Source organism: Pleuronectes platessa, chromosome 4 (genome assembly GCF_947347685.1).
Source record: "Pleuronectes platessa chromosome 4, fPlePla1.1, whole genome shotgun sequence".
NCBI classification, from domain to species: Eukaryota; Metazoa; Chordata; class Actinopteri; order Pleuronectiformes; family Pleuronectidae; genus Pleuronectes; species Pleuronectes platessa.
The window spans coordinates 24669882-24775569 of record NC_070629.1 but is presented as its reverse complement, the minus strand read 5'-3'; the positions used below and the strand labels follow the sequence as shown (position 1 = coordinate 24775569).

The 105688-nt window shown below is 42.4% G+C and overlaps 1 protein-coding gene across 1 annotated transcript; it reads left to right on the top strand.

The window, feature by feature from the left end:
- Nucleotides 1-3591: 3591 nt before the first annotated feature.
- arl15a (ADP-ribosylation factor-like 15a) lies at nt 3592-93362 on the top strand. The gene is made up of 5 exons (XM_053420615.1): nt 3592-3965; nt 39082-39226; nt 40651-40710; nt 51337-51545; nt 91981-93362. Exons 1-5 carry the CDS (start codon nt 3954-3956, stop codon nt 92131-92133), a joined length of 579 nt encoding a protein of 192 aa, XP_053276590.1. The 5' UTR covers nt 3592-3953; the 3' UTR covers nt 92134-93362.
- The last annotated feature ends 12326 nt before the right edge of the window (nt 93363-105688 follow it).

Here is a 105688-nt window from a genome sequence, read left to right as displayed (position 1 = left end):
GCGTCCTCATCCTAGCAGCACTAATGTTGTTACACAATGGCCTAAAGTCATAGGTCAAGGGTCCAAGTCCCCTGAATATATTTGATCATATCTTATTAAATCAGTTTCCTGGACGTTATATTAAAGTTGTATTTCAACACAGTAAGGTCTTATTGCTATTTACATACCATCTCCACACTCAGTATCAGAATCATGATGGGAAAATAATGAACTTCTTATCTTGCTTAATTTTTGACAGAATAAGTTTATCAAATGCCACAACTGTAGAATGTAAATACACTCAGCTCACCGTGGTATTTTACAGTAAGATAAAGTTGAGGCTAAATCTCTCATGGTCCAGTAATCTAAGATAAGAATGCAACGGACGTAGATTGAATAAGTGAAGGTCAGGGTGACCTGAAGAATGTTTTGGATTTTCCATCATCTGAAAGGAATGTCCACAAAAAAAAACCTCTGACTTCCCCTAACCATCACTCATCGAGACAGGATCCCTTCCTGTAAGCATATTTTCAAGTCTGATGTAATTGTATTTCTTCATTTTATAAATCCCGAACCTCCAGAAATTCAGTTTACAGTCAAATATGACAAAGAACATCAGAAAATCATAATATTTGACAATTTAAAAAGGCAAATGTTTTCTAACAAATTATTAGTTTATTATCAAACTAGTTTCCAAATATTGTTCTGTTGACCATGACACATGAAACATGGACAAAATAAATTAAATTATTAATAAGATGAACTGAATTTGCCCATGTGCTATTTGTTAATCAGATCTTTAGTCAGTGCATGTTATTAACATTTCTCAAAACCATGGAGTTCAGGTTGTAGTGACTCTGAAACCCTAAAGTCGGACAGATGTTATTCAAATGTGCAGTTTCAAAGAGCCTGAACTTAATAAAAAAGGGCATCTATTGAAATGGTATAAATAAAACTTTTATTTTACAGTTTATACGGAATTGTTTCGAGGTTCATTTTAACAATCTAACTCTGCAGTAAGAACACAGCTAACTTTAACAGCTCCACTGCTTGTAGACTATAAACCCTGTAATGAAACCTACATTATAGAGCTGCTAACTGACTCCTAACCATTGCTTTGAATTAATAGTTCAATCTTCTCACCGTCTTTGTGCTGGTTCGTGGGATTTTACTTTGACATTGACAAATGAAACCCTAGCTTCGGCAGAGTTTATGCTTTTGTATTTTATAATTCCAAGTTATCATTTATCTTGTCTACAGAGAGAAAAACACCTAATCTGTGTCATGCTGGCATTTTATTACATAAGCAAACCATTCAAAGATGATACTGGACAACACAACATCCATAACGCCTCTTTACTCTGGTGGATACTGCCTCCCTGTGGCTCCTTTCAGATCTTTTCTAAAGGGGAAGATTTTCAATTCTTCACAGTAGGTAAAAAAAAATTATATAAATTATAACAATAAAAGTCACACTGAAGAAAGAACTTGGCTTCAAATAACTAGAGGATGCTGATCTAATATTTTTTATAATACTAATATCTTTCAAGGATACATTTGACAATTTTTGTGTCATAATGCATTTTTTTCAAACCCAAATTAAGTTATGACTTTGCACCCAATGTGAAACATGACCTCTTATGTGTTGTTTATAGCTTTATAATTAATTGTAATCATGGAGGGGGGGGCCGGTAAATGTACAGTGCTTTGCAATCAAGCTTCTTTCAATGTGTGTAATATTCTGCATGCACATTTGCCTACTTACCCACCTCATCCCTACAGGCCACTAGAGGTCTCTCTTCTCATGTTTGCCTGTGTTGGATATTCTGAGAAACATAACAGTCCCATATTTGCTTTACACAGATGTAAAAATATTCAGAATATTGAATACCTGTCAGCCCTTTGCAGAGGACACCCAGTTAACCTCCAGCTTAACTATGTTCAGGGAGATTTTCTTTACAGCACATGCACATGAAATATTGACGAGGAGTGTGTTCTCCAGGGAACAGGGATGACTTCAGTATGCAGCTTGCATCACATTAGCTGTCTTGTAATTTATACTGCTCCTCTAATCAGGGTGATAGTACGTAATAGCTTTGCCTGGGTTCCCTTTTGCTCTGTTAATTGTCCCTATCTACCTCAATGAATTACCACGCCTGAATAGGGTCTTCTTTGCAAACTGTTGTGGAAGCTCATAGGAGCAATGGAGGTCAGATTTGCCATATGGTCCGTAAAGCCACCTATTAGATTTTAGTTAGATCTCTTTTGATTGGTTCTTCATGGCGAGAAAATTCCCTGTCCTAAAAAAAGGATAACAGATTACACAACATGCACTGGAAGCATAGAGTAACTAAATCCAGGATGACACAATTGGTGTCCTGACGACTGACACAGATGAACACATCACATGGTTGTGTATTCATCTGAAACATGCACATCCTTTTCCTTATCCACCCTGTGTATCATCTGAGCTGAGGCCTGTATGTGCTGCAGAGGGACTACTCTTTGACTTTCAACTGTGCTTTTCCTCGCTTTGTCCTATCCTTTCATTCATTATGTATCGTGAAATGAATTACGTCAGGGTCGTTGCATTTCGTGCTGCTTGGAGCTTGATAGCCCCATGGAAATCTCTCAGTATGAATAGTTTGGTTGTTCAACATGGAAAATAGGAGCAATTGTGATATATTTTGGGACTCCAAAATTTTGGAAATCTAATCATTTTTTGTCATATGATATTTTTCATTTTTGCAATATCTTAACAAGCAACGTTTTTGCAAAAATAAATTGTTAGATATCGCCACAACGGGACCTGTTACTTGATATCATTGTCATTTATTATATTTTAATGTTTTTGTTTGAGCGATAGATAGATGATAGATAGATGTACTTTATTGATCCAAATTTGTTGACGTCTTTGTCGAAGTGTGTTATAACTTTTGATGTAAAACAGGCATTGTATGTACGGAAGGTCCTGAAAATTAACTATTTCAATAAATTAATTAATATATTTGTGTGTATACATACATACATATTCTATACTGTGTGCATGCTTTTTTATATGGATGTATGTATTTATGTATGTATGCATGCATGTGTACAGTATATATGTATGTGTATATGTACGTATATATAGTGTCTATATATGTGTATATAGAGTGTATACTGCATACACATATGTTTGTATGCAGGTATGTATGCATGTATACACCTCACACACGTATATACTCTATATGTATATATTGAAGATATTAATGGAATTCCGTCACATTGCTACAGTTGATCTCTTTAGTATTTGACTATTTACGCTTTTATATCTACATGTTGTTACACCACTGATAAGAGGAAGGAACAAAGTCCTCTCCTAAAGCCAATGTGAGTTATTAAATAAATAACCATAATAATAACATTGTCCATGTAACGATTAGATTCACAGACTTCACACGAAACATATAATAACTTGTCTGGCGTGGAGCGTTCACGTGAAACCTGATAAATCAGATTTCACCAGCGGACGGTTTCTCCCCCGCGGAGCAGAAATAGCCTCCATGTGTTTGGTCATGTGACCACGCTACGTGAGCGAGTGGACGTGCGTGACGTAGCAGTGCGGGGCTTCGCTGGTTTCCTCAACCAAACACCCAGTGACACACTGAGGTGCAAAAGCTGCTCCGCCGGCGGAACACGGCTTTTTTACCCACTAACAAAGAGCCGGGACCGAAGGGGCCTCGTCGTCCGACACCGACTCGACCTCCGCCGCCGTCGAACCTGCCTCTGGACCGAAGGAGAAACACGGAGGAGAAGAATCCCTGCTCGCAAAAAAGAAAACCCACCGAAGCGCTGCTGCTTTTATTTTGCTGTGGAAAGGCGGGGAATACAAAGCGACGTGGGGCTCGAACCCGTCACATTCTGGGGACTAAAACACGGAGGGCTTTACCACAAAACCAGCTGGTGCTGCTGTGACCGCTCAGCGACAGTACATGGATTATCTGGTGAGTGCAAATGGCTGCTGGTTCGAACCAAACACTGGTCCCAGCAGTGAGTTTGGATCAGGTGTGTGTGTGTGCTAACCCAACAACACAGAGGTGTAGCTGCTCTCATGCTAATGTGTCAGCTGTGTGTGTGTGTGTCTGTCTCTCTCTCTCTCTCTGTGTGTGTTTGTGTGTCTGTCTGTGTGTGTGTATGTGTGTGTGAGGTCTAACCGGTTGATCCGAACCACGATCTGTTTACATGTGAAACACTGCTCGACCAGCTACACCCCCCTGTGGGTCAGTTAGCTTCACGGTGACACGCTGGAGCTGTTGATGTTTCCTGAAGCTGAGGGTGAAGCTGCAGGAGGATCTGCCAGAGTCCAGCTGTCACTTGTCTCCCTGGGTTCGAGGTGCATCAACCTCCTGGATGGTTTTGTTTGACCCCACGTCACCAAACGTGCCATGAGAGGTCAAAGCACTTGCACCGGCGTTGGCCATGGGAGAATATGGGTTTTTTGGGCCCTTTGCCCACATTGTAGGGACGGGGTGGGGAGCTGCTGGAGCCTCGCAACAATAGAGAGGAAGCCGTAGCTGAGGGCTTTCCCTGGGAATTCATAACGCCACAGAGGACAAAGACAATGTGCTGTCACGTCAGAGGGACGGCGTGAAGTGCACAGGAACCTGCCCACCCAGTGTTATCAGCTGGTTTGTAATGTCTCCTTCCCAAGACGTGGGAGCTGAAAGGACCTTCAAACTTCACCAGGACGTTTCTTTTAGAGTCAAGATTACAAAGTCCCGCTCTGCAACAAAGAGCAATGTGTCCGTACCCGACTGATGGATGTCTGGGGCTTCTGGCCTCTCGGTGTCTTGTGCTGATTTATTTTGTAAACTGTGTTCCATGTCAAAAGGAGAGTTGTTGGTACCAAAGGCACACACACACACACACACAGACACACACAGACACACACAGACAAACACAAAGGGTATTGTCGTCAATAAGAGCACCCTCGTGACACAGACTGAATGAAATCAGTTTCACCCCAAGCTCTCTTCTTTCTCTGCTTGACGTGCTTCGAGGACAGCACAGCCTTTATTCACTTGCATTAACATTACATCATAAGAGATCAGTTGTGGTCGAGTAAAAATAACCCATAAGTATTAGTCCGATTTGGAATATTAACACATTTAAGCTCTGCAGACATATTGAGAGCAAACAACGACGAAAATAGTCCGGCTTACGTGATTGGAGATTTTCTGTGACAAACAGTTTTCTGTGCGAGGCACAGCTGTAACTCTGTGGACCGTTGGAGCTTGGCTGTCCTGAGAGGTCGGCCACTCAATAGGCGCAGGGCCTCCTCTCCTGCTGTGCCACGCTGGAGACCTGGCACAGAACCCGGGCCCAAACTAGGTCTCGTTCCTTTAAATCAACAGGAAAGTGAAAAGACTTGTCACATAGCGGTGGCTGGGACGAGCGGGAGTGGGAGCACATCAGAGTTGCACATTTGCTGGGGTATTAACTGTGGTTTGAGTTGTGAATGTAGTACATAAGAAGTCTGGACTGTGCTGGATTCTGATTCAGCTGCATGGAGCTTTGAGCCCTCTGTAGAACTGTACTCCTGCCCGGTCGGTGCAATGGGGGGGGAGATCACAGGATACAGCAGCTCTGACAGAGGAATTTGGTGCTAGCTGTTGCCACGATACAGTCGTACCGAATTACAAGTGCGAGTGTGGAAAAGCTCTTGGACCCACAACCTTTTGCAGACTTCACCAGAAAGGACACAATGAACGTGTTGTGAGGTGACATCAAATACATGAAAACAAACTAAGACCGTATTCTTACTTTCACTTTCTCTAACTCCGACCAGAGCATTCAGCATTATTGTTGTTATGGATAGTAACTTCCTCTTTTGTTGGCCAATAATAATCAGCTGACACAGACATATTATCTGAGACGTTTGCCATTATGTGCCGATATTACAACTTTTATCATACAGAATAAATTATGCCGAAAGAATAAAATATAATGTTTCCTTTTTACATTAAGAATGTTTATTTTCTATATAACTTTCAAGTTCTTTATGTTTGTGTTTTTATCTTTATGTTTTTTGTTTGTTTAAACTGTTAAATATCAGGTGACAATTAGATTTCTTTGCCATAATTGTTTAATAATAACATCTTAGGTATCATTGTTATAATATATCGGCCGATATTACTTTTGATCAGATATTTTGTACACCCGAGCATCTTTACCAGAACCAGTCCTGAAAAATCCATTTTGTTCGAGCTCGACTCAACTCACTCCACTGCACAACATTTGTTTATTTATGCAAATCCACCTCCTGAAGGTTATTTCATCAATCTCACTCAACCTTTGCCATTGATATCGAGTTATTTATGGCTGCTTCACACAAACGACTGAGGCTTATCTCAGGTGGACTGACTCTCAGGTTGTCTGTGCAGCTCTGCCCTTGAAGAAGACAGATCTGTGAGGCTGTAAAAAGAATTATCTTTGCCTGGTGTTAAACAGCCAGTATGAGTTTGGTGGAATTTATATGGTGGGTTACATGTTTTCTTTGTGTGAAAAAGAGCTAAGCATTATTCTATCATATTATTTGATTTGGATTTCAATTCAACGGTTCAGTTGAATGTTTAATTTTGATTGAATTCGATGCATTACACTTGATGCATATCTCTGTTAAGTGGTGGATTTGTGTATCTGCAATCATACTTTAAATCATTAAAACTCATCATCAAAAAGAATAACCCATTACATGTAGCACTTAGGCTTCAGTTTTAATTGCACTTTAGAAAAAACGACTTGCCTTGAACATATCTACAGAGATAATAATTATATCTTTTGAAGGGATGTTGAACCTCACTTGAACTTTCTAAAAAATTGCAAAGAAAACAGTTACACAGTCGTCAGGACTATTAATAGTTTTGTCAAGTCAAAAGGACCAAACACCTGTTTAGCTTAGTGTCAGTGAGTGCCTCTGCTGTCCACCACCTGTTTACATTACCCCTGGTTTCCTGTCTGTGTAGGTGCATGAACAGAACATGTAGATTTGTAATGTGGAGTGCGCTGACTGGTTGTTGGAAGAGATGTAAAGCAACAGTTGGAATAAACTCAGCAGTTATTATTTACCTCTCTGTATAACATGGAAATCTCAAAGCATAGTCTATTAGGAAACCTTACCCAGAATTCTAATCAAATAGTTATAAGCTTCCGTTTTCAGGCTCTTATTGAGGCAGGATTAACATTGTTTTCATGTTGGATGAATGTGGGAGGGTGTCCTTGAAAATTCTGCAACTCTCACCTTTTGTGAGGATGTTAAAACACATCACACCTTTTTAATGAAAATAAATTGTCTTGATAGAAGCCTGTGTGAGTTTTTTGGCAGACCAGCTGTACTACAGGGCCCATCTCCTGCACATAGCAGGCTATAACAGATAGACATCTCTCCACTGCCACACAGGAAGTGGAGCTGTGAGGGATTTCTTGGCAGCATTTGAGTCCAGCCTATGGGATACAAGGCTGCTGTTACTGTTCCTTTCAATCTTGTCCCCTGTCTGACCGTGTTACACACATCACTGGTGCCGGCAGACATCTCTGCCAAACTCCCTTCAGAGGCGAACAGAAAGCACCAACACCTACACAACCACCATCTCACAAAAATATTTCTACAGATATCAGGCTTTACTTTGAACGGAGAGGTCAACCAAGTCGGCCACAGATCCCTGAACATACCCGTTATTTAGGTTGCGGTGCCCCCAGCGGTAATGTCAAATACCTTTTCTGAGCACAACAGCATTCCTGACTTTCTGTCCCTGCTTCGAAGCTTCCAGCTGCACGTCAGGTTTCAGTGTCTGCTGGTTAGCTCGGTGCAGTGATTCCCCTGTGTCTGTGGAGAGTGCTCATGAGTCAGCACCTCAGGCCGGAGCAGCATCAGTGTTGCTCAGGAAGATGAGGGAATAGCTAGGGGGTTCATAAAGTGATAATTATGAGGATCACTCTGAGCTCCATATTGATGTCCACATAACTTGGATGGACTGTCCGTCTAAAGAATTAGTGAACTTTATTTATATTTTTATTGCGTTTTATTTCCTTTACATTCTCTCAGACCATAACCACTCCCATTGTGTTGGTCCATACAAAGCTTGTCCTCACTAGAAAAACAAATGTATTGGATATTGATTTGCTGCGGTGGTGTATTATTCTACTCTAATTTCTTTAAAGAGCTGTGGGTCCTTAATAGCCATAAACAAATGCAGATTGATAATTAGCTTTATCGTGAACTGAGGTTCCGAGAAAATCATATATTGTTGAATGAGTTTAGAACAAATTGAATGATCTACTATAGCAATATATGACAAACCATTAAATCAAGATAAAAAATATTGAATCAGTCAGTGTCGATATTTAACACGATATTTAAAATTATTATATTTCAAGTGTATCGACTGATATTTTCCTCCTGGTGAAGGTTCTGGTTTTGCACTCTTCTATATGAGCAGTGAATGTCAAACACTTGTTTAACAGCAAAACATTTTATAAAAGTGTTATAACAACTCACTGAGCTTTCACAATTCCTAAATATGACTTAAATATAAATATGGAACTTTTGTTACATTCAGGTTTTCTGCAGGGAATACATGTGTATGTGAGTGTATTCATACACAGCTTCATGTTGTGCCAAACCAATAATATCAAACTAATGGCATTGTGGTTGGTGTGTAATCACAGTCCCGATACACTCAGGCACCATGTGCACCCAGCAGGGTTTCCTCTATGATTTCTTTAGCGGGGGGTATAACCTTGGCATTTAAAAACTGTGAAATAAGCTGACACTTCACTGCAAAATAGAAATAGATTTACCTGAGTTGCAAAGCTTGCAGCCTAGTTGAAAGTGTTTAATTACAATATAAAAATAAATTCAAGGCTCTGTCATACGGAAACCTCCACTATTACTATTTGGACTATTTGAATAAAAAAAATTATTGGGAGTAAAGCTGCAAATTTCTCCCGCAGTCCGCTGCCTCTGTGAAAAGCAGAGGGAGAAATATCCTCTCCCATAATAACCACCAAAATGGAGAAGATGGTGGTGAATAAGCTATGGTTATATTTATTTCAGATGCTAGCAAAACTATCCTAGCTGAGTTAATTCTATGCTCTCAACCAAAGACTCCAGAGTGCTTTGATTCAACTGTGCCCAAGTGCGGAACACTTCAGTTCAATGTGAGGGCAGGCCATCGGGGGGGAATTGGGAGGAAGGACAGGACTCCAGAACAGTACAAGGCAACATGGCCTAGTGTGAGTACATCCTAATTCGGAAATCAGCATATATATATATTTATATAGTGGTTATGCAAGACAGGGACAGTAAACATTTTTCTGATATTGTCTATGATCCACCAGCCCTCTGCTGTGATGGGATTTCGTCCAGTCTGATTACTCTGAGTGGCTTTGAAAGTGCAAGTGAGGTAAAGGATGGTTAACTGCATTTTGAACAGTAGGTTTTTGTCTCTATAATCATTCAAATAAAAGTGAAATTAGTTTTGCAGTGCAGTACAGTTAGTATTCTATGTTCTAAAACTGCAGGTCATCAGCAGCAACTATCACAAGACAGCTGAGCTGACCAAAACAAGCTATTTGAACATGACTCACAGATCCCCACGAACAGACGGACTTCGGACAAAGCGTCCCACAACAGTCACAGAAATCCCCACGACCGCTGTAAGCTCTAGTGGTCGATCGCTTCATCCTCCTCCTCCATGCAAAGAGAGCACTGGTTTCCATACCTCATGCTTCTCGTACAGTACGGGGAACAGTGTGTGGGTGTGTAATGGTGACTAATCCAATTTGCAGTCTTATTCTGTATCCCTAGTTGTCACTGAGCCCTTAATCTCTGCGGAGAGAGAGAAGAGAGACAGAGAGAAGAGAGAGAGAGATTCTCACAAACTAATCTCAAGCTTGTGTCTGTCCACTGATCCCTGAGAATAGTTGTGTGTTTTCGGTGAATGAACACGAGGCGTAAACACGAGACCGGAGCCTCGGTGCCGTGCGTCTACAAACCCCTTCACTCTGCTGCTCATGCTTGAATCAAAATGGCTTGTGGATACGGGCGACTGGCGGTGAGATGATGAGGGGCTGGACTCCTGCTGTTGACCTGACACCGCTGTGTGCCGCTGCTCCTGGTCGTCCTCCGCCCAGTCACCTGCTCCAGAGGATTGGCTTGTTTGTTGCCGGGGTTACGCTGGCTGGTGAGCACAATGTCGGAGCACATGCAGCTCTCCCTCGCCTTGTGCAGGATTGGGCTTTACACGGTAAGAAATGAATACATGTGGCGCTCTGTTGGTTAGAGAGCAGCAGGGATTTTGTGTGTGTGTGTGTGTGTGTGCTGGATGGAACGCCGTTAGTTTCACCATGGTTTTAATCTTCCACTGTTGAAGCAGATACCGACCGAGCGCCAGTGGCTGCTGCTGCTGCTGCTTCACTGTTGCTTGGTCACTGAGTAGAGAGAGAGCGCGCTTCGCTCCATTCGAGTGGGTGTCAACGTTATATTAAGGTGGAACAGGTGGAGAGCAGCACTGTGATGTAAATTAAACGTACAGAGAACAGGCCGCGCGCTCTGAGTATCAAGGCTGTTTCTCAGACAATAGAAACAAAGAGAGATAACGGTGCTTTATTCCTGCATCTCCATTCAGCTTCTTGGTCAACGATGAGTCTTAAGCACAGTGCACTTATTAATGGATACATTCATTTCATGCAACAGATGGAGGAAATGTGGTTAAAGTTGTTTTCGTCTTCTTGGTGTTATTGGTGAAAGATGTTAAACATTAATGAAATTGTGGTGTTTACCTGTTTATAATATCCAACATCATGAGTTTTTGTGAAATGTTCATGTAGAGCTGGGTGATATGACTTAAAAATGATAACATATATTGTGTACTGCTATATCATTATACATGATATAAGTACATATGTCAATATGTTGACATTTCCTTTATAGCACTTTAAAAAGCACACAAGTGTGATGATTTTAGTAGCAACATATTGTGAGTCTGCATTAAAACGTTAAGATTTTTTATTGATTCGTATTTTTATAGGGTTTCATGTGCAACTAATTTGTCGAGTTGCTGCATATTTTTCAGATAACTGTGTTTTTTTTATTCCCCTTTTTCCTAAATACAACATTTTCTTTTCCCCTTTCCAAACTGTGACATGTGTAAACACTCAACCGGTTTATATGATATGACTTTTGCTCTCTTCAGGCTGTTCACTTTTCTTCCTATGCATCTGAGACAGACAAATCCATATGAGAGAGCAAGACAGCGACATGTCAGAGGGAGTCACCTGTCTGAGGCCTTGTACTTGATAATTGTACGTGATAAAATAATGTACTACATCGTACATAGAACAAGACACATGGAGTATACTTCAGAGATCTCCTACCTCTAGTTTGCACCGGTTGTAATTTAACCAAGGCTGATGACTCATGTTGCATATTGTCAGGTTCCCAGTTATTCCCTGACTAGCTTAGTTAGTCAGGGAATAACAGACAAGGGTTATTTTATAATGGGAGTGTTTAACATTAAGATTTTGCTTGATTCGCATGATGCACATTTAAAACTGTATCTCAGCCGTGGTTAATCTTTTCAAGTATACAATAAGTGGAACTACAACAGATGGGCATTAGGTTTATTGGATCTGAAGGTAACTGAACATGGTTCCTCTGTTGTAGCCTGTGGTGCTTTTGTGGATCGTGAAGCCAGTGAATGATTTCTACACGTTCCATGAGTGTGCGTGCACAGCCACAGGACATGGTGAGCACAGCCCAGAGCAGTACAGGTCAATATGTTGAATTGTGGGAAGACGGTTTGAAGATATTAGAGATTTTTAAGGCTGATAATAAGTGAGGGAGTTTGACAAATGGTTTTGGACCAGTCGTACCATTAGCATAACGGCCTTCAGGCCCTCACTATGATAGACTGTGGGATTATTGAGTGCGTGAAGTGGGGATCGATGCAAGTCTAAGGCTAAGCTTGTGTAGTTCAAAGAAGTGATTATTTTTATTGTCTTGTGGGCATTGAAGAGATTGAAGCCCCTGCTGAGTCACCACAATATCCCATAGAGTCGTGTGGAAAATCCGATCTCAGCATGTGATGCTCTGGGAGACCAATACTGTGATTCATCCCCTCTGCTGTAACATGTATGCAATACAAATTAGAACTTTGTCGTGAGAAAAACTTCACACTGACCTAATAATGAACCGTATCAATGATTTTAAAGCATGTTTATATTAGGCTTTTCTCTTTGGGTTTATAGTCTCTTGCTCTCATTGTCTCTTTGTGAACAACAGACCCTTCTTGTCATTACTCAATATAATCGTTACATTTTTTTGATGCTTTGGACTCTTCCATGTTCCTGCTGATTGTTCTCTCTGAAGTCACCCACTCACACTGTGCACACCAAAACAAGCAGAAGAGACAGCATGTTAAACCTTTGTGTAGTAATTTGTTTGAATCGTAATTTACTAACCATGTTAGTAGGCATCTTAATGTGTCTGGTTCAACAGGTGATTGATTCATTGATCAGATAATACCTTGGCTTCACATAAACCAGAGCAGCTCTTCTTAATGTCATGGTCAAAGGCCAAAAGCTGTATTTATAGCAGATAAAGGTCCCCAGAGCCCTTTTTAGGAAATGCAGTAGCTGAGACGTGCCTCCTTAAAAAGGTAATTACACATTTGGGCTCTGGAGCCTAAAGAAAAACTATGCTGTCCATCACTTTGAATGAAACAACACAATACAGTGACTTACTAGTCTAATTCATTAGAACAAGATGTACCTTTCCACTGAGGGAATGAATCAATGTAAGCGCAGATGTTGTGAGGAATAATAAAGCATTATGATTATTATACAACACACACCCATTTATTGGCCTAGAGATCATCAATTTGTGAGTATGAGTGAAATACAAGGCTGAACTAGAAATAATAACCTTGGCCATGGTTTTCTTTGTCAGGGCTCCTGTTCCCTTCTTGTGTGAAGTATGAATCCAGATAAACAGTCCAATCATTCCACAGCCCTGCAGAGCTACTGCTGCATACGTTTGAACAAAAGATCCCTATGTTCCAACTTATCCTTGCATACATATCTGACACATAATGCTGCATTAATCACATTGTATCATATTTAACTTAAAGGCTGCAGCTAGATTTAGTTTGAGTCCTTGGTAGCAGCAGGTGACATGGGGCATTAGAATAATTGACTGTGTGCACTGCAACCATAGCTACTGCTCTTCAGACCTTGTCTTTGCAGGATGCCTTAACCATTAAGGGTCTAAGTGATCGTATTGGGCATCTTGTGGTCACCTCATTATGCTATTAATGGAGTGGAACATGGCTGTTCCACTGGTTTGCAGGCTCCGACCCCCAGGCCCAAGGCCACATCATTCAGAACAAGACTTTCAGGACTGGGTCGTGCTTTATGTTTGGCAGGAGATTCTCCAATGATGTTGAGAAACATAGCCAAGGTCAAATCTTTTATCTCTCATACAGACCTGGAAAAAAATCATCCAGGACCGTATTTCCTCCACTAAATCCCTTTATAGTGGTCTAACATAGAAATCAATCCAACAGTTCTGCAATAAATCATTATAATGTTTTAGAGGGTTGTTCTTCCTCAGGGCTGCAGATTGTGGTGACATATGCTAGATTGATGGATATATGTTATTTTGTCCCACCCATTCAAATTGGTGAGTTATGGCTGAATAATTGAGATTCTTTTCATTAATAATTACAGAAATATTTAGTTTTTTTATACACAAGTTATGGTCTTTTCTGTACTTATTATATACATCTTTAATGTGTCATGGACAAGGTGGTTTATAGATTATAAAGTCTGAAAAATGAAGTTGTATGTTTTGTGCAGCTGCCACCACAGTGGTAACACCAGCATTAGTATCTGCCTGTATGCAAACTTTAGTTTTTTTAAATAATTAATGCAGAAAATACACATTTGAGTTTCGATTTTACAAAAACATTTGGTTTATTTTCTTAATTTAAATTCAATATATTTGGTTGTGTTTGTATTTTCTTCTTAAATAGACTTATTGGTTATAAGTTCATGGTTAAACTGTAAAATATCAAGCCTCAATTACATTATATATGGCTGATATATCAGGAACATTTTTACACTCAAAAATCAGTATTTGCCTGACTCAGATTTTGAGTTTAAACATCACTTGCACATTAAAATAGAAGAGTCTGCTGCAAACAGTTTCATTCAGAAATAGAGCAGAATACCGTTCTCTGTATCATTTTACTTGAATCATTTATCAGCCTCTTGCTGAAGGCTGTGTTTGACATCCGAGGAGTGAGAGTGTTGTGATGGTGTCCTTTGTCCCCTGGGTTCCTCTGCTGTGCACAGTGTTTTTTCCTGGTACCACGGGCCTGATATGTTTGGCCTCACTCATCAGCTGCGAGCAGCCACCTCCTCCTGTTACCTTTTCACACCAATGCCATATCCGTTTAGAGTTGTGATTGTTACCATTCCCACTCTCCTCCCTCTTCTTTCTCTTTTAAGTCGGCCTTTGGGTTCAAGATGAGCTACTGGTGTCATCCAAGCCTTTACTGTTCTCTAACTGTCAGTGATTCCTTCGTGCCTCTGATGCTTTTCCAATGGATCTGCAGCATAACAACCTGGAGTTGCCGTTTCATATTTGTTCACTGTTGGATCAGATTTTTGCAAGTTCAGCCCGGCTCGCCACTTAATAACAGGAGAGTTTTGGAAGCAGAGTTTCTATGCATGCCTGGTTTCAAATAGATAACTGTAGATGTTTCCAGCTGCAGTGTTCAAAGTTCACAAAGACGCGTCGGTGAGAGTAGGAAAACACGAATGATTGACCACGTGGCTTCTTGAGCTTAGAGGTTAAATGGCTGATGAAAAGTTTAAGTTGCTGTATATGCATGTAAATTGTAAAAAATAAGAGCAAACTTCACTTTGACTGTTTTGTACTTCCCATTGTACTGCATCATTTTAAATACTATAGTTGCATAAAATGTAATAACCTATCAAAATGTAATTTAAATAGTGCTATAAATAGCTGAAATTTCTAAATCGATGTGTTAATTGGTCTTTTATCTGTTTTTATGTCAAAAGAACAGTATGATAGGAGTTCTGCTTATATTTCTTCTATCGATTACTATTTATCAATCCAATAATAAAGCTTTTTAGTTCCTCTCCCTCTAAATTCTGCCAGTTACCAACTGGTCCACAGGAACCTAATCTGTCCAATTCAACAGTTAAATCCACAGGCGTAGGCGAAGGTGGTGGAGAGTCCTAGACAACAGAGAGCAGGCTGTTGTCGTGAGACTGCATGTTGAGCTGCTAGTCAAATCTGGCACTTACAGTGTGCTGCATATTCACCACTATTGGTTACTGTAAACAGCAATTAATATCCAATGCATCTCCCTCCATGGCCTCATGTTTCTGTCACACATGTAAATATGCAGAATCAAGCAGCACTCTGACATCTGCTCCACGGGGTCTTTACAGTAGAGACAATCTGCAGTCGACACAAATTTGACCTTCAACTGTCGAGGCTCTGAATTCACAACTTGTCCTGGCAGTTGGTTTGAATACAAATTCCTTTGATAACATTTCGGAAAATAAATCTGAGTTGCAGTGTTTGGAGGAAATCCCAACACCGACCTCTGAAATGACGATTGTTGTCTGCGAAGGCATCCTGTTTTCAGGAGGAGATATTTTTAGCTGTCTTATCTTGAGATTCTCCAGGAGTTAGGGTGTAATCCACTTGTCTTTATAACTCATTATCAAACTGATCATAACATGAGCCTAGAAAACGAAAATTGCATCATTTATATGGAATAGATTGTTTTTTTTTTATCTCCGTCAAATTGTGTCCTTACAATTATTTTAGCTCACATAGACATTTAGAATGAAATGCAATCCAATATTTATACATATTTACGAAGCCTTCAGGACTCATAAACCCCAAGGACATATTGTTTTAGTCGTGCCTGTTATGTCATCAACAGGTTTTTGCACCGTAAATATACCTTTTTCTCACACAGTGTAAGCAGCGTTCATTTCTAGCTCACTTCCGTCCTTTTGAAAGGCAGGATGGGAGCAGCCAGTGCCTCATCCTGGGCCTTGAATATCCCACACTTCAAAATAAGCACAGGACCTGGTGGGATGATGATTGAACGATCACCAAGGGTCACCCTCACCCTATAGAGTACCGTTCGGCTGCCGGTCCTTACAGGGGATTTCTGTCACGTCAAGGATGTTTGGGAAGGAATTTGGCTCTGGTTGTTTGTGGGAAACAACAAAGAATAACTTCCTGTTCTAGATCTATTGGCCGACAGAGCAGGGCGACGCCACATTCGGCTTTCGTGCAACGACTGTACCAGGAACTTAGGGCAGACTTTTGACAGGACCACATTCTTTCTAGGCATGCCATGAAGACTTTTTGATAAAAGTGTTCAAAACCGTTGTGCAACAAAGTTGGAAACCATGGAGGTTGGGTTGTAGAGCAGCATATTTAACAGTGCCAGCTAGTCATGGAGGTAGGATAGAAAAATTGTGTGACCAAAATAAGCATGTTTATAGTTTATTGTGGAGGATGACATATGACCTGGGCATGTAAGAAAATCAACGCTTCAGTGAAGGACGCTACGGAGATGCCACAGTGAAAACTTAAATATTATCATTCATTGGAAATAACGCAAAACATTATCCAGCTTGTGGCAATAGGATAGTATAATGTGTTAAAGGTGGCAAACTTGTGGCAAAGGTAAGGTTAGATTTTTTTTATTTTTTAGATGCAACCAGACTCAATGTCTCTAAATATCCTTTTAAAACTGAGGATTCCACAAATGATTATAAGTCCAGTTTACTTTGAGTTTTGATGTTTGAGATTCAACAGTGAAATTAAACTAAACATCAACTATGCATGTCCGTTATTCATACGTTATTCATACTTTAATTATACTTTAATTCCTAAGTCCCTCTACTAACCCTCTACCCTTTGGGATCAACCTAACTTATATTAATATCTAGAAATAGCCGATGATCTTCCTCTCAGTGAAACACTTTGTTTGGGCTATGAAGACGGAACTGACAACGAGACGAGACATATGTGATGTTTGTGTTTAAGTTTCCACATCTCACTGTGTAAGTTGCACATTGGACCACATAGTCAAAAACACGTCTCGGCCATACATGTGCTAAACTCAGATTTAAGTTGAGCAGCACAGAGAAACTATTTTGGGTAACTGGAGGGAGCCTTCATATTTTCGTTGCATCAAGAAGATTCAGTCGCAATTGAAATAAAGTAATTTGCATTTGTTACACCGTTTATGTCATATAATCATTTATCTGTTTATACATCAACCAATCTGTTCTGTTGTCCTGTATTCAGAGGCCTCACTTACAGTGCCCTTGACTGTGAAACCCCTATCCTGCAGGCTTTGGTTGTTGTGAGACGTCTTAAAGGGTATTTCTCTTACACAATAGTCTTTGTTGCCCTGACATGACAGGGACCCATCTTCACAGTGAGCTGGGGTCCGCCTGTAGCACATATCCTAATATGCTTGTCCACAAGCCATTGTAATACCTGAGTGGGCAGCAAATTACTTTAGCAGTCCAAGCCAGAGGGCCTCTTTCTTTATGCGATCTGTCTTATTGGCTACCGGTCAAACCGAGTGAATTCAGATGGTTCTAAATGCAGAATGCGACTACATCTATACAAACAACAGGAACTGGTCTCGCTTCTGTTTACTTCTATTCAAAGTTTGTTCAGACTTTACAGAACGTGGGTGTTTTCTTATCATTATTGGATTGAAGGCTTTATGTCGGACATTTCTCTTCCCTCCTCTTGGCCCAGTTAGAATTCAACAGCTTTAAATGAAGCGGCAGGTTCCGGTCGAATATGATCAAATCTTCAATCTGTTTGTGGTTGATTGTCATTGCAGTTACCAGCTTACTGTTATTAAAGCTTTCAATTCAAAGGGATTTTTGATCATCCTCATATTTGTCCATCTTAGAACCGATCAACTGAAAAAAATATTAGTTCAGTGTGAGCCTTTTTTTTCCCTTCAGTTGTCAATGCCAGTTGTCAGGGAATATAATACAGAATGAGAATGGGTCATTTAACATGTGACATAAAAAGCAGTTCAAGGAAATTGTAGACAACTGTGTGAGGTTGGATTTGAAAGGTTGTGTCAGAAGCAGAATCTTTTCTCCATTCAGATAAAAATGGAGACCTGACTGCTCGCGTTTGTATTCAATGCATTCTATGGACACGTGAGACCATTCTCACAATAGACTTTCAGATGGTTCTGCTTTTACTCTTTTTGTTCTTCCAGTTCGGCAGTTGAAATCCTGCCTATGATGCCAGAGAGCGTGTACAAAATGTGACATAAGAAGAAAATGACAGCTCATAGCTGTTATGTGAAATCAGTCTGATTTGTTCCCTTCAGGATAAAATCCTTCATGTGATTTCTTTCTGAATGGTAGAATTTAATCAAGCCCCATTCAGAAAGAAATCACATTTCAAACCAGTCAAAGGATAAAAACATTCATCATTGTACAGTGAATGTTCGCGTTGGTTCTGTTTTGTGCAACTCGGAGAACAAATGTACATTCACCTTTTAATGACTTAAAAATGCAACAAATGTGTTGTGCAAATTGTTGTAGGAGGTTTGGGAAACTACATAAATAGATCAATTAGTAAAGTTATATTTCCAAATGCTAACTTTGTTTGTGAAGTCATTTAAAAAAAAAAAAAAGGGACTTCATGTGAATATACTTCAGGCACAATTCTCCACCTCATGTCTCTCGGTGTCTATCAGCAGCGCAGTCAGTCCAATCGCTGAGGGACTCCTAATTGTGACAGGGGAGCTGGTGCTGGTCATGCTCCAATTACTATTTCTGACAGCTCAATTTCCAGCTGCATGAAAAAGACGTCCCACCATGTTCAACACAAGTAATTAGACAAGTCTCTGCTGTGCCACAAGAACAGAATCAGGTCAAAGGAACTTTTGAAGCAGCGGTTAACAACATTTTACCTGACTATCCAGTAAGATTGAATTTATCACACATATGCTGTTCCCACTGTGACCTGTTCCCTCCACATATATACTCCTCTTTTGATCAGTGTGAGAACCAATCCCTTATCAAGGGGTTTCCTCTTCCAGTTTTGTTCAATGAGTGCAGATATTTTTATCCTCATGTGGAGGAGGTGTGACTGAAGTGGTTCTGGGCAGCTGTATTGTATAATTGCACAGACATTCATACAACAGCATATAATCATTTGGTAATTGCAAGCTCCCTTCTTATATGTCATTCAGAGTTAAAAACAAACCCTGCTCTGATACTTTCACTCCATCGTGTAAACTCAATCTTCACAGATGTTTATTGTCCTGGTGATGAGTGTTTTGTACTTATCTTTTAATCAGATATTTATTGATTTTAAATCACGAGTTAGTCAACAGTATTTTGTCTGCAGGGTTGTAGGGCTGCTTGTTTGCACACAACATTTTACGATTCAGAAATTAGGCTCTGACCAAACTTAAAAAGAGTGATTTCGTAGAAAAACACATTTATTCCTCAGAGTAAGGTACTGGCAAGTGTTGCTCTGTAGATACTAAAACTCACAAATTACAGTAGCACTAATATCAATCACATGATTCCCAGTACACACAAAAGTCTATTAAAATTCTTGGATTGACATAGGTACAGGATGGTCTTATCTTAATGATATAAATTGCTAAATTACTTTACTACAAATTTTCTCCCGCTATTAGCAACGTCAAAAGATGTTTGATGGTTCCTTCTGAAAACACATAGGATGAAACCTGTTGTTCTATAATATATGTCCATAACAGGGCAAAGGCACATCTTCTGATAGACTACTTGTAGATCCACAAACCACAGTGTAATATGAGTCAAGACGTGGCTGTTGGCTGTGGAGTTCCACTCATTTGGCTCCATCATGTATCTTTAGTGCTGGATTGCTTGGCTAACTGTACCTCACATACAACCTGATCCTGAGTTTCCACAAAAATATAATTTATTAATCAAAATCTGATGTATTTCCAAAGGTTGTTTTTCGATTTCTCCAAGTGCAGATGACTCTCTGTCTTCTTTACCACACGGATGCTGTTGAATTATTCTCTTGTCTCGGCTTGACCTACATTCACGTTCAGTCAATGAGAGCGACTGTGACTCCTGTGTTTCATGCTGGGCTCTCTGTGAAGCCACTCAGGCCCGTGTGAGAAACTGTGAGGCAGACGCTCTATGTAGTCCTCAATCGAATCTATATTTTCTACAATCAAATGTCTTTTTTTCCTCTTGATATTGAATTATGTAATTGAATTAAGGTTATTAGTTGACAGAACTGACCCACTGTCTCCCTCTCGAAAGATATTGACGTGCAGAACAAGAGAATCCGCTTTTCAAGAAAAGACTAAATAGACCGTAGTACTGGATTAATCAAACGCACAATTTATGGTGAGATAGCAGAGACTTTCTTTAAGCCTTTGTCAGCTTCATTTGTGGAAACATTAAAGAGCCTCTGCTGGAAATCAAAGGATGAAGATGTGCTTGGAAGTGTGAGTAAGCATTAAGACACTGAAGCGTGGTGGTGGGTGTCTGACCCCTGCAGAGGTGCTTCCCCTGTATTACTGGTCGAGCCATGTTCATGTCATGCGCAAAATTATTTCTCTGTTTCCGAAATCCCTTGTTTTAGTGTAACACTGTCACCGCTGACAATCCACCCTCTGTTCTCATCTCAAATATGTAAACCTTCCAAACTGGTTCTATCTCCGATTATTAACGATTTACATACCTTAGATCTGCTCCCCTGCAGGGTTATGAGAGTAAGGATCAGGCTGCCTGGGCTCCGTATGTGTGTGTGAGCTGCTGATCTGAAGAAAGGCTGATGGCGCCCTCTGTTGTCATTAAACACACATTGACACAAACTCTTATCCAGAGAATGACTGAATGCGCTGATGTTTTACTCATCTGTGTCATAAATCTTTTATGCCAGGTTACTCTTGTTTAATGGCCATTGCATAATGCAACTCCAGCTCCGTCCCTGTGTCCCTTTAAAACCCAACACTGGCATTTAGTGGAGTTTGTGTAACAAGGTAGTGACACAGACGAGTGCGTTTATAGCATTGTTTTTTAATGTTGAGAGGGTTGATAGTCAATCGTTTTATGTGTAAGTTCTCAGGCGACCAAACATTTTTTAGAGTTGAAAGAGGAAAAATGTCCCAAACCCGAATCACTGCAATTTTTCTTTTAGGACAAAACGACTTAAGTTATTCCTTATTACAAGATGCTTACAAAATCTGATTTTTAACCACTTACAGTGACATATTGAAGCAAGACATCAAACAAGCTAATGAAGACTAACACTGAAAAACAAGTCCATAAAAGTCTAATTTAATGTGCTGTAAATGGGGTGTTGTTCTGTTTTCTGTTAGAAACACTTAGGGCAAAGAGTGGTTGTAACTCACATCACAGGAATTCAAGACTTGTTCAGATGCAAATTGAAAAAGAAGATGTTTTAAAAACTGAGTGATACATTAATAACAATTTTCTCTCCGGTGATGAAACTAATTTTGATTGTGCCGAGCTGCTGCAGCCCAGGTTATTAATAGGAAACGCTGTATCTGCTCGATTACTTGCTTTTCTCATGATAATCCTGTATTTTACTGACTATCAATTTCCCCTTTATAGACAGAATACTGTATCTACTGTCTGTGAGCTTTGATTTAGCACAGGTTCTACATTTGGTTTCTAAATCCCCTTCATCTGTCAGACAGCTTGAGATCCTTCTTCCTGAAATGTAGTGATGTCGTCCAAAAGAAGCAGCTTAGATCAATTCATCGCTTTTGATCCCAGCTTCAGTTCACTGTTCATCTTGTGGATCTTTTAATCCTGACGTTTGTGCCACTGTAACCAATAAGCTATACTGGTCCCATTACAGGTTGTTCTTGTTAACACTGATTAATTACACATGCCAAGGAGGCTATTTCTTCAATGCTGTTTAACTGTTGGTCTGTTGGCAAAAGCAACTGAACCGATTTTATTGAAATTTGATGGAAGGGTGGAATATGAGCCAAGGAAGAACTCTTTACATCTGTTTTTTCTTCACTTTCTTTAACATTGGGACAAAGGGCATTTTTCTATATTTATTCTTTCAAGAAATAATGCAGATGTCTTGATAAAATCAGTCAGTATATGTGCTTAAGGGGACTGTTGTCTACTGAATGTGCTCTACTGAGTAACGTTCTAGTTCTTAAAGGTTTCGTTTTTTTGTATTTTGTCTGATACCAACAGGCAAAAATGGTGATTTTAATATATCAGAGCAAAATGAATGTCTTCAATTCTGAGAGAAGGAGAAAATGTTCAAATTTGAGCAACTGGATCCAACGTTTGTAACGCTGCCGTCTGAAACCATGGTTTGTGTATTTTGTGTACTTTTTAGTATACCAAAACAACTGGGTTCGCTTACATGTATATTTTTATTATAAACTAGTACAGACAATAACAATTTAAAGCATAAACTCAGTGTGCAAGTTCTTTGGTCCTAGTACCAGTCACTAAAATTCCCTTGTGTGTCCTCCAGGTGGAGCCATGTAGTCACAGATCGGCTCAGCTGCAAATTCTGAAGATGGTTTTAAAAATGTCCCTCTAATATATTTCATGATAATAATAGACTGACATCTACGTTTGTCTTTCACAGCACACACAGCCTGGAATTAAACTGGGAGAATGAACCTTAACGTACTTACTGGAATTAGATGAACATAGGCATCAAAACTCTATATGTACCAGTCATATCCTACTGTAGTTAAGGGTGTCACATACTTAACCCTGTAAGGGAAATCCCTTTCATGTTTTGATAAATGTTTTACATCACATGCTTAACTGTGGTTCATTTTAAGAGGCATTAACAATGATGGTCCTAAGAGGATGTGGGAACCAGGATGCAAACTGGTAATCACATGTAAGAGCCACATCAAGTGGACTGCTTATAGGGATTGTATTGTTTGCATTCATTTCTAAAACTTCAAAAACTAAAGTGAAAAGAGACACCTAAATGAAATGTTGAAGAATCCTCAGCACAATTGATGATAACAGACTGGAGGAATTTGCTCTAAACCAATAATTGTTGGGTATTGTATTTTCTATTCTTGTCATAGTGTAACTTTACAAGAAGATTTCACATTGCAGGTCATTTAAAGAGCGACATAACCAGACTTTCATGACTTTCATCTGCAAAATGTAACTACAGTTAAAGATTATCTACTCTCAGCAGACTAAAATTAATTCAAAAGAAATTCCAAAATACAAACCACCTTAAATCCCCCCCATCCATTCATGTCAGGTTAACACCAGGTGCTTCCTTTCAAGTTAGTTTTTCTGGATCTCTGTTGGGCTTTTTGACTAGCAGATATTTTTCCAGTCCCCTATTATACACATTCATCTACATTAGGTTAGGCTAGATACTAACCCTGTGGGGAGCCAGGCCCCAGGAAGGACTTAGGCTACCTCTGAATCAGGTTGTGCTGCACAGTGTCACAGGTAGGCCTGTGACGGATCATGGCACAGTTGGCCTCTGTCTGTTCTTTCCTGTCTCTGACTAAGTAAACGTTTCCCTCTGTGCTCAGTCTTTTATGAAAGCTGCTTTGCGCAATACTGGCATACGCACAACATCTGTCCATCAGCCTTGGCTCTTACTCCGTGTGTGTGTGTGTGTGTGTGTGTGTGTGTGTGTGTGTGTGTGTGTGTGTGTGTGTGTGTGTGTGTGTGTGTGTGTGTGTGTGTGTGTGTGTGTGTGTGTGTGTGTGTGTGTGTGTGTGTGTGTGTGTGTGTGTGTGTGTGTGTGTGTGTGTGTGTGTGTTGTGTGTACACCGGGACGTTCTTCTATTTGTCTGGTGTCCATCTCTTTTTCTGATAAACTATGATTTTGTTAGTGATGGGAAGTCTTGTTTTGTGTTTTTTCTGGATCACGGCACAATCCTTGAACAGCCTCACCACACACTCACTCTGTCTTTTATATAATTGTTTATTTTGTCATTACAAGAGGCGATTTCACAATGAGTGTTTGCATAAGTATGATCTAATAAGCAGCACACACTTTTATGAACCACCTCAGCTCTTGCCTGTGGTTTGTTTGCCTCTCAGTCCAGTGTATCCGGCTAGAATGACTGTTTCATTGTGGTCAGCCGATCAGAAGAGTATCTGTGGTTGATCCTCTGCCTTGTGGTTTCACAGTTCTTCTTCAGTAATTACACTGAGGATGATTGACCATCCAGTAGGTGTCAGGCTAATGCAGCGCAAACATGCACTGAAGACCCTTGAATGATAACAATTTTCCTCTTTGATACCTTACTTTACAATATCCCTGTTAAATATTTGTATTTAGCTGTTGTGTTGGGCAGTTAAAAGCTCAGCTGACTTATATTAATAACATATATTCGGTTCTGTGCCCGTCCCTGTAAAGACGGATGATGGATTTGTATAAAGTGATACGATTTTCATCCTCTTTGAAGTAGAAGAGACATGTGGTGTCCATTGGCTTTAGTCGAACACTCTCTGTGTGGGATTTGGTCGTGCAGTTTGTATAGTGGTAGCTTGCATACACATTTTCCTGATTTTGTCCACAGACTTTTCTGTCTTCACCATCTTTCACACACATGTTCGCTGCAGTCAGAAAGTATTAGGACAGTGGCACATGTTCTGCGGTGTCTGCTTTGTACTCAGTTACATTGGATTTGAAATAAAACAGACTATAAGGTTAAAGTGCTGTCTCTCAGCAATGATTTGAGGGTGTTTACAGGCACCTCAGTGTATAAATTATAATCCTCCCCCCTAAATGCCAGGGGACTTAAATATGACTAGAGTTAACAGAATCATGAACCAATCATAGTTTTGTTATCTTCCCTGGTGATGATATCCCAGGCCTGTTCTGCGGACTGCTTCACTTAAGTCTTGATGTAAGAGCTTTTTTAACGTATGATCACTTTCTTCAGCAAGTGAAAGGCATCAGTATAATTGAGGACACACAAAGACTGGGCCAATCATTAGTGCTCCTTTTGTTGTTTAAAAACAAACAAACAAACAAAGCCCCCTCTTTGATGGCTTTGGGTGCTTTGTTGGATATTCAGGATCGGTGTCCGGACACTACTATAGTTAGACAGCACACCACTCTGAACTGTAAATGCTTATCTTCTGTACTATTTTAAAAACAATGTGCAGGAATACTCAGGACCACACAATGTTAACACTTGCTCTCGGCACTGCACGCACACATACAGCTAGAAGCAGTGGAACCGCACTGACCCCGTCTATCTCCTGCACCAATCCTCAGCGCAGGCTTGTTGCATATGGATGTGCTGTATATATATAAATTAATATATATACAACACCTGAAGGTTCCCATATAGCATTTCCTTTGGACTTGGCGGTGTGTAAGCATTTCACTGGATGATCCAAATGTAATTGCAGGCACCATCCCTCAGTTTGGCACCAGAGCAGCTTTGCTTAGGTGGGTTTGGATCCATGGAGACCGCAATCTGGTTCTGATTAACTTAATCGCTTTGAGACTGTTGTTCTGGAGAAGTTTACTTTGCAGGGGAAATAGCTCAGGAAAATAAAATAACAAACAAGAAAGCGGCTCAAAAGCAAATGTGGTGTGTAAACAGTTCTCGGGCGGCGTTTGATTGGCCTTCACAACTGTGGCCATTTCATGGAGCCACTCCCCGCACCCCCAGCAACCTCATCCCTGCACAATTAGTGGGAGGTGAATGGGTTTATATGGAGAGTTGAGGGGGAACCCGTTAAAGTTGGCATCCATAACAGACTCCTCACAATGGAGAGGACCCCCTTAAAAGGTGGTGAAGCTGTGTACCTGACCCAAACACGACGCATTGATGGAGGCATTTGTCAAAAAATGGCGCCCATGGGGTGAGGAAGGGTAGGTGAAAGTGGATTTGAGGTTTTGCGGCGGGCCCTACAAAGAGTCCGCCAGCCACAACGGAGGGGCCCAAAGCGTGTGATTATTAATTACTGATGGCTTCCCAGCCTTTGGAAATCAGGGGGCCGCAGGCATCAGATGTGTGGAAGAGGCAGAGGAGCGAAAGGCCTGTCATTATCATCACAGAAACAATGCTCGAATTTGGCTGTCATGCATTTTTGCCTAATTGACTGTTTTGATGCAGGTTTTTTTCCTCTCCATTTTGTTTTTGAGGGGGCACTGATGCCCCCCCCCCCCTCCCCGGTCTTGATGAGGAGAACTTGGTGGGCTTTCAGCGTCACCCAGCAAGAACCTTCCGGAGGTTCTTTGATGGCAAAGAAAGCCCCTGGAGATCTCAGGGGCCTCATTGGCCTCCATTTATGTATCGGCACCGTACACACATTTTTGATTCCTGACAAGAAATGAGTGAGGAGAAAAAGTAATGTATGGAAGGCATACAGTCTGTGTATGTGAACGTATGTGCTATATGGTGTATGTGTGTGCGTCTACGCACGACCGGCCGAGTGGTACTTTTTGTGTGTGTGTGTGTGAGACTGCAATGAAAGGGGGAGGCCAGGGACCCACAAACCACATGAGGGGTCTCCTAATTTGCATAATTAACTGTTGACACTAACTGTGCTTAATGAAGGCCTATAGAAGTCATTGACCCTTTTACATAGCCAGCCCCTGGGAATGAGACAGAGGCTCCTCCGGCAAAGGTTAAAACAATGTGTCTGGTTAACTTCTGACAAACGCGCCGAAACGCCCCAAAGTCTCAAAGATTCATGCTCAATGGTCGAGGTTATGGCGCAGAACGACCTGCGACTTCCCAGAGCTGAAACACCACCAGATGTTTGCTGCTGGTTACTCATCGCTCATTATTAGTTTTTTGTTCGACAGAATTGCTCAGTCACGATTAGCTCTGGGATATGTGTAAGCAACTTTGAAAGCTGAGTTCCCTTTCTGCAATATTAACAGTTCCAAAGAACTTGTTGTTGTTCACTCCATCCAAAAGGTTTTGTTTGGATACGCAGGATTACACTTACATTCCCTAATGCAGTTCCACGAAACTTGGCTGAAGGGACATGGGTCAGATATATTGGTTTGGACCCAGGAAATTTCCCCTAGAATTTAACAACAGAGAACGATTCATGGATCTTGACGAGTCTCAGATATATTTAGAGGACTGATATCTCCTGAGTGTAATTAAGTGCCTGCTCGATTGAATTTAAAGGGACTGTTGGGCCTCAGATGTAATGGTGGAGATATATGCTCCCCAGTCAGTTTATTTTGTATTGATCTTGTTACTAATATGATTCTTAGGAAATTTAAGTTTTTTATCACAAAGTTTAATCTGTTTTCTAAACACTGTTGGTCAGAAGTTAAGTTTTTGATGTCCCTCAACACAAACACAGGCGCACAGACACAGTTTCAATTGTGTGTTTTGTAAGTATTTAATGTATTATATTTTAAAGCAACTTTACAAAAACGTTGCCGCTGGGTTCACTCTTGAGTTACATCTAACACTAACCTATAGATAGCCTTGCTTAGGGAAGTGAGTTGTATTTAGGTTGCATGTGTAAGTTCATTATTAGAAGAGGGTGGCACCGGCCACGTTTTGGCCAATAAAACAGCAGAAATGAACTGAAAGCCTACAGTGTGTTGACTGGAGATGAATAGCAAGAGTAGGCTGTGGCCAGTGCTTGTATTGTGAAAAACAAACTCGCACACAGACAAACCACTTGGCATGTAGCTGGGATCCCTTCATACATGCTTGTAAAGAATTTATTTAGATGTTTTCCATGAAAGAGTTAGTTAAATCCGTACTTGAACTACTTTTATAAAAATCTGCTCAGTGGTTTCTCTGATGCATCTAACTGGAGGTAGACACAGTTCAGCTTACGAGTCATTGAAAAGGTCCTCTTCACTTAGAAAGACACACTGAAGTTACACAAACACGTGTTTAGAGTAAATGTAACTGTGGTGCTCTGGATCACCTGTAAAATATAATGCTGAGGATATGCACATTGGAAGTGGAGCACTCGATATGTTGTCACAGTTGTCAAAGATTTTTAGACAGCCGCCGACCGACAGACAAAAAACGTCTGTTAGGGGAACTTGTCAAACATCAGAGCCATCTTTTATGTGTTATGACTAATTTCTTCCTATGCTTCTGAAACCACTTGGTCCTCCCTTAATGGCTGTCAATCCTCTAGGGTCATGACACTTCTCTTCCCGAAAATGCCCCTCTGTTCTCCTTTTGGCGTCACTGTTAGTAGTTGACTCCTATTAATGGCTTTTCCATTTTGTTGGTCTTAAAAGCCTCCAGAGGCCTATCTACCATTCCTGTCTAAGGTCTGTCGAACAGAGGGATTCTCTCTCTCTGTGTCTTTAGTTTGTCATAGGCCGCCAAAGAAAGCTTTTCTCTCCTCTTCCCTCTTAATCCACACACTTTGACGTGTTCAACGAGGTCACTGGGGATGTTATGAATGATCATTGTGAATCTGTTTGCGTTGAAAAGGCTTTTCCAGTCTCCCCCACCCCCCCACCCCCGCTCATCAACCTAATTCTCGGCTACAGCACAATGTATAAAAACAGATTTATTGTTCAGTTGGTCCCCATCAGGTTTTTTTTTTTTTTCCCCAAAGGGGCCTAGAAATAGTTGATGGGAAGGGGTCTTTCACATTTAAGGACAATGTCCTTAAGTTTGAAACTTTCCCACACTTGTTTCAGAAAGGGGCCCTAAGATCTGTTTTTATCAAAAATTGAGTTTGTCATCAATAGATAGATGCTCTATGAATATATATTATAACTGATGTAAGTGGGGCAAGTACCCTCCCCATCCACCCACCCTTTTTATGTCTATGAGATGGGGCGCCCCCCACCCCCCTTGGTTCTTGCACACTGGTTTGAGGGCCTTCAAAAGGGGGCCCCTCAAGCTTTGATCCTCTATATGGGTGCGGAAAAACATCTTTTTGCCCTACACTGTGCCCAGGAAACCAAAGTTTTTGCCGCCGCCGTATGCTAATGCAGCCAAGCTAATCACCCTACCCAATTACAAGATTTATATACCGTAATGGCACCCAGTGGTACCCCTTCAGCCCTTCAGTTCTGTGGCCCCTTATCTACCCTCCGGATGTCCCATGGAGCAAAGGTGTCTTCTGTCTGTGAATGCAGCTGCCTTGCCACCACCTCAGCCTCGAGCTTTCTTTTACAAAAAGAGGGTAACATGAAAACAATCCCGTGGGTGGGCCCCTTAATGCTGTCCCTCTCATTCTCCATCTAATGTACTTTTCAAGTAAATGTCGTGAAACACACAGTCGCTCTAAGGTGGACTCCAGACAGATAGATGTGTCGGGGGGGAGCTGCGGCCCCTCGGTCTCCTCAGCATGTCTAGGGCACCTGCTGCTTGGATTATATTTATCCTATCAGTATCTCACCCATCAAACCCATTTCATCTTCTCCCCATCATATTAAATCGCGCCCTCAGTGGGACTATAATTTCATACTTCAAAAACGCTTCCTCATTTGTCATCCGTTGTTTTTCTTCCTTCTCTGCCTTCAGCCTGGTGAAATGTAATGTCTAGTAGTGGTTGTGTGTGTGTCTGGGGGGGGCACAAAGGTTATGAACTCTGTTGATGAGGGCACATTTGTAAGAAACTGAGTGTTTGTGCTAAGCGATAGTGAAAGTTCGACCCCAGACTGCAGGGTAGCCCACTCCTGGCCCCTCTGAATGGGACATACATGGAGCCTGTGAAGTGCTGGCTGAACCTGCCAGAGCTCTTGGATCTTTCCCAGCTTCTCCTCAGGTGAACTCTTGTCCTGCTTGTTTAAAGGGAGAACATGTTCTTCCCAAATAAAAAGACGGTAATTCAAAAGACAATCTATTTTTTCCTTGAACTTAACACGAGATGTATTCCATGACTGTTTTTTCAAACCTCACTCGTAGACAGTGAACATGAACGATGAGGGGAAACACCATCTCGGATATTAAACAAATTAAAAAAAGCCTGTGCATACTTAACTTTGGGAAAAAGCACTTTTGGATTTTGGCTAAATATATTTCTTATTAGCTTCAAAGAGAGATGAAGAGTTATGAGTTATTCAAAACATTCAAAAGGGTAATTTCAGGTGTTGCAGGTTGGTTTATGAATATAATTCCTACTCGAACAAAATATTTTTCTCACATTAGTCTGTCCCTGAGGTAATCCGTGTGCATCAGTACATGCCCTCCTGGACAGTCTTGAGAGTGTAGGTGCTGTCGGTTTGCTTTGACCTGACAGATGGCTTTGTTTTTACAAAATGGGAATCATTAAAAATAACTTAAATTGTGGCAGTGGAATTCTTTATTCACGTGTTGTAGCCAAGAGCTTTTAGTGTTTGTTTTTTAAGACTAATGGTGTGGTTGTGATTTCCAGTTTAGTTTTTTGCATTGGTGGCTCATGTGCCTGTTTTGTTAGTGGGGGCAGTAACAGAAACAGGAGTTACATTAGTCAAACTGCTTATTTGCAGTGCACATTTGTTGTCTTGTCCAAATTCTTAATACGTCTGTAAACTGTATTTCATGTATTGACATGACAATCTTTAATAAAGGTTTTCATTGCACAGGAATGTTGACCAGAGCACCTTCAAATATTACCTGTTGTCCAACAAATTAAGTCTAGTCATACTGTCATTCAATTAAAAAACACATTTCAAGCACTTTAAAGGTCAGAGCGTCTGCAATGGCTTAGGGAAGGGTGCACTTGTTCTTAGTGTTTGTGTGCCTGTATGTGTGTGTGTGAACCACAGCAGCGGGCACTTACTGCCACTTCCAGATGGTGCTGGAAACAAACAGGGCTACGCTGTAGGACCCCTCAATAGGACCGTCTAGACTGGTCCCTGACCAGACAGATACAGCCTCCCATCAAATTAGCGTTTGTCAGATTTATGGTAATGGTCCGCAACAGTCTTCCTGTCAGTGACATCAAGATTTACAGCACTGACACCCACCCATGACCCCCCTGCTGCACACTACATATATGCCATCCTCATCCTGACTGTTCCCTTTATCCTACAAATGCACCCTCCCCTGCCCCGGCCGCTTTCGCTCTCTCCATCTTTCTTTTCTTAGACCTTGCTCGTTGCTGCTGAACAACTCTTGCCCGCCACCCGGCCTCGGTTGTAGAAATGGTTGTGTGTGTATGTCGGGGAGGTTTGTACGAATGCTGAGGCCATCAACTCCCCCAGTCTCCGTCTCTGAAAGCATCACAACCCCAGTGGCAAAACCACCCAAGCCCCCTCTGCCTCCCCAACAATGGCTTGTGTCAGGGTTTCCTGTTAATCCTCTGTGATGAAGCTGGAGTGTTTTTTGGGGTGAAGGGTTGGGGAGGAGGGTGAGGTGGTAGTGCAGAGAAGCTTGAGGGGGTGTAGTTTCGGGGTGATACTGAGTGTTTGGGAGTTTAGAGGGTGAGGAGCAGAGGGGAAGAAGGGATACATTATTGGTGGTGGTGGTGGTGGTGGTGGAGTGGAGGACAGACAGAGAGCCCCATGTATGCGGATTAGCGTCGCCCCCTCTTTCATGTCGGCGTTTTTGGGTGGTAACCTGATCCCCGAGCCCTAGCACCAGTGAGCCCAGTGGGAAAGGCTTCCTGACAGATATCCCGTCCATTCTCAGCCCAAATGTTTTTCCAGGGCTCCTCCTCTGTCTTTGATCCTGCCTCCTCCTCAACCACGCAGGGTCACAAGCTGCCATGTCAGGCCAGAGAGGAGCGGGCCGGCACTGGAGCTGCTCACCGAGGAGGGGAAGGGAGAGGGGGCCACTCTCATCTGTCCTTCTCAAATCTTGCCCCATATTCCTGACTCGTCTTGGTCGTCTTTCAAAGATGACCTTACACTCCAGATGGTCGCTGTCACGTCACCTCATTCAGTCAGATTAAAGTCCAACCTGCACCTCTGTTAGTAAATAGCAGGCGGTACACATCTGTTTTTCTGTTTGTTCCTGGGACTGTGGTCACTATGACGAAACTCATTCTTCTGGGAATGTTTTGGTATTTTAGGCAAGATGCCATCCTCCCTCAGTCCTGTGCTATATATATTAACTCTTGCTCGAGAGAAAAACTGAAATATCGCCCTGGAAATGTGCAGTTTTACAGCTATTTGATGGTTTTATATATATATGGTTGTTTTCATTTTTTTTGTGGTGAGATGATTAGAGGATGATAATTCAGTCATAGAGTCAAGCTACAGTGATGCATTTCTTCTTACCTCCGCAGTGGAATAACTGCAGTATGTTCCAGCAGAAAGCTGGGGGGCGCTCCAACTTCACACTGTGGATTTCTGTGTGTGCGCGCACGTGTGTGTTCCAGCTTGTCTCCTTGTCCAGACACCTTAGCATCAGGGCAATAGTGTTTGAGCTCTGAAACGAGGGCCAGACAGACAGAAGTGGGATGAATGAATTGGGTAACGGGGGTGATAGGAGAGAGAGAGAGAAACAGAGGGAGAAAGAGAAGGATGTTGCTTCAGAATAAGGGGATGATGTGCCTGCAAAACAGTGACAAGCAAATCAGCTTTAAAACAGGGCCTCCCCTACACACACAGACATGAAGGCATAATGGGTTGTGGGTTGTTTTGTCGACTTAAGTAAGACACGGTCTACTTCACCAGACGGGATATTGAGCTGGTGCAGACAGGGTCATCTTGTTATTGCTGTATGTCTGTCATTGCAGTCCACTAGGTCTCTGTGATATTGTGCTTTAAGCTGTTGAAGTCAGCAGTAAACATATATTTATCATTCACTCCATCAAAAACATTCCACACCACTAGATATGCATTGTTGATACATTGAATTGGAGTGATGCGTGCCCCCCAAATGTTCCAGTGTATTTTGTGTGTGTGTGTGTGTCTGTGTTTGTGTGTGTGTAGGTGTCTGTGTTTGCACAGGGATCTATTTCTGATGCGGGGGTAATGAATGGCACCTGTTTAGTCTCCTTAGTCGGCCACCATTTTTGAAGTGCAGTAAATCTTGCATTTCATCACCCGCAGCTACACTTGAAAGCGTATCGCAGTGCTCACTGCCAAAGACGCATTTTGTTTGTTTAATCTCGCAATTGAGGTTTTAAGAAACCAGTCAATCATGCCTGTAGTGACAAGCATCGTGCCTCCGGTATCATCTCACGTGCACCTTCAGGGAAGAGAATGTGCTGTCACGAGAGGCAGGCGGAGGGAGTTAAAGGGCTGGTGGAGGAAGTGTTCAGAGCGTTAGTAACCCGACGTCTTGGTCGTAGATATTTGTTATGTTATGAAACGGAGTAAAGGGGTGGTGGGTGGTTTGGCGAGGTGTGGCGGCGGACGCAGGCCTGAAGCTGTCTGTGGTTGGCTCGGTAACAGCTAGCCATGGGAAGGGTCCAGTGAGCAGCCTTGTGTGTCTAGCATGTCTCTCTCGCCCCTTAACGAGAATGGCATGCAGTGTGCCCCACTCACCCCCTTCCCTCACTGTACTGAGCCTCACTGTGTCCCACCGTGCACCCCCCATCCAGCTTCAAAGCGGCAAATAACAACAACAACTGATGGGGGAGAAGATGAATGAGGATGAATGAATGTGCCCCTTCCACCCCCCCCCCCCCCCCTTTGCACACACACCCCCTCTACCTCCCTGGCTCCCCTCTACCCTTCCCTCTGTCCCTGACGGACTGTCTTCGTACATGCCCTTCTCTGCTACCGCCCTCTGCTTACCCCTGGTTTTGCAGGCCTGTGTTATGACTGTGGCCGGTGTGTATTACACACATATCTGTTAGCGCCACTCCTCCGTCGGGACGCCCATATAAAGGACTGTCATTTTCAAAGGTCAGGCGTGAGCCCTGCACACAAGTGTTGTCCCGACACTTGGTCTGGAAAAATAAAAACGGCTTGCTTGACCATCCGTGTCCTGTGTCTGTCTACGTTTCGGATGTCCTTTCCCTTTTCTCCTCCCTCCTCCCTCCTCTTCTTTCCCTTGCTAGTACCACTGTTGTCGGGAAATCAAGATACCCACCTTGTGTCATTTGGCAGCCGAGGAGGAAGTCATGGATTGCTATTTGGTGTGCCTATCTATTGGAACAGGAAATAAATGTGATACCACAGATTTTAATAGACATTATTACACTCATTAGCACCATCGCTGGACCGAGTGCAAACTGTTCATATCCGTTGGTCTGTAACCTACCTTTCAAAACACAGACGTGCTCAGCAAGGACACACATTTTTATCTGAGTGCACATGATTTGTGTAAGAGAGGTTTATTTAAAAAAAAGAATGGACACATGAATTATTCTGCGAATGCTCTACATCCTGGTTATCCATAATCATAGTTTCCAGGACTAATGAATGAAATCATATTTTGCTTTGTGTGTTTGATTTGTCAACATGCCATGGACGGTCAGCACTCACGTTAGCAGCTATGCCTCTGGATGTTCAGCATGAACGCTAAAAGCGGTCGGCATGCCCACTATGTCTCTAGTGACCGGAAGCAAAATGCTCCACACACTATTGCATATGAATGCAACTCGCAGGAAATACAACAAATTAAAACACTAATACCAATGAAACTTCAAAAATAGTTCATGTTGTTTTGCATGACTGCACCATTAGTTCAAATGGAAAATTCATGTGTTTAGTTAATAGTCATTCAGACTGATATATTTGGTATTTTTGGAAACAGATTTGTCATAACTTACTTGCTTAACAATCCGTGATGTTAAATGTTCATAAGCTCATCTACCAAGATGTGTATGATAAGTGCGGAATTTGTTATGTTTGGATACTGTTAGCCAAACATCTGGATAAACACAGTGCTACCTAATGATCCGAGAAACCGCTAATCTCTTCTGGGCAAAGCCGTGGATAAATGATGTAGTTGTCCTGAGTTTTCCAGCAATAGCATTAGTCCATGATGGACACCTGCAAGCACCGTGAAGAAGCAGTAGTGGTGTTGTATAACAATTATATCGAAACGCACTTAGACACAGCAGAGAATATAAAACATTTAGCAGGAGAATTTGTTGGCCTTACGCTGCGTGTTCTTTTACGGCCCCAATGTTTACTCATTATTTCACAACTGAAGCAAGTAGAAAACCAGTCCAAAGGAACTAGAAGCTTGTTGGGATACCTCAATTGGGAAAAGGCTGTCATGTCACTGCCCGTTTTCCTGTCCTGTGGTCTCCTAACGGCAGCCAGAGAGTACGAGAGTGAAACATGAACTAGTCTGCTGCAGTGGTAGCGACTCCCTCTAACCCACATTTATTACCTCTAAAAATACAAAGTGGTTTTCTAAAAAGAGCCTGGCTCCTGTTCTGTCCAACTACGTCAGGTGAATTTGCAACACCGTGGGTTATGACTCACTGACAAAACAGTTTTATCTGAACGGTTCAGCGTTCGTTTGAAGTGGCTCGACGCTTTGCATTGATCTTTTTCCATATACATTCAGTTCAAACATCCAAGGGTGCGTGATGTCCACAGTATGCAAATCGATCTACGGTCACTCGAGGTCGGCAGGCTGCAGGGTGGTGCTGGTTAGGCTGCATGCTGGAGAAGGGAGGAGGCTTTTGCAATCCATATCTCGGTGTATTGCCATTGATTCAATATATACAAAATGCAAAACATGTTATTAATGTAAGTGATTTGTAGTGCCAAGGAAAATGCTCAGGATTAAAACCATAGCATAGTATAATGCGCCATAGCTGCTGTCTGCAGACCGGAGTAAGATGCACATTCTGCTGGTAGAATAACTCAACACCGAGCTGAGCGTTTATATTCACAGCAGCAAGAAATATTTTGGAAAGTTCATGTCTCTTGTCAAATTGTCTGTTTATCTTGAAAAAGGGCCAAAAAAGTGTTGCCAAACATTTGATGTGAAGTTTTCTGGTGGACGGCGTAGCTTTTCACTACTACACGTCAATCCGACTCGACCGGACACGCCCCCAACTCACACGAGACTTGGCTGAGCGACTCGTTGAGAATTGGCCCCAGACGGGAGTGGAGACCCGGCTTTGAGAGAGGGATTCATTTGAAATGATGTTCACAAAATGTTGAGTGCTTTTCTAAATAATAAAGGCATCTGCTAGTAGTTAGATATCTATAAATCAGACAGTAAGAATCTGCTAATCTCACCATGCCTATGCTGCAGCATGAGGATTGTTTGAAGGAAACACTGGAGAACAATGAACTGTGGTAGTCATTTTCTACTCATACCATGGATATAGGGAATATGGGCTCTACCATCATTAACACTTTGCTAAATGCTGTTAAGTTTGAACGTCTGTATCTCACTGGTCAACCAGCAGTGGTTCCAGCTTCGGTTCTTGTGTATCCGAGCTTGGGTTGGCTGCCAGGAGGCCCAGTTATGTCCCCCATTAAACGTCTCGACATTTCTTCCATTCTTTCTGTCGTGCATCTTTTAAGGAGACATTCAATCTGAAAAAATGCAGCCTGGCTATGTCCTTAGTGATATATGTTGTCGGCAGTGTTACCCATTTACATAAAGCCGAGCTAATCAGCTTTCACAACAACAGTGAGGTAATGTCTTGGCAGGTCTCTCAGTGAAGCACAATTAAAACATGTCCAATCCTATAAGAGGCAACCAATCGATAAAGTCTAGGAATGGCAGACTTTTTATGGAGAGTGCTCTGGCAAGGAGTGGCAAGTTTTTTTTAATTTTTTGAAGATTTCCTTTTTAATGCCTCATAGTAGTAGTTTATTGGTAGCTTAAAGAACAAGGAAGCAAAGCTGGCACATGTGTGACAGTACTCGTGAGATGACCTTTATATCTCAGTCATTTCCATGTTGTGCGAACGTTAGTCAAACAACATTTGGAGAACCGTTGAATGTTCAATTCAATTTCCAGTTTTAATCACAGCTTGTTTGTTTGGATGCCCTGAAAAGCAATGGAGGCCATCGTCACAGCACAGAGTCTCTCGGCCTCCGTGACGCAGCACAACTGATCATTGAGTATGTAGTTAACAGGGGAGGGGGCCGGGCTCTCGAGGTAAGCAAAGGTCTTTGGACATGTTTATTTTCTCCTCTGCCTTTTGACCGAACTCCCCTCGTCAATCTTGTGCTGTCCAAGAGGGCCAGAGGTGGGAGCGCCCATCCCTCTCTCTTTCTCACAGGGGCCACTGTGTACGTGGGGACTGCAGGGTCAGGCCCTGGATGCTCCTCCAGTAAGGGTTGTGAAATCTGAATTCTACAGGGCGGGAGGGAGGTGGGAGCTGTCGTGTCTGACTGCTCCCACATTTCCAACTGCGGCAGCAACCTTCTTTGTTGCCGTCATGCACACCGGGTGGAATAATAATATTTTTAATTTAATTTTACTGGGAAAATAAATAAGACTTCACTTCCTTCACATCTCCTCGCCCTAACCACATGCTTCCTGACGGCTTAGAGCCCTGACAGCAGATTTCACCTTCTCAAATCTTTACATGTAGCTTGAGGGAAGGTAGATGATGGGGGGCAGCAAGGGGGCGAAGAGAGCATGGAAGAGAATAGAATGACCTCATCAAGCCAAGTTTTTACATGTGTTCCCCCATCTGACACAAATGTGTTTCTGATCTTACCGTTTTTCTGGAGAGGGGAATGTTTCCTGTTTGAGTAGACCGCTGGGTTCACCGAGGAGTCGGGGGGTCGGGTTGCTCAGCCAACGTCTGGTTCTGTTGAAGAAGATTCCCCACATCTCCATCAAACAGCAGCTCTGTTTTGGCACGGCTCTGAAAAGTGACCCTGGTGGTCACGTTCGTCTGGGGGTCTGCGGGAGAATCAAGACCGAAACACTATTTGCTGCTGTCGTGTTGTTCTAAAATCTGAAAGAAATGATGGTTGCATCTCCTAAAATTATCTACTTGTTGTCAAAGATCTGATCTCCAGTTAAAATCTGATTCCAGTAGAAATCTTTGTAGTCGTGAACCAAAACCAAAAACTTGAACATTTGCCAAATATTCTCGACCGTTGACGAAGAATATTTGTTTATCCTCTCGTTTGTTTATATCTGCTTCTCCCCACTGAGGTATACTTAATACTTAATGGCATGCCAAAGCACACCTGGGGAATGTGTGCACAGATGTGCAGCAGTTCATGTACACTTGTCCATGTGTTTTCCTTCCTGTCAGAGTCTTTGATTGAACAGAGTAGCAGTGGGTTGTGCAGGGTCGTCCCCTGACATGAGCAGTAAGTAATCCTGTGTTGGTGTTCTTCCACCTGAAATGTGATATAGTATATGGGAGAGTATGTGTGTGTTTGTGTGTGTGTGTTTGTGTGTGTGTGTGTGTGTGTGTGTGTGTGTGTGTGTGTGTGTGTGTGTGTGTGTGTGTGTGTGTGTGTGTGTGTGTGTGTGTGTGTGTACACGCATGCATATGTGTGTGTCTGCCCTGCCTTGTCCAGACTGGTTCCTGTCTTGCTAATAAAAGAGATCTCTTTTTAGTTTTGGATACCGATCTCCCCACACAGGTTTAAAGATCTCATTCACGGTTCACACTGCATTTGCCCCTTAATGTCTCACAGCAGGCCCTCAGTCCCCGGCTGTGATTCATGGAGTGACAGGTCTGCCTCTGACAGCCATAAGGGCCCAATCAGACAGGGTCCACACACACACACACACACACACATACAGACACACACTGCAGACAAAAACATGTTCAGCAGTGCTAAGGTGCATGCATGTGCCGCTCCCATTTCCTTCCACATCTCTTTTCATGTAGACTTTAACACAATATGACATAATTACATGAAATCATGCAAATCAGACCTCTTGCGGATTTATTCTTGCCATTGCTCTGATTCCTTCTTTTTTTTACTGGAACACGAATAAACCTTTTTTTCTTCTTAAATCAGCTGAGAAACTGGAATTCTTTCAGAACTTTGACATGGAGTGTCATAAATGCTTCATCATATAAAAACAGCTGTAATGCCCCCGGGGCTCTTCCTGCAGAGCTGGAGAGACAGATAATTCGTTTTAAGGGTTGCACAATGCGTTGTCATCCCAAATGCAGAGTCTTCATTTAATCTAGCCCATCTCCCCTGGGGGGCATTTTTTGTTTCCCAATGCATTTATACTTTTGTTTGTTTTGTTTTAGTGTTTCCGGGCACTGTGCTGTAAAGGACCCCCACCTCCAAGACCCGAGTATGATGTGGTGTGCATTGGCCTGACGGGAGCTGGAAAGACCAGCCTGCTCTCACGCCTCTGTAGTGAGGGCAGTGACGGCATCGTTCCTACAACAGGTAGGTGAGCACCACGTGTGGATCAGTGGAAAAACGTTTTTCACTGCGCTTAAATAGAAGCATTCACCCTTCACAGATATACACCTAACTTTCCTCACGGTCGTACTTGCACGTTTTCCAAGCTTCTGAAAAGCTGTCATGTTTCTAGAACAAGTTGTCCTTTGGATTAGAACCACAGATAGATAATTTTGTCCAGGTAATACTGCTCGCCAATAGGGGGAAGCAAGTCTCCAGTATGTCTTTCAAAGCCTAAGCACTCATGCCAGAAACACTCTGCTGGATCTCACTAGCCAATACTCAGCTTCTTTCCTCTAGTCAAGTGGGAGGCTGATGTTAAGTATGTCCAGAAGAGGAGGCTTTTGGGTTAGTACATCATCCTCCTGGTAGTCAACGCTGTGCTTTCCATATACAAAGCGATCCCTCAAGGACATGGACATTCCTCTTTCCTCCCCTGGCTTTGTCAGCAGTCAGCTTTGAGCCATTGCAGAAAATCTCATTTTAGGTTTAGTCACTGTGCACGTTCACCATTATAAACTAATTCCCAAATGTGCTGCCTGCAAGTGTTGGCTTGTACGTCCCCGTGGCAGGCGGTGATTCAAGGGAGCGATCACCTGTCGGCGCCCACCGTAATTGATAAAACATGCCGATTATTTACCTTAGCAGGGAATTATTTTAGTGAACTTCACTGAAATAAGACTTAGCTGTCAGCACGGTTTGCATCTGCCAACATCGACAGAGGAAAGATCATGAAGAACAACGAGGGGGAAGTCTCTTTTGGCTCCACCCTCTTCTTACTTCATGATTTTGTATGTTGTAATGTGCTTGAATCCCACATTTAACATCTAATTCAGATGTTACGATCATAATCTGCCCCCATCTCTCCTCCTGTTTTTGAATCTAACCACAAGAGGAATTCCCCCCTAGACCATTTTGCATGATTTGAGCTGAGCGTTAATCCTCACTTTTGTCTTTACTACTTAAATTTGTGCGTCGCCGCAAAAAACCCACCACACGATCCATGGTAGCACTTTAGACGTCAGCTCAGACCTCCTCTACCTCCGACGTAGAACAAAACACTTCAGCTTCACTTGTTTTTCTGTTTTGAACCCGGACCCCACAAAGTGTTATTTTCCTCCAGTTAAACATCACCGTGATGTTGACAGTCCTCTTTGTGTTCACCAGCTGGTAGTTTGGAAAAGGTACATCATCTCCTACAAAGACTAAATGATAAAGTGGATATTTTCTACGTCAGATATTTTTTTCCTATCCCTTTTTCTCATTATTAAAAAGCAATCCAGCCAACATTCCTAAAGGTTGACTCTCTCTCCTAACATGTGCCGTCCACACACACATCACACACAACACACACAAACTTAATTTCTTCATGTCATTACAATGTTGGATTTCGATTTTTCTTCTCTCAGGTTTCAGCATCAAAGCAGTGCCATTCCCAAATGCCGTCTTGAATGTAAAAGAACTTGGAGGTAAGAGATGCAGCCCATTGTCAATTAAGCTTTCATTTAATCTGACATTTCCCCCCCACCCCTCACCCCTACTTTAAATCCGCAGTGGGAGTTTATTGCTAAATCTGTCTTCTGTGAAATAAAGGCGTCAGGTAATGATTTTCTTATGGGTCAGCCAAAAACAAGTTATAGCAACAAAATGTTTGGATCCTCTGTAAACAAAGCTGCTGTCGGACTCAAAATCATAAACAAGTTATTCAAACGTACAGATTTGCCCTCTTGGAACTCTGAATGTTTTGACTTTATTCAAGGAAACCTGTTCTGATATTATCTCGCCCATCTGTCGACAGTAAGTGTTTATACAATTAACTGTGTACTCTACAGATGCAAAAGCATGTTTGTTTTTGACCTCCAGCAGCATCACACCTTTCGTACAGACGTCAGACCTGTTAGTGGATTTCAAAGTGGCTGTACAACCTGCATCTTGTTATTCCTGGAAACGTACGGCACTCGAGGAAGCTGTTTAATAAGCACAGATGAGGGATCTTGAGGTGGAGATACGTAAACAGACCCAGGGAGGCCTCCGCTTCTTAAAGGGAGCCTCAGGAGAGAGGGATGAGAGCTCTCTCTCTCTCTCTCCTACTAGCTACTTAGTGACAAGAGGAAATTTATGGTTATTTTGACGGTTAAAATAATTTATGGTTTTCTTCTGCAGAGTATGGGCACATGGCAGGTGCAGTGCTTATTTTGAAGGTTCACCCAACCTAGCCTCCTGAAAAGATGAAAAACACTCTCACACACACAGACACACACAAAGAGGCACCGGGGGACCACCAACGAGGGTGCTACCAAATTTGGACAGAGCGTATTAGGGGGTTTTGAAAAAAGGTCAAAGCCAGTCTGATGGGACATTATTGTGGTTGGAAAAACACTGGTCCCACGGATGACACGTTTGAAATAGAGAAGTTAGTGTAGGATGGGGAAATCTGTTCTCTTGTTCTCGTTGCCCCCCCCGCCTGGACCCTCACTAGTCGGCTCCTTTTCTTGTAAATACAGAGAGCACAAGAATCTGAGCGATTTATGGTGCCATCCGTTATGGATATTTTGGAGAGGGTGAAAACAAGCACATGATGTTTTGACGCCTCAAGTCACTCGTTTTTCTCTGGAGCGCAGTATAGCATTCAGGTTGCTGTCTGAGGCGGGTTGTTGACATGCAGCCCTCTTGTTTGGCCTAGTGAAGGCGTACACTTCTTGCAAATGTAAATGACGTAAATGTGGAGACAGGAGAGCTGGTGCACTTGCGTAATACTCCACGGTTCAGTTTTCGCAACGAGCGTTTTCTGATTAAATCATTCTCTTTCTCCACTGTTTGTGCCTCACTCCCTTCCTTCTCGTAGCTTTTACAACAGTAAACATTCCTGGCGTAGTGTTATTTTGCTCTGTATCAATGATGCGGAAAAATGATACAAGATGTGACGCACAAACGTCAGTGTTCTTGACCCCACAAAATGCTTGTTTTACACAATACCTTTGTGGCTTGTTCTCTTCACTCAGCTTTGACTAAGGCAAGGGAAGAAGCTTGTTGAGGAGCATGAAGAAGTGAGGCACTTACCATGTATTTCCTTCCTCTCCCACCGCAAAGCCCATTGAATGTCAATGAGGTATTCTCCCTTTATAGTATGAAATGTAAAGCAAGTCTTCCATATACAGGTAATCTTAAGTACCGGAGGTTGGGAAGAAAGTTTAAGGCACCAAATGCTGTTAAAGTATAGGCTAAGTATTTGCTCATTTTGGTTAAGAAGAGAAGGTAAAACGCGTTAATCCCTTCCTCACGAAACATTTACTTTCTCACATTTTTATATGAAGTTCTTGTTTTTTTGGCTGGGTAACCTAGATTATTGCTCAATCCATTTCATCTGAGAGATAAAAGTGGCTTAAGTTGAACAGGATGGAGGCACATGGGAGAGCAAGTGCAAAGGTCAACACCTTTTGGCAGGCTGAGAAATTTAGCGTACAGCAAACAGCTGGAAACATGGCACTCGGAACTGGCCGAGGAGCCAGGTCTGTCTCAGTCGTTTAAATGCTGCAGGCTACGAGCCCATGTAAGTGTGGCTGACTCACAACTGTAACTCGTATTGTTGCTATGCAGGGTATTGCATTTTTAACTCTCCCTGCCCTGAGTGCACAGGGCCAGATTGTTATAAGTGCAAGCTGTCCTTTAAACCAGAGGCACAGACCAGCCTAGGCAGGAAGCCCTGATGTACGACGCCTGGGATTATTCAGACTGAGCTATACGTTTTTCTCACTCATGCATTTGTCATTGAGGTCCCTGCCATCTTGCTTTCAATTGTTCTCTTACTCATCTTCAGCTCTGGTTTCTGTTTCTGCTTTCTGCCTCTCCTTTCTGCCTTATGTCCTTTCTTCTCTTTACTATTGCTTCTGGATTTTGCTTTTGGTTCTTTTTCGATCTTTGTCCTTCCTTTGCATCTCTGTTCATCCGTCGCTGCTTCTGTCAAGCTCTGTCTCCTTATCGATTTGACCACATTGTATGGCTTTGATAAAGGCACACTGTCCCACAGTCGCTTTCAGACAGGACCTGTCCTTCATCTAAGTTAGTGTCTAAATACTACATTTACATGCAGGAAACCCAGTCCATTGTTTTCTTCTGACATCGGACTTCTTGGCCACGCATATGGATAACAGGGTTTCGAACCTGGATTTGCACGCGCATCACAAACAGGAAAAGTATCACTGTGTGATAATTAAAACCAAAGTCTGACTAAAACTTAAATAAATAAGTTGGTTTCCACAGCTGAACAGCAGTCTATTTAAACATGTGCACGCTAAAAGACAAACTGTGTGGTCTCACTACAGTCTGTCTTCACTCAGAGGAAAAAAACCCTCATCATGCGGCACTGTCACACAAGACCAATGCACTGGAAATATGTCAGTCTTAGTTTAGACATTGGTTTAAGGGTAGTGTCTAAAAGTAAGGATGCACAGATCCAGCTTAGTTCCGTTCTTGATACCGATACTGATACCTTTGTCTAATAGAGAATACCAATCTGATACCAGTGTCTATCTGATGTCGGTGTATTCATCAGTGTGGAAGAGACAGGGATCATTCATTCATGTGTGAGGCAACTTCAGGCTTGACTAGAGCATAACTTTGTTTATTAGTTATTTATACACATTTATTAATAAAATAATAAATAATTGTGTACCGGCAACTTGATAAATAACCCAATACTCAATCCAGCATTTTCAATTAGCATCAGACTGTCGAGAGAAAATCATCTTGTGCTTTATCATTGCACCTTATCAAAGTACCCAAAATGCACAGTGAGGCAGTGTGACCAGTCTGGACCTCTTGTTTAAAATTCTCGGTCATTAGAAAATCAGGAATTAAACAAATGCACCGAGTGGATTGTGCGTCTTCATTCAAACACACCCAGCACAAAGAGGTTGAAAGTTTATTTTAATCAATTCGCAACACACTTTAAAATGAAGTATTTTTGTTCTAATCGAATACGGTGATCGACATTGAGAATCTTTATTCATACAAGCGTTTGCTCCCCTGCTGGTGCCAGGTAGGAGGACTCAGAGGGAAGGGGACCTCCGGGGACGAAGGAATCTATTAAGTGTGTGTATGTGTGCGTATAAGTCTGGACAGTGAGATGACGTCAGGTCTAGACAGGCCATTTCACAGTTTGCATTTATGCCACACAATGACAGCTGATGAAGAAGTGGTGCTTATAATCACCACTCGTTGCTATTGTTCTTCAGTGTTGCTGCTGCGGTTAAAAATAAGGACTTTTGATTTGGAGTTCAGTGGTACATGTGTGCGCAGGCAGTGTTCCTGTTGAAACACTATCGATCATCTGGTTTTCCAATGATGTACCTTATTACAACATAGTTGAAATTAAAAAATAATAGTAAAAGATGATTGCTTCAGTGCCAATTCAAATGTTTAATTTTTAAATCAGCAAAATAATATGCTACATTCACTGAATGTGTGAATGAGATTCTTGTAAATTTGAACGTGCTACTTCAGCTTTTAGTTAATTTATAGAGTTCATCTCATCATTCAAGTCTACAAGTCTATTATTTACATGCACAGAGATCACAAGGCAAGACGAGGGACATTCAGGAACATCATTGAATATTTACCAGTCGTCTTTGGCCACCAACAGGCAAAGGAAGCATTTCAACATCATATAACAAAACCACTAGGATTTAGTCATCTCAGAGCCAATGTGGTTCTTGTTTCTATCAAACAGGACCACAGTGTGTGCTTCTTTGCCCAGCAGGGCAGCTTTTCCTTTGCACAGGAAAATGACCTGACCAAAAGTGAAATTGTAAATTGTCATTTGGGTTTAAAGCAGATGGTTGCATTCACAGACTGAGCTGATTTTTGGAGTTCTGAGGACAGCAGTGTAACTGATCTCTATTTGAGGCCTCATTCAAGGATATGACCCCATTTGATGTTGGTTTTCTCGGCTTGAATGGTGCATCACAGACATCGTGAGGGACATCCCATTAATATCATGAAAGTATCAAACCCACCCTGTCTGTTTTGATGTTGCAGTGGCAATGTGGTCGGTCAAATGTACAACAACAAGCAGCTTATAGATATGTACACTCAGCGTCTTGCTTCATACAGGGTTAAACAGTGAGGTATATGTTCTAGAGGCTTGATTAAAGTGTTGAATAAATAGCAAGAGTGTGGTGATTAATTATTACTTCAACCAGACATATAACTTGTCCATAACTGAAAGCTGCTGTACCAGCCAAAGTGGCACATTATGAAAATGACTCGCCCAATGGAGAGGAGGGGTGTGTTGGCAAATCAGAAATACGGCCAAATTATTTTCACTTGGTAACTAAACTTATTTATCTCAAGCATTCAGAGGCGTTGCATTTCTGTAAAGCATCTTTGTCAGTAATGTGTACAATGGTGCGCTTAAAAAGACAGTGCTGAGACTACCAGTTGATGGGTGTATCAACAGCTGAAGTGTTTTTCACCTCAGTCCCGCCCCAGCTCATTCCTCAATGAAGTAAGCAAACTTTATTACTCGAGGCCTCCCTCGCGGGTCCCAGCCCTCCCTCCCATCACTCCATTGTAGCTGTTTTGTTCAGGGGGAAAAAAAACACTGTCTGCTTTTCGTTAGGGAGGCTTCAAAGGGAGTTGCGTTCAGTGTTTCAACTTTCGGGAATGAAAAGAGACCTGATTGGCAACATGGTTATGTTTTGTATTGTAAGGTAAAAGCTGGCAAAAGTGAGCAATGTAGGAAAAATATTAGAGTTGTGTTTGAACTGATTGTGAATATGAAACCGTAGCTTCATTAATACCCAACAACAATCAAAGAAGAAGCCTCCAATGGAAAATACAGGGTGATAGTTTGAATTTTCAGATGATTTCAGAAACACCATCAAAACAAACCGAAAGTGAATCTGAATTCAGGCCCATGAATCATCTGCTCTTAATCCTCCCCGTGTAATTGTTTACTTGTGTTTTACCGACATTTTCTTCTCAGCTTAGTTTTTTAACTCATTGTCACATTTTGATGAAAGAAGAAGAAACCTGATCACCGGAATGTTGTCGCCACTTGTGTTTGTGTAAGCAGCAGATGTCTGCTGGTTTTCCCATTCTCTTCTCGTACCTGCCAACTCTGACAGCATGGACTGGTCTCCATATTTCTTCTTCATGCTTGATTTTTGTTTGTCTCAAACGGTGTCCTTAAAACCTGAACCATAAATACCTGAACTGTGTGAGCTGAAAGATTGTACTGGAGGTTTTTCTATCATGAAGTAAAGGAGTTAAATTATATATAACTGTACTACAGCAACATCGTTTCAGCTCAATCATTAAATCCTATGTGTGGGAAAAAAAATATTTTTTACCTCATGATAAAAAAGTATTTATCATGAGGTTTAAAGTTTATTATATTGTTTAAGGTAAAACTTCAAAATATCAAGCCTCAATTATACTTCTTTGTCATAAGTTCTTGATAATGTCTTCGTTGGGAAAAATGCCAAATTTGAAAAATATATTTAGTAGTTTAGTTTTACAAGAAACAGCCCAAAACCCAGAAATTACAAAGAAAAGCCCCAAAATCCTAACAACTCAATATCTGTATTTAAATTATATTTGTCATTTTTGATTGAAAAATAACTGACAAATACAAAGTATTTGAAAGTCCATCATCACTTATTTACTTTGCCCTCGATCATAAGAAGTATTTTATGGACGGGGGGAGTTGGCTGCATCGGTAGTGAGTGTGAAGTACTTGCTGCTGTGCTTTAACACTTTACAGTGGCCTGTAGCTTTACAGTATAATGTACATCTGCTTAAGATTCACATCTCAAAGACCTTAAACCAATATTACGTATTGACATATTTCCTGCAGTGCATTGATGGAGTTGTAACATTCATTGTTTCAGCCTCAACTGCAACAGAAGATTGAAATACTTCATCTTTGTGGAATGAGAGAAGCTGTGCTGGGGGGGGCAGGGATCAGATTATCAGATTTATATAATTTTGACATCACTGAGTCAACTGTTTATATTATGGCATGAATTAATATGTTTCCCTTAATGGAGGGCATAGAATCATAGTTACACGGTTACTACTGTGTTTAAGTGACACTTGAACACATAACAATGGTTTGAGTGGAGTAAAACATTCTCTTCTATTTTTAGGAGCCATTTATCAAGGATTTATACGCATATTTCAAAGGGCAGCAATGAAGACAGGAAGACAGACAAACAAGCAAAGACATGAGGTCTTACTCATCGTGCACTTATTTGATTAATGATATGTAGTAGGGCTGCCAGCGTCCCTCAGGAATCATGACGTCATGCTTGAAAATCCTCCTGTTAGACCAATAGATGGCAGAAGTTGCCAACGAGATTCAAGACATGGCGGACATTCCACCATTTCCAGGCAAAGATGAGAGAAACTTCCTAGACAATCTCTCAAGTGCCACTTTGTCTGATAGCTTTCCACTCCAGTGAGAGGTGTGAGTAGAAAGAGTGGGGGAGGAAAGAAGGACGGGAGGGGAGAGCACGATGTAAGGGAGTGTTGTGCAATAGTACGTAAAAAGTGTTACCATAGAATGGTGTGCCTTTAGGCACTCAATAAATTTGGTTATCAAAATAAAATGTAAAACATTAATATTTAAAATATTAATATTAAATCATAACTTTAATTGGTTAAAGCTCTCGCGGGGCACCACCCTTCATAGAGGGGAAGAGATAGCCAATTTATTGATTAAGATCAGTCTCATTAAGATCTAGTTCAATTAGAAATCTCAATATTTTACCATTAAAGATTATATAATGAACAATGAAGGTTTATGGAGTTCTTAACAGTGTAACAGTTGGCAAGATTCACTTATGCAATATTAATGACAGAACATTTGTGAAAGAAGAACATTTATTATGAACATAATAACGTATAAAAACACAAATTACTAAACAATCAAACTAACTAACAAGGAGGTGTGTGTGTGTGTGTGTGTGTGTGTGTGTGTGTGTGTGTGTGTGTGTGTGTGTGTGTGTGTGTGTGTGTGTGTGTGTGTGTGTGTGTGTGTGTGTGTGTGTGTGTGTGTGTGTGTATGTAAATTAGCATGCTTTAAAAATGGTCCCTAAGATAAGAGCCCCCCCCCTTTTTCTGAGGTTGCTTTATGGGGGTAGGTTTAATTAGGTGGAGACTATGCGTGTGTCTGTGTAGATGTTAATCAGATAATGCAAGAGTCAGAGAGACCTACAAAGGAGGCCTATGAAGGGCCTAACTAACAATTACTTTCAAATAACTTGTTGCCACAATATCACAACACATATCAAACTTATAAACACACACTGATCAAATAAACAGTCTTGCTTAGCGTAGTATAATTATTAAGCCCAGATTATGTTACCAGTCCGAGGGAAAGGGGAAAAGAAGTTGCAGTCCAGTTGCAGTTCTGTGACGTCTCCTGGCTTTGTGGTCGTAGAGTTCTGCATTCGCGATTCTGTCGAGCCGTGTGCTCAGATGCTGGTTGAAGTTCTCCTGCAGGACATCGCATCGCTACGAGGAGTTTTGTAGAGCTTGAAGGTCGAGGAGATTTCCTTGAGAGGGGTGAGCTGGGAGCTGCACCTCTGACCTCCGGTAGTTGGTGGGAAGAGCAAATTAGGCTGGAAAGCCCTGCTGTCCTCGGTGGGATGGGAGAAAGGGAGAGACAGCCTTCCGCCCTCGGCGGGATGGAAGAAGAGAGGCTTTAGCAGCCTTCCGCCCTTGGGAGGATTGGAGAAAGAGAGAGATTTTAGGCAGACCTCTCCTTATATTGGCCCCGGTGACCTCACAGGTCTTGGACCAGAGTGACCAATATGGGAGACTGAGTTCCTTGACTGTCTTAAGACAAAGGGAACATGTGGCACTCTGGGAGACTGAGTTCACTCCAGAACATGCGGCTCCCTTGTTTCAAGTTTGACTGAAGGGAGGCCTGTGGTTTGCACAAAAACCATGTCCCAACAGGAGGTTAATGTCACCGAGAGCACTTCGTGAGGTTTAAACATTTGCCAGCCTCACAGTTCGTCACTTCTTGGCAATTACCTTACTATGAGCAACAATAACGAAAACAACAGTTCACACGATTGCAAAGGAAGTAACCTCACCAGACGGGGGAGCATAATTTTAACCAGAGCGTGTATGTCTTCAGAAAGCAAACGCTCATCTCTGCATATGAAGAACATAAAAAATCCCCTTTGTAGTTATGTGTTCATGGTGTCAACAAGTTTGTTGAGCGTGTAGAACAAACATTTAAAACAATTTAATGGAGAACATCTTGAGGGAACGGAGAGTGTGCAGCTGAGTTAATGAAATGTAATCATCGTGTAACGGCAGAAGATGAGAAGTTTATTTTATGTCCGCAAATATAAATCAGAAATTACAAGAAAAACTACACTTTGATGTAAAAACAGGAATTTTTTAATGCACTCTAAGTATTGTAATAAACACCTCACATTATACGGCTTGGACTTTTTCCATATACTGTTGACATTTTGTGTTTTAAAGTTGTTTTCAAACCCGAACTCCAGAAGTTGTCGGGACACCAGCGGCGCCTGGTGAGAGCAGTAGGAGGCCGGACATGACGTATATAAATGTTGCTGCGGAAAGCACAGTGTGTTTGTTAGTGTTAGTGTTTTTCAGCCCTAATCACCAAAAGCTCTTGAATCTCTTTGCCTTTTCAAGTTTACGTCTTCGTTGTCATCTTCTGCATCACGCGTTAGAAATGTCCTCAACACGCCCAATCGCTCACTGCGACTTTACGAGACATTTCTCTGCTGTGTCCTCACGTGGGACATTAAACTGATGACGCAGCTAATCATGTTATGTCGTTTGACAGGAAAAATGCAAAAGGGGCATGCTGGAGGATATGACAAGTATATGGTGGTTGGTTTGCAGATGAGTCAAAGATTTTTGTTGCAGCCACAGATTCTTGGTTCGGGATTGTGAACAGGTGTAAATTAAGAGGGACACAGTGGGTGAAGAAATATTTAGCTTCAGGAGCAAAAGGGACCGGGCCAGCACCTACCAACACTACAAAGTAAGATGGAAGACAATGCCTGCAAGTTTTCCATGAAAATAATAGGAAAGGACTTTTCTCTATCATTCCTTTCCTCTTCGATAGCATCGCCTACACTGTCATAGAGTGAAAGGTTGCATGGCCGGTAGTGGCGACAGAGGGAGGTGGTGATAAAAAGGACACGACTGACTCATTTTGTGAACAAGCAGGTCTCTTCCACAAATCGCACATGAAGTTGCCATGACTTAAACCATTGTTAGCGGACGGGATGGAGCCAAGTTCTCGCTTTTCAAAGAAAGAACCATATGCTGTTGACGAGGAATGAACCCGATGTCGACGTATAGACAGCCTTGAAAATGAGCCCAGACTCAGTTTGATCCAGTGAGGATGTGTTTTTACTTTACACTGAGTTTGGGACTGTGGAGATCACTCCTGTGTCTTAGCAATGACCTGATGAGCAAGAAAAAGAGTCGGCCTAAAAAGTACTTGATACTGCAAAAACGTTGAGGTTTTAGTTTGACACAAAGCAAGAGGGGGAAATACTGTGGATGTCTGAGTTTTAAAATAGTATGTGACATGGTTCTGTTTCCTCAACATACACTAGTATTACCTTGACATTTTTTACTGTTTAAATAGCTTGGTGTTCTTGGTGGATAATGAAAATTAGATTCAAGCTACAATAAAGGTAAAGACAAATGCTTCTTCATGAATAAAATTATTCATTTTTGGTGATTTTCATCCTTTTTTAATTTAATTATTTGACACAATTTGTTTCTTATGGTCCAGAATGGAATTGTATTTCTGCAGTTTGTTATTATTTATAAAATCTTCTGAAGTCAAATATTTTGCTAACAGTGTTTATTCTAATAAAAACATTTATAGAAATTATTTTATTTTTATTGTTAAACAAAGAGAAAGGAACTGGAAAGCAGCAAAAGTGTACATTTTTATTTTATTTGTTATTATAAAGCACAGAAGCTGTAGTTATAACTCTTGTTAGCACTTCATATGACAATAATACCGTGTGTTATCCCAATGATTCCTCGTAGAGGCTGACCACTTTAACATCTGTCTACAGGAGCTGAGCACATCAAGAAATACTGGAGTCGTTACTACCAGGGGTCACAGGGAGTCGTCTTCGTATTGGACAGCGCGTCGTCCGATGAAGACCTCGAGGCCGCGCGGAACGAGCTCCACTCGGCCCTGCAGCACCCACAGCTCTGCACACTGCCTTTCCTCATTCTCGCCAACCACCAGGACAAGCCTGCCGCAAGGACGCCAAACCAGGTAACCAGGCCCGGCTGCATGGCTATCTTCTTCTTTTATTATTACACCTCAAGCATCACTAACTGTTATCAGGTTCAGCACATGAACTTCCACAGATTCATAGAACTCGACATGTGTGTCTCAATCAGAAAAAGTGGTGGAACCTTTGCTGTGGTTCAACTCCAGCCTGTTAACATGAGCACTGAAATGAAAACCGAGTCGTTCAGCGTCACGCACACAGCTGAGGTGTGGTCCAGGCCTAGCAGTCGGCCACTCTACCGCCAGACGGGCTGCAGCCGTGCGTTAGTAGAAATGTCATGTAGTAGGTCGTGTCACCACCTCCCCCCAGGACAGAATTAATCACTGCTCGTGGAGGCAGGAATAAAATACAGCACAACTAGGGTCGTCTCTCTGCTCCACCCCTCTCTCTGTTCTCTCTCTCTCTCTCTCTCTCTTTCCGCCATCCTTGTTGCTAGCCCTGCTACACCACCACACAGTCCCTCACAGAATGGGCCGCTATGGCTAGCATTCACCGGGAATCGTACTCCCCTCATGCGTACATACTCATGCATCATCTGCTCAGGTCTAGTTAATGTTTCTGAAGGAGAACTAGTACCCTGAGAGGGTCGTCTGATTTTTCCGAGCTTAGACCCCCGATGCTGCTGCTCTTCACCGATGTGACTTCGACAGTGGGAAAAAAACATGAAGTCCTAGTACCAGACTCAGACCCAAACCCGAACGTACGACTCCACCTGAATCAGTCTAACTTAGTTTAGCTAATTAGTATGGATTGGTTGTACTTGAGCACAAGGCGCTATAGTCACGGAAACCCACTAATCTTATTGATATTTTAAATGGCAGCTGCTTGTTTTAAGCCCGACAACACTGATCTCTTTGTTGGCGCTCATAACGTAACCAATTTAATCCAGTCTGTGAACTGCCCACACTTTCCTACCGGTCTTAGCGTGATGTGTCCTCTGCCATATTTGACCCGTCATTGCATCAGTCACTGGAAGTATTGACTTTCCTGAACTGTTTGCAAACACTGGTGACACGTGAGACTGGTTTATAGGGACCGAGGGATGAGATCCATGTCGCCCGAAGGCCTTTTCTGCACCACGTCGGGTGGTGCTATTCCAGTTCACAACGAATGACTTTCATAAAGTGAGTTGGTTGGGGTGACGGACGAAGCTGATGTTATTACAGTTGATGCTGTACTGTGTCTACTTCTATCGGCATTTGAGCATAAGATAATTAATGCGGCCACTGTCTGTTCCCTCTGCCTTTCTCATACATGCACCTACACGGAACACATTCAAACAAACCCATACACAGACATGGAGATTCTTATTTGCATTTCTAATTGAGCTAATAAGAATTTATTCTCTAAATACATTTGTAGATCCTATTTACAAGGATTCCAGTAATATCTGCCTTTCAAAGACATTTGCTGATATGAAAACTTTTATTATAAACAAGGCATAAAATAGGTGCATTTCTGTTTATATTTTACATAAAAATATGTCAAATTTATATGTAGTTTATATTTAGTTAGTTAAATGTTTTAAAATCAAGTTGGTTATATTTGTATTTTCTTTGCTGTGTTAATGAAGTTTAGGGTTAAACTTTAAAACATCAAGCCTGAATTGCATTTCTTTGTCATAAATATAACGATGTAACGACTATTTAGGAATCATTGTCATTTTCGCAATTTTATATCTATTAATATATCAGTATCTGAAATGTCTTACTCCCTGTTATCAGTGTTGGCATCAGCCTTAAAAAAAATCCATATCGGTCATGCTCTACTATTTAGTCTATTTATGAAAAGCAGGGGATTTATTTAGTCTTAACAAGGCTTTGAATCCATCTGTCTGGGTGAAAACATCTTAATTCAATCAATAAATTAAATTCCACCGACACTGAAACTTTTCAGAGTCTCCAGGGAGCAACAGTCCGCGCACTGAACTCGGTTGTGGGTTCAAATAAGATCTTACTTGACCTGGTTTTCTAAGTGTGTGTATATTGTTTGTAATGCGTCAGTGTGTTTGAAATTACATGGTCATTATGAGTGTTACCATGCCCGTGTGTGCATATTATCATCTGACTCATGGCTGTGTCACTAAAGAAGCTTCGTGTTCAGTGACTCACGAGTAATCTTTGCTAAGATGAAACAAAATCTTATAACAAACCATGAAAGGAAGGACAGACTCCACCTCTTTGTTTCTTTGCCTCTATTCTGCTCAAGCTCATGAAAAATGTAATGTTGCTTGCTCTCATTAATGGTCTAATAAGTCTAACCTAAGGTAATAATATCACATGTTATACTGAAAATAAAGTGGGAAGTGACACGTCAACAGTAAGCCCACTCAACAACTGGAGAGTTCAAGAGGGCAAACCCTAACCAAACATTTGCTCAAGAACCGTATGGGGTCTCTTCCCGGAGTTTATTTTTCATTTCTCAAGGTTCCCATGCTTTTTGTTCCACTTCATGTTAATCTCCATTAGGGGAGTTTGAATCTTGTAAACATACATTAGATTAAAACTATAAAAGCTCTATGTGCTGTGATGAAACAGGTATAGACCCTCAAGGATTGAACGACTAACTTATTAACACGTTCTAAACCCGACGTGTGTTTCCTCGGTGAACTGATCTAAATTCCTCAGCCGCTGGTCACAGATAGCACCCTGTGAATATTTCAGAGTTCGAATTCTTTTTTTCAAATTAGAACTAATGCACATTTCTGAGCTTTCTGTTACTCTACTACACATTAGACGCCCAACTTCAGTGTGGTTTGTCTCCAGGAAGTTTGGGAATATTTATGTCTTCATATTACTTATTGATAAAGGTTGTCAAAATGCTCTGCTGTAGAGCCGAGTTGCTTAATATTAAATGAAAGTTACACTAAAAGTACCAAGGTACATGTCAGAAACAGGTGGCAAACCACTCTTGGCACCGGCCGGGCTGGTCCTGTATAAGTGCAGTGTGTCTCCTCGGCTGAGGATAAAAGCAGAATTAAAGATATGCCACTTCCGATTTCTAAAAACTTATCATCGTCAGCAGCAGCATCGCAACGAGGCCTCCGAGTGAACCCTAGAAAGTGTCCGGCTATGTGCTGTATGTGCTGTATGTGCAGCTGCACTCCTGAACACACGAATCGCACATAGTATCACTCATTTATATAGGTTATCTGGAGTATGTGTCTCCATGAGAAACCTCTTTGATTGAATTAGTTGCATAACTGCTGTAAGGGAAGGGGTACATTGGATAAATGTCCCAGATATTTAATGTTAAAGTTGTTCATAGTGTTGTCATGTTCAGGACACTGATAGAATAAAAAATCCCCCTGAAACAAAGCATGAATAGTGCTTCTCTATTCAAATTAACGTTTTTTTATCCAATGAAACTCGGTTCACATGGTTAGTGTTGTCTATGGCACTAAACAGTTATTTCAGTTTGGCCAACATCCTTTCTGCATGCAGCTCCCTCTTCCCTACAGGAAGAGTGCTTACATCAGTCCTATAGCCACGTCCATTTTCACAAGACTCAAAGAATCTTACATGTGCACATATCCTTTAAAGCTCTCGTATAAGACACCATATATACCCACTATGTTATGTGGGTTTTCATTATTTATTAGAATTTCCATTAGCCTTTTCTTAAGGAAATGTGTCCCTTTAAGGGTCAGTGCACATTGCTTTGAGATGTTTTGGGCCAGTGGAGCTACTCCACTGAAACTTTAGCTTCATAGAAGCTTCAACGAGTTCATTAGGTCATCAGAGGGTTAGGAGGGTAACGGTATACAAACACTGTACATCCTGGTGGAAAGTGAAAGTCTTTTATGTTTCTTAACCATCATACATTTTAACTATGATAAATTTAAGTGGAACATAATAATTCTAGCAATATTACACTACGAAGTGGAACCAGTCCTCTTTTGGTATTTATATCTACTGTTACATTTGTTTTTAACATGAGTTAACGTAATAATGTTCACGGTAACTTTAATCCATAACATGTTGAAAGATGACCCTTCAACAGGAGTCACAACCTTTGATAGACCATATTAATTTTCTCGGGGGGAATCTGTCTGGTTCCTTCTTTTGTAATCCCTTTGAAATGTTTAAACGGTTTAAGCATGTCTAAATGTTTATTCGACGGGTCACTCTAAATTAATACAAGAAGTCATACATTAGGTCTTGTGTATACCACATGTGATGCATGGGTACAATGTTGCGGGTCTTGCCACAGTTTCCCCCCTTCAACGGTATAAATGGGGTTTCACAGGGACTATTTTACATGTGGACTGTTGCCACTCACTCCATTCACTGTCTCCGAAGCATATCTCGGCAATTTGACTGTTTCAATACACGTAACTAAACCATAATGTTTAACAGCTGCGATACCGCTCCATCCCAAAATATCCACAAACAAATATTGAATTGCTTGAAGAAGGAAAAATAATAATTTGTTTTGATAACTTTGTCATCACAAAGGTCTCGACCCTTAAAATGACATACTTTGAAGTTTTCCTCTGAAAGTTATGTAAAACATTCCACATGAAAAAGAAACGGGTCCTGTATGTAAATAGGAAGTTGCACATTCCCTTGGACGGTCATTAAATGGTGTATAATGTTACAACCATGGATGGAAACCTGTAGAGGAAATGTTGTGTTTCTGCCTCTGGAGGTCTGTACGTGGTCTAGATTGCAGAATTAGATTACGCCCACAGATGAATGAAATTTTCTATTGAGTTTTACTGGAACATGTATTCGATTTTTGCTGAGATCCCGCTGCAGACCCCTGGCTTTGCCATTTTAACTCTGCAAACCTCCAAAGGCCACAGCTGCAGAGCAGGTTCTTGCCTCTTGTGAATGTTTGACAAGCACCACCCATGAAACAAGCCCAAATTTAGTTGGTCTAAATTCTATTGGCTGCTTCTCTGGCGATGACACTATACACAAATGACGTCTCCATATTGGCTTTCTTCTCACAGCAGCCACTCTGTTGACAGAACAAGGTGGCTCATTTCCTTAAAACACACACACACACAACCGCACACACACTTGCAGTTGCTATTGCTGTTTTCTGGGGAAGTCCTTGTTTACGGTGTCACGTTCGGTACTAAAGGTGTTTCTAGCACTGCTAGAGCAAGGGGTGAGAGAGGGTGGCGGAGGGGTAATACAGCTCATTGGGCTTGTTAAGGCCTCACTGGGGCCCTCTGTGCTGGTGCAAGTGTTTTTCAGGATCAGGGTAGGTCTGGAGGAGGTAGAAGGAAACGTGGGACAAAATTCCTTGTTGACATCAATCTCCTGCCGTTGGGGGGCCCAAGGAAGCTGGGAAGGAGTGGAGGGGAGGTCACCCTGTTGATATAACACCTCAACAAAGCAGGTCTGTTTGGATGGCTGGGCCTAATGGACTGCGTCCACGAAGAGGTCTTGTTTTTGAGAATTCTGTTAGTGTTGTGGACAGAGGTCTTTTTGGTTCTGTTGCTGCTTGTGTTATCAGAGGAAAGAGACAGAAGACGGAAAGCAACTGATGATACACCGTGTGAAGAGTGGAAAATTATGGAACCCACGAGAGAGTCACAGAGAGGGGGAGAGCGAAAAGGGGGTAGAACAAGTATACGCAATACAGAGAAGATAAGAAACAATGAAAAACATACAGTGAAAAGGGAAAAGGGGAGGCTGCAGTGTCTAACCTTGAACCATGAGGCATCTCTGCTCCAAAATTGAAGACAGAAGCCCTCAAACGTTGTGGTCAAAGTCTCCAGATGACTAAACTCGAAAGGCGCCCCTCCATACACTTCTCCTTCTCTTTCTCCTTCACACTCTCATTTGCACAAACACTCAAGTTAATCCAGCTCCAACAGACCCGTTATGATTTAGTCCAATGTGAGAGAAAAAAACAATGCCTGGTATGAATTGGAGCACATCTGTTTTCACTGCACCAAAACTAAATCTGATGTGGCTTATGCATTGTGACAAAGTTACACCACACAGACGAGCATCTACTCAAGTGCGTCATACACTTACACTGCAGTGTATGTGTGGCATCAGTAAGAACAATAAAGTCAATGACAGAAGGTAGGTGTTAAGTGTTAAACTGTGTTTTACGACCACTTTTTGTCTCAATTTCCAGGAAAAAACAAGACAATTGTACCGAGAGACAAATTTTCACCTCCTCACCAACCAGCATGCAAACAATCATTAATCATCAATTTGTCATGTTTCGAGAGAGACAGACAGGCAGACACACTCAGACACACGCAGGCACATTGACGCAGACATCCACGGTTTCACATACACCATGTTTTCCGCCTTCGTCTGATCCTTGATGGAATAATATTCCTCACGGGAACAATGTTTTCTCTTGGCCGCTGCTGACCGCTGTTGACAGAAACACAAGACAAGCTGAGAACATCTCCTCATTTGTTGTCAAGGCCTGCGCATAAACAGAGGAGCAGCCTCTCAGAGGTTCACTTCTACTGTAAATCACGGTGCTTGTGCAAAAAACGTTTCACTCTCTACAAGTTTGAACACCCGCACTTCTTGCTTGGATGAGTTCATCTCAGTTATACGTTGATTCAATAGGAGCATACACTGCAGTTGGTGAATGACATGACGAGTTTTGGATTACGCTCATGGAGCACGGTGTGGAAATCCCACTCCGAGTACAGCTGCCCCTGGGTGCTGTGGCCTTTTACATTCACTCAAACATGTCTGCATCTATATTCTGCGTTGTAACACTTACATACTGTGTATGTATGAAAGTGTCAGAGACACACTTAAAAACACTGCAGGGGGTGGGGGGGGTGATAGACAGTGAACGAAAGCATTACACATATCCTGAAATGCCATCTGATGAGTGGTGAAGTGAGACTTTGCATCTGCACTGCATAGATGAAGTCACTTTTGGCCACTCGCCTTGAATTTAACCCTTCATTTACACGCCTGCATCCATTTTATATTGAATTGTGTTTGGGAATTTATACCCATCCTGCACTGTGCTGCAGATCCTCTCCTTTTCTGTCTGTGTCTGTACTCTGCATTGAGATTCTTTTTTATAATTTATTAAAAAAGGCTGAAGAGGGAGAAGAATATTCCAGCCATTAAGAAAAATCAAGCTTAATCAAATTATGTTCATATATTTTGAGCCTTTTAAAAGTCACAAATTAAAGTTATCATGACCTCTGGCTTTTTAGCACCTTAAAAGTGGAGTTGCAAGCCAATCGCTTGATGAATGTTCACTTTCTCTCTTTTCCCACAACCACAGTGTCGGAATAGTATCAGTTCCATTGATAAAGCATTGGAGAGGAAGTTCCCAATCCCTGGCCTCGCTCACTTTCACCACTCCCCCCTCTTCCTATTCTTTCATTCATCTGCCTTCATTCATCTGCCAGCTCGTGTTTACCCACCACCCCTGTCAGAACATTGTGGTGAAAAACTGGTAAACTGCTATACACTGTAACATGTGTCGGCCAATTGACAAATAGTACACCCCTGTACCTTGTTTTTGGAGAGTGCTGTTTCTATAGCCTTATGCAATACATCCATCCACTGAGTGAGCCCTTAATGGTTTGGCAGACATTGTGTCATTTATTGTTTGTTGTCTTTCCATGTCCTCCTTTCTCTTTCCTCACTTTTAAACTCCCAATAAACCTAAAAAAATGTTGAACCTACTCCAGCGTATGAAGACCTATAACTCACTAGGAGGCGTGTTTTCTGCAGGGAACAACCTCACCAACCCCACGTCTCTGCAGCCAGTTTCTGTTCTCCTGTGGTCCACAGGAATGTGCCTCCGACAGTGATGGAAAATCCACAACCCAAAAATTGTTCTTCCCATGTACAATGTCTCATCACCCAGCCCACGCACCCCCGGATTCACACAATAACAATTAGAGAACACTGGTATAACGGGAAGCATGAACTGATCACCATAGTACAGGCTTGATTCCATGTTGCCAAAGACTCACTCTGAAGGTAGAAAGGTCGTTTTTTCATTTTACTTTTTTGCTTTAATAAACTTTAAAGTGCTAATTTTACTCTCCTTTTGCAAATTTTAAATTTGCAGACCAAAGCTGTGATTCAATTAAAATACAAGTATTGAACTTGCATACAGGGTTTCATTATACTATTTTGTGTTGTAACACAGGCAGAACAGAGTAAACTGTCGTATTTCTGAGATTCCCATCCGGTTAATGGAGACATTCTAATCACTGATTGGTGGAACTGTCGGTGACAGCGATAGGTGAAGCCACCACTGGTGATTCAAAAAGCTGCTCGGGTCAGGGTGTAGGGGAAGTAATTGTTACCCAGCCTTTTTGTCTCTATTATCAAGCTTCCTGAAATAAAGTGGGTGGAGTGGGGGCATGGGGGGAATCTGTTTGATCATTGATCTCCATGACCCCATTTGAAGGGTCTTAATCTCTCAGTTGACCTCCTCAAGGATTTTTTTTGAGGAAGGTTGACAGGGGTGGATGTTGGACCGGGAACTATTAAGAGAGTGTGGATGCTGTGGAGAAAGTGATGGGAGCGTGTTTCCACTCGAGTGGTTAAATCAGTGAAATGAACCTGGAAGGTGTTTGGATATACACATGTTTGCACAAGTGTATATGCAAATCTGGTATATGGAACTTGGCCCACACACTGCTCTGATGTTTCTTGCTGCTAAACCATTAATAGTCGCACCCTAGTAAATCACTCCATCAAGATTTACATAGTACCAGCTCACCCATGCTTAAGGGTTGAGCTTTGTTTTCAAGCACAAGCTTGTTTTTATTGAGCAATTCCTGGTGTAACATATTGTTTACACAAATATGTTTCCTCTCCTACTTTCCCCCTTTTCTCTTTCCTTCCTCTCAAAGCACATTGAGATATAAAAATGTTTGCTACTGTAACCAGTTGTGAATGTTGTGGTTGTAATATGATCATTCCCAATAAAACAAAAAGGCATTTGAATTGATATCCTGGCGGCTAGAGGTGATTTTTTATTTTGTCCTACCCCCCCAGTGGCTGAACGTTACGCCTTCCTCTGAGGATGTTCCTCGGTCATGCAAATGTCGAGCTCTATCTCCAAAGGAGCTTTAAGGCTAACTTTCCTCTAGCCTTTGTGTCTCAAGTCCCCCAGGCACTACTCTCCATGACAATAAGAGGATAACGCTGTCTCTGTCTTCAGGGCTCAAACTGAATGTTGTGACAAGACAACCAGACTGCACCCTTTCACATACATCTGCTCCACAATTGAACCACTCCATACGATACACCATTAGTATTGTCCACATCCTCATGATGGTTGCCAGTTGACAATGGACCGTGTGGAATATTGCCGCAATATTTTTTTTTTGCCTGTAACAGTTGTGTATTTACTTATCCATGAAATTTATTCTTTTATAAAGGTTAACAATGATGCTCCATTTCATCTTTTCTTGCCAACGATAAAGCCTCCAGACCCATGGGGACCCACAAAAAACATTCACTCCAAATAGTTTTTTGACAGTTACACTTCATTTGTCAATGAGTGGCTGAAAACAATGTGTAAACTTTTAACCAGGAACATTTGTCATTTGAGGAGACTTACACTTGTCATTTGAAGTGTCTTCTGTGTGGATAAAATCCAGTTAAGATTTAAGACGCTTTCATTCACACTTGGCCACATGTGTACGTCTCCATTGGCCAGATCCTAAATATGATTGTGATCAGTCTTTTTATTTTCCCAGAGTAGATACAAATCAAGTCGTAGAGATCAAGAGCAAGTAGTAAAATCTATTTTGAACATCCACTCCTCTGCCAGATCAGTTTGTGGATTTTTTTTTTTACAGGGAGTCTCTTCAGTTTAAAATAATTTCATATGATTAACATCGAAAACACTAAACAGAGGGAGCAGCTCACCGGTCCAGGTTGTCCGTTTGATTTGAGTACAGGGATATAAGTTGATTTGTGCGTAATGATGTCTGAGAAAAGATGGAATTTGCAGCCTTACTTTCTTTTTCTTGCTTCATAACAAATCAGTTTTGCAATACTGTTTATTGAGGTCACAGTGTCGTCATTCATTTGTAATTGCTTGTCGTGTGCGATTAACTAATATTGATGTGTTTGTTGCGCTTCTTATTATTGAGGTATTCACGTGGAATCGCAAACATTTACATGTTGTGGGAAGAGAAGAAACACTGACGAGGAGAACACAGAGGAGAAGAGAGGGAAATGTTATCATTAGAGTATCTTTGGTATTCAGGCCAGATAATTAAGTTGTTCTTTTAACTTGTCTCTTCTTCAAGCCTCCAGATGCGTCTGAGTGTTGTCAGACAAGGTGTGTCGCTCCAACACGCCCATCGGTGAGCAGCTGTGCGGTTGTGCTCATTTATGCGTGCATGCGCACAACCATGGAAATCAGACAGTTGTATTTTACATCAACAAACCTCCCCTCATTGTTCTGTCACCCCCCCACACACCATGGTGTTATGTGGTCAATTCACTGCTCGCCCTCAAGAATGCAGCTACAGTCCGACTGCACTACTTTCAGACACACACAAACACACGTACACACACACACACATGCTGTGGTCTCTCTCTCTCTCTCTCTCTCTCTCTCTCTCTCTCTCTCTCTCTCTCTCTCTCTCTCTCTCTCTCTCTCTCTCTCCTTTACTGTCTTCAGCTGGAAAGGTTTAAAACACAAACTTACCCCAAATCCTTGGGAAGGAAACCATAAAGAATTGATTTGATGTGAAAAGGAAAACCACAGTGCTGGGTGAATTGTGATAATGACAGACGGAACACTTCCTGGCTTCTTGTTTTGAGGGGAGATACTGATCTCAAGTAGTGTTACCTAAGGTACTCAGTATGGCCGGGCCCAGAGATTACACTGCCGAGGCAGAGGAAAAGCAAAGCTGCAAATAAGAACGTTCTTGTGGCAGAACGTCAGTGCCCCAGACCCCCCCCCCCCCCCCCCCTCTGCTTATCTCCCTGCCCATCGTCTGGAGCTCTTTTATCAGCACCCCAATTGTAACCAGGCCATGGGCAATGACCATGTTTTTATACAGTGTATGTAGCTCTAGGTATGCTTGAACACATTCTCACCAAGCTGCTATAACTGAATATTTAACGATATAATTCTTTAAATTTTCTTCCAAAAAGCGACTACATCTATGTGATATATTTTGTTGACCTGTTTACTGACAAAAAAATTTCAAAATTTTGTTTGTATTAGTCACTTGTAATGAATCAAGGTCATTTGTTGCCGTTTGCCGCGTAATGTGAATAAAACTTAAATACATTTCTTCATCCGTGAACAGGCCCGAGTGACGTCAGGTAGATTTTCTCCAACAACTCCCATAACGTTTCCATATTAGGTGTTTTGTTAACATGTTGATTGACAGACCCCTAGCGAAGAAAGTTTGTACATAAGAGCAACAGTGAGGTGACTTTTTTGCGGTTTTACTTTAGAAGTGGTGATCACGATTGTTGTCTTCAGCTCGTATGAGCCTTGATCACAAATCAAAAATCTCAATATTACTAAGAACACACTTCTGCATTGATATAATAATGCTCTACTCTCTTTTCAAAGCCTCTGTGTTTTAGGGACTGCATTCCTTAATGGTATAACTACCTCCAGATGTTATCCTCCCTAACTGTACCCATGTAGACTTTTTTTTTTCTGGAAAGGCAGGGGACTCTTGCTTGAGCTGGATTTCCTCCGATAAAGCCACTTTATTTGAAAACGCTTATTCATTCATGCTTTCAAATGACTTGAACTTGGGTGTCCCACAACAGAGCATTCTGGATAAAACATGAATCCACGCTTCACTAACAAACTCTCTCTGTGACTTAAAAAGACAAATGACAGCTTTAAGATCTACGACTGTGTAGAGAAAAACATATCAGGTCCATCGCAGGACTGACACTCAAGACTTTGTTACCTGTGGTGGAATGACCACAACCTTTTTTACTGATCTTCTTAAACCATCTGCTTCTGTTTCAGCCTGGCGCTCCACTTGTCTCTGTTTATAGGTGCAGGCACATATATGTCTGTGTTTTATTGTAAAGTTGAATCTCAGTTTTCCTGTTCATCCTGCGACCAACTTACCCCCTGTGATGGCAGACATGACTGATCTGCGGGCTTGTCAGGTACCATCAGCGCAAAGCTGGTGCCATGTGACGCCCCCGGCAGCTTGCCAAAAGCTAATTGTGCTAATTGGCGAGCGCCAATCCTGTAACAAGGCTTTGAGGGGCGACCCACCGACACAGATGAAAGCGCTCAGATTTGTCTTGTGTCAAGGACTTGTGGGTAATCGGCGCGTCCACTGACCTGGAGGCCAGGAGGGCAGGACCACAGCGCTGTATCCAGTCTGTGTGTTGAGAGGGAAGATGAAGGGGGACAAGAACTGGAACATCCACCCACTGCGTCTTCCCACACATCAGAAACTGAAGAATGAAGATTACCTTATTACCGCTGCTGACTGACACTAATCATTGATCCTTGAATGTCTGTTCATGAAACTACAGCAAAATGTCCCCATTATTTCTTGAAGTGTTTACGGCCTTAAGCTGGTTGCTATATACACACAAACATCTATAAAACCTGGCCTGGACATAGACCACCACTTGTGTGCATCTGACGTGAGTCCCATCAGCCGATGGAACACAGTGGAGTATATATAATCCAGTGTCAGGATTGATAGATGAGACCAGAAACCAGACAAACTCTCCCAAGAGCTTTAACAGTCACCAGGTCATTTTACTTTTGCAGCTTTAGTCGTCTGATAGCCTTAGCTCGGGTTGGAGGGTGGGGGGTGTTTAGTGTTGGCTGTCTGCGAACGTGAATCGGTTTAGAAAAAAAAAAAGAAAAGATGAGCATATGCTTGTGTTTGTTCCTTCAGCTGTTTGTTGGTTGTCTCGAGCTCATTCCACTGGGTGTAACAATCCTATTTCAACAAATCCTTTACTCAGTTTTCATACTGTCTGGGAACTTACGAAAGGTTTTCGCACAGCACTCAGAAAGCCGTGTGCAGGATTGTCTGTTCTTAAGCGTGAGACAAGTATGACCAAAGACAATCTGTTGGCTGTAAACAGTGTAGACACGATGGGGAAAAGCCATCTGACAAGGGGACAGACACCGTCAGAGACGAGCAAAGTTTGACAGACATGTAGATGTTCCATAGATAATAAGAAGACTGCATTCTTAGATATTAGTCCGTCAAATGAATTCGACCGTGGAGCTTCAGTCAAGACTTGCACGAGAATGGTAAGCTAAGCACATTTTTGGATATTCACCTTTATTTTCATAAATATTGCAAACACCGTAAATAATGAAACGGTCTGTCACTGGTACATAACTGTTCATCAATACTGGGATATCCAGTCAACCTTTTTTCCAAACTACATCAAACAAATAAAAAAATAGGAACGTTCACACAAGGTGAGTTGCAATTCTTATTGGATGTAGTGTCTGATTGGAACACAAGTACACTCTAACAAAGCCAGCGTGCAAACACACACACAAGTACATGCACACTTGCCACTTATCTTTCTGTCAGTTCTATTCAGCCCTTCAGAGAGATCAGCCTGGACTTTCCAACAGAGGGCAGCCCAGTATCCAAATTATAAATCACTTCAAAGCTAATAAGAGTTATTAATGAACTGAATAATATGTGACCTCATCTCAGTCAATGAACAATTTATCAGTCTAATCTTGAGTTTGTTTATCTCATGCGTTAATTGAACAGATTTTGCGACGTAGGTGGTATTCCAGGCTAAGTTACTATAAAGTACTGGTACTTAGCCACAGGGGGTTTGCAGTCTTTCATAATAATGATGTGGCTTCCTGGAATTTACTGTATTTCATTTAAAACATGTTACATTTCATCACAGATTAAAAAAATCTTTGAAGTTCTTTGCTTACATTTAAGGATATTTAATTAAATGCGCAGTCTAAGTGATTGAAATGTATTTTGCTAGTTTCCCTTTATACTGTAATCAAATGTGAAATACAATATGACCTAATTACAGCTGATGTTTTTCTGCATGCCTTGGTTAAATAGTGTCTGGAACCTGATACATTACCGTACCCCGTATCCATTCAGTACAGCCATGGCTGCTGAGCACTAAAGCGGAGTACTTTCATATTGCATATGAAAAAAATGTAGCACAGCAGAACATTCGGCAGTCAGTGAAGAGCGTCGGCTTTTGGTTGATATATGTTGAATGGAAAGAAAGATCAAACACTCCTCCCATTGACTTAGTTCCGTCCGTGACAGCTCACGTCGGAGGGGTTAAACCGTGTGTGCCAGAAATGAAATGAATGCACAGAATACTTGGCAAGTCACTCTTCCCCAGTGCAATGTAGCTACATGAACATGTAAACTGTCTGAGTTTTGCAGACATTGCTGCAGGGCAGAGGGAATTACACTGTCACACAGAGGATATGGAGCTGCCGTGATATCCTCTTGGCACATAGTTGACGACCATCCAGGTGGAAATTGGGACGCTCTGCCAAGGGGGAGGTTGCGAGTAAGGTAGTTGCGTGGGAGGTGCTCATCTGCATCGGCGAGCATTGTCTTTCATGTAAACACTATATGGCTTTACCTGTTGTAGCTGTCAAAGACACAAGAGGAGCTTTGTGACGCTGGGGGGGGGGCGAGCAGATGTTAACACTCGTGTGCAGGTGTGTTAGCTTTTGCACATCTGTACATTTTTGGCATTCGTGAACTTGTGCACATCTGTCTGCACTGCAGTCGTACCACACAGCAGGGATGCGTGTTAGTGAGATTCAATTTGTTTCCCTGTGCTTGTCCGTGAAAAATGAGCACTTTGCGAAATACGCCCTTTCTCTGATACATGTACGTAATTTGTATGTGTCAAATTAAAGTATTCTGAAGATATTTTTAAAAGAATCCAACTCACTGATTGTGGGCTTTTGTGTTTCGGTATTGATTAAAGCTACACAACCGCTTACAGTCATCCAGAAACTTGGCAGTTTAGTATGTTTGCCTTAGGTGCTGAAGGATTTCATGTTTATGTATCTATAATACGGATATAGTTTTTTTTCGGTGTTTTGAATAATTGCCTCGGAAACAATTTTAAGTACCTTTAACACTGCAGTGTTACATGAGGTAAGCTTTGGTTTGAAGCTTCCAAACTAAGTTCGTTCAAGATTGTGAAGTAACTATTGCAATTTTAAAATGTTGTCCGGACAGTTTCTATTGATATCAACAAAATATACTCTTCATAAATACTTTAAAGTCGGTTTGTTACCTGATTCATTCCAAGTGGTTCAGATTGCTTGTTTCTCCTAAGAAGGCTTCTCCCCTTTTACCTGTCAAAAGAACATTATAATGAAGTGGTTATAAATAATATTTACCAAAGGCAGGATCTAAAGAACAAATAAGAAGAGTATTACGGACACCTCGTAAAATACCTCTTGATTTAACCACCCAGAATGTTTTAAAAACAATAATATTGGAGCATGTTACTGTTTTTTCCCCAAAAAATTTGAAAAAATAAACAAGCACCAATCCATGTTCTTGCACTTTTTGACTTTATAGATGTTCATCATTTAAACCAATGGACTTAAAATGCAGAAGCAACATTAAACTGCCACAGTACAGTGGCAAAAAAACTTGATGCAGTAACTAATGTTTGTGCCTTCTCACCAAATATCACGAATTCCAATGTTGAGCTCCAGCCAGAGCCGGTAAATATCCATGGCCACCCTGCCTGCAGACAAACAGCAAGGCACATTTAATGGCTCTGAAAAATGTCGACCAAATATAGAGATGTGACCGACAGGATTTGGGAACCAGGTGTCTTGAGCGCCACAAGCCTGCCTGGGTACGATTAAAGCCACAGTATTATCTTTAACATTCTTCAAGCGAGATAGCATCATGCTTAAAGGGTTACTAAACATTACCAACTACTGCTTTTCTCTGACTGAGTGTGTACGCCAGCAACAGGCTCTCACATGATTTCCAGTCGCTGAATAGGCTGGATAGCATTGTGCGACGTAGGTTCCGATTACAAATTGAAACATCCCTATATTTAGAAAGGATTTCAGTGTGGTCCACTCACATGTGTTTTTTGTTTTCATCTCAACGGTACACACAGAGCCCACACACCCCTGGGACCAAAATGTGATCTTTGTCTGGAGATGGTATTTGTATAATCATTAATCCAACCACACCACATGTGTTTACACACTCTAATTTTGTTGTGTTGTCTGCATTCTGTCCACATTGTGATGAGATCTCCGCTTACACGCAGGCCATTTAATAGGTTATTTGACCCACACAGAAGGAAACAGAATTCATAATTGTTTCCCCACAACAATGCTTTCACTTGTTGTGGCGCCCGAGTTACAGTGAAGAGAAGTAGTGTTGCCTGGCGGCAGACAGAGTATGCTAGCGATGCTGGTTGGGATCAGGGCAGAAGGGGAGATTTTCACATTTGACGATTGGTTCAAAATTATGGTGACTACAGCACAAAATAAAATAAAATCCTCGGCACCTCAACCCTTCGTTGGATCCACCTCCACCACAGGAGTTAATTTTAGCAGGATTATGCAAAAACTACCAAACCAAATTTCTTAAAACTTGGTTGAAGGGTGTTATATGGGCTAAGGAAGAAACCATTACATTTAGAATTCAAACAACAAAAACATTCAAACAATGGGGCCGATTTTAACTTTTCTTTAGCATTGCAGAGATCTTGAAAACAGGCATAGTTGAGGAACTGATATAATTATTTGTCTACTTTGTCTCCTCTCTATTGGTCTTCATATGTAAACACTAAAGAAACTTGTAATTCCTGACTTATTCCTGAGTGAAGTCCAGGCAACTATCTTGACCAGAAGGTTGATAACAGACGGGATCTGAGTTGCTGACAAGGAAAGGTCACATCCAACCCCAGGAGACGTCTTCCCTCTTATACTGCTACTGAAAGTCAGCCACAATCAATCTTCTCCTCCCAAGTCCCTCCCTCACACATATCATGGCCCAACCATCGCTGTTTGTAGTTCAGGGGCAGTTTCACTCTTCCTGTGCGATTTGCGTCTTAATCGTACCAGATGACAGATGAGTCCCCTGGGCTGTCTGGGCCACATGAGACGCTCCTTCATCGGCTCCTATGATCTGGATTACCCTCCCAGAGTGCTTGAGACGAGCGTCAAAGGAAGACAGGAAAATCCTGCGGGAGTATTACCTAACAGATAATTTAAGGTTAAATAATGTTAACTTCACCACATCTTTAGCTCAATTGATTCACTTTCATTCAGAAATATCAACAAAACAACTTTGATGTTACAAATATACAGTTCAGTACAGTTTAAACGCCCCCCCCGAGAAGGCAACATGTCCTGACGTGTGTACTTTTGATTTGTACATCTTTCTTTCCAGTAAAACGCTGCATGATTCTGTGCAAATTTACCTCGTTTGCAGTTGCATATCTTTTGCATCTAAGTCTTCAACCAAGTGTTCCCTGTTATTTCGCCTCAAAAACTTTGCCCTCTGGGAACAGTTGGACGCTGTCTGCTGGAGCTGATGTGGGTGGTGTGAGCCGTGCAACCCTGCCACTCTGCTCCAGTGTCCTCGTCTGTCCCTGTCTGGCCTGCCCACCCCTCCACCTCCCTCCCGTGGTGTCCTTTCGGAGGGCCAGCTCCTCTGAACCCAAACAACAGTTCCATTTGTTCTGCCAGGGCTGGGAATGCACTCAGCCATCTTTAGCTGTGTTACTGCCAGCCCCACTGGATGCCAAACCTGTGTGGACCTAACTCATATGCCAGCTCCTCTCTTTCTTTTGCTTTCTTTCATTCTGTCTGTCTGAGTTTGTGACGGTGCCAGTGTCTAAGTCAGTGGTGAAGGGCCCTGAGAAGGCACCATCTGTGTGGCTATGTGATTGGAAGGCTGTTGCACATTTTACAGCGCAACCAAAATCGATAATACTGAAAGATATAGATTGTGTACAAGTGCATTCCGGGACAACTTATATCAGGGTTACTGATATAAGTTGTAGATTCGTGACATAAAAATGTTGGTTTTAACCTTTTGACATTTTTAGTTGTAGTTCTGGTCATATCATAATTTTTGCGACCAGTTCGTGAAGTTCATTTTTTATATGAATTCATGTTTAATTTCAAATGCGTCACAGAACGGACCCATGTTTGACGTAGTGTAGAATACAGCATTAATTCAGACAACCATTTTCATTAATGAGCATTGTATCAAACCCTTTCCATTTTAGTTTAATGTTTGGTTTGGCCGGAGAGTTATTGAAGAACATTTACACAAATATGACTCATGAATATTAGATTGTAATTTTATAATTTTTCAAATCAAGGACCTTTATTCCTTTATACATGCACTCGGAGAGCAAGACAATACAATTCATCAAATGTCATTTTCCCCAGGACTTCAGACTTTACATAATATGCGAGTTTGGGTTGTTGCATTCACATTATAAGAAACCTAACATTTTCATTTAACATTATCAAACAAGTTGTCAGAATGAATGAATGAATGAATGAATGAATATATATTTTCAGCTAGTTGAATTTGTGTATCCACTGCTCATTGGAGACAAATAGGCCATGGACCTGACGTGAACGCCTCATTGCCCAACACTCCTCCATCACTGTTGTGTTCCAGATGGATGAGTGAGTGTATGTAAACACTGCATAGTCTCCCAGCACTGATCTCAGTGCGGAACCAATGTGGAACTCTTTAGATGGCTCTTGAAGGACTTGAGAAAACACAAGTCGTTGATGGCAGCCATTCAGTCTCACAGATCGGGTTGTATCCATTACTCCGACGAATGAGGGATACGGAGACGGTCATTCAGAGGCACAGTGGACTGAAGTTATGAGAAAACCGATTGTACTCACTGGTTGTTCTCTGTCCTGGTTCATTTGAGCAAGGTTTATCAAGACCAGCTTTAAACAATGGGTTCAATTGATTATCATTGCCCAATTTGTTCTTTGTTAACCTCAAGGTTCTTGTAGTATATTTAATTGACCAGGTCCTCAGGACATTTAAAAAAAGTTGGGGAGCTGATGTTCTTCAATTTTTGTCACTACAATTCCTCTATGTGGGATTTAAACTTCCCAAATTCAGGCACTCTAGCGGCATCTCTGTCAACTAGACAGACAGGACACCAGAGAAAGTGGGCAATAAGGCGTGGGCAGGGAGGGCTTCCACGGCTGAGCGCAGCGAATGAAGAAAGGGGAGTAATCTGCTCTGTCTGGTACATTACCCATGAATGAGGTCTGAGCACGTCAGGGGACTCATAGAGGATGCACTCTGGCCTTAGAACACAAAGAGAGGGCATGGCCGGTCACTTTGTAGCACTTAAATCCACCACTCCAGCTTCCACACATCATTCACTTCAGTCATTTCTGTGCTTTTTTTGGGGGGGCGACTTCCTTAACAAGTGTGTGACATTTCAGGCAATTTAGACAATCCAACGATACCAGATCAACAGTGCCCCTGTCCAAGCACATACTGCTGAATCAAATCAGAAATAAAATAATTTGATATATCGAGGAATGTTGAGTTTATTTCTTCTCACCTTTTTGTCGACTTATATTCCTGCCCCTGATCCTGAGTAAGACCAAGCCGCTACTTTCCCGTCTGTGACGTTCTTATCTATGTTAGTAGGCAAACACCTTGTAAACAACTGGCCATTTGATCCCCGTGCCCCATCCCTCTCCACTTTTAGAACCAAGTGGCCCCTTAATGGGGATGTCCCGGCTGGTATGGATGTGTCCAGACTTGTTCCACAGCCCCCCCCTCCCCCCGCCCCCCAAGAACAGGAGCCCTCACTGTGAATCATGGAGATGTCTCACAAGGAATATGCTCATCTTTCAAGTAAATTGGGCCGTGTTATTCTCCGGGCCTTATTCCTGACAACAGTTACCATGTAGGAGATCTGATTATAGCCCCGTGCAAGGTGCCTACGGCTTATTCTGTGGTTATGATGTCATGAACATGAGATGTCCATGTCCTCGGGGCAACATATTTATTAGCCAGGCTTAATCCAGCGTGCTAATAGGGAGGGTCTGCATTCCTCAATATGAGCATTATGATCTCATCACATGTTGAACTAAATTGATATTTATTCTAGTTCCCCTCTAGTGTTCCATTAGCGGTGATAAATTGGTCCAAACTACTGTAGATTATAAACAACAGACAGAAATGGAATAATGGTAATGGCGATGAAAGATCAGCTATAATGACAGAGTTTGAGAAGAATTCATGGTACAAGTCTTTTTGCAGACTTAAAAGTGCATGTGATGCCACAATTTAGTTAAACGATTGATAACGATGTGGTACTTTGTAGTAAAAGGAAGGTTTAGTTCTACACATTAGTACATTGAACCAGTGTAATCACTGTTATAATGTGATATTAAGATGACAAAGCAATGCTTGATACTATAGTTATACCTGGATCTGTTTGCACGCACAACTGAGCTACAGTGGGCTGGTGCACAAGAGGAAACCCAGGTAAGGTTAATTTTCAGGCCAGTGTGGATTCACAGGTGAATCCAGATTCTCAACAACGTCACTATCTCCGGGCAAAACTAATACTTTTGTAAGAGCGACAGGAAGATGCCCATGAGGTGGTGATGCGTTTTTTGAGACATTCTTATCTGCGTTAAGAAGATGCACACAGACAGTTTAAAGCATTTTGTTCTGCAGTGCAATAAGACTGCAACAGAGACACTCACTGCAGACAGTATTGTGTGGGACTTGGCAGACACCCCCTGAAGCGTCTTTTGAAAAAGGTTACCTTGTTTGCCCCTTGAGCTATTTTTCGCTCTGCCTCTCTGTCTGGACTCGCCAGTCTGTGAAAATACTCTTCTGTAACCTTACATCCTCCTCTCTGCCTTCCATCTCATGTCTTGTCATGACATCACCAACACGGTGGGTATCCACAGCAGACAGCAGTGAACGGGCGCTTGTTTAATAGGCATTATTAACACACCTGTTTTGCAGCACATTCCTGATTACACGCTCTAATGGGACGGGCACTTCAGGTAGGATTAGTCGAGCCCGGGGGCCGACACCTGAACCTCCGTCCCGCTCTTATCTTCTTACTCCGGGCTATTGTAACCCAGCTCTGACTGTGTGTGTGTGTCATCCGTCTGTTTACCCATGCACACCATGCGCTGTGATCCATCCTGTTCATCTGGTTGTTGTTGTTGAATTAAAGGAGCTAAATTAGGAGTTGAAAGACAAATTCGTCCAGAAACCATGTCTGTATGTGCAAGAAACATTGTAGTTAGTGCTCCCATAACATGCAGCAAGTTTGTCTGTGTTGTTTTCTATTTTCTCTGTTTTTGAATGTGGAAATGATTCTTTCTTTTGTCAAAGAACTGTAAGTGCTCCTGTCCAATTTACGTCGCATTTTCTCAAAGATGCATAAAAACTCCTTTTTTTAGTGACTATTTAGAACTAATTCAAACTGATCCTGTGGTGACTTCTGGCAATCTTCTCACTTCAGTTGTTTTGGAGAGGACTGTTATGGAACCACACTTCACAGTTAAGTTGCTGAGGATGTGAAAATCTCTCCTGTGTTGCGTCTGCTTGGGTTTTGTACGTATTAAAGTGTCACTTTGAGGTGAAGTCTGTTATCTAAACTTTTTTTTTAACCCCAAACGTAATCAAAGCATTGCAGAGGCACTGGTAAGCCCATCAGTGTCAGGATCCTAATGATGTGTTTGTTTTTTTTGGAGCGCATGTTTTGTCATGCCCAATATGCCGTTCGTCCCGCTGATAAGTACACATATAAAAGAAAACCTGTCTCGTTTCCCACACAGATCGTTTTTCTTTCAGACCCCAAGTGGGTGCTGGTAATTGTTCTCAATTTAGCCTGTTAAATTGTGGGCCCAGCACATAATTGTCTCTGTACCACCGGCTTGTGCCAGATTTGCAAAACCACCTTTTCATCCTTTTTTTATCGTGGTGGATTTGTGAGTTCTGATTTAAAGCATTTCCCCCGGTGTGCCATGTTGTATTATACCATGAAGGAACCGGGGCTGGTAGTATGGTGGGTTTTTGGTGTTGGTTGGCAGACTGGCGGCAATTCTGAGAACAGTGTTAACTTTTTTTTTTTTTTAAACGTTAATTCCCTTTAGCTTTTTACGCAACACCAAATTCCCAAAGCAGTTTGAGGTAATCTGTAGTCCCCATGTATTCACCTTGCACGTGGCATGTTATGTCACTCTGAGGACTAGTCACCGTCTCTCGGGTTGAAGCAGTGATTGCGAGGGAATGAACAAAATGTCTGAGGATATGACTAAGCCCGCTAAGACCTAATGGGGGCTAATGGTGAAATGTTAGAGGTCCCTGATGTGATATGACCGGAATGACCCTGCATGGGTTAGCTTGCATGGATTCAGCCTGGTGTCTGCACCCTGTGGCATGACCAGTCCTCTGCACTGACATCCTCTCGGAACACTGTGTATCTGCTGATTAGTTTCGGGCACTTCCTGTCAGGAAGTGAATCAAATGATTTTAGGTATTTGAGAAGCAGCCTCCAGATGAGCGCAGCGGTAGCTTCACTTTCTAAGGATGTAAATGCACGAACAGGATACAAGTCCTTTGCTTTTATTCTGAAAAAAAACAACAGGAATCTTTTATTTTCTATGACGTGGAACAAAGTGTTAAAATCTTCTTACTTTTTAAATTGCTCTTTGAGTTTTGTGCAGAAGGGGTTTTCCACTTTGCAAAATGTACGATATTGTTCCCTCTTTTCTTTGGTAATCCTAGCCTGTGGATGGATAGAATTTATTTTTCACCTGTGGGAATGAACTGCCAGTCATTGACAATGGAGAGATTGGCATTTCACTTCTCACAGTCACGACTGAAAACGGTAAACATCCGCACAATAGCATGCGTAACGGAAACGTTTATGTGTAATAATCTCTTGTAATTGAGGCCTTCTGAAGTAATGCCGGGTGCTGAGGCCCGTTATTGTTTACTTGACATGCACACCAAACAGGTACTCTCACACCTCCAGTGGAGTCACCTCACCACAAAGCGTCTTATTGAGCCGTATTTATTTCCAGCAGCGTTGGTAACTGTTAAAAAGACCCAGGTGATACCCCTGTAGTACCTTGGTGCAGTCCAACTGCTCTGAGCAGACAGACTCAATAAAGGAAGATGAAAGCTTTGGAGCGACAGCCAGACAATGAAAATTAACTACTCTTTGCGCAACCAAACAAGCCACTGCCAGGTTTTTGGATCCAGTTCAATTACAATAACAATGCTCTCTCTGCAAACTATGCTTTATCTCCTCTGATTTAATTTGACTTTGATTTGGTAATTTATGTTCGTCTGCGTCTCATCCAGAATGTTCTCATTTTCTCCCCACGCTGAAGGCTTCACCGAATCACTTGGAGGTAATATGTTGAAGGCACTAGAGAGGAGCTCTTTCTCAAGGCTCTGTTACTGATAGGGTATTTGGTATTGTAAATGTTACGCAGTAATATATACAATTACCTCAGAGTGATAACCTCTGCTCCCAGAGGCATTCCATTACCTTCATAAATGTCGTCTTAATCTGATTAGAGTCATTCGATAGAAGTGATGTTCTTTTAATGATTCCAGTGCAGGTGTGAACAGCCTGCACAAAGAAAATGTGTTTTTGAGACTGTATCATGAAAGGTTAGTTTCATGTAAACTGGTGGAACACAAGGAAACAAGCAGTACAGACTGTGTTTTAAAATGTCGGAGACAGCTTCCCTGTTTTCTTTTGTTTAAAACACATTCAAGACGCTTTGTTTAAACAAGGTTCCGAGGTCTTAGGGATTGATGATAATGATTTTCAGCTTCCCAGCATAACCCTGACAGTTGGAAATATAAATGAAGTGATAGTATCAAAATATCTTATTGTTTAGACATTGGTTTGACTCACCTATTCATTTAGAGAAGAACACAACACTGGAGACACTTCTGGCTGTGGTCATGTGCTCGCTCCCTGCTCTCATCATGTGCGTTTCATGAAGCCATTTCAGCACGAAATCAATTTTTTTTTTTTTGGTGAAACACAGGTTTTTTAATTGGGGCCACCATCATACAGGAATTCCTCCTAAATCACAGCAGTGGATCCTGAAGACAAGGGGGGGAATATTTGTGCATACGTTTTGCTCTTGTATCTATATAACTGTAACACTCACACCTAGTTCAAGCGATGACAACACTCAATGCAAAGCTCATCATCCTGGCGTTTCACCTTTTTATGATAATCAGACAGCTATATATACAAATTTAGTTCATTAGAAATAATCAATAATCAAAACTATCTCCACACAAGTGTCATGTCCCGTTTTACCTTCACACAGACTTGGTTTGTGTGCCACCAGAAGCAGTTAAAACATTGTCAAAATAGTTGACATTGTAGATTTCCTTACAAGATAGAGCAGCGGTTGCACTCACTGTAAAAGAAGTCCATAGACACTGAAATGTCTCAATTATTATTATGTGACATTGACATTTTAAAGAGACAAATCATGCACATGTAATGAATTTCCAAATCGATGCCATAGTCCTGAGAATATTTCCGTGCACAGCCATTTAAATATCTATAATGGATTATGAAGAGCAGGATTTCACAAACCTATTAAGGAATATTGATATTGATATTCTGTCTATATTGTTCTGTATTATTGTGTTGGTAAACAAGAAGTAAAACTACCACTCCCCTATTTTGTCAAAGGGGCAGATACAGACTTCACCTTGCAAGCATTTTTATTATTATGTGTTATTATGTTTTGCATCATATTTTAACAAAATGGATCACGTTACCTTCTGCCAAGGATGTTTAATCAATTTAAGGGTATTTCATTTTGTGCTTTAAAGGAGATCGTGACTAAAGGATTACACAGATGTAGGTAGTAGTTGAATGCTTCAATGTGAATGGCTTCAAAGATGATATATAAATTGGTAAATAAGTGAATTGATGCTGGATGATTGATTAGAAATGTTCTTTAACCATTGTAACCGACAAAGTTGTTGAAAATGTAAGTGTGACTTTTGTTTTGAAATCTGACGCATAATCTCCTTCCTGGTCGTTCTTACTCACCCTCGACAGGTGGCAGACCTCCAGATGGCTTTTTGAATGTTACATCCGATAGACCACTTGCTCTTATCGCCAGGAATTAGTTCAGAAGTCGTCGGCGTGTATCATGTAGTTAGTTCCACTGCCAGCGAAGTAATGTGGTGCAGCATGTCCCACCCTGCACAGCGTATGGAGCTCAGCACAGGCTGAATCTTGCCTAACCCATTTCTAATCAATATGCTACATTAATCAGAAACAAATGTGTGTGGTTACCTAAGAAATGTTTGCACATGTTTTGGCATTTATGATGAAAATAGATAATTTAGTAGAATTGAAGCCTTATCAATGACTCATCATTGAGTCTCGCACGATAACCGGCTGCATATATATGTTGAAATAACTGTGGGAGAGCAGGAAGTCTTTAAAACCACAAGTGAAGTCTGTAATTCATCAGAGGAATTTACCTTCATCTTCTTTTATTTGCAAAGGGGGTTGAGTTTGTATACACTGAAATCTAGAATGTCAAATAAATCAAATCTTTGTCAATGTTGTAATTAGTGTGTAATTAATTTTAATTCATTGGCTTCCTAATAATACATGTGGGGTTGGTGTGGCTGAATGTAGTGTTCAGAATAGCAGTCTGCTGGCGCTGCTGTGTTTGAACCGTTTCAGATCCCTGCTCGTACATAGAAATGAACTTCACCTAACTGGGACGGTAATTCTATTTCCAGTGGCCGGTGCACTCACTTGACTTTGCAGAAAGTGCCATGATAACTTTCGATCAAACTGTGTTGGGAACAGTCCAGGACGGAAGTGGCTCGTCAACCACTGTCCTCTGTCACATTTTGCACATGGTGAACTTGCAGGTCTTGGCACACGTTGGGTGGTGGCTGTGCTCAATGACTCATGTGGTGCCCAGTGTCTGAAACTTTCGTCAAACGTCTGGCACATGGTGTGTGTGTCACTGAGGCCTGTGACGCTGGTGTCTCGAAATTCCCTGGTGGCCGCTGATTGGTTGTGTGGAGGATGAGGCCCAGGTAAGGGCCAATCAATGGATCTTAAGAAGGAAACAACAGTGTGAGCAACTCTGTTACCAAATGGCTCCAACTGACTTGTAAAGATCACCCTGACAATACCTTACACTTGCGTCATTACTGAGTGGAAACGTCTAATTATTGCCAGCTCATTGAGAATGATCAGAAGGATGAGAGTTTTTACATTAGTCACCAATAGGAATGTGATATTTAGTTTTGTAAGTTTTTATTTATTTAATTTTATATAATTTTTTTTAAGTAATCTAGTTTAAATGTTCCCAGTAGCAGCTTCCATGATGCTTTGTTTGGAGATCATTACATTGTCAGATAAAATCCAAAAGGAGACTTTTCGTATTAAACGCTTCATTTAATAAGGAAATCGAACTGACATCATGATCTCTGTGGCTGGAGAACACAACAGAATAAATGGAAACTGAGATAAGACACACAACAAGCCGCACACAAACAGCATCAGAGCATGTGTTTAAAAAGGTCCAGGATTAAAGGTTTATGTTTCTGTGGGTTTGGCTGCAGAAGGCTGTCATGTTCAGTTAAAATCTGCACTATTTAAAGGGAAGGATCATATTTAACTTGCAGCTCTTTTTTGAGAAGGGACAAGGTCGGACACCAGAAGATAATGAAACAAAGACTTGCTGTGAACAGGGTGCAAAACCATTTCTCATGATAAAAGTCAGTTTCTCACTTGAATTGGAGTTTTCTCACAACTCTGATATGAAAACTCTAATCTAGTCACAAGTGTGTGGTGCTATTGTGTATGATATAATACCAGATGTCTGTTTCGTGAACTGTCTTTACTACACAAGTCGTGATGCGTCCCGATGCACGTTCTCTCCTCCCTCAGCTTGTTTTTAATGTCACAGAAAAGAAAAGTAAGAGCTGGTGATATTAAGAAGCTTGCAGGGGGGCGCATGTGTGCTGAACTCAGCTGGTCCGTAAACACTGATGCTCACGACTAACGTGATGCGATGCTTCCTGTTGCGTTGGCTTGCCCTTTTGTTTTTAACATACCTCATCGTTGGAACAAGCTCCGGTCAGTGATTAATCATGGGGAGGGCAGCCGGTGAGCTATAACCTCTCTTAGACTTTTCGTCTAGATTTAATCATTAGTAGTAAGTATTCAGACCCAGCAGACAATCAATAACGGATTGCTGCAACCCCGTCAAATGATTCAGCAGATGTCTGTATTCTTCGGGGGGGTGGCTTTCGCCTTAAGAGAGTTAAGTAATGTTGCAAAATTAGAAGTGAGCCAATTTCATCTTCCTCCTTCTCTCTGCAGAGTAATCATTAAGGGAACTTCCAAAAGGGCTCATTGCCAGTCTTGTAAAGATGAGATCATTGTGCAATGTCAAATAATTTTGAGATTGGGACTAATGAAAACTGCAAATCGAGTGCAGTCAGCGTTTCAAACAGACATTTCCACTTGACTTTTGCTAATTTGCCATCCCGACATTTCAGATGCCAAATGAAGATGAATGTGTTCGAAACCGTTTTTGCATAAATATTTCTGATGCAGAATTTAAACACAGCATCAGAAAGAGAAACCAGCTCAGTCTTTTTTCGAGTAGATTTAATTGAACATTCATATTATGAGAGGAAGGGAGAGATTCAGATGTGAAACAACGACACATGCAGCTGCCTGGTTCATTTAGCAAAATGCATTTTAAAACCCCCATACGTCTGATTTATGTGAAAGTATTTGTCCTATCGCTGAGTTCAGACTCTCTCTCTCTCTCTCCGTGTGTGCTGAGTGAGCAGACGAGACTGATGGAGGTACTGAGGGGGAGGACGGGATGAACAGCAGGAAAGCAGACAGGCGGAGTGGGAGGGGGTCAGGTGGCGTGACTTTTTACTCCGCAGCTCGCTGACCTTGACAATGGAGCCACAGCCATGACTCGGATGGCTCTCTCCGATAGCGCCTCTCTCTCTCTCTCTCTCTCTCTCTCTCTCTCTCTCTCTCTCTCTCTCTTTCTCTCTCTCTCTGTCTCTCTTTCTCTCTCTCTCTCTCTCCCTGCATCGCTGTCTGTTTCTCTTTCGCACTGTCTCTCGTTCGCTCTTTCCCTTTTTCTACCATCCCCTCTGTCGCGGCGAGCGTAGCCCGCTTGCTGTGGCTGCCAAAATGCACCACCACCACCTCTCTGCAGCAGCTCACCCCCCTCTTACCTCACGTCTGCTCTTTTTCCAGACAAGCGGGTTTAAAAAGTCAACTGCGTATTGAGCCGTCTAGACTGAAGCCGGTCAGCAACCGGCCCTCCCCACCCCCCAGCGCCCCTCCCCAACCCCCTGACTTGTGAGTTGCTGGCTACAGTGGAAAAACGGATGAGGAGCAGGTGACCTTGCTGAGCTCTGTCCCTCATTTCCAAAGTGCCAAATGGCTCTACGGCCACATTATTCAAACATACCGTGCACAAAGCTGGAACCAAGCTGAAGTTGGTCCTGTGTTTGTCCACCGTAGGGAGAGGTGTTATCTCACTGGTATAATCTGCTAAATACATCATACATTTTATTGCAATAATAACATCTGATATAGTACCACTTCTAGAGATATCGTTCTTTTTTTTCACACAATGTTCCCGACGGTGCTTTACCCTTTAACCATAATTCACATGAGTCAGTCCAGTGCCTCTTTTTCTTTACAAAGTGTCGGCCTTTAAAACGAGGGGCGCGTTCTCCCCGGATTAGTAACGTGCAGGTGCCTGTGCCAGGTCGAGCTTCCTACTCTGCTGCCTGTTTCTCTTTTGATGTTCGGTTTTATGAGTAATTTTTAACTTCCTGTTTTGGACGCCAGTAGCAACTAACTCATTAACTTTACACGTGCTTGTTATGCTTGTGTTATTTTACACTGGCCAAATAAATCCTTTTGGTTCGGGGGACATGCAGAATGATCGGCAGACAGGAACTGCAGAGGAACAGTCCGTTGCATCGCACAGCTCTCAGATTTCTGCTCCCCGCTGTCGGTTGATGAGGTGCACTGTATTACACCCTGAAGTGTGACATTCCATGTAAAGCAGCACGTGACGGTTTGTTAGGAGGTGTCTCCAGCCAGTGGCCGTTACCAGACAATCGTTTAGATGACGGCGTTGACAGCTTTATTTGCCAACGTTAGCTCTTACAATTTTTTTTAATGCCAGTCTGCCTTTTAATCTTGTTTTACATTGCATGCCATCACTTTTCATTGTGTGATTTAATCATTTAACTCTGTCTCTTTATAAGTAGATATATGACAGAATTTCAGCCCAACAAATTCAGTATAGTTTGCAGGTCCTGGTTGAATGTGGGTAATATCACAGGTATAATCAGTGTTCCTTGTTTGTGTGATGTTAATGAAAAGGGATTGTTGAAACAGGGTCTCCTGTCCCACAGTCTGTGATCTACGTGAAACGCTGTGTGTTTCCTAAACAGCAGAAAAATGTTTCCACGGAGGCTGGGCAGTGAGCTACACCTTTGCATTTTTGGAAGTGGGACAAAATGCCTGACTCCTGGTTGGAGGAAATGCATGGAAGATTCTTCCTGATGGTGACCAGAAGGGCTTGGGACTCTCAGTCGACCAATTATTAAGTTTTATTTCACCGCAAGCAGCAATGATAAGCCTCTAAGCAGCTTGCAAACATTTGGATACCACATGCATGAATTGTTAAATCCTTGGCAAGTGAGATTACCAATTTGCAGTGAACCATTGTCAGTGTTGACTGGTTGTGGCAAGAAAACTTTGGTTTTGTAGGATGAACATGTCATTTATTTAGATTTCATTAAAGTTTGGATGGTGAAATGTGGAGTAATTTAGTAATTTAAACCGCTGTCACTTGAATCAATCTGCACCAGATGTGAGCGGCCAAGCAATATCCAGACATCCACATCTTAGAGGCGTCTAGGAAAAGAATACTTCGTAGTGAAGGCTCAGTGATTTCAGAGATTATTTAAATGACAGAGAAGAAGGAGAAGACCGTGGAGAAAAGATGCAGTAGAATTAAGAGATTAAACCTGTGAAAGAATTTTGACTTTAAGCCAAGACATTTTTAAGATATTTGCGAAACGTTTACTTGATCATTAAGGCGCCACCTTGAGTCCAATTGTTACACAAATTATACTTATTACACACAAAAAAAATGGCTGCGTGATAAGTGTAATTTGCAACCCACCTGCTAATCTCTGTAAATTTTATGGTTTTAGCTGCAAAAACACTTAAAGCTGAGAAAAATAGGAAGAAAGATGAAAACAAGACCGTGAGGGTCCCAGGACGCTTTGCTGCTTGGACGCTTTCAAAAACAAATCCGTACACAGACAGCGTGTGGGGCAACATATTGGACTCAGGATATATTGTTGTTCAGGTGGTAGAACTATCATCTTGTAATTGTAAAGTTCCTGGTTCAATCACCCTCCTCCAAAGAGCATGTTGACGTGTCCTTGAGCAAGACGCTTAACTGCTCCTGAAGCTGTGCCAATCATCGAATGTGTGTGTGTGTAAGTGGGTAAATGTGACGTACATTGCAAAGTGCTTCAAGTAGTATAGACTAGAAAAAGCGCTGTGTAAACGCAGTCAATTTACCATATAATTATATTTCCATGCATCTTTTCAGGTGGCCCTGATGTCAAGCTACACTCTGCAGGATGTTTTAAATCCAGATGGTTTAGCTTGTAAATATATCGGACTCTTTCATAAATGCCGGGCCACTTTTAGTTGTGTACTGTTGCATAGGTTTCCAAGCACCTATTAACCTCTGTTTGCACGTGTGCTGTGTGAGTGAGTGAGTGATTACACACACACAAAAAAGACAGCTGACCCTCCCTGCCAGAGGAAATCTCACAGATGTGTACCCAGTGCTCTATCCATCCCACCTTGGAAGATGAGGCTTGACAAACCAGTCAAGCTGCACATATTGATTACCCTCTGGAGAATGTGTGCTAAGCGCAATATGTGAAGCTACTTAGAAACTTCTTGTTTCTTTGATGGTCCATCTCTCTCACATCTTTGTCAATCCTGCTAGTGCAGCCGTCCCGCCCACCTTCATCTCAGTTTTCTTTCCTTTTCCCACCCATACAGCCTTTCTCATCCTGTCATCCCTGGGCTGGTGGGCTGGTGGTCCGTCCCTTTGGGGGGTTAAGGAGCACCGTGGGTGAGAGGGCAGTCGGCAGGTTGTGTGGGCACCACGCTCGCCTTTTCCCACAGCCAGCGTCAAATTATGCTGAACTCTGACCCCAGCGGGTCCTCACTCTCAAAATCGGTGTGGAACTCAATTCAGCTATGCAGACCCTATTCAGGGCCGGACTCTCCATTGGAGGAGAAAAGAATCCCCCCATCCCAATTGTAGTCAGTGCCCTCCCTTTGTCTGCTGGTCAAGCGGGGTCGGACGGCCGGCCGCCACTAGCCAGGACAAGACTTCCGAAAAGCCTATTCAGCATGTGATCTGACCCCCAGGTTCCATTGCTGACTCACAGGGATCAAACGCTGGGAATCTCTGGGGGTTTTCTTCCATGGAGATTTTCGTCCATTGAAACTTACCCTTTAGACAAAACTCAAAATGACTAATGTTGTTTGAGTTTCATCCTGGCTCTAAAGAGGTGACTATGGAAGACTTCTGTTTCAGTCTCTTTTGTTCTTCCCCTCTGAAATACCTCATTTTCAATGGTCGTTATTGGGTTTATGCATAATTAGCTGAAAAGGAAAGAGCACATGGGGCAGCTTTCATCCCTGGTATGAAAGTGTTTGTTGGTGCTGTGGCAGCTGTTGCTTGGGCTGAGCCACAGCGTTGGCTGTACACCTCTGATTTCCTGGTAATGATTAAAACCAGTCAGGAGCCGTTTTCTAACAGAAGGAATTAATAGTGCATAAAAATAAACACATTTTCTTAAGAATATCAAATCTAATTTTTGATGCTGAGGGCCTGGAGCCCCGTAATTATGCACACAGGTTTTTTTTTTAACAAAGAAACCGCTGATGTGTGGATTTAAATTAACTTTCGTAGAGTATTTGAGAATAAATTAGAGACAGACTTGAAACAGCTGGAAAAGGTGTGTGTAATGTGTGTTTTATGTTCTGACCGAACGAGCTGTGGTTTCGTTATTTCCTTTTTGTTCTTATTAGTGCGTTTGTTTTCTGAGCCGTTGTCTGCTCTCGTTCCATCTACTGTGAGAAACCTTCGTGTGATTTATTTACAGAACACAAACAAATATGTGTACTTGCGCAGACACATGAAGAAGCCATGTGAAGATGTGGTCATGATTACGAAGAGGCGAAGGTATGCAAGGCAGAAAGACAATAAAACCCAGGAACCTTGAATTTCAAATATGATGGTCTCATGATGTGTGCGTGTGTGTATGTTTTTCTGGGTCTGTTTGTCCATGTAAGAGGTGTGCGTGTGCGTGTGCGTGCGTACGTGTGTGCACAGACTCCAACTTGACGCATGGTTTAAATCTTTTGCAGAGGGGGAGCACTTTGATTGTAATGCCGCGTGCTGTGTGCTAAAGCAGGGGCCTGCTGCAGCTTTCAAGCCGGTCAACTGTCAGGACTGGAGCGTGAAAGGGGGGCCTCCGAGTGAAAGGGGTGGAGGGTCCCACTAGGGGGGTCTTGGAGGAGGAGGGGTGGCTTGTGACAGACCTCCTGGGCTTTGAGGGCCCTCTGTGTGGGCTGCTTCAGCGAGGCGGCCCTCTTCACAAGAAGACGAGAATGAGGGCGGGCTCAAGGGAAGGTGCTGGCATATTGGCCCCGGCAGCAGAGACCACGGGCAGGACGCCAGCTCCCCCGTTCAAGTCCCACAAACCAGATGTTCCTTGTCAGGGAGCTCTTGGCCTTTAATAAATTGAGTTACTGTAAATCTGTTATAAGGCAAGGCAAACATGGGCACCCCTCCCGCCCCCTACACTCATATCCCAGATATTCTGCCCTCAGACTTTTCGGAGTGTCCTGCAGGTCAACCCCTGGGGAAGGGGCCATTTCCCGGCTACTGAACCTGCCAGTCATTTCCTACACTACATGGGAGGACGGATGTTTTTTCTTTCCCTTTACCCCCAACGTGCACCCTGACTATTGAAAATGTAATTCATGAACACTTCTTGACTGTAACTTCACCAGGTTTCTGAGTAAACTAAGAGGGACCTCACCCAAAGAGAAATATATGTTGAGAAGTTAGGACATAACAGAAACTCAGGGCTTTAATAATCATCTTAAGGCAAATGAGCCCAATTCCCAGGATCCAGAGGCTCATCTGTTTCTTGACTGTTCTGATAACGGATCTAGTTGAGCAGGGAGACATGTTTAAAATACTTAATACTGAGGAAGATATTTGCTAATATCAAATAATCAAAGTGATATTTGTTTGCTCAATTAATCAATAAGCTAACTGAACATGCTCAATGTCCAAATGAGAATATTCCTGAGCACATCTTTAAAACTTAAAAAAACTAAAAATTGCTGCCTATATGGAAAGGACATTATCACTGTGTAGGCTCTTAAGTGCAATAGCATTGTTCGGAGGAGCACACTAAAAGGGTTGGCAAGAATGTCCCCTGTGCAGTCTTGCTTAGATTTACAGCGCCTCTGAGGATGGCTCTGATCTGGCAGTGGTCAGTTGGCTTTGAAGAGAATTGTTCCGCAAGTGAATCACTTTGAACCTGCACTGCGCTGAGCCTCGGGGAGACCCATGGTCCCACATGAGTGGAACAGGACAGTAAATCTAAAAGCCGCTCACTTCTTGCACTGTGACATGGGGACTTAAGTCTTAACTTGCTACCTCCAGAATCCCCTGGTCCAACAGATCTCCAGCAATGGCTCGGTTCCAGGGTGGCTTCAATGTTTTTATGGGCTTGCTAGTTCTTGGACGCATCCAAAGCAAATGAACTGAAAGTTCTTTCCCCTGCTACTTCTCTCCGGGCTTGAACTTTAGGTTTATAGTCCTTGTATTACTTGTGTCGTCAGGGCTTCTTTGGAATTAAGAAAAGCATTTTTCATCAAATCGCTTTCCGCACGCTCTGCTTGGGACTTTGCAGTCGTGTGCATCTGCAAACCACCACAATTACCTAATTGTGGAAGGAGCTGCATTAACAAAATTTTAACCATTGACGTCTTCAACTGGGCCAAGTGTGCAAAAGTCCTGCCTGACGATAGGGTCCGTTGGTCTTTGGTACCGCACTTCCTTTTCTGCCTCCCTCAAAAATGCACCAGCCGCAACAGAGCCAATCAGTTTATAAGACATCAAGAGTGAGAAAGCAACAACAACACTGTACAATGGCAACATGGAGACCACAAATTGTCTTTTCCAGCTTTTTCTGACTTCCAGCTCCCACTGTAGTTTTGAATAACAATGAAAACCTCCTTAAAGACAAAAAGCACAAGTACAGAGTGAGTTGGTGTGGACACGAGATGAGGCTGCATTTAGCATGAGCTCCATGGGGTCTAAGGTCCTCACTTCATGCAATTTATATTTTCTGAACATTTTTACTTTTACTTGATTATCAACGTATCAAGAGACAGAGAGAAAACATGGCCAAACAGAGGGGGGTTAACATCCGGGGCCATCAGGCACTCCCTTCATCTAATACTTCCCCCCACAAGGTGATCAGGTTGTTGTTTTGCTTGTTTAAGGCTTGCAGATAGTTATCTCCGCCGTGGTCCATTGCCCAAGGTGTTACAACCTCTTCTAAATAGGCTTCTAGTTTTTACTTACTGCCCAGTGGGCTGTTTCATTTGACACCTTCCACGGTTTGTGGTGGTGCAATGTTTGTTTTTTCACAGGCTTCCCAACTCTTCCCCTCATGGGGACCTCCAGGCTTTCTCATGTCTTTAAGGCTCTTTAGGTAAGCCGGAAAAGCAAACAGAGCCATATCTATTATATGGTAAGTGGATCTCACATTACCCCTCCCATTTCAATGCAGTCTCCAGTGTGGGCCACTTTTCAAGTGACTGATATCTTCACAGGGGCCAACATGTCAAGAACTGGTCTAATTGATTGTCTTGGATATTTGAGTATGCCACTTTCCTTATTTCAAAGATCCCCTAATGCTTCCCTCTCCAGTTATATAGCTTACTCGTGTGATGCGTAATAGACGTGTGGCCATATTAGGAAAAGGCAACAGAGGCAATATCTGTCATTTTTTGACTCACCCTTATTTTAAAGCTTAAAATATTAAAATATGATATAATATTAGGAATTCCCCTCTGGAATACCTAATACCTGGAAATTAGATATTTTGACCACATTCTCCTGCTTCACCATAGGTCACTGTGCACATGTGCTTTCAATTAAAATAAAAACCTTGAGGCTGAAATCATCAGTTCTCCAATGAGTTTATTAATTCTCTTTGGCCCACAAAGAGGTTTGATAGTTGCCTGCAGTCAAGCAATGTTTGAGGGAGCCCTTATCTGTTCAATCACTTATTTTTATCAGTGTCTCTTAATGCTTTGGCTTTTCAAAACATCGCTAAAAGGCAAAATCTTCTCAAGTGAACATTTCCTGTTCTTCTCTTTATGATCACATTACTTAAACAGGAAGAGATTATTAGTATTATTTGATATCATTAAATTTAGTTTTGATATTTTTCTCAGACTTTTGGAACCTGAGGCAACTGCCAGAGCCAGACTCGGCAGAAAAAACTCGCCCTCGATGAGAAATTGAGAGCTGACAGCACAGGTCATTTAACTTTCTTTTACGATACTGATCTGTGGCAGGAGTGCATCCAGCAAACCTGCGTCTGGCTTTGCGGTTAACCTCTGCAAGAATGCTAAAACTTACTTTAGATATCCCAAATACGTGTGCATCGCACAAGATCATCGAACCGGAGCAAGTCTTTTATCAGAAAGATCCTGAACATGTTAAGTGAGTGCACTGTGTTGCCTTGGACCGGTGCCATCACTCTCCTAGGAAAGGAACGTAATCTGAGTTACTCAGCACAAACTCTTCGCCAAAAGAAAAATGAGAAACAGACAGGATGTTCATCAAGTAATGACTTGTTCCATGACCACTACTACTTAAAAATCATGCTACAGGTGGGTCAAATAGACAAATTAATAACACTACAATTCAATATCATTTGAAATGTAGATGCTCAATGAAAGCATGATCAAACTGGTAGAAAAGGGTCAGTGATATGTTGTATATGTTTTCATCAAGTCAGTTTCTATTATAACAACCTCACCTTCACAATTCTGTTCTATCTGCTGCTGTCTGCATGAAATCTCCCTCTCATTTTAGATTTTTAAGATTGATTAACTTTTTGTTTTTCAGTAGCCTAAAAAAAGACTTAAGAGCAAAAGAACACCTGCTTCCTAGTTTGAATCCTCATTTATTTTTAGATTGAGCACCTCTGCATAACAGGGACATAAATTTGTCAGGGGGTCTTCTTCTATATTCTTAGCCGCCAACATCACAGCACCTCCTTGACTAGAATTTGGCTCTTACTCAGTCATCTTTTCTCTCTCTCTTCCAGTCGGTCTGTTTAGTGAGTTTTTGCCTCCCTGGTGCGTTTACTCCGTCAGGAGGCCAGAGCACGGCTGCTGGTGGCGGGACATCCTCCTGACGTGACATGATGCCAACAGTGACCATCACATTTTATAATCTGGCATAGGGTTAGGGAGCACATGCTATGCGTGCCCATCTGCTGCTTTAAGGAACCTGAACTGTGCCAGGGTTGGAGCTTAAGCTTAGCTGACTAAATGTCCAGCCACTCCCTGCAGACACTGGTTCACAAATTGTCCAAACCTAATGATGCATCCTCAATGAAAATTGAAGATTATACCCGAAAAGTAATTGCTGAATTGTCCCTTTAATCAACATATGAAATTTAAGACGATAGTTGGAAAACAATAAGTCAACAAGTCTTTCAGTCCTTTGGGATTTCCGATAGCGATTAGAGAATTGTACCTAGAAATTCCTTCATATAAACAGTCCCACCCTGAAAAACTTCTCCGCAATAGCTCCTGAGAGATTTATCGGTTGAAAAGATGTACATTTATGTTTTTCTTAATTCAAGTTCTATATATTTAATATAATATATTTATAATAATGTTTATAGTTAAGATGTAAAATTCATTTCTTTGTCATAAATGTCTGATAACGACATTTGAGGACTCATTATATATAATGATATATATACACACACACACATCATATAGGACGTTTTTATACTCCCTAATATCATCATATTATTGGCATCTGCCCCAAAGTCCATATTGGTCAGCCTCCAATGGAGAAGGCATTTGTCTCAGGATTAATATTTCTCACCACTGACCTACAGGAATTCACACAGTAAAACTATGTTGCTACAATGCCGGCTCTCCCTGCGGCACTTGGCTTGGCAGCAGTCTCACACACTTACCAAGCCTCCTGCATAATTCTGCACATATGTGGAGTATATCAGATCTGGAATTAAACCTAAACAGATGCACTTTTACTTTAGATTTTCCTTTTAGGGTTTGCTAATCTGCCAAAACACACAAACCGGTAACAATGGCTGTTTTAGGTCTGTAGGAGGCATTGATCCATCCTCCACCTTACACAAATTAGTTATAAATCTCATGTTTATCTCTTACTCTTAAAACAGGATGAGATATACTTATCTTTAATAAGAATACTTATAATATCCAGGCCAAGCTTAAGTTCTCAGTCCCTCTGTACAAATAGTCATTGTAACTATTTAGGCCTGTTGCCAGAGGGGTCTGCTTTCCTGAGGTTTATGACTCTCCCCTCAACAGTAAACCCCAGTGGCTGACATGGCTGGATTCCAGCAGTGGGAATACAGTCGACACAGACACAGGTGACTCCAGATTTTTTGACACCCTTCTGCATCTATAAGCCGCTGTCTCCTGTGTGCACAAGGTGAGGCCCCTGGTCTGTGTGACCTAGAAGAAGCTAGACTGGATGACCCAGTGGTCATCCTAGGAGCCATCTGGCAACCCAAGTCTTGTGTGGCTTACGCTTCCCACTGCCTCACGCAATTCCTTAAGCAAGCATAAGTGTGCTTAGGAGGACTTAATCTCAGAGAAACTGGTTTGGGCCACACTGTCGCCTGCCTGTGTGGATGCACCCGACCGCCGGGTCATGGGGTTCCTTCAGCCGTGTTACACCGCGACACAGCTTTGAGGATGTGTCCTGTCCGCCTGCTGTGTTATAAAAACCTTTGGATTGGATCTTCTCTCAGCGTGAAATGCAGCACGTATAAAGGTGTTCATACCAAGGAGGTGTTCAGTACAGTATGTATGGAATTCTGTGGTAAATCATGTGTTATCATGAGCGCACAACTGTAAAGCTGCACTCAAAACGTAATAAGTTGTGTGGTCTGGTTGGGGAGATCATTGTCACTGTCTGTTGCCTAGAAGGAGGCATTAGCCACACTGCGAGATGCCCCTGGGTGTGTTCTGCTGGCCAGCGAGGCAAAGAGGGAAGTGAGAGAAGCTTGAGCCTGTCTGCGCTTGCACAGAGGACACTGCTGGCCTTTTGATTGTCTGCCAGTGCAGGGGCCAGAGTCTTCCAGAAGAGGGCCTTGGCCACAGGCGGACAAGTGAGCCAGCCAGCCAGACAGGCAGCCAGCCGCATCGTCTGCAGTCTAGGTCTGGGGCTAGAGCCTGGACTAGGGCGGCTCAAGTTACCCAGACAGATTTGTTAACACTGTTTGGGTCCGCTCAGCTTTCTAGCCAGGCCTCTGAGCCAAACGCGGCTGAGGTGACTTAATCTGTCATTAAACTCACATTACACCCGGACAGAGACTCGGCTCAGGGGGGCAGAGACGGCGCTCACTCTCCCACTCGCTGGCATGGCTGGCTGGATTTGAGCAGACACAAAGAGTACCCCCTCCTCCTCCTCCTCCTCCTCCTCCCCATCCTCTTCATGCCACACACCATGGCACAGCTAGACAGCGCAGCACGGTCTAGACAAAAGCAATTTCACTTGAAGTTGAAAAGTCATTTGACTGTGTGACAGGCACCTGTGTGGGTTTGGTGGTGTTTGCAGGGAGTGTGCCTTCGTTTGTCTGGTTGTGTTGCTTTTCGGAACACACAGCATTGATCTGTTCAGTCAGGTCTGTTGTATATTTGCAGAAATATGTAGAAATACTCTCGGGGCGCTAAAGAGATTGTGATTAATATCATATTTACTAGTCATGTGTCTTTTCTTCCACCTCCGCTGTTGTTTCCTTTAATAAACTCTCAATGTGAAAACAACACAATTAATTGTCAAGATCTTTTAAGTCTTAAGATCTTCCACAGAATGTTTTTCAATCTTCGTCTTGATAATTTGGTAATAATTCGCTGGTTCGTGTTCCTGGATTCATCCGATGACGCATTTCTTTAGAAGCACAGCACATGTGTGAATGTGAAACTGACTTAATTAATGAATGAAATAAACATGAAGGAACATTGTGTTTTTATTGCATCAGTGACATTAGTCCTATATAATTTTCTCTGAGCTGCCGTCAGAACACGTCATTGACATCGTTCCGTCCCGATCCGACGAGCAGGAGGAGACGGCTGAACCTCGTCCACGTCGGCCAAAACAAATTGCTTCCATTTCTCTCACATCCGAAATTCTCACAACCTGCAGAACCTTCAGAGGTTTTTGTTTTTACCGAGCAGCTGGTTCTGGTCTCTCCCCCCCCCCAAACTTCACCACATCCCCACTGATGAAAACATGAACTTTATAATCAGTTCCCAACGTATTTCTCAGAGGGAGACTGTTTAATTTCATCTAGTTTCATATTTATTTTCCTGTGTTTGGTTTTCCTGTCCGTGCCTTTGTGTGTAAACGATTGTGTATTTGTTACTTTGTGAAGAAAACATTTTGTGCATGGAAAACTACTTGAACAGCGACAGGGATGATACACGAGGACCTTCCTGTTTCTTTCCTTTTTTAATGTTCTTGGCTTCTGAGGACAAACTGTGTTCTCTGAACCAGGAGTTCTCTGGTTGTCTACTGAATCATAAGATGGTTGTTGATCTAAGATCGTACAAAAAGCTTTACCGTGTTTTCATATATAATACGCACGTATTATAAGCTACGACAGTTTCCCTGACACTTGAAGGGAGGATGGCTCATGGAAAATAACTAATTGGATTTTGGCTCTGGACAATGATGCAGATCCAAGAATTTCCTTTGTTTTTCACTTTCTCATGTATTCCAGAACATTTACACCAATTTGCCAGGAAGTAATTTATGGATCTTGATGAAACTAATCCGGCATATTCAGGGGACTGATCTTAAACTTAAACATCTGTATTTAGCGCATTACATGTGGTTTCATAAGGTAACTGTTGGGCCTTGGCGGAGGTGTGATATCCACTGAGCACCGTTCTAGTCAATAAATGTGATCCCGTCTAAATGTCTGGAGTGACCCTGAATATTTGAACTTATCACCTTTCTTTGTTCTTTGCCGAACAGATCAAGAAATACTTTGAGCTGGAGCCGCTGGCCCGAGGGAAGCGCTGGATCCTGGACGGCTGCTCCACCGACGGCATGGAGGCGGTGAAGGAGAGCTTCGGTCAGTTCATTAGCCTGCTGGAGGACAAAGACACTGAGCCTGCAAGGATATGATGCTAACGCTGCTAATGCAGAGACATTAGTAGCCACCGGCTAACAAACGCCACATCCTGCTGGCGCCCTCGGTCACACACTCATGCACAGACACAACCATGTACACAGGAAAACACCGCGGATGTGGGCCACTCTACCGGAGATGTATATTGTATGTTATCGTCCCTTCACTGCGGCCTCACGGTTTCAAATTGGAAGAGTGTGCGACAGCCGGGCGCGACACAACCTGAGAGGAGAGCTGCCGTTGAATCCACCCGACGTGAAGTCAAGAAAAGTCCTCGAACTTTTCCACAAATGGAAACATTGTTTACTTCTGTCTGTGCCATTGTGATTAAGTGGCATCTGGGACCTTTGTCATTCCTTGTAGTCAATATCAATGAACACTAACACACACACACACACTGTCACACACGTAGCGGGGGCCAGGTTGTCTGTAGATATGTTTAAAGTCTCCACTAATTCCTTTCCAGAATGTGTGTGTGGACACGGTCGGTTTTCTTTCCTGTGCGAAGTGCTGTGTGAGCTCAGGTGTGCGTGTCCCTGTGACTCAGTAAAACGAATGTGGTGGTGTGGTCGGGGCGCGTAGCTCGAAGCCTTGTGTTATGTACGGTAGTTACATATCGATGTGTTGTCACGCCATATCCGCGTATCTAATCTGAATAGTGTAGTCTGAGTATCTCATGGAGTATTATGTACATGCAAATGAGTAACTGCTGTGTACCCTCCTGTGCCGCCAAACACAAGTACGACTCATCACGTGACTAAGTGCTCGGTGACTTTAGGGAGACGAGAGTCTGAATGCTTTTTATAAATGTGCAGCGTAGGGTATCTTTTATAGCTCTGTATGTTAACCTGATCACATGTTTTGTATCTCTCACCACACTTATGAATTCTTTCAAATCAAAAGACCAAAATCAAATAGAAACAGCAGCAGTGATTCACCGGGCTGAGAAACGTGACGGATTTCGATTCAGTGTTAAGAAAATATTTCATGTTGGTGTTTTCTACTCTATTTGTTTTGTTGTTTTTCCTCTCCTGAGTTTGACATGATCCCTCTCAACACTGACTCCAGACCAGTCCCCCGTCAGGCTGGAACACAAACTCTATCAATCAGCCGCAGCAACAGCTGCATCTGACAAGTCCCTGTCCGACACCCTAATGCCTTCCAACTGTCTGTGAAGACCCCTCCCTGTCTGCTGTTGATCGTGGACCCCCCCCCGCCCCCCTGCCCCCCCGCCCCACCTCATCCCCAGCCCACTCCAACCAACACTGTCCCTCCCGCGCTCTGTTACTGCTCGGGGGGGGTTCATCCCAGATGCCGTCTTCAGGCCTCATGTGGTCTCCAAACATCTCTGATGGGTCCTATTCATTGTGCCACAGGTGTGTGGCTGTTCCCAGGACGTTCACTCCTCCTCCTCCTCTTCCTCCTCCTCCTTCTTGTCCTCCCTTCATTCATTTCAGTTTTTGTAGTTTTCTTCAGTGTTTCATCAGGATTTTTGATTTAATCTTTTTTTTTTTTTTTACCTAACCAGAGATCCGGAAGGTAGTTGTTTTTTTACAATAAAAATGAAAGTGGTGCATTCTTTTGATCGAATGCAAAAATAAATCTATGAGACCATGAGGGATTATACCAATGTTAGACTCTGCATATCATCTTCTGACAAACACACAGGTTTGAAAACATTCACTGCAGTCTTTAATGTGGGCGGGGGGGGGGGGGGTTGCATTTTCTCTTTGCATTTTCTGTTTGCTTTTGTTTTTTCAATCATGACTTTTGTCTAAAATGACAATTAAAGTTTTAAAACTAAAATATTGTCTCAGTTGTTATTCACATAAGTACTTCTCTGTGTCACAGTGAATGTCTCTTTCCTTTTTATATGTAAACCTATAGAATATCGTATAGTGCAGGATATTGACTGGATGCGACTGAACAGTGTAACTTGTGTTTGTTGTGTGTCACCTGTTTGTGAGTGTGCTTCATTGCTTCAGACCAGGTATGAATGTGTTTCTAGGTTTTTTTGTTTTCAGTGAGTCCCCCCCCCCCCCACCCCCCCACCCCTGTGTATCTGTGTGAAACGTGTGATGAGTCCAGTGTCTGCCGTCGTCTCTGGAAACATTTTCGGCACAATGTCTGTGATTTGTGATTTAAGGTGACCTGAGGAAATCTGAGCCGCTGGGAGATGATCCAGTGGAGGTCGAGTCAAAGGTGGTTTTGGGGGTGGGGGGGGGGGGGGTGTTTTGTTTTTTTCGCTCAAAGTCAAAGTGGAGCAGCTGAAGAAAGTTTGGAGTGGAAAGTTAACTGAGTGAGACAGGAGTTCCTGATAAATATCCCCGACTCCGTGCTACCTCTGCCTCCCCTCTTCTTCTCCTCCTCCTCCTCTTCCTCCCCTCCTCTCCTCCTCCTGCCCTCTTCTTCCCTTCTTCCCTCTCTTTCAAATTAACCGTGTGGCTTTAATACAATGTGTGTCATGCAGGTTGCCCGGGCGACTCTTTGATCCTGTTTTCCACTCGGTGCCTCTGGGGCAGACGTGCTTCTCCTCAGTCTGCTGCACACCGGCTCTGGAAGCTGCTGCAGCCCTGAGACAAACCATGGACTGCTGCGCTTGTCTCACTCCCCTTTTTCTTTTTCTTTTTTCTCTTCCTGTCGCTCTCACTTTCTCTCTGTTTTCTATCTTCCTCTCCTTACTGTTTTCTCTCTCTCTCTCTCTCTCTTTCTCGCTGGTTCTCTCCATTTCTCTGTCTCTCCCTTGCTCGCTCTGCTTCCCTTTGGTCACGCCGAGGCAGCCCTCCCTCAGCATGGGCATCCAGAGTGCCCAGGGGAGGGGAAGAGGCCAGAACCTCAGCGAAGCAGCCCTCCCAGGAGGACAGAGGGAGAGACGGGGGTCCTCTCTCTGTCCTCCTCACTCTCTCTTTCTGTCAGTGCCGTTGGTTTTATCCCTGCGAGGGAGATGCAGTCCGTCCTTTCCTCCCACCACACTCAACCTCTACCTGCTCTACCTGTATAGTTGCTGGTGTCTGGCTGCAGAGTGTTTCTTTCCTCTCGTTCTTGCAGCCGTGTGTCTCACCGACAAGAAGCTGCAGAGTTATCTTGTTGATACTGTGTGGTAATCCAGTCCAGACTTCTCTAATCAGTCGGCTCACGGTTGCTTTACCGAGGAACAGTAGAGCCGACCCGATGTTTACTGTGATGGAGACGGTGTCTGTAGAAACCTCAAGTCTGAGCAAGTTGATTTTCATAATTTGACTGAAGTGAACGGTAATTAATGGCTGCCCGGAAGGCAGGGAGGACAGCTCTAATCTCGAATCTGAGAAACTATGACAAGCCTAATTGTTGGCAGTGATATAAAGTGAAGGTGTGATTTGTAACAAAGGGATGAAACATGAAAAAAATGCAGTTTAGAGAAAGAAGCTGAACCTGGAGCCTGCAGCAGAGAGAAGACCTGCCAACAATAATCTGACGTGGAAAGCTTCCGTCTCCATCGTGGTGACGTTTGACTTTTGACATTAAAGTCACGATCAGTCACCTTTTCACTTATGGCTCGGTTGCACATCAAAGTTTATGAACACAGAACAATCTGCAGATAGTTGTTGATTGGATTCAAACTTTAATTTCAAAATGTCAACACTCGTGGTTTTACATCAGAATCTAAAGAATGAAAGAAGCCAGATGGGATTGAGATATTATCCTCACACTTCACTCTTCTCCTGAGATACAGGTAACCAGTAGCTGTTTGATATTAATATAGTCATAAATACTTTTTAATTAGTCATATAAAGTATTTGATGAATCCACATACAGTCTGTTGGCTAAAAACAATGCTCACAAACAGTGAAATACGAGCAGTCGAGAGTCAAACATGTTTCCTGACAGTTGTGAGGAGGATTTCTAAATTGGAACATTTGCAGTTTCAGCTGTTCAGACTTCAAATCAGTAAAATCATCAGTCAAATTCTTACTGTTTTTAACTGATATAAAGTTAAATCTTCTGAGAATTTTATTGACAGACTTAAAAATGTAATCGGCGCTGTCCGTTGAGAATCATTAAGAAAAAGGCAATTTATATTATATTATTATATTTTGACATGTTGGATATGATTATAAGGATAACGTGTGTCACTCTCAGTTTGACGAATCACCAGACCTAAAAACAAATCCCAATGACACGAAACAAAAAGAGCTTTGTGAAATGCAAATGCGCGACCCGACGGGGAACCTCACTTCTGTTGACAAGACAAACAAAAAGCCGACATGTTTTCTTAAACTCTGCAAAGAATGCCCATTTCTCTCTGTCCAGTGTGTGTGGCAGCGTTTCTGCTGATAAGACCCTGCTAAGAGGTGGAACAGATGTTGCCCAGATCTCCATCTGGGCCTCGTACCCCTGCTCTGCCTCCCACAGCCGGTGCCCCACGCGGGACACCCCCCACATTCCCCTCACAGCGAGGGGCTGCTCTCCTCCTCAGGACCCGCAGACAGTGACACAGCACAGAAATCAGCCTTGATGCTGCTTTCACTCAGGTTGCATTTGTGTGTGTGTGTGCGTGTGTGTGTGTGTGTGTGTGTGTGTGTGTGTGTGTATGACAGAGAGATAAGAGTCAGGTATTAGACTGGACCTCATCAGGAGGTGTTTCCTCTTTGTTTTAACAATCTCCTTCACGACTCCCACACACACTACTTTAAAAAACAAATAGGAATGTTGGAACGGATCAGAGTGACGCCGGTTAGAGAGGAAATCTTCCCTGGACCAAATAATCAGCCGAAGATAAGTGAGATAATAATTTCAAGGAGTTGACATTTGAACCGGTGTGTCTCCATATTTCGTTTGATTTAGAGCAACCAGCAAACTGAAGGCGTGAGAGAACTGGTGCAACTGGCCGACGACGAACAAGGTCCAGTAACATCCAGTAAAAATATCTGTGACTTTTATTAAGGCCTGATGGGGCCTCAGGTCTTCTCACCACAGCAAATAAAATCGTCCCCTTCATCGACAGTCTGGTCCCTTAACAGAAACCTACTGAAGAGTGTGTGTGTGTGTGTGTGTGTGTCTGTGTGTGTCTTTGTGAATCCTCTCTGTCTGGCAGGTGAACCTGCAGGTTCGTGGTGAAGCTGTAAAGCTGATGAATCCTAAAGGGTTCCAGCGATCTGTCCTTATCACCACTGATTAAAGCTCAACTTCCGGTTTCTTAGTTGTTTTTCTCTATTTTAATTTGACTTTAAGTCTTTATTATAATCCGGTTCACCTGAGGTTTTTTTATTTGTCCCTGCAGTCTCTTTCTATCTGATTTAAAGACCATGACACACCAGCACATTGGACTTTATTAAATTAGTCTGGATGTTTTAAAGTTAATTACAAGTGGAAATTGAGAAGATTGGACACTGACCAGGTTGTCAGTTCTTTCCAATCAGTCCTGTTTGGACCCAGAAGACCTGCTTCACTCCCTGAGAGGAAGAGTTTCTCATTATCAACTGGAACCTGTGAGATCAGGTCAGAACATCTCTGAAACCTGAACCACAGCAGGTGAATCTGAGCAAACAGGAAGTTTATATTTATTCATCTGCTCCTACATTAGATAAATAAAAACATTAATACATGATGATTCATTATTTTACTGTGCTTCACGTGTTGATCACTAGTTCTTATTCTTATAAGTTACAAAGAAATATAACATTTCTGCTTTCAAACAGCGGTGAAGTATTCAGCTAGTTTCCTTAAGTAAAGTTAGAATTACCTTAAAGTAAAACTACTCTACTACAAGTAAAAGTTCAAAAACTCATTCATTCAAAATACTTATTACTCATCGGTAAAAGTACTGAATGACCCCTGCTGCTTGATATTATTGTATTATTATGTAATACTGTATATGAAGTAGTTTAAGTTTTAGTTACTACTTTATATACTGCTGTGTAGTTCTGTCTGTGACGAAGTAATTCCATTTTATGAGCGAATATCTCTGACATATTTTTTGTATCTTTAAAGTACCTTATAAGTATATGAGATGAAAAACTTGTCAGTGTTTTTAATTGAGGATTTTTTTTTTAAATCAGTTTTGTCTCTGAAACATCTTTTAACTCTTTGTGAGTTTGAAACAAGCCTCATTTGAAATGATCCTCGTTTGGATCCTGCGTTCGTCAAAGATCTCAAATCACTCAAACCTTTGTCCTCATTAAATTGCAGAAACCATGCCGTGCATTCTGCTCGGGCCCTTTGTGGCCACCTACAAGCCTCTTGTTTTCTCTGCCTGGTCCTGTTGGGTGACTTCCGTGGGATTCCAGCCGGCTTGTCACTCAGGTTGTTTGTCCTGGGGACGAGATCTGTGTGAGTCCTGTTTCTCTTCCTCTCTCCTCGGCCCGAGTGCTGATGGAGACCCGCATCCCAGGTGGCCCACACATCAAAACAAGAGGGATGGCGGCTCTTGGTTTTCAGACAAACATCACTCACTTTCTTTGTTGTCTGAGGGACAGGGGGCACGGCGGTTTATCTCCAGAGGATCTCCCCCGCTATCGCCTTCCACCGGCCCACCGCCCCATCCCACAGGAGCCGCTAAAAGCAAACGTCAGTCACGGAGAAGGCGTTGCATTCCTTCAAGAGGTCAATTAGTGGTGGCCGCCGGAGGAGCTGTTGCATGTTTGAGTCAAAATATGGGGGACGATTTAAAAATCCTCTTTTCAACGTTCCTCCAATCCACTGGCTGATTTCCTCTCGCGGCACGAAACAAAAGCCCAGCAGGCAATTCTTCTTCTTCTTCTTCTTCTTCTTCTTCTTCTTCTTCTTCTTCTTCTTCTTCTTCTTCTTCTCTATTTGAATTCCCTCAGTGTGATGACACCTCGTTGCAGTGGACGTTGTGAGGACGAGCGTCCGGCCCTCTGCACCCACCTATCACACACACTGTGAGTCATGTGACCCTGAGCTGTCTCTCTCTCCGGCAGCAGCTCGCCCTTCTGTGCAGGTGATCCCCGGCCCGACTCGGCCCCTCCAGGCCCAGAAGCAGAAACCGTGTCCCTGGGACTTTTATGAGTGTGACCTTGACATGCCCGTCTCAAGCGCTCAGTTTACTGGAGTCCCCGTCCCACTGGTGGCCATCAGACTTTTTCTCTTTTTACTGGGGACTCTCTCTTGTCATAAGTCTTTGAAGACGGACAGACACGACTCCTTGAGCGTCCTGTTTGGAGACTTTACTGTCACGTCTCGGGGGACAAACAGGGACCGACCGAGACGTGCACTGTGACGTGCACTGTGACGTGCACTGTGTCTCTCTGCAGGACGCTCACCCCGGTGCACGTGGGCAGAGTCCAGCTGTGCTCAGCCTCTGACGCCACAGCAGCAGGAAGTGGACGCATCAGATCCATGTTTTTCTTTGAGACAAATTCAATTTACGACTTTGCCCCCGAGTGACTCTGTTTGGAAACAACACAACACAAGTGACGGTTCGCTCTCTACGCGTCTCGGCCTCTGATACCGAGCCGACGCGGTGAACCTCTCGTAAGCAGCTGATTAATGAGTCGCTAATATGTAGTAAATATTTGAGTTTCACCTCTAAACGTTCCAGCTCTTGATGCTCCGCGGCCCCGGGCCAAACACTGAAGGTGGATTAGCTCATAGAATCCAAACAGTTTACGGGGAGAGCAGCTCCAGTGACGACACCATGTGGGCAGCTTGCAGCGCTCAGAAAACAAACCTTCCACGGGAAAGCGGAAAAAAAAGAAAAAGGCCGAGTCGTTCACGGGGACGATCACGTAAACACGGCCGAGAGAGAGAGAGAGAGAGAGAGAGAACACCTGTGTTGTACCAAAGTTTTGGCACCGAGCGGATTCATCACTACCGGGGGGGGGGGGGGGGGTATCTGGGTCGAGAGCAGATTTAACGTTGCCCCGGCGGTGATGATGAAACGCGGCCTGACTCACACAGGAAACTGCAAACGGGACGCGAGAGGAGAATGAAAACAGGAGAAAGGTGAAGCTCGGATGATTCAGACAAACACGGGCAATAAGCTGCAGCCAGAAATAGTGTTTAAGGTTCTGAGGATTAGGGTTAAATGTCAGAAAGGTCAAGACGGAGACCAGTTTAGATTGGCTTAGAGACGTGAGCAGCTCGATTGGTCAAGTCCCGAGTCGGCCAGTTCACAGTCCTTCAACACTTCTCCAGTCACCAGTGTGTTACAGCGTGTGGACTCGTGTGTGTGTGTGTGTGTGTGTGTGTGTGTGTGTGTGTGTGTGTGTGTGTGTGTGTGTGTGGTATTCACTAACCTGAGCGGCGTTAACACACATTTCCACATTAACAACATGGATTCTTACTTTTATGTTTACTAATAAAAAGAAGATGAAGTTCCAGTTCTAATAAAACGGCGGCTTCACAGAACCCGTGTGCACTTGGAGGCGGCTGTGATTCTCAGAACCACGTCACGTGTTTACTGTCGTTCTGAGGACTGAGCCTAAACATCCTCTAACAGGATCATCCAGCAGGAGGACCGAGGAGCGAGGAGATGTGTCCACTCACCTGCCAGCGGCTGAGTCACCGGCCGACAAGTTCACCCTGAGGAGCAGCCGCCTCCTTCCAGATACTGCTCTGTCCAAAGAGGGAAAATACTGTCACCATGAAATATCCTAGTTTTTATTACTTCTTAACTATAAATCTGAAACTTCTGAACTTTGAATAGTCCCCTGGATTTGAACTCTGACCCTCATTGATAGATTTAAACCCTATTTAACACTTTAATCAAACATTCTACATATGTCATTTAATTAGGAATATAACCATTGTTTAAGTTGTACAGAAGCAGTGATGAACTGATTAAGACTTAATGACCACAGTCGTATCAGATCTACACACGACTCAGACTTTAGTTTAGTTTCAGTGATGATCAACAACCAGAAACTTTAAATCCTCTTAAAAGTTTAAATGTATTATCTTTAACATTTATAAGCAACGATTCATGTAAAACATTTGTGTTTGTGTTTTATTAAAAGTGACAAACGTGCAGATTTGAAACATCAGAGTCAGAGTTGATCAGATTTAATTAGAAAGTTACAAAACAATTGACAAATCAGATTTTGATTTAAATATTGATATTAAATATTGACATCTTTTGATTCGCTCCAGGTTTAAATATTGATTATAAGTGAACTGACATTTGTGACATCATCTTTTTCCATCTCAGTTCCTCCCACTTTCTCTCTTGAGAAATAACTACACATCGATATGGAAGAGGCCCCGAGAGGTTTTTTACTTTGTTTCATTTTGATCTTAGTTTTACTTTCGTTTATTTTATTCACATATTCTGTTTCTGTTTCTGTTTCTGTTTTACTTTTACTTTTCTCTCTGGGAAAAGTAAAAGCAGTAAGTATGCAGTAAGTATCTGAGTGAAAACAGAAAGTTTTCAGCTCCTATACTTTCACCTTTAACTTTGAAAACATATTCAGCTCTTTATTGAAGCTGCAGTGAATAATAATGTGATGTTTACACTGATGCTTCATTCCATCAAAAATGATTCTCTACGTCTGCTGCTCAGTTTAAAACATTTCACCAGATCTGAGACTGAAGATAGAAGAACATTAATTCAAGTACTATACAATACTTTTTTAAATACTTTACTTTATTGTTTTTCTTTTATGTACATTTTCTTTAAATTTCTTCGGATACTGATTAGTAAAAATGTGAGTAAACTGTACGCAGTATATTTTAGTCACGATAAACCAGTCAGGTGTTATTTCATATATTTTGCAGGTTATTTATATAATTTATCAAACTGATTCCTGATCCAAATAATCATCAATAACCTGTTGATCGTGTCAACAATAAAACACAATGTAATTTCTTAACTGTGGGCGTAAAATCTTTTAAAATGTTAAAAACATTAAATTCAAATGAAGAAAGTTAATTTCCTACTTCCTCTCACTAGCCCTGTTTGTTTGGTACCTGGACCGAATAGAGCGGTGAGCTGCTGGAGGTTGAGGGAGTGACACTGGTGCTCTGTCCTCAGCGTGTCTCTCCTGTTGCTGCCCAGCGGACATCCCCCCCCCAGCCCCTCTGAATCAGCCTGGTTCACATACACAAGATTAAGTAGCAAAAGTGACATCCAAGACCAATCGGGCCACCCAAGAGAACCGCAACCAGCGGAAAGGCTGTCAGAGCCCCCTTCAGCAACATTAATCTTCAAGCCTCTCCTGCGCTGCCAACTCACATCTCCTTCAAACGGGACAGGGAGGTAAAAAACAAAAAGAGAAACTGAACTTTTCCCTCCCCAAGGTTTTCTCCTCTCCATCAATTAACTCTTTGGGGGACAATTAATCGTCACCTGACATGTGCCCGGCGACTTCAAACACCGGCAGGATGAATGACTTTTCCAGACATTTTTTAAAAACTCGCCCTTTTAATTTGGCAACAAGGAGATTAGTGTGGACATTTGTTCGATGTGTAATCGACCCAAACGCGGCCACGAGGCAGAACTTCCAGTCAAAACGCTGCTTCCCAGTGATTTACTGGAGAAAAGCAGATTTAACTGGTCCGCTGAGCTCTGAGGAGACGCTGCCCCGGCCGGTTCCGCCCGTTAATAAGATGTTAACGTTCAGCGCTGGAATCTGTCTGAAATGTCAAAGGGCTGTGAAAGTAGACACTCAGGATGCTAACTGAGCTGCCAGCCTCCTCAGCTAACCCTTTGTCTTCTTCCCTGACCAATGGCATCTTTGATCTCTTTCAGGAGGACAACTCTATGATGTGGGTGTGTGTGTGTGTGTGTGTCTATGTGTGTGTGTGTTTGTGTGCATGTGTGTGGGGTTTCCCTGACCTTCCCAGGGGCTGGTGTCACGTCCAACCTGGTATAGCAGTGAATGGGGAAAAACAGGGAAGATGAATACAGCGATTGATAAACAGCGGGACATGAATGTGTTGTGTGGTGGAAGCCTTCAGTCCCAGGGGACAGGGCCGTCCTCACCCCAGCCTCCTCCCCCCGCCCGGGACCCGAGAGGCAGAGAGGGACGTCCACCACCGAGCTGCGTTCCGGCCTCGAAGACTTTCTGCTGCTTCTCACTGAGATCCTCCAGCACATGGCTGAGAACACGGTGGTTCCCTGGTGGAGGTTGTTCCCTGGTGGAGGTGGTTCCCTGGTGGAGGTTGTTCCCTGGTGGAGGTGGTTCCCTGGTGGAGGTTGTTCCCTGGTGGAGGTGGTTCCCTGGTGGAGGTGGTTCCTCCGAGCTGAGGAACCACTTCGTCCAAACGCCAGCGACATCAAAACAGAGCTGAGATAACATCACGTGTTTCTCCATCTCTTAAATTAAATGCCACAAGCTCCATGAAGCACCGGATGTGTATTAATCCGCTGCTGAAAATAGTCCGACTCATGTACATTTATTCTTGTTTGAGTAATAAAAGATTTTCTGAAATGATTTAACTTTTTTTATTACTATTTTGTTTATTTAATAACTTTTAATTGGACTTTTTAAATATGTTTGTGTTCATCTTGGGGAGTCAGCATTGAGTCAGCTCGGTGGTTTTAGTCCTTTCATCCGATTTCTTGACAATATGAGAAACATAGAACATTACCCATAATGCAGCAGCAGGAATAATGACAGGAATTATTATAAGAGATCATTTTTCTCCTGTTTGTTCCCTGTACTGGTTCCCTGTCGAATCCAGAAGAAGATTAAAATATTCACAACTCTTTCAGTGGTCATAGCCTCCGGAGCTCAAAGTGTCCCATTGCTCCACAAACCGTCTCCACCAGTAGAACCAGAGACCTCAGCCATCCGGCTCCTCTGGTGTGGAACCATCTCCCAGTCTGGGTCCAGGGGGCAGAAACCCTCTCTCTACATTTAAGAGCAGATTTAAATCTTTTCTTTTTTTGAATAAAGCTTTAGGTCCGGCTCAGGCGTGAACAGCCCCTGGTTGTTCTGCTGTGAGACTAAACTGCCAGAGGACTTCCCATCTCCACTCCTCCATCTGTATGGATTCATATCCCATTAACCGACTTGGCACCTTTTTCTCCTTCTGGATGAAAATTATATAAAAATGGAAAAACGCCATAAAATGGTTGTTCTCGTGGATTTGAGTTGTTGCCCCCAAAGACCTCCCACTCCCACAGATAGAGAGAAAGCAACTGTCCAGTCCCCAGGCTCAGTATCTAACAACAGATTAAAAAATATACTAATTCACAATATAAATCTTTACACTACAAACTTCTAAATAAACAAAACCCCATGTGTCAAAATCAGAGGAGACGATGATGATTTTAATTTGTTTTAATGAAAGATGATAAACGATGAAATGAACAGTACACGTCGGGTCAACAGGTTCGTTTCAGGGTTGATGTGAGGTTCTGTTTGGACGACCACAAGTCACCATCAATCTGTGCCCTTCAAAACAAGCTGCAGTCCACACACACACACAGACACACACACACACACACACACACACACACACACACAGACACACAGACACACACACGCAGGGAAGCAGGTCCCTGGCTGCACACGAGCAGGGTTGCGTGCCTCGTGGCCCGGGCTGGGGGAGTTCAAAGCAGAACTCATTAGATCATCGTTTGCGTGAGTGAAGGTGTTTGTGTTATTTAGAGAAGCTCCATTAACAAATAACGTCTTGGCTGGAGTTCAAACTACGACTTTCACACCAGGCCTCTGTCCAGCTGCTGAATCGAAGCAGGATGCAGCTCGATAACGGCCCGGGCGCTTTCCAACTCGGTGCAGGAGGACCTCCCCCCCCCAACCCTCTCTTTAACGACGGGAGGATGAAAATAAAAACAATTCACGATGGATTGAGATCTCTCTCCCACTCGTACACACGGAGCTCCTGCAGGAATTCTCTCCATCTCCGCTCTCGGCCTTGCTGCGTCTGGGAGCCACGTTTCTCTTCCAACACAATAAAATGTGAACCCGTGATTGGATGAAGTGTAACAGATTGTGTTCCATCTTCCCAGCTGCTGAGGCCAATTATTGTTTAACCCATAAAAGAATAAAACCTGAAGACACTCTCAGTGACTGAAAACACTGTAAAACACTGTAGTAATGAGCAGGTGCAGCCGTGGGAAACTGTGCAGTCTCACAATCTTATCAGCACATATGTCATCTACACACAATCAAAATATTGTACAGTATTTATTAATCACACGTGAATCTTTCATCCTGTTTGTGTTTGTTTATTAGTTAGATAACTACTTTCACTACTTTCAAAACTAGAGGTGCATCAGTAGAGCAGCAGTTTTCTCGTTTGGACAAAACTCAAACTGTTAAAGAAACTTATTAAATTATTGATTGTCTTCTGAATCTGATTATCTCAGATGAAACTCCTACAAAGCCGAATTTAAATCTTCTCAACTCGTGTATCTGCAACAGGCCACAGTCCTAGAAATCGGTCTTTTAAGTATGTCAGGTTGTTTTCATCAAGGTCCATGAATGTTTCCCAGGGAAAGTAGTGAAAATGTCTAAAAAAGAAAGTGAAAAAGATTCCTGGTTCCAGGCCAGCACGTAATGGGTTCCTTCTTGGCCCGTGTCCCACCCTTCCACCGCGTTTCACAAAACCTGTTCAGTAGTTTTCGTGTAATCTTTCTGAGTG

Bases quoted from the DNA above. Each gene is read 5' to 3' on its own strand.
- arl15a (XM_053420615.1), top strand. The intron at 39,227-40,650 runs GTAGGTGAGCAC...TTCTTCTCTCAG, and splicing joins CGGCATCGTTCCTACAACAG to GTTTCAGCATCAAAGCAGTG. The intron at 40,711-51,336 runs GTAAGAGATGCA...ATCTGTCTACAG, and splicing joins GAATGTAAAAGAACTTGGAG to GAGCTGAGCACATCAAGAAA.